Raw genomic sequence first — 142,835 nt, 5'->3', positions numbered from 1 at the left:
CCAGCCTATGTCAGCACCCAGACCCCAGCCACCTGTGAGAGGCTCTCATGGACCCTGCTGCCAGCCAAAGGCAGCTCATGAGTGACTCCAGACAGCACTGCATGGGGCAGAAGAACTGCCCGGTCAACCCACAGAATTAAAGGAAATAACTTATTGTTGTTCTAAGACACTAAGTGTCGGGGTGCTTTCTTATTTGGCAATAGATAATAGAAACAATCATAGATATAACAGCTCAAATATGATGTTTGTATTCCCCAGAACTAGCCTATTTAATCCATAAACATGATACATTGGCAATGAACTAACAGAAAATTTGACATACTTTCCAAAATGCCTAGAAAATCCAAGAGGGCCTTGGGTATTGGCACATGTATGAAGATAAGAACTTCCCATCAAAATCAGACAAAAATCAGAGAATTACTCAGTCTCCCTGAATTCCTATTCTTCCCCCGGGGCCATCTGTTTTTTTTTAAAAAGGAAAGGAGAAACAAAGAATTAAAAAAAAAAAAAAAACCTTCAGCTCCAATCACTTTACAAACTTAGGCAGGATGACTTTCACAGCTTCAGTCAAGTTTGTCAGAAAGTAATTTTCTACCTAATTTACTTTCACAGGACACAGAACTTCCTGAGGCCGGAGGAAAAATCCTTTTCTGACAACGGTGAGAATGGAACTAGATTTCTTCCACCATCTCCTTCCTTCTGGCCACTTCGCACGTGTCGCGGATGCCAAGGACCGGCCGGCTTAGCGCGCAGGCGCCCAGCAGGCCGGCGCTCGGGTGCCCGCTGCGCCCGGAGCCTACTTCTGATTCCGCCACCACTGATCAGTTAGCCCCGAGTCACAGTCAATTGGAACGACAATCCTGGTTTCTTGGGGGCTGATACACAGCTTAAGTCTGAGGAAACGCAGTGTGGCTTCCTGTGTCCACGGGGGTCAAATGGAGGTGGAATAAACTGAAAACCAGTTTTGACTCCAGCTTTACGAAGTAATTTACGTCAATGCAGACAGAGATCAAAATCTTCCCAGAAAAAGAAAGCGGGCAGGTACATTACTGAGGCTCTCTAAGTGATCTGGAGATTTTTTTGCTTATCTTCCCTTGCTATTTTTTTTTTATTAGCAGTTCCTTTGCCTCATTATGTCTGCATATAAATGAGAAGAATTTTTATTAGCGAATGGCCCTAAAGGAATGACACCGTTTCCCAACACAGAATCTCTGCGTGTGGGGTCTCCACCCATACCAGCGCGCCCCAACCGTGTCCTTTGGGCCCCAAATCCGATTGTGGGCCATCATGAGACATTAGTGATTTTTAATTACAGAGTCGAATTGCAGTGATTGAAACTGCAGACGCAGAGAATAATTCAGTGCATGCGCCGGCATACTCAACGCTTTTTGCTGTGCTTTACTTTGCATCCTGGACTCCCTTCTAGTCCATGTGCTGTGGGGAAAAGTTAAGAGGGTGGCCGAATTCCCTTACAATCTCTGAAATTATGATGCCTAGCCCTGGCCAGTGTGGCTCAGTTGTTGAGCATTGACCATGCACTGAAAGGTCACCGATTAGATTCCTGGTTAGGGCACATACCCAGGTTTTGGTTCCATCCCCAGGCCTGGTACCAATGTCTCTCTCTCTCTGTCTCTCTCTCTCTCTCTCTCTCTCCCTCCCTCTCCTTCCCTCTCTCTAAAATCAATAAAAAACATATTTTTAAAAACAGATGCACCAAAACAGGCCATTTTGACACAGTGGAGAAAGTATGATCTTTGCCAGACTCTAAACCCACACGGATCATGGACAGATTGTTATGACCAGAGCTCAGTGTAACTGAAAAGAGGAAACTAGAGGAGGGAACACCAGGGTTGAGAGGTCGATGAACCTCCTCAACTACATTTGGTTAGCACCTATTATGGGCTGGGCTGGGCAATTTAGACACACACCTTTTCACCATTAATTTTCACAACAGCCTGCTGAGTGAGGTGTTCCTGGCCCCTGTTATGGAGGGTTACTTCACCTCCACCTCCACCTGAACCCTCTCCTCCCCAAGCAGCCCGAGCTCCCTTGATCTGGTTGCCTTCTCTTTCTCCTTTAGGACGCACTGGGTCATTACCACCTCCTCTGGGAACGTTTCCCTGACTGCCCCTCCTTTGCCTCTGAACTCCCGCAGCAGCCTGCAGCCTGCGCTAACCTGTTACAGCCCCTAGTAGATGCCTGTGGCTTTCTGTCAGCCTCCTAGACTCCTGGGGGGAGGAAGCTGATCTTATTCACCTTTGTGTCTCTCAAACTTAGCACAGTACCCGGCACCTGGGAGGCCTTTAGGGAATGTCTGCGGAATGATCTGGGTCAATTGCCCCAGGCTACAGTTACCAAGACACGGAGCTTCTGCCTCAGTCTGTCCTGAGACGTCTTATCACAACAGTTTCTGTTCACAACTTTTTATTAATAAGCGATAGTATGTGCAACATTGTTTCAGCAAAAATAAAATAAAAGAGGGTGGTGGGGGCTTGTTATCCAAGTTTAAGTTGATGGTAGAGGTCCTGGGGAATCCTCCTGCGTTCTTGACGAAGACTTTCAGTGACCGTCGCCGGTGAGAACAGGGGTTCATCCTGCACGCTGTGGGATGACTTAGCTGTTGGTGTAGACATTCCGTTTCCGGTTCTGCTTCCTTTCCAACCCTTCTGTGCCCCTGAAGGATAACAGCGCCTCCTGCTGCCTGTCTTCACAGGGCGAAGATTTCACAACTCGCTGAAAAATACTCAGCTCACGGATTTAATCTTGTCCCCACTTATAGGCTGAATTGTATGTGTCCCCCCCCTCCCCCGAATTCATATATTGAAATCCTAACCCCAGGTATCTCCGAATGTGGCCACATTTGCGGATAGTGTTTTAAAGAGGTAATTAAGTTAAAATGAGGTCAGGGTGGGCAGACACTGATCCAATATAACTGGTGTTCTTTAAAAAAGAGATTAGGACACACACAAAGAAGGAAGATGATGTGAAGACACAGGGAGAAGACAGCTGTCTACAAGACAGCAAGAGAGGCTTCGGAAGAAACCAGCCCCGCTGACACCTTGACCTCAGATTCTGGCATCCAGAATTATGAGAAATAAATTCCTGTTGTTTAAGCCACTTTGTTATAGCAGTCCTAGCAAACTAACATATAGCCCAAGGTAAAAACTGAACGAACAACTTTAATTTTCAAGCTCTGGCAAGGTATCTTAAGTAGCCAAGTGGTGGCTTTTAAGCAGTAGATGGTCCTGTGGGTCTGGTTTTTTCTGCTCCAAGGCATAGGAAAAGGAATTTACAGAGACTGACAAAAATCTGCATGATAATAGTGTTCCACCTCCATCCCTGGCAAGAGCATCTCAGTAAGCCATGTTACAATTAGAAATGTTTCATTTCACCCTGGCAGGTAGCTCAGTTGGTTAGAGTGACTTCCTGATGTACCAAGTTTTCGGGTTTGATCCCGGGACAGGGCATATACAAGAATCAACCAATGAATTCATAAATAAGTGGAACAACAAATTGATGTCTCTCTCTCTCTCTCTCCCTCCCCCCCCCTCCTCTCTCTCTCTAAAAGTCAGTAAATAAAAGTTTTAAAAAAAGAAATGTTGCCCTGGCCTGTTTGGCTCAGCAGTTAGAGCATCAGCCTCTAGACCGAAGGATTGAAGTTTCAATTCAGGTCAAGGGCACATTCCTGGGTTTCAGGTAAGATCCCCAGCCCCAGTCAGGGTGGTGCAGGAAACAACCAATTGATGTGTCTCTCTCACACCGATGTCTCTCTCTCTGTCTCTCTCTCCCTCCCTTCCACTCTCTCTTGAAAAAACAGAAATGTTTCCTTTCTCTATGTAATTAGATTGCATTGTGTGTTGTTAATGTGGGAATGTCCAAGCGTCCTAATGGGATCACTCAGAAGGCTGAGGAGGCCTATGTGCACCTCATCTTGGCTAAGACACTCTGAAAGGGACAGGTAAAGCCCATCCTGAATGATTCTGTGGAATTCAGGATTAGACTGTACAACTCAGACTTTGTAAAATGATCTGATGGGATTTCTGTGTCCCCAGCTTGTCCCAGGGATAGTGGGACAGATATTGAGACCAGAAAACCCCATAGGGTAGGGAGCAAGATTTTCCTAAAGCAGCGGTTCTCAACCTGTGGATTGCGACCCCTTTGGGGGTCGAACGACACTTTCACAGGGGTCACCTAAGACCATCGGAAAACACATATTTCCAATGGTTTTAGGAACCAAGACACTGCTCTTTTATCGTCTCCAGGCGGGTCCAGCTACATGCAGATACACCCAAATACAGATACGCCCACATACAAGTACCTGGCATGATGACATCATTGTGCCGACCCCATCACATACACCCCATACAAATACATGTGTATGAGACAGAGTTGGTGCCATAATGTACTTATGCGGACCAGTCACACATGTGTAGAGAGCAGCTACTGTGAAGAAAGAAGCTACTGTGTTGAAAGCAGCAGTATTGGAAGTAAAATGACACTTCATGAATTATAATTGCTGGGTAAATGTAAAATCATGTACTGTAAAATCAGCAACTACTGCAAATATATATATATATATCTGTACCATGGGAACTTAATCTGGATGCTGATCAGTCTTTTTATATTCAGCTGTGGTTAATGTAAATACTGCCCCCTTGTGATAGTAACAGGTATTTAAAAAACAAAAACAAAAAACAGAATGGTAAATCATAGGAAACTTTAATGAACTGCATTGACTAAACTATGCCATGTATCACATGTATCATCTTTTATATTATTAAAGCTATTGTAATATATTATTTTCATTAGCAAACCATTTCATGACAATGGATTGTGTAGAGAAGAACGTTAAGAAAAGAAAATATAGTGAGAATTTTTTAGAATATGGTTTTACCTCAATAATTTACAGCAGAAATTGAGAAACTGCAATGTGTTATTTGTTGTGAAGTTCCATCAGCCAAATCTATGAAGCCGAACAAACTAAACTGCCATTTTGATAGCAAGCATACGAGCTTTGCCAGCAAAGATACCAACTATTTTAGAAGCAAAGCTGATGGACTCAAGAAAGCCAGACTTGACACTGGTGGCAAGTACCACAAACAAAACGTAGCAGCCATAGAAGCTTCATATTTGGTGGCACTCAGAATTGCCAGAGCTATGACAACTCACACAATTGCTGAGGATTTACTGTTGCCAGCAGCCAAAGACATTGTTCAATTTATGATCAGAGATGAATTTGTTACAAAATTGAGTGCAATTTCCTTATCTAATGACAGAAGAATAGATGACATGTTTGCTGATATTCTTGATCAGGTAATCCAGAAAATTAAATCTGCTCCACTTCCAATATTTAGCATAAAGCTTGATGAATCTACAGACGTTGCAAACTGTTCGTAGTTACTGGTTTACGTGAGGTATATTAATGATGGCAACTTTAAAAATGAGTTTCTTTTTTGCAAACCCCTTGAAATGACAGTTACCGCATGTGATATATTTGACGCAGTTGGTTCATTTCTTAAAGAGCATAAGATCTCTTGGGAAAAGGTTTGTGGTGTTTGCACAGATGCTGCTCCAGCTATGCTAGGATGTCAATCTGGATTTCAACGTTTGATACTGAATGAGTCACCAAAAGTCGTCGGAACTCACTGTATAATTCATTGGCAAATATTAGCAACGAAGAGGCTGCCACAAGAGTTAGAAGAAGTAATGAAGTGTCATAGTTCTGTCTATTTTGTAAAGGTGAGCACTTTAAACAGTCGACAGTTTTCGCACCTGTGCAATGACTTGGATGCGCCAAACAGTGCTCTATTTCACACTGAAGTGAGATGCTTGTTGACAGGAAAAGTTTTAAAATGTACTTTTGAGCTTCATGATGAACTCAAATCATTTTTTAATCAGAAAGCAAGACCGCAGTTCAAAGCACTTTTCAGCGATAAAAGTGAACTGCAGAAAATAGCTTACTTGGTTGCCATCTTTGCCATCTTGAATGAGTTAAATTTATCACTGCAAGGACCAAATGCAACATGCCTCAATTTATCTGAAAAGATCGATCATTCCAAATGAAACTTCAGCTTTGGCAAAAAAGAAAGGCGGGGATGAAAATAAAATTTACATGTTGCCTACCTTATCTGCTTTCTTTGAGAAACATGACATTGAACCAGACAAAAGGATTATGATGATAATGTCTGCGAAAGAACACTTGCACATGCTTGCAGACAAAATTTCATCGTACTTTCCAAATCTACCTGACACCCCATTTGCACTTGCCAGAAGCCCATTCACAGTCTAAGTTGAAGATGTTCCTGAGACAGCACAAGAGGAATTCATTGAACTTATTAACAGCAATGCAGTGAGAACTGATTATCTACAATGCCAGTTACAAAACTCTGGATCAAGTGTTTGCAGTCATATCCTGTTCTGTCTGAGACTGTGTTGTGCCTTCTTTTTCCATTTCCAACAACGTACCTTTGTGAAACAGCGTTTTCCAGTTTGTTGGTTATCAAGGCTAAATACAGAAGTAGACTTGTTGTGGAAGATTATCTTTGTTGTGCTCTTGCAAAGACTGCCCCGATAATCTCTGATCTGGTGAGAAAGAAGCAATCTCAACCTTCCCACTGACGTTGGCTTTTTACCCATACTGTCGCAAAATGTAGCAATGTAGTTTACTATTGTTATATTAAAACTGTTACCCATGCTACACCATGCTTCAAGACAAAATTTCATTTATTTGTAATTAAAAATAAATATTTCACAATATATATAATTACATATTGTTTTGTGATTAATCACTATGCTTTAATTCTGTACAATTTGTAACAATGAAAATACATCCTGCATATGAGATGTTTACATTATGATTCCTAACAGTAGCAAAATTACAGTTATGAAGTAGCAACAAAAATAACTTTATGGTTGGGGGTCACCACAACATGAGGAACTGTATTACAGGGTCGCGGCATTGGGAAGGTTGGGAACCACTGCCCTAAAAGGTGATGGTTGTTTGCATTTCGGAGCTTTGAAGAAGAATGTGTTCACCATGGGGATGTGGTCCCCCTGAGGATAGAGATCTGGCTGGGGATTGGCGTGTTCTCCTGAGGTATCCCCTGTGAAGGAGTGGACTTTGCTCTTGTTTTCCATTGACTTTGAGGACTGTCATTTGGAGATTTGTCTTGAAGCCCCCCCCCCCCGACTCATTTATTATAATTCCCTTTAGTTATACTAGCTCTTTGGTAAGGTCTGATACACCCACTCATTGACTCTTGGGCAAAGACATTGTGGGTAGAAAAGGATTTGGACAGTAGAGGTGGGGTGTGTGTATACTGCCCACTCATACCTCTCTGCTGATGCCCACATAAAGGGGCAGCATCCTATTGAGAGGGCTGTGCCGGGGTGGGGTGGAGGGCAGGCAGAGAGACAAATGAGAGGTGACCTACATTAGAGCCAGGAAGCAGTGAGGAAGGGTGGGCAACACAGAAATTATCCCGGTGAGTCAAGACCATGACTGGAGGGAAGTGCCCTTCAGGGCAGGAGCTTGAGTTCAGATTACAAGTGTGAGTTGCAAATGTGGATAAAAGAAATTGCCCTAACAATTTGAAAGTGGGCTGACACTTCCTCCTAAAGTGATCATTAACCTCAATCCCTTTGGTATGACCATTGCTTTTTATCCAGAATGGAAAAGACTACATTTAAGGTGAACTGTTTCTCCCACATGCCTGCAGGTTCTCAGCAGACAGTTCTGCTTAGGAGAGGACAGGGACACATTGTTCTCCAGGACTGTGCAGAGACTCTCGACCAGTCACAGGTAGTCAGCGGGGTCCATTTGGAGCCCTCCTGTGAAAACTACCTGGACTCAGGATTGCAAGACGCTGGGGAGCACCTTCTCCACACACACCTGGGCAGTCTCTGCAGCCCTGGCCCTGACTAAAGGAATTCACAAAGATTTATTCTGGCTCCCACTGCCCCCCCCCCCATTTTTCTTTCCTCTTTCTACTGAAGAATCTTATCTAGTTCTGGCCCTTGATAAACCATATCTTTTCTGTACTCCACTTTCGGGGGGGAAAAGAGGTAAACTACAGGTAAACAAGGTAAGATCAGGAATGTATTATTTTAATCATTTTTTAGGTCATCATGGAGGACAAAAATAATACCTTACTTTCCAAAGCCTTTACTTAACAGATTGCTTTCCTCTCTGTTAGCTCAGAGTCTTCACCACAGATTTCCAAGGTAAGAAGCTCAGACATTATCTCCATGTTATAATTAAGGAAACTGGGGTTCAGAGAAATTGACTCATTTATGCATCAGGCCATGTGGTTGGAAAATGATAAACTGGTCCTCAAACCCAGCCCCTGTGATTCCATGTTCTACATTCTCTAATATCCTATTAGCAGGTACTGAGTGCCTACTGTGTGCCAGGCTTCACGTTGAGGGGTATGATTCGTTATCTCATTCAATTGTCCACACATCCCACAACAAGCAACACCTCCGCTCCACCTCGAAACATCCACATCCAAGGCGAGCAACACTTTGAAGAGTATGCCAGGGGAGGTTCCTATTCTGATAGCTCAGGGAAAAGAAACGGTACTGAAGATAACGACTCTTTGGAGATCTGTCCTGGGCAAAGAATACTGATGCCGAGCTGAGTCAGTCCCCCACTTTGTGACTCTAGACCAGTACTAACGAATAGCAGTTTCTATGATAATGGAAATGTCCTATATCTGCACTGACCAATAAGTGGCCACGAGCACATGTGGCTACTGAGCACTCAATGTGGCTAGTGTGACTGAGAAACTATATTTTATCTAACATGCATTGCTCTAGATATAAATGTAAATAACCACACGTGGCTAGTGGCTGCCACATTAGACAGCACAAGATTCTAGACTATCGAATCAGGAGAACTTGGATTCAAATCTCAAATCTGCATGACCTAACTTCTCTGAATACCACTACCCTAAAATGGGTATAACAAGATCTATTTAACAGAGATGATGGACGTAAAGTGTCTAGGAGACAGCCTGGTACCTAGTAGGTGCTTTTGGTGGTGGGGAGGGGGATCCTGATTGTAATCTCTCGGTTGATGTCTCCAATCTCAGCCAATTGCAAACTCCATGAGGTTAGAAACTCGAGCTTATTCACATATGCATCCCTAGCAATGAGCACAATACCCATAGTAGGTGTTCAATAAATATTTCTTGAGATGAATCAAATAAAGAATTGAAAGCTGAACTAAAGCAAGGCCAACAAAGGATGATTGTCCCCCTTGCCCCAAAATGCATTTTTACTGAATTGCATTTGGAGGTAATATCATCTGTTCATATTGGAAGATGGTATAAACAGTACTATAAACTTTGTGTCAGTAAAATGTAATTGAGCGTGTTGTTCATTATGTTAAACAGTGGGGTTTTCTGAGGGTAGTCAGAATAAATGTCCGTCTTAAAGTAGAATATAACTACTTAGAGTTGTTATATTCTGTTTTATCTCATGACACTCTCAACTATAATAACAAAGTTTTCACGTTTGCATTGGCTACCACAAGGTGTCTGAAAACTCTGAAAACATAGCATAAACTTATTTTTATGCAGTGTTAGTTACTGTTTCAGACAACATGCTGATTGCTATGGATATGTGTCCAAAATAAATGTGCCACAGTATATCAGATTGTTCATCTGAAAATAAGAGAATGATAAATCCACTCTTGTCTTTGTTTTGAAATTTTACTTTTGCCACACTGTTGTATACTGTACTTTTTCAGATTAACAGTTGGACCCTCAATTTACTTTTGAAAATGTAACTAACATAATGAGCAAAAATAAGCTTACTGTGCATTTCCAGGCTTCGAAAGCTTAGAGCCAAATCTCTGGCCCAGCTTTGGTCAGGGATTGCTTTGTTGTAAAGAACAAAATCCACTTGAGCTAACTAAACTAAGAAGTGGTGTTTCTGGAAGAAAATATCACACTGACACTGAGAACTGTCCCTGCAATACTTTCCTACCCCACCCCCGACTCCTGGTGCCATCAGCAGGGCCCGAAGAACCAGGCCTATCACAGCTGACCACACAGCAGGGGGAAAGGGACGAAGTAAATGGCTAAGACATTCTGTATATTTTAGGAGTCCTTGTAGCTAGATTATTTTTAGGAAAATTAGGGAGAAAGAGGTAGCATGAGGGTCTAAAGATGTTGGGGAGCAAAGATGCAATTATCATTTATTTGACAAACATTTATTGAGTGCCTATGATACAGAATGGTCTAAGAAACAGTCCTAGGAAACCCAATGAAAAGTTAGCCTCGATGCTGATTTTGGCGCAAGTCAAAGGTAGCCAACTCGCTATTCAGCTTTTACATTTTCAGGCCAGTTTGATAAAAGTCAGCATTCAGAGCGATGACCCAGGCACCCCAAGAGCTCCCATCACCCCAGAAAGACAAACTTCTAGGTTCACATACCTGTCTGAGGGCAGGAAAATGGACTTGTTTATTCGGAAATATTTTCTACAAGATCTGGACCAATAGGCTTCAGAGTTAATTTTAAGTTAAACTTTTATTAAATGAAGCCCTCCATCTAAGCCCTTAATGTAAAAGATGCAAGTCAATGAGAATGGATAAGTAAAAAAGAACTTTAAGAAACAGAACACCTTGGAGGAATATCCTTTGGTGGTCGATGGTAGACACAAACTGATTAACTGCAGCCTGCATGATCTATGGGTACCTGCAAAATGATGCAAGAGATACGCCAAACAGGGAGACACAAAACCAAGCCTCCTGTTTTCAGGCATCTGACTGATGAACTTGGGAAAATCTTCAAGGAGGGTCACTGCTCAGTGATTATATTGATAGCTAACATGCCAGTACCACTGAATATTTAATATACATTATCTTATTAAATAAGATACATGTACCTAGGCACATATGCATATTCACACACACACACACACACACGTGTTGTATATAACTCCGAAAACTAGGGTTTATTATCACCCCCATTTTACAGATGAAGAAACTGAATCTCAAATTACCCAACCCAATCTGTTTTTAATAACTTTTTGTGGCCTAATAAGTCAATGTCTAAAGAGCAGAATATAAAGTTGGAAGTAAATTAGGTAATTGCTCAGTAGTTGTCCAGAGAGCAACCCGGTAAACATGGCCTTGAAATGGATTGTGGAGGACCAGAATTAGTCATGTATCTAAAGGGTTTTAATGCTACAATTTAAATCAGCAACAACCTCTATACCAAATCATGCAGAGAGGTGACCACCACTACTGAAAATCCATGAGGAGTCTCACTCTTGAGTTCAGTGTGGAACTCAGCCAAGAGTCTTTTTAACTCAAGCGTGCTTGTGGTGGGGTAACATGATCGCATTGAATCAAGATCAAATCTGACGACAGGGAAGTCATTTACTAAAGTGAATCATTCGAAGATCACAGCAGAATCACTTGTTAAAAGATATCCTAAACCCTGGTGCAAATGTTGACGTTCACTATTATTTGTATTATTGTTATTTTAAAAGAATGGCTCAGCAGACTATTTATTTGTCTGTTCTGGGCCCCCCAACTTGCTTCTAAGGAGTTGACCTTATAAAATTAGTAAAATAGGACTATGTTGTAAAGACAGGCCGAGCAGCCCTGTAAGGGCTTCTCAGCAAAACCTTGAATCAACAAATGCTGCATTATTATTTGACATTGTCGTGTGGCACAGCCGAAGAAATGAAGTCACCTTTGGCAAGAATGTAAGATTAGGCAGTCTTGAAGCAACTGAAAAGGAAAAAGCACTTACATTTTCAGTTTTGCAGTCACCAATGTGGGGCACACTCTGTCCCCTGCACTCCCTTTTAGTTTCCAGTTGAGCTTTTCCTCCTGGCCCTACGGGCCTCTCTCCAGGCTCTTCGGCAGAAGGACACAACCCTTTCATGCCTCTGCCCACTAATTCCTGGGCATGTTTGCTCTTCTCTCTCTCCTCTCCTATCAAACTGTATTAACCCAGTTGAGCACTATCTCCTTTCCCGCTGGCCTGGGCCAAAGGGAGTCAGGGGGTCGGAGAGCAGAAAGCAAATGACCATGACAGCTGGGGGGGTGCAGGTGGGCAGGGCCGTTCCGGTGCCTGTGCAGGGCACTCTGCTGCCCTGCTTCGCCTGCACCTTCTGTGCCTTCCTACCCGCTCCACATTGTCTGGCTGGACATGCCCACAGCTGTAACAGCTGTGGAAGGTCTCAAAAAACAGAACAAAAGGGACCGTGTGAAGTTAGTTTTAATGCAGGCTTAAAGGGGAGTGGGGTAGTCCGAACAGGAGTGTCAGAGACTAGAACACCTGGAAGCCATGTGAATTAGAGAGAGAAGGAAGGGCTGTCGTGGGTGTCTCGGCAGGAAGTAACTGGAGACCCGGCTGGGTGGGGAGAGGACTTACTCTTCACCGGTCTTAGGTCCTCTTACACACTGTGGATTTTGTATCAAATGCATTTTTTTTTCCAATCCTCACCTGGGGATATATTTTTTTTTATCCTCCCCGAGGACATTTTTTCCATTTTTTTGTTCAGGTAGAGTGGGAGGGAGGGAGGGAGAGAGAGAGAGAAACATCGATGTGAAAGGGACACATCGAGTGGCTGCCACCCCCACGACCAACCAGGGCTGGGGACAAACTGCAACCGAGGTACGTGCCCTTAGCGGGAACCGAACCTGGGTCTCTCGGGACCACAGGCCGATGCTCTAACCGCTGAGCCAAACCAGCCAGGGCGAGGATATTTTTTTAGGACATTTTTTTTTCTATTTGTCTTCAGATAGAGTGGGAGGGAGAGAGAGAGAGAAACATCCACGTGAGAGGAGCACATCAACTGGTTGCCTCCTGCACAACCCCAACCAGGGCCGGGGACGAACCGCAACTGAGGTATGTGCCCTTGACCAGAATCGAACCTGCAACTCATTGGTCCATGGACCAGCGCTCTAACCACTGAGAAAACCGGCCAGGGATCAAGTGTATTTTTTTATATTAGGTTTCACCAGACCTTCAGGTCATCTGAGATGTAAGGCATAATTTTAAAAAAATGGAATCCTTGACAACTGCTCAGTTGCCCCTCCCCTAGGCCTCCCTGACATCTCCCAAATGGAGGCCACCCACTCACCCCTTCCCCATGTTTGCCCACAGAACTGTCGCAGGAGTGGTGGGCTTGTGCGGCTGGTGCTCGCGCACCTCAAAGTCATTGCTCAAGCGTCCCAGGTAAACACCACACCTGCAACGCTCCGGCCCCCCAGGGATTCCATGCTATAATACTTACATTTCTTGAGCTTTTACTAAATGTGCAGCATTCTAACTGCTCTAAATACCTAATCTAATGTATTCTCACTTACGTATGTGAAAGCTGAAATGAGAGAAGTGAAGTGATTTTATGGCTACTGGGTGCAAACACTGGGATTCAAATTCAGGGGTGTCTACACCCACACTCCTAATTCCATCACAATTCTCCCTCCTGATGCGCCCTGTGTTGTGCACTTTGATTACCTCCTGTCACCTCCACATTCACTCCCATGTGGTGAGGTCACTCCCTCACCTTCAGCCTGGAACAGGGAGGGAACATGGAAGGGCAGGCAGAAGAGCTTAGAGGGCCACTCTGGGGAGGGGTGGGGAGGCAGGATGAAAACAACCAGGGAAAAATAACCACCAGGAAGACCCAGGCAGTGCCCCTTCTTATTCTCTGTCACAACATTGTCCCTGCAACACACACCACACACATGCACACACACCACACACACGTGCACACACACACACACACACGCATGTGCCCTGATAACTGAATTTCATTGTTGAGAAGTTTGTTTCTCATCCTCCGAGGGTCTGGTGCTTTGGCTTTTCATTTCATGTCTTATCAGGAGTATCACTAACAGACTCGCTGGAAAGGAGGCTGGAAAGACCTGCCTGGCGGGTGCCTGGTGAGTGTGCCTCGAGTGGGAAGGCACAATCCAGAAGGGCACAGGGCGTGGGACTGGGAGGCAATGTCCCCAGCAACAGGCTGGACCGAGAGAGGAGAAGAGCAGGGATCTGAAAATTTCAGGAGAACAGAGGAGGAAAGGGACAGTTTCTCATTCTTTCTGCAAAATTCACAAAGCAAGCATAGAAAGAAGAAAGTTAATCATCTCCCTTCCCTGTCCCCTGGCTAACCAATGGCCTAAAAATAAATGACTGGATTACTGTCCTCTCAGCCCTCCCACCAGGCCATCACAGTGCAAAAAAACTATAGAGTCTGTGTTTGGGGGAAAACATAGGGACATCATCCTTGGTTCTCAAACTTAGAAGTGGTTGCCATATGCATTAAGGAGCACACCACACACACACACACACACACACACACACACACCCTAAATAGAAATCGTATCCAGATAGGTGTCTTTGTATCTTTGAGGTTTGCCACAGCTTGCATCCAGGCAGAAAAGATGTTGTTTCAAGTTCTTACAGTGGACTGGCTTGAAAGAGAAATGCTGAGGAATTTCAACAGCTTTCTGAATAAGGCAAAACTCAAACTGTCAAGAAAATTCATATTCATCTTCTTTCCTATTTCTCCTCGCCCTTCTTCTATCTTTCCTTTTGTTTTTCTCCCTTGAGGCGCCCTGATCTTTTCTTTTTTTCTATTCTCCCTCCCTTTTTATCTCCTTCACAAAAGGACAAGACGGGGAAGCTAATAACGTTGCTTTAACTGTATCACAGTGTTTGGGGAATCGTGAAGAATAAACGCCATCCTTCATTACATGACTGTCAGCCCGGGGGGGAAAATCCAAATAAGAGATGTGGGAGAGGAACAGCAGAAGCTACCAGGGAACCAGTGGGGTCGATGGCAACTTTCACTGAGGTTGGCATGGTCAGCACAGGGCCAAACCTGCAGCAGTTCTCAGTAGTATTATTTCTCAGCTATTTGGGCAACACGTGTAAGCAATGTCTCCAACATGACACCACTGCCCTGCAAGCCAGTGTGACCCTTGGATCAAAGATAACGGTGGCAAAAAGAACCTCGATAATTGTTAGAGATATCATTTCTATGGGTTTGAGCATCCACGTGGGAATCCAAGGAGCAAAGAATTCTGAAAGCAAATAACTCTGCATTCAGAGCAAGTAAAGCAAATAGCACCTACTAGGGGCCAAACCTAGGTGAGTAAGCTTGCATTCTTACCCCGGGAGCCTCAAAGATTGCTGGGGAGGTAACATGTAAAAATATTTAAATATATATAAAGGTAAATGCAACAATAAGGTTAAGGCTATATATAGAAGAGTTTATTCTGCCTTAATGAGAAGAAACAGCTTACTAAAAATCAATAGCTTCCACTTTCTTCTGCCCTAACCGGCTGCATTCCCTTCTCACCCCTCGGCTCCCATTCGTGGGCATACACCCCCCAAACACTGACATCACTCCTGCCTAGGTAGCTGCAAAGACTCCTCACCTCTGAGAACTCCTGGTCTGACCCTGACCCAGCAGCTAGGAGTGCCGTGGCCCTTTGTGGTTCCCAAGGCTTCTTACTTTTAGCCTCTGTCTGACTAGAACTTTTCATTCACTCCTTGGCCCCTGGCTAGACTTTTGAGATACCTGACTTCTCTCTGTCTCTGTCCACTGATATCTTACTCCTATGGGTCTTTGGTTTACCCCACCTAGTGACCAGGCTCCTACTATACCCTCCCCTTGGCCTGATGGAGTCCTACTGTGTGTCTTTTTGGGTGGAAGGTCAAGATCTAGTATTCTTGCTTCAGTTAAGTGAGTTATATGATAATAATGGGAAAAGATGCAGAAATGATAGATTTCCCCTTGCAATGTTGTGTTACTCATTTCTAAATGAAATTAACCAACCAGTCCCTATAAGGTTTGGGATCCAGAAAGAGGTCTCTGGGACTTTCGGAGATCAAGCAGAGGGTCACCATATCAAAGCCAGCCTCTTCCCCTTTCCTAGTTATAAAATGAACTAACCCCACAGAGGAAGTAGGCAAGTTCATCACTACCTTGAAGAACTCCAAAAAGTACTGTAGTTAAACCACCTGAAATGTCCAGGAAGTACCAACATGCTGCCTTTATTAGGTCTGCGTCCTTGTGTGGCTCGGGTGGGCATGAGGAAGGAGCAAGGGATTCCTTCTCTTTCTCCTGATCTGTACACCGGATATGAAGACACTGCTGATACTTTGCAGGGAGATGCTGGGGAAACATTGTGGGTCCCCCCCCCCCTGGATTGGAAGCCTCGAGGATGGAGGTAGCAACCCAGGCCAGTACCTGGCACATAGTAATAGCTTGATTACAGTTGGATGTACAAATGATTAGGACTCCTTTTTGAATCTTCCAATGAAGTATCCCTTCAATTCACACTTCTTGAATTAAATTCAAATTTCATCAATAGAGGTTGGGGACCTTTGTAAAATGTTGGCTTAGGAGACCCAAAATGTTTCACTAAAGCAACGATTCTGCTGCTTAGGCAGGATATAGTCTTTGGCCAAAAACAAATTAATTTAGAGCCAATCTAAGTTGCATCTTAAGATATCCTTTCTTAAGTGTGGTGTCATTGTGCTGTGACCCCCAGATTCTGATAGTTTGGTATTTAAAGGTTGAAATTTCCGTTTCAACTATGGTTGAGAGCAGTCGATTGAATGCAGCTGACTAAGAATTTTTCATTTGGACAAATTTCAAAAACTGATGTAAAAATAAAATTATATTGTGATTTCTTCTAACATTGTAGGAATACTAATGGGGAGATGCGTCTCTCTCTCTCTCTCTCTCTCTCTCTCTCTCTCTCTCTCTGTCTCTCTCTCTCCCTCTCTCTGGAGTAATTCTAAAGCACTTAATTAGAATCTAAGTAACAGTGACCTAGATGCAGCTTTTGAAAACAGTGGCAGTGCTTAAGAATCACTTTCCCTGAGACCGAAATGCAGCTCCCTCTTCCATGGAACCCAGTGTTGTACGTGCACATGGGAACTACTGAAGATTCGTGGAGCCAGGACCCAATGCAAATTCTTCCAGAGATCTTGCCAGGATCCAGGGATTTAATACGGTGTTTTCTAAACCTTTTAATGATCTCCCAGTCACAAGGCCATTCCCTTTACAGCCTGGTCTAAATGATCACATCTGCTTGCCAAGAATTGGCTGCTTCCTAGTGTAGACTAACTTCAGGTAAACCTGTAAAGATGTCTAAGTTTGTCTTTGTGACACCCCCTCCCCAGCTCAACTTTCTATACCCTTCTCTAACCCCTCTGTGCCCCTTCTCACTGCCCAGCTACCCTTGAACCACCCAGGTCTTCAGGCATAAGTTCTCAAGAAAGGCTTGGCATGTAAATTTAAATAACTGGATTTCTTATTCTAAAAAGTGTTCCTTCTGGAATGAAAGCCTTTATCCCTCCTACTTTTGGGTGGAGGGATGGGGAGAACTAGGTGTAGGTTGATGTGTGTGCATGTGTATATACATCTATATGCCTAAGGAAGGCCTTTCCCTATAACTTTCAAGTTCACTAAATGTATTCTAAGCATGTTGGAAAGGCAGAACAGTATGGGGGCAGCGGTTCTCAACCTTGACTACACATTAGGGTCACCAGGGAGGTGCTGGTCCCTACTCCAGTCCAGATGACCAGGCACTCAGCCGGGGTTTATTATTTATTTTTTCTTTATTAATTTCAGAGAGAGAGAGAGGAAGGAACAGGGAGAGAGAGATAGAAACATCGATGAGAGAGAATGCCAACTAGCTGCCTCCTGCATGCCCCCCACTGGGGATGTGGCCCACAACCTGGGCATGTGTCCTGACCGGGAATCGAACCGGCGACCTCTTGGTGCATGGGTTGACACTCCACCACTGAGCCACCAGCATGAAAGAACGCAGCTGAGATTTTGGCACTAGCTGCAGTAGATTCAAATCTCAGCCCTGGTGTTTATGAGGGGCATGCTTTTGAATGAATCACTTACCTTTGGCATATTTTAATGCCTTCATCTATAAAATGGGGTAGTGATATCAATCTCACTGAGGTGTCGGCCAGTTAAATGACCAACAGGGCCCCTGACTCAAACAGTAGGTAGTAACTTTGGTTTCTTTACCCCACTCTGCCAGGCATTGAGTTAGGTGCTGGAAATTACACATGCAAAGAACCAAGATAACTTCTAGCCTTGAGGAAACAAGTACCTCCTTTTGACCAAAAAAAAAAGAAAAAAACCCGTGGCAGCCCCCGAACTTCCCGAGGAGCTGAGCTTGCTCCCTTCCTGGTGCACAGTAGACTCCCTCTCAGAGCCTTTTAAATGCAGGTGGATATTGGCTCCATCCCACAGATTCTGATTTAATTGATGTGAGATGGAAACTGAGCACCAGTATTTTTTAAAAGCTTCTAATGTGAGTCCAGGCCTAAAAGGGGACCGCTCTCGAACAAGGACAGATAGATTACTGCGGCACCAACAATAAATAAGTGGTCGAAAGATGACTTTGCCTTCCAGCTCTATTTTCAGTATGAACGTGGATATATCACGCACATTCCCCAAAATTGATAATGGAGATAATGTTATTTGGCTTAAAGGATGGATAGTCATAGGATCAAATAAGATAATGTAAGTGAAAGTGCTTTTAAAACCATAAAGCACTGCGTAATTTTAGCTCTGAATTCTGACGATCACAAGGTCTTGGGCTGTAAGTAGCATGGCTGGTCTACAAGCCTTCCTGAGGCTGTCCAGGACCTGGGGCTGGGGTGGAAATGCAGAGGGGCATGATGTTGACTATAAGACTTTGCCCACTTTCTCCAAATGGGAAAAGAGAAAGCTTTTCTTTGGATTAAAAATGCATCAAATTCAAGGCAAATTGAAATACATTTCTCACCATCCCAAACAACGATGTATCTAATATATAAGCAGTTGGTGGGACTTCTATTTTTGTAATAAAGTTTCTGTTTCCCTAATTTGGCTCCTCCAATACTCCCCCACTGACAGGTAGATTGGTATAGTTCATTATTCTAATCATGCAGGTCCTGGGTACTGAGTTTATTTTAGCTGCCTGTATGCTAGGCTGCTGGGACATTTCCAAACCTTTAGCCTTTGGCACTGTAAATCAGTCTGAATGTCAGCCAGGAAGAGTGTTGAGAGGTTAGTTAGCCTCATGTCCACAAATACCACTCATTACCTTTTTTTTTTTTTAAAGTTTTTTTTCTTTATTGATGTTAGAGAGAGAGAGGAAGGGAGAGGGAGAGAAACACTGATGAGAGAGAATATCGATTGGCCGCCTCCTGCATGCCTCCCACTGGGAATCAGACCCACAACCTGGGCACGTGCCCTGACTAGGAATTGAACTGGTGACCTCTTGGTGCATGGGTCAATGCTCAACCACTGAGCCACACCGGCCGGGCACGACTCATTACTTCTATAATGTGAAAATCACAGTAAAGTTGCACTTAAACACTCCTTTGTGGCAGTTCTTAAATACCAAGAAAGGTGAATTGGGCAGTTTTATAAATGCTGCTCTGATTCCCCACCCTGTGGGTGTTCAGGCACTGTGGTGACTGTGACCACGTGCTGTCCCAGCATTTTTTTAGACAGTGGTTCTCACCCTTGGTTCCATCTTTTGGGAGTTAGATAAAAATCAGAATCTCAGGCCCCACCTCAGATTTCGTGATCCAGAACCTGCATTTAACCTGCATTTTGTACAGGTGATTGCTTTGCCCATTCAAGTCTGAGAAGCCCGTCTGACAGTCATCTCATCAAATCCTCACCAACCAATGTGGCAGTCATTTCCCCATTTCACAGATGAAGCAAATGAGACTCAGGTGGGAGCCATCACATGACTAGGTCAGGACCACACAGCTAGTTACTGACAAACCTAGACTCGTCCAGGTCTGCTCCTTCCGAGGGCAGAGCACTTTCCACCTCCTGACGCTGGCCTTGTAGGATCTGCTCATTCTGAATGATCATGGAAGACGTGGTGCCGATCATTTATTTTGCATCCTCTTCTGCACAGAGCAGTTTCTCAGTGGTTATTCTTAACAGATTAACTACAAGCAGAAAGGGGGGGGGGTAGGATTTTCACTGATAAGGACCTTTATAAGAAAGCCAGAGAAAGGCTTCAATCTATGGATTGCTGGTAACCCTGGAAACCTGCACCTCTATAGAACACAGATAAAATCCTCAAAGGACTGGGATGAAGATTAGTAACATAATTAGGTAGAAGGCAGATGGACCCCCTTTGAGAAAGAAATCAATACTCATACAGATGCAGAATAACAATATAGAAAACACCCCCCCAACCGGTACCCCCTTATCCCAGCTGCCGAAGTCATCTCCTGAAGCAAAACACTGCTGTGTTCTAGGTGGGGTCAAACCTCAGGGGCCTTGACTGATGACATGGCCCCCAGCATCCTGCACCTTTGCCCTGCCTGATCCAAACTCCAAATGCCCGAAGTCCCAGGAGTCCCAGAGGCTGAAGGATCAGCCCTCCACGAAGGAAAAGCACTGGAATAGGTATAGAAAGATGAATTAGCCGTGTGACCTCAGATAAGTCACTAATGTCTCTATGTCTCAGTTTCCACATCCCTGAAATGGGGGATAACAAACCTGCCCTGCCTCCATCATAGGCTTTTTGAGTATTAACTATATTAATCCATTTGAAAGTACTTGGGAGTTCATGATGTTCTCATCATGAAGCCTGATGACACATATGGTGTTAGAATAATAGTTGTTTTTTTTGGGGGGCGGGGTTGGCCAAGCTGGCACAGACCATTGAAATTTACACTATTTTGCTTTAAATGGCCCAGTGCTATACAAAGGCATCAGCTTCTGGGCTGCCTGAATTGTGTGTCAAGCTGGGTGCTAACAAACTGTGGAAGGTGTAATAACACAGGTGGTTTAAAAGGGACTAGGAATAATTCAGAAAAGGCCCCGTAACAGAGGAGCTCCCCAGTGGCACACTGCCTCATATTCCACCACTGTAGCAGTATTTGCTTAGTTGAAGTACTGTCCTTGGGAAGCTCTGAAATGAAATATTCTAGGAGAGGTTAACGTATCAACTGGTTGGCAGTCTCTTACACTTTAGCCTGAATTAGCCTATCCACAGATTTCTTAAACTCCCAGCCAAGGGCCCTAACCGAGGGAATCAAAGGTAATTTCGATAATGGAAAAAAGAGAATTTGGAGACTGAGACACTGCCCTGAGGGCAAACCTGAGAAGAGTGCCACAGTGGGGTGCAAGGGGGCCCCGGGTGCCGCACAGGAGATAAAACCCCGAACTAGTGAGAGGAACGATGGATAAAGGAAGGTAGAGAGGGCCCAATCAAACTTATTTCTACTTTTTCTCAAGGTCTAAAAGGGGATTTTAGGCCCGGCCCATGTGGTTCAGTGGGTGAGCGTTGACCCATGCACCAAGAGGTCGCTGGTTCGATTCCCAGTCAGGGCACATGCCCAGGTTGTGGGCCCGATCCCCAGTGGGGGCATGCAGGAGGCGGCCAATCCATGTTCTCTCTCATTGATGTTTCTCTCTCCCTCTCCCTTCCTCTCTTTCTAAAATCAATAAAGAGAAAAAATTAAATAAAAATAAAAGGGGATTTTAGGTCTTACATGGCAATATAATTGCTAACGGCCATGTTGTAAGCTTCCTGCCATGGGAGAACAAAGACCAAACTTCCTGCCACAGAACTGGCAGGACAAGAAATGCCGGGACACCAGGAATCAAACCATATAAGGAACTAAAACTACCAAAGAAGCCCCTGATCACACATCCACATTCCTGTGGACCCAGCCCCATGCCCAAGCCCACCAGCCAACACCCCAAACCCACTGATGACAAAAGCTTCCCGCCAGTGGACACATATAAGGATGAAACTCCAGCTCCTAGATGCTGCCATCATCGACCCAATACCCCATGGCTCAGTGCTGTGTAGCCCTTCCCTTTGGATATCCCCACCCCCACCCCCTTTTCTTTAAATAAATCCCCCCTTTTTTTTCGCTGTCTGTGATTGCTATTTAGCATGCCCAAGCACCATACCACCGACTTGAGCCTTTCCGGGGAAGAACTGAATCCTGCGTGGCTTTGCCTAGTCTGATTCCCTCTTTGAGCCAATTATTTTCCTTTTCCTCTTTGTAGCAAAGTTTAGTTTGATAGTGCTCCAGGCAGTGAAAAAACAAACAAAGCTAATTTAACAATCTTGACTGTTGCTCATTGTAAATCATTATTTATCCCAGACAAGTAATTATCTGCAAGGCTCTCCTACATGTACCATCTTTTAATAAAAAGTCCTTTCAAGTGAGCTGCAAGGCTTTTGTCTGATATAAGTTACTTATTTTAAGACGAATACATTCAGGGTCCTAAAAAAGATCCTCTTGCCCTGGCTGGTTTGGCTCAGCGGTTAGAGCATCAGCCCTCGGACCAACGAGTCGTGGGTTTGATTCCGGTCAAGGGCACCTACCTTGGTTGCAGTTCATCCCCGGCCCTGGTCGGGTTGTGCAGGAGGCAACCAGTCAATGTGTCTCTCTCACATCGATGTTTTTCTGTCTCCTCCCGCCTCTGTCTTCCTCTCTCCCTCCCTCCCGCTCTGTCGGGTGATAAATAGAAAAATATCCTCTGGTAAGGGTTGAAAAAAATAATAATAATTTTAAAAATCCTCTAAGGTTGTAGACAAGGGAAGTTCTAGAACCCTTCATGGTGTGACATGCTACCTCAGTTTCCCCAGGGTGATCAGTGTCTGGAGAACTAAAGACAAGACAAAGAGAGGACAGCACTGATCCAAGCAAACACAAATGGATAGCTCACAGTTCCCTGATGGGCCCTGAGGAATCTGTTCCCAAGCCTGGACATTTGTCCCAGCCAGCGACTGGTCAGTGGACACAAAACGCGCAGAGTACCCACGGCCGCCACCCTTGACTCCAGCCCAGCTCCACGTTCCCAGCTCCTCCGGTTCTGATGTGTTCTAGCCTCAGCGGTCTCCCCTTACCATTCTGGCCTTCCTCGCAGGCCCTGCACTTGACCCCTGAATTTAGATTCCAAACTTGATCCTCAGGGCTCTTTACTCATTGCAGTAGATTGGATTTACTCATCACCAAATGTCCGATTCTCCTCCCTGTGAGAGGGTTATAAAAGCTCTGTTTGACTGCAGGGTAGCATGGGCTCACTTGGCTAATGGAAGAAAGTGGGGCCCTGGCCGGTTTGGCTCAGCGGTTAGAGCATCGGCCTGTGGACCAATGAGTCGCGGGTTCAATTCCGGTCAAGGACACGTACCTCAGTTACGATTCATCCCTGGCCCTGGTTGGGGTTGTGCAGGAGGCAGCCACTCGATGTGTCCCTTTCATGTCGATGTGTGTGTGTGTGTGTGTCTCTCTCTCTCTCTCTCTCTCTCTCTCCCCCTCCCTCCCACTCTATCTGAACACACGTGGAAAAATGTCCTCAGGTGAGGATAAAAAAAAAAAGGCAGGCAGAAGTGACATGAATTGCCATCTTTCTTTTCCTTCTGTCTCAGTGACAGGAAAGGTTCCGGTGGAGTGGGAGCCTGGATGGACACGGGGGTGAGAACTAAACCTTTGTTATCATAACATGGAGATTTGGGAGTCTTATTTGTTACTATAGCATAACTGGTTCACACGTCCTTGGATCCCAACCCCCGACCCAAACTAGACAGACACAGACTGCCAGGCTCAAGTCCAGCCCCAACAACCTCGATGTTCCGAAAGAAGACCCGTCAGCCAGGGAGGTGGTGTGGCATGTTCTGAGCCCCTTGATTTCGTCCATCTTTCTGGGTTTATGGCCTTTGAACAAACCCTCATCCCGGAATCTAGAATGCTACCTAGTAGCACGGCCCCCTGGGTAAACGAAGCATTATCACCCGGGAAAGCCGCCGGGACACCTCCCGCCATGGCCCTCTTTCAGGCCTCGCGTGAGGGGACCAGCCTCGGGCCTGGGCCAGGCCGTCTGCTCGCCTGGAAAACCAGACTCCGTCCAGCACTACCTACACTTCCAAAAACCCAGCAGTAATCATCAGAGGTATTACTTTTTATGTCAAATTTTCTTCACGTGTGGATTTTCCTTTCTTCTCTTCATTCGCCTTCTCAACCACGAAAATAAGGTGGCAAGTTCAAAAGACCGCTGCTCTGGGGTCTGACAGACATAGGTTCTGACCATGCCAGGTTCCCCCGTGTGACCTGGGGAGTGTTGGCAGCCTCCTGGGGCTTCCCCTCCTTGCTGTGAGTCTGGGGTACCTATCAGAGCCTGCCACTTGCTGTGAGGTGCGCATGACTCTGAGAACAAGGCTTTCCCAAAAAGGTGCTGCTCACTGCTGTCACACTTCTGAGCCCCGAAAATCCTCCTTATTGTCAACAGATAAATCCCAGGGAGATATATTTTGGGGAAGCATTTTCTTCATTAAGTGAATGTGTTAAAATAGTGTATTTCTGTGTTAGCTCCTGCCCCACCCCACACTTCCAGGAGACCGTGAGGACTGAGGTTGTAATAGACTCAAGTAGCTACCAAATGGCTCGGAGTGTAATAAATGTTCAAACAGGCTGTTAAATAAAACAATGAATGAACGGACTCTAAGTGGTTAGGTCTTACAAAATAATTTACCACTACTTATTCCTGCTACTTCTTTCCCCTTAGTTCTCTCAAAAGCAGAGGATATGAATATGTGTGTGTCCCACCCCGAGCTCTTTAGAAGGGAGTGTTGTGTCAGAAAAACGTGTTCAAAAATGTATTCTGTGTAAATCAAACTGGAGGGGAGAGGTTCTGCACCTCTGTGGCTAGTTATTATTCATCGTTTTTTAACTGCCATGCCCCAAGGGGTTCAGCAATAAACAGACCATTTCTGCTGGCTGGTTTTTACCTAGTTCAGGGTGTACACAACTTATTAGCAGGAGTTACAGCCATCCAGTGACTTAAATTATACATGAAATCATAACAATTTTAAAAGGTAGTCAAAAATCCCTGCCTGCGTTCAATTTTGTAGATTGTGAAAAATAACAAGCTTATGGTTTTGTTCTTAAATAGATCCCAATCGTCCCTGACTGGTCCTCAGCGTCTGTCTGGTACTCAACCAAACCCCTGTTTCGGTATACCTGTTCAGCTGCAGTGGGACTCCTCCATTTCCTCCCAAAAGCTGGGTGGGCTCCACAGGCTTCCAGGGAATCTGGATCCATCCAGGTAAAAAAATAAATCTTTATTACTATCAACCACACCAACGTTTTGAAGTGCTCTGTAAATACAGGGTAGTTCTCCTCCCCAAAACACATTCAGAAAGTACACTAAAATGCAGTGCTTTGCAAATAGCATTCTGTGACCACTTGCCTCAAAATCCCTAGTATGGGAGGGTTAAAATGCTGACTCTGAGCCCTGTCCTACATGGGCTGGAGCAGAATTTTAGGGAAGAAAGTATGAGAATTGATATTTTTAATAAGCTCCCTAGGAAAATCTTCCCCACACAAATTATGAGACTCACTAGCACATCGATTAAGAGCATGGATTCTAGCCCTGGCTGGTTTGGCTCAGCGGTTAGAGCATCGGCCTGCAGTCCAGGGAGACCAGGGTTCGGTTCCCGCTAAGGGCACGTACCTTGGTTGCAGTTTGTCCCCGGCCCTGTCACTCCATGTGTCCCTTTCACATTGATGTTTCTCTCTCTCTTTCTTCCTCTCTCTCCCTCCCACTCTACCTGAACAAAAAGTGCAAAAATGTCCTCAGGTGAGGATAAAAAAAAAAAAAAAAAGAGCATGGGTTCTAGAGCCGGATGAGACCCAGTCTGAATTCTTACTAGCTCTGTGACTGTAGGCAAGTTGCTTAACTTCCCTAAGCCTCACCGCCTGCACATCTGAAAAACGACCCCACAGTGTGTCGGAAAGAGAAAATGAAATGAGATTATACTTGTAAAGCAGTGCTTTCTCAAACTCCATGTGCATAGGAATCACCTGGGGACCTCGTTAAAATGCAAATTCTGATTCAGTGGGGGTGGCTTTCAGTCTGAGATTCTGACTTTTTCTAGCAAGCTCCTTAGTACCCTGTCCACACTTTGAGTAATTGCCAGACACATAGTAAATTCTAAACAAATGCTAGCTATTCCATTATAAGAATTGTCTGGGCAAGGGCAGAAAGACAGAGAGCAGTGATTTTTTTTTTAATCATGATCATCCATTATAATCACCTGTGGCACTTTGAAGACCTGTAGGTGCCTGGGCTCCCATCTCTGAAAATTCTGATTCAGTGTCTTCACAGTGGAATCCAGGAGTCTGTTTAAAATGCAAGTGAGCCAGGATGGAGAACCACTAGATTTAAAATAATAAATGTCTTAGATGAAACTTATTTTGCAGCCACTAAGAGATGTCAAAACATCCTTGTAGTACAAAATCTTTTTTTACCATTGCTATAAACTGAGTGTTTTTGTCTTCCCCAAAATGTATATGTTGAAATCCTAATCTCCAAGGTGATGGTATTTGGAAGTGAGCCCCTGGGAGGTGAATGGGTCTTAAAGGTGGAATCCTTGTGAATGGGATTGTTGTCATAAAAGAGGCCCCAGAGGGCTCCCCAGTCCCTTCTGTCTTATGAAAAGATGCCATCTGTGAACCAGGAGGGCTCTCACCAGACACCAAATCTGCTGGTGCCTTGATCTTGGATTTCCCAGCCTCCAGAACTGTGAGAAATTCGTTTCTGTTGTTTACAAACTACGCAGCCTATGGTATTTTGTTATGGCCATCCAGACGGACTAAGACACTATGATGCCCGTCTAAAGCATACTGCCTGAGCCGTGGCTATCAACAAAGGAAAGAGAAAACTTTGGTCTTAGCTTCTAGACTGCTCTAGCGATGCATTATAGGGCCAGGCCAGTCTCAGTTGCTTTTCTGCTCCTTACTGTACAAAAGAAGAAAGGGTTACAAGAGGCAAACACCATAAAGGATCCATCCAACTCCACCTAATAGCTGTGGGATCTTGGGTGTGGTACACTAACTCTCTGCTCCTCAAATACCTCATCTGTAAAAGAGGGATGACATCTAGCCCACCTATCTCATAAGCTTGCTGTGAGAGTCAAATGAATACTCTATAACCTTGCTACTTAAAGTACAGTCCATGGACCAGCAATATCAGCATCACCTGAGAGCTTGTTGAAACACAGAACCACAGAGCTACTGAATAAGAATCTGCATTTTAACAAGACACTCCCTCCCAACCCAGTGATTCCTTCGCAAAACATCACTTTTATGGCACTAAGAAATTATAAGGAAGTGTTGTAAGATGAAATAGCCCTTGTCCCTTAGGGTCCTACAGAAAGAATCAAGTCATATATTATACATGAACAATTAGAGATGGGTAAAAAGCCAACAAAATCAAGTGTGAAGAAGTGTCCATGTTTTCCAGAAACCAAAACCATTAGAAAACAACAGCAGCAACCACAACATTGTCTGACATTCTTTCTAGCTCTGCTTATAAGAATCAGTGCTTTCCAAATGTCTCCACAATCAAGGAACAAATAGAGAAATAAAGAATACTAATGTTTATGCACCCCAGTGGGATAAAAGGATGCGTTAGCTCAGGACCCAAGTCAATTGTCTTGTGCATGGCTTCTGAAACTTAAATGCGCCTCTGAAAATGCAGGTTCTGAGATAAGGTCTGAAATTTGGCTTTTCTAATAAGCTCCCAGAAGATGTCCAGGCTAGTAGTCCATGGACATCACTTGGAGGGGTGAATGTTGGTGATTCAGGACCCCCAGGCCCAGTACCAGCAGCCCTGAGGGCCAGAGATAAATTGCTATCTATGGCTCAATGGATGGGAAGCACTATTCTCACTCATATTAATTAGAGCTAACTCATAATTTATCTTGGGACCAGAAAGTGTTGTTCCTGCACCTGAGCGCATCTTTATTTATTTTTATTTGTTTAATTGGATGTACTGGAGTGACACTGGTTAAATTATATAGGTTTCAGGAGTACAATTCTATAATACATCATCTGGCCCTGGCCGGTTTGCTCGGTGGTTAGAGCATTGGCCTGCGGTCCCGAGAGACCTGGGTTTGGTTCCCTCAAAGGGCATGTACCTTGGTTGCAGGTTGTCCCGGGTGGCAGCCACTCGATGTGTCCCTTTCACGGCGATGTTTCTCTGTCTCTCCCTCCCACTCTACCTGAACAAAAAAAAAAATAGAAAAAATGTCCTCGGGTGAGGATAAAAAAAAAAATTATAATACATCATCTATAGAGTGTATTGTGTGTTCACCACCCCAAGTCAAGTCTCCTTCCATCACTATTTATCCCCCTTTACTCTCTTCTACCTCCCCACACCCCTTCCCTCTGGTAATCACCATACTGTTGTCTGTTTATGAGATTTTCTGTTTTTATTTTGTTTTGTTTTTTTGCTTAATCCCCTCACCTTTTTCACCGACACCCCACCCTCCCCTCTGACAGCTGTCAGTGTTTCTGTATCTATTAGTCTGTTTTTATTTTGTTTGTTTATTTTGTTCATTAGATTCCACATATAAATAAAATCATATGGTATTTGTCTTTCTCTGACTGGCTTATTTCACTTACAATAGCCAGGATTTGGAAGCAGCCCAAGTGCCCATCAGTGAATAAGTGGATTAAAAAGCTGTGGTGCATTTACACAATGGGATATTTCTCGGCCATAAAAATGAAGGAAATGTTACATTTTGAGGCAGCATGGATGGACCTGGAGAGTATTATGCTGCCTGAGGGCATCTTTAGTGCCTCTAGCACACAGGGTGAGGGTGGACGGGAAGTCACCTACCTTAGTGGGTAAGTATAGCACCACCTTGTGGTAAGATGTCTGTCAGACAATACTATTGGGAAGCTAGTGATGACATGGTTCTGTGAGCCAGGAAACCTGTCAAGGCAAACCTTTCCATTCCTCCGGAACTGTGCAGTTATGTTTACTTGCATTTATCTCCTTGGAGAAGAACAATGCAAATGCACACTTTCCAGGAGCTACACCACATCTTCTCTGGCACCTCTTTAGGCAGAGATGCTAACAGCGGTGTCAAGTTCACCCTTCCGTGAACTCCCCAGGAAATTGGTTTCATGGCATTTTTTCTTGGCATCACAGTCATATCCCCCAGATTCCTGAGACTATATGTTTGATGGACTCAGTAGTCCAGCTTCTTTTACCTGACTCATGATACAATTTTTTTTTTTACCAGGAAATGTATCTATAAGAAAAGAATAGCCTTAGTAAACATTTCCAAGAAAGCCTCAGCAAGCTTAATATTCAAATATTTACATACTATATTCTTATTGGAGAAATTAAAAGATCACCAGGGAAAAATAAATTTGACTGCAACTATACATTGTTAATTTTTCTTTGGCAAAAACAAGGTTGAAAAACAAATAGAAAACTGGGAAAATTATCAACTTAAACAAATATTTGATACCCAAAGAACAAATCAATAAAGAAAATAATCATAATAGAAAAGTAGACAAAGAACAGCATCTAGAAATTCACACAAACAACGCATGTACACATGGTCAATAAATCTATACATAAACATTCAAATAATCCTAAAATGCAAATAAAAAAATATTTTGCCTATGAGATTCCTAAAGATGAAAAGTATTGACAAAATGCCTTTTGCTGAGCGTTGGGTCAATGGCACTGTCGTGGGAATATAAATCAGTTAAATGTGTCAAGTATGTCTTTAAAATTCAGATTTTATCGTCAGTAATTCCATTCCTAGAAATCCACCTTGAGGAGATCATTTCACTAGAAGATGAATGTCCGTCCATCTGTTTGAGCCCTTTTCCATGAGCCAGGCATTGGACTAGGAATTAGTACAGCTGAGTGAGACAAACGAAGTGCCTGCCCTCAACGAGTGTGCATTGTAGTCAGGGGAGACAAAGAGCAACGAAAGCATGTGGGCGTGTGTGTGTGTGTGTGTGTGTGTGTGTGTGTGTGTGTGTGTGTATGGTGGTGGTGGTGATATTAGTAAGAAAAATGAAGCAGGATAAGGATATTAAGAAATGGAATGACCTGCTCCTAACAGGGCGATCAGGAAAGACCTCTCTGATAAGGAGACACTGGGCGGAGACTTCAAGGAAGTCAGGAAGTAGGCCATAGGAATGCCTACAAAAGATGATTCCAGGCAGAGGGAAGAGCAGGTACAAAGGTGGGACCAGTGAGTCTGGAGCAAAGTGAAGGAGAGTAAAGTGGTGGAAGCTGAGGGGGTGGTCCTCCGAGTCTACCCAGGGCCTTGTGAGCCATGGCAAGGCCATTGGGGTTTTACCATTAACAGGGCAAGCAGAACTGGAGGGCTTTGAGCCAAGCAGCGATGCTTTATGACTTGAGTTTGTAAGGACTCTCTGGCTACTGGGTGGAGAACAGGCTGGAAGTGGACAAGAGTGTAAGCAGGAAGACCGTTTAGGATGTGACCACAATAATCCAGATGAGACATGGAGACACGATGTGGGAGGGTGGCAATGGAGATGGTTGAAAGTGCATGAATTCTAGATATGGTCTGAAAGTTGAGCCATGAGGATCTCCTGACAGAGTTCATGTGAGTTGTAAGAGATATAAAGGAGTCAAGTTTGACTCAATATTTTTGGCTGAGAAGTACATTTATTGGGATGGGAAGCCTGTAGAAAGAGAACTTGGGTGAGACGAGGTTAGAGAAATCAAGGGCTTTCAACTTGTCAAGTTTGAGTCGGCTGTTAGACATCTAAGTAGAGATGTTGGGTAAGCACTTGGATTAGGAATCTGGAGTTCAGAGAGAGGTCTGGGCATCCAGATAGTGTTTGGTCCTGAGACCAGATGAGATCTCCTAGGGAACAAATGTAGATGGAGAAGAGAAGAGGTCTGATATCTGAACACTGGAATGCTCCAAAACTGGAGGTGAGGAGGACAAGGAGAAACAGTGGTCAGTGGAAAGCAGTGGCTAGTAAAATAGGAGAAACCCCAAGAAAGTGGTTTCATAGAAGGCAAGTGAAGAATTCCAAGAAAGAAAGGAATGATCAGTGTGTCAGATGATGCAAGAAGGTTGAATACATAGGACCAACCATTGGGTTGGACAACATGGTGGTCATTGATGACTTTGATAAGAGCTGTTTGTAGAGGGCTATGGATGAAAACTTGATTGAAGTGAAGTCAAGAGATAGCAGGAGAGGTTGGCAAGTATAAACACCTCTTTCAAGAATTTAAGGGGGCTAGCAAAACAGAACATGGGCTATAGCTGGAGATGGAGAGACATCAGGAAGATTTAGTTTTAAAGATGGGCGCTATTGCTTGATATCTGTTTCGTAAAGAAGGGGCATGGCGGAAAGGAAATAATGACAAAGGAATTAAGGGAGATGAGCTGGGATCCAGTTCACAAAACAAGGGATGACTTGGATAGAAGCAGACAAAGAATTTGTTACACAATTGTTTCTAAACAAAACAAAACAAAACAAAATAACAAACAAACAAAAAAAAAACCTGGAAATTAAGGGAAAGTTTATCAATAGGAACTGGATGGGTATTAAAATTGGTAGTGAAGCCCTGGCCAGTCTGGCTCAGCGGTTAGAGCGTCGGCCTGCGGTCCGGAGAGATCCGGGTTCGGTTCCCGCTAAGGGCATGTACTTCGGTTGCAGTTTGTCCCCGGCCCTGGTTGGTCGTGCGGGTGGCAGCCACTCGATGTGTCCCTTCACGTCGATGTTTCTCTCTCTCTCTCTCTCCCTCCCACTCTATCTGTACAAAAAATGGAAAAATATCCTCGGGTGAGGATAAAAAAAAAAAAATTGGTAGTGAAGATTCTGTATTTATCTGTGTAGTAATGTATTCATAATAAAAAAAAAAAAGTTGATTTTTTTTTACACTGAATACAGATAATTTGCTTAAAGGTATTTTCTCCACTTAGAGCTGCTGCCATAAGGCAGACGATGCCCTGCCCTGAGCCCTCTTAGAGGCTTTGAATGGTGATTTATTCACCCCTTAAAGGCTCCCCTTTTCCCATCTACCCCCTCCTCCTTTACAAACATCCATTCAAATCCCAAGTCTGCCACTAATTAGCTTCTTGACCAATATATTTAACCTTCATAAGCCTGTTTCTTCATCCGTAGTATAATTATTTTTACAATTTGCATCAGAATGCTGTTGTGAGGATAAAGAAGATAATGCAGGTAACATGCCTAGCATGGTGCCTGGCACATAACAGGTCCTACATACTAGGCTGTTACCACCTGGATGTGCTATTTGCTTGCTTCTCTAGAGCACGCCTAGTATGCTATACCCACTTGGGGCGGGGGGGGGAGGGGGTTATAAGGAAGAGAACTCACTCTCATCATTAGCAATGGCACTGACTTTGCTTTTTCCTATTTCTGGTGACCCTGATCTCTTGTCTAATACAGGGGGATTCTGAAAATAAAAAAGAAATCCCAGCACTTCTCAGTTGCCAGCTAACATTCCAAAATTTGACTGATCTGCCCTCTAGTGGTATCCATAATAATTACCACCTCTTTCCCCCCAGCTAGAGTTAATGTAGAAAATGCCCCCCAAAAGTAGCATTTGAGGTGTTTGCCTCACCTCCTACTACTGGTCCTGCCACCACCATGTAAAGGTGCAAAAATGCCTAACTAAAACGGGTGCAGTGCCCACTACCCTGTGTGAAGACTGTGAAGATCTTCCTTAAAATGCAAACCTGTGCCCATGCCTAGAAGGAACTGTCTGCCTGTGAATCCTTTCGCTTGGACTCAGCCGGCCTGGGACTCAGTGGGATAAGAGTCCGCAAGCCCATGGGATGTTAGCCATAAAAGTGAGCTTAAAGGGGCCCTGGCTATTCCAGAGGTGATGAGCAGATGAGAATCCCCAACATGCTTCCCCTGCCCCCTCAAAAATTGCAATTGTCTATCTAGGGGTAATACCTCGAAATACTAGTTGACACAGTAAGAGTGTAAATTAGGTCTTAGGGTAAAGGAATGCAAAAATTTCCTAGCCTGAAAGGTGATTTTCTTTTATATATATTTATGCTGGTATAAAGAACCTTATATTTTGGGCCAAAAACCTGAGGATTGAGTACCAATGAATTGGAGATAAGGGACTTAACTCACAGAAATAGGATAAGACTTTTTCTAAAGTAAAGTACAGAATTATGTTTGAAGCTGGATCATATTATAATAATCAGAACACAGACCTGAAAAGAGTCTAATATCTAATATTTGTGGGTGCATATACTCTCTCACTTGTTAATCAGATATTTATGGAGGCCCACAAGGCTCAAACACTGTGTGCTCTCCTCAGCCCTATAGGGGTGCAAGATAGGTTAGACATGGTAGTGTCCTTCAAGGTGTTTGCAGTCTACCAGAGGTTGTGGCATAGTTATAAAATAATTACAAAACGAGGTAGAAGCTGCCATTAATGTTGATTAGAGATCAGAGTATAGCCTGCTCACAGCTGGATTAAAGAGAAACACAGAAAGTCCAGAGCAGTGTTCCCACAAGCACTCAGAAAATATTTATTGAGTGATTGGGGTGGAGCAGAAAACAGCAAGTGAACAGAGAGGAATGAAAAGAGTATGGACTTGAGTGTCAGAAACACCTGGGTAAAAACTCCACTCTGTCACTTGGGCCATGTAACACCTGGGTGATCAGGGCTCAATATAATGGTAGATGCTAGAATGTTTAAGACTGCCTTGGCCTTGAAAGATGGGTAGGTTGTAGATATGTGGAAATAAAGAGAGGGCACTTGTATCCCATTACTTGTCAAGCACATACTTGGCTTGACACTCTAAGGATCCATCCGTCCGAACAACCAGATCCCATTGTAAGCAAGCAGCACAGCAACATGCTAGGAAGACGAAAGTGACCCTCAGAGTCACACAACACTGGTCCCACACTAGTCAGACACAAGGAATCTCACACACTTTGCAATCTCACACATTATTACAGTTTTATGTTATGAAGTCCTGAGTTGTGAGCACATGAACAAGAGTCATTTTGTGGACATCACAATCTTTGCACTAGCTTCAAGAGGAAGAGTTATGGGTTGAATTGTGCCCCCCAAGAATTCATGTATTAAACACCATAAACTGGGTGGTTTATAAACAACAGAAATTTATTTTTCAGTTCTGGATGCTGGGAAGTCCAAGATCAAGACACCAGCAGATTTGGTGTCTGGTAAGCACCTTCTTCCTGGTTCATCGATGGCTGTCCTGCTGTGTCCTCACCTGGCCTTTGGGGCGTCCTTTATAAGAACACTAATACCATTCAGTCAGGGGGGGCTCTACCCTCATGACCTAATCATTCCCAAAGGCCCCACCTCCAAACACCATCACATTGCAAGGTTAGAATTTAATATACGAGTTTGGGGGGGCATAAACATTCGGTCTATAGAACTGCCTGTCTTGTCAGTCATCTGGCCACAGATGGGAAAGAGATCATCTTTCCCACTAGCCATGAGCATCTTGAGAGAGGGCTCCATGTCTTATATTCCTTTACTCTCATTGTCTAGTAAGGAGCCTGGTAATAGCAGGTGTTCATTAAATGTTGAATTAATGCATCTAACCAGGGAGAACAATTATCTCACAAATAATAAACAAATAGTTAACCTGTGTGATACGGGTTCTAGATGTCACACTTCATAGGTAGGAGAAGACTTCAGGGAGGAGACAGATGTGAACCCGAACTAGGATATGGAGGCATGAGGAGCACATGCCACAACAGCGCCAAGTGTGACAGCAGCACCAGGAACCAGGTAACACTTACTGCACCATCCTAAAGACCAGACACCAGAAACTCATTGAATCCTCGCAACAGCCCTGTAGAGTACCGCTGTCATCCAGACCCCAGGCAGTCTGGCTTCAGGGTCTGCTCTCTTCCCCACCAGGCTGACTGACTCCGACATGCAAAGGAACAGTCACAGGTGTGGCTCTGCTGAAGAGCAGTGGAAGGGGTGTCATGGAATAAGGTTGGCTGGGGAAGAGCACCATGATAATAATAATGTTTGCATAGTACTTGGCGGTTTACAAAGTGCTTTCAGAGGCATCATTTTGTTTGACTGTCATGCAGTCCTGTGAATTTGGCATGGCGAATATTATTATTCCTGTTACAAATAAAGAAATTAGGGCTCAAAACTATTAGCAATAAACTCAAACCCTGAGCTCTTCTCTTTTTAGTGCCGTATTCTGGAGGATATGGAAAGCTATTAAGAGACATTTGGAGTTGATGGATTATGTAGCAGAGAAGCCCCGTAGATTTAAGCAGGGTGGGAATGCTTATCGAGGATCCTCTGGCTGAGAGATGTGTCCTATGTCTCCACTTTCTGAAATGCTGAGGGGAAAAAAGTCCAAACGTACAGACACCGAAGCAAACATAAATGTATTGTCAGCTGTGCTTGGCAGTGTTCTAGAAGAGCAGAATTCCCTTCAATATGCCTGTTTAACCAAACTACAATCATTTAAATAAATATTTTACACCATCAACACGCAATACCATGTGCATTATATTATCAAGACACTGCTGCCTTTGAAATTGTTAGAATACCCCTCCTGTCTTCCTCCTGGAGCTAAAGATTTATACCTGGAATTCCTCCTTTCTGGAAACCTTAGAGTGTTTACCATATGTCTGGATCCCTGCTATAGCAGAGCCGTCGATTGTCTCAATAGTCCTTGCCCCCTTCCTTCTAATCCTAGCCCTCAGTTCACCAGTTATGTGGGAACCCCACTTTAGGCTCGAACAGGGCATGGGCTGAGTACACAGGTGTGTAAGGCGTGAACAGGCTACTGCAGTTAGCACTCGATCTTGTAAGAGCCCGTTCACATCTGCACTGCCTTTTTGAGGTCAGGACCATGTCTGTCATGCACATTGCTGTATCCTCAACATCTTGTTAATCACTGTATTCTCAACCAAAGTACTGGCACTTAGTAAATGCTCACTGAATATTCAGTGAATGAACACAATGCACCCAAAATACTTATAAATGGAGAAGTAGCACCTTGTTAAAATGCCCAGTATACAGATACACCCCAGGTCTCTGGGTGAGAGCTCCCAAGAAGAGAAATATGATATATCATAAAGATTACACCAATCCATCATATTATTACTCTTCTGGACACTCTCCCTCAAGGGAGATGAAAAGAACAATGGGTTCTCTGTTCTGTGCTCAATGCTTCATGTAAATTATAGATATTATAGTCCCCATTTTATAGGTGAGGAAAGTGACTGGTTTTCTAAATTAGTAAGTGGCAGAGCTGGGATAAAACTCCAAATCCAGTATACTCTTCTACCACACCTCACACCTATACCACAAATGGCCAAGGTCTACCTTAATAAAAGAAAGCACTATCCTTGTTTGAATGGTGGCATGATCTGCCTCTGTTACTATTCATATTATGACTCACATGCCTCCCCTTTTCTACCCTGTTACCCTCTCCTAAACTTACCTCACGTGGGTCTGCTTCTTCTCCCACTTGAACGTGTGGACGAACTGCCTGCAGAGCTACTTCAAACGCAGACAAACTGGTTCAACAGCTCTGCGTGGGGCCTGAAAGTGCATTTCTTACAAGCTCCCAGGTGCTGAGGACACATCTGGTCCTCAACCACACCTAGGGTAGCAAGGATGTAGATTCGTGTTATGTTCTCAGGTAAATGGAAATCATTCTGGGTGATGAGAACTCTGACCCCATAGTGCTGCTTCACGTTATGTAAAAGCTGGATCAGTTAAAGCAGGTCAAAGGGCAGTAACAGAGAAACTGCAGTGAGTTGCCTGCCCAGAGTCTGTGCTGGTGGCCAAATCATAGTACGATCTATTATACTGATTTATATGCCTCTGTGTAGGATACTTAGAACTTTTTCTGTTTGGTCTTTACAACTGCTCTATAAGATATGATGGGTATGTAATGTTCCTGGCACATAGAATGCCCAATAAATGTGGGGTATTTTTATCCCCATTTTAAAGACAGAGATTGAGCCTCCGAGAAAGTAACTTGATCAAGCAGATGCTCAAATTCACATCTTCTGACTACGGCTGTGAAACTCTTCCCCACCCCAGCCATCCTTCCCAACTGCTACACACTTTTCTGGGTTGTAAATAATTTCCTTTTTCCCTCCTTTTTGTTTTTTTTAAGTTTTTTTAAGTTTGTGACTCAGAGTCACTTATTATGGCTTAATAAATATTAATAAATATCATATTAGCAATGTGATGAAAAATATTTAAAAGGTGAAACAAAATCAATTAATTTTCCCATTCTCTTTCCTCATTTCTCACTGTCTTTAAATAAATGGCCTAATTCCACCCCATCTGCAGACCTATCCACACACCTTTAAAAAGATATTTATAGCTTTAAAAGCCTTTCCCAGCACCTTTTTCTCTCCTGCTGGGCACTCTCTTTATTTTTTAATCCTCACCCGAGGATATATTTTTATTGTTTGGTTTTTTTTAAAAGAAAGGAAGGGAGAGAGATAGAAACATCAATGTGAGAAACATCGACTGGTTGCCTTTCCGACGTGCTCTGACCCAGTATCAAACCCGAGTATGTGCCCTGACCAGGAATCAAACCCAAAATGTTTTTGTATACGGGATAATGCGCCAACCAACCTAGCCCCCGGCCAGGGCTCTTGCTGGGCACTCTTATCTCACCCTTGGTAGCAGCTCTAACTTATCCTACTGAGATGCTATCACCTTTTAAAGTCTTGTGGTGTTTATGGCAGAGAGAAAGAGGGCGGTGGCAGTTGGTCAGATGGAAGTTTGCTTCCGTTCTTGCAGAGATGTCCTTTCTTCTGGATTTTATACGTGAGAATTATTGAGCCTCCCTCTCCCCACTTTAATGTCAGTTCCTCTTATTAGATATGGATAAAGATGAAAGTGGACTCAAAACAGTGAAACCGTGACAATCAAAGAAACATCTTAAAGGTTCCAATCTTAATGGCTTCAGTTGCATTTTGAGATGAGGCAGCATTACATGGTGAACAGTCACACTAAAGTCATTACTGCCTAGGGGCAACTCTTCCTCTTTTTTTTTTTTTTTTAAACTAAACATCTTTTCTTTTTATTCCCTTTATTGATTTTAGAGAGAGGAACATTGATGAGAGCCCTGGCCGGTTTGGCTTAGCTTAGGTTAGAGTGTTGGCCTGCAGACCAGAATCCCGGGTTCAATTCCAGCCAAGGGCACAAGCCTCGGTTGCAGTTTGTCCCCAGCCCTGGTTGGGGTAGTGTGGGTGGCAAGCAGTTGACGTGTCTCCCTCACATAGATGTTTCTCTCTCTCTCTCTCTCTCTCCCTCCCTCCCACTCTGTCTGAAGATAAATATAAAAATATCCTCGGGTGAGGAGAAAAAAAAAAAAAGAAACATCAATGAGAAAGAACATCAGTTGGCTGCCTCCTGCATGCCCCCACTAGAGTTTTGGCCCACAACCTGGGCATGTGCCCTGGCCGGGAATCAAACCAGCAGGTCTCTTGGTGCATGTGTCAACACTCAACCAGTGAGCCACACCAACTCTTCCTCTTGATAACTGTTTATTAACATTAATTCCTAGTGTCATAATAGTACTAGAAAATTAACATACATACTTCTCCCTAGGCCTATAAAGTACAAAAGAACCTAATTAAAAATTAAACCCAAAACGCCAATAAACACATTTAAAAGGGTTTGGGTTTTTTTTGCCTCCTGTAGTCTAATATGAATGTGTGAAAACAATAGCCAAAAAAGATAACATGTATTGCACACTGTATGCCAGACACTGTCTTAAGAGCTTAAAACCTCCCAATAACTTTTCAAGTACTATTACTACATCCCCTTTAAAGATGAGAAAACTGACTTTTCGGGAGGTTCAGGAACTAGCTCAAGGTCAGAGTTGCTAAGCCAGACATTTAAATCCAGGCAGTTGGACTCTAGGTCCAAGATCTTAACTTTTATTCTGTAGTATTTCCCAAGATGCCCAGATGTTGTTTGTTTGTGAGAATTTAAATATAAACCTACAGTCCTGGTTGGTGTGGCTCAGTTGGTTGAGAGTCATCCCATGCACCAAGAGGTCACCAGCTGATTCTCAGTCAGGACACATGCCTGGGTTGATGGCTCAATCCTCCAGTAAGGGGTGTGAACAGGGCAGCTGATAGATGTTTCTTTCTTTCTTTCTCTCTCTCTCCGTCTCCCTTCCTCTCTCTTTAAAACCAGTAAAAAGAATTGTTAAAAAATATATATGTAAATATATATATGTAAACCTACATCTTCTTTTAATTTGCAAAAAAGAGAAACTTCTATTCAAAGCAGCTTAAGTAAAAGGGGGTGATTTAATGGCTCCGGTCAGTAACTGACATCAGGGACAGTTAGATTTAGGGACCTGAATGCTGTCGGGATTCTCCCTGTGTGTTCCTTGCTGAATGTCAGACTCTTCCAGATCAGTTTATGGGAGTCCACATGGTGGATCATTTGGGGAAGCACCAATTTCATATCTTAATATTAACCCAAAGAGAAAAATATCTATCCCTCATGGCTCAGGAAAAGAAAATTCTGATTGACCCAGTTGTGATTATGTACCCATCCCTTGGTCATCCCAGTAGCAAGGGATATAGAGAACTAAGATCTGCCCAGTCTGGGTCACATGTCTATCCCTGTAGTCTGGAGGGCTGAGTCTGCACCAGAAAAGGGCAGAAAGGTGCTGGACAGAAAAAATAAAATAGTTGTTGAACTACCTCTTTAGAGTTTACAAAGTGCTCTCATATGATTCATGCATCTTGAGTCTTACAACTACCCTATGAAGAGGGCAGGTCAAGTATTACTAAGATGTGGGCTACCATTATATTTATCTGTTTACTATACATCAGTGGACACTCCATAGGCATGTGAAGTTCAACATGTCCAGAGCTGATCTCATCACCTTGCCACTTTACTGACTCCCACTTCTGATTTCTTTCTTGATTGATAGTACCTTCAACAACATTACTCCCAAGCCTGTGAGGTTAACTTCACTCTCCCTTTCCCTCAATGTCACATTGTTACTAATGCTAATTTTGCCTCCTAATTATTTTTGCAATTTATTCCTTTCTCTAAATATCCCATAAACAGCACAAAATAAAAATATTCAAAGCTTAACTAATTAAGTCCTCTCCCAAACCTGTTTTTCTTCCTGGGTTCTAGTAGGATATTATCCCCATCCACTTAGTTGCCAAATACAGAATTGGGAATTAAGGTTGATTTCTTTCCTTTGACTTTCGTGCTTGTGTAACTACCAATTCTTAATGTTTGGCATCTTATTTGTCTCTTAAACCTACCCACTTGTCTCCATTCTCAGGGTGATCATCTCTCACTGCCTGCAGCAGTCTCCTAATTGGTGCCCCTGCCTTCAGTCTTCTCTCCCTCTGGCCTCTTCCGCAGGAGGAAGCCAGATCTGATCAGGCCAGCAACTTCCCTCTCCCCTACTCCTCGTTTTCTAATCCTTTGACTCCTAGTATGCTTAATCAGACTACAAAATCTAGGGTAATAGCCATAATTCATATACCTTTGTCTACCCTGCACGTATCACACTGTACTGGGCACATAATCGATGCTCAATAAATATAAAACTGTACTCATTCCCTTTGTGATTAAAGGTTATTTAAAGCAAATAAATCCTTGCCAAATTCTAGGTGTGTCAGACCTCTGGAGGCACAGGGTATCAGGCTCTGGTTCGCTGTCGTGCGGGCTGGAGGCCTTTAAAGAAAGCAATCGGAAACTAGCATAATCGTACCAAACGAATTGTGCAGTCAGCACACAAAAGGATGCAAATCCCAACGCATCTTCAGGATGGTGACTTAAGACTAAAGCCGGCCTTATGGCTCTGGACAAGTATCTTCCCCGTTCTGGACCTCTGTCTCCCGACCTGTGAAATGAGCATGTTGAGAGAGAGAGAAAGGGCAAGTTCAGAGCCGCAGTATGAGAAATAATGGGGCTCTACGTAGCAGCCGGCGCGTGCCTGTGAACGTGCGCGTGCGCGGGCTCTTCCGGCGCGGCCGTCCGGCGGCCCCCGGGGAGGCGGGACCAGGCACGTTCCCGCGGTTTGGCCCCGCCATTGGCGGGCGGTTTGAATGACGGAAATGACGGCAGCTCGGCGATGGCCGCTCCGCAGGCGCACGAACGGCTGTTGGGAAGCTGATCGGCGGCGGCCTCCCGGGCCTTCCCCGTCTGAACTGCGTTTCTTGGCTTCCGGCTCCCGGTTCTCAGGTGAGTGACGGACGCGCCGGCTTCCCCGCGCCCCAGGGCGTGCACGGCTCCCGGAAGCCAGGGAGCTGGGAATGTGCTGGGGAGGAAGCGGGCGAACGCCTCGGCGGGCCGCTTTCCCTGGCTCGGGTGGGCTTGCGGCTGTAAGGAGCTCCGGGGCCCAAGCAGGCCCGCCCGCTCGTGCGCGAGGCTGTCCTGGGCCTTGTCGCGTGTGGCTTTGCGCCTCTCCCGGGGTCGGGCCGCTCGGCGCCCCGGAAATTCCGAGTTCCTGCTGCTGCTACGCACTCTTCCCGTGCGTCCTGCCCGCCGTAGCCCCAAGATCGCCTGGCGGCCTGAAACCTGGTAGCCGTTTAAGAGCACCGCCTGGGATCGTTTCATGCGGACAAGCGTGCTCTTTTTTGGTGTCTCCACCTTTTATTTCTCAGGTATTAAGTCCTGCCCCAAACTGAGCTTTTAAAACGCTGGGGAACGTTCGAGTCTTTAATACTTAGAAAACATTTGGTGGTTCCATATTCATTAAGTCACATAATCATCAGAACAAGCGGTTGGGGTAGATACTACTCCTACTGTATAGTTTATGAAAAGCAGACTAAAGTGACTTGGCCAGTGTGTTCCTGCTTTAAGTTGCAGTGTTGGGTCCTGAACCCAGATTTCTAAGGCTAGAATTAATTTTGTAATTATGTTGTGTCAGGTGCCATTTAATCTGAACAAAATCTTGCAAGATAAACAGTAATCTCTCTTATTGGGTAACAATAATACATAGAATTTAAAAGTCCATGTTGATATGAACACGTGAAGGAGCAAGGGAAACACTTCCTTACAGTAGGTTTCCAAATATGAGTGTAGCGGGAATAATGGAAACTGAAAATGCCTTTTCATAACCAGCACAGTAATTGTTTCAGACAGCAATCATCAATGGATACTAAACTTAGTGGGCAGAAGTTTGATGAGCAACATGATATTTACATAGCCTCAACTATGTCTCCACCAGATACTTACAAAGGAAAAGTAGAAACCTGGTATGTAGATACCACCTTAACCATTTGCTCAAAATTTACATGGCCTGTAGTAAGACCGGTTAACCTCATTTACCTCCTGATGTGATGCACTGAGAAGGGTGCATTATTATCACTTCTGTGTTGTTCTTGCCAAAAAGGCATAACGTTATACTGACCACAAGAAAAGATCAAACAAATCTAAATTGAGGGACGTTCTATAAAATAACTGGCCAGTATTCTTCAAAAATGTCAATATCTTGAGAAGAAAGACAGGCTGAAGAACTGCCCCAGATAAGAGGAGTTGAAGGAGAAGTGACAACCTCCGCAGCCATGAGGATGTGAAGCATCTGCATTCTAAAGTTAGTTTGCGTGGATGCTTCCCATGGGCTGCTCCTAGCCAAGGACAGAGCCTTGCCAATAACTGAGCATAGCAGGCCTGTTCTGAGAAACAAGGGACGTTAGCCTGAGGATTCCCCAAAGGTCTTGGTGAACCTTCCTTAGATTGCATGGCCATTTAGGAGGCATCTACCCAGCTTACCTCTATCTTTGACTAGTGTCAGATTTGCGTGGAAGTCTGAAGTGTTCCCAGCTTTTACCAGCTCTCTCCCCATTGTTCCTGATAAGGGCACTTCCCCTAATAAAATCTTTGTGGGTTTAATCCCACCTTGGTATCTGTGGAGTACCACAATAATCAAATGTAATGTATTTTTCTTGGATTGGGTCCTGGTCCAGAAAATGGTCATTAGTGGAACAATTGATGAAATTTGAAGATTTTAACTTTTTCTGTAGATTAGTTAAAAGTATCATGCCAGTGTTACTTGCCTGGTTTTGATTATTGTGCTGTGATTATGTGAGCTGTTAACATTTAGAGAACCTGGGGAAAGGGTGTATGGGAATTCTAAGTCTGAAATTATTTCCAAATAAGTTTTTAAAAATTTAAAGTTATATACAAGAGAAAGCAGTTTTTCTATCACATCTAGGTAAAAATAACAAATGTATGTTTGTTTTCTATAGCCTGCTAGCAGAAGAAATGGTGAATACTCAGAATTTTTGGAAATGACATATCATTTTGACATATCAAAATTTTTGGAACTAGAACATATCAGAATGACCTGAGGAGAGTTTTCAAGTTATAGAAACTTACAGATTCTTATGTTCTTTCCATTTCTTTCTAGCAGACTCCCCCAAATCGGGGCATGTTAAACTAGGGAGGAGGGTGAGAACACTGAGTATAAACAGTACCACTAGAAAAATAGAACTGGAAATCTAAACAATCAGCTTATCCAAAAAACAGAATTATTCCAAGAGGATTTTTAAATGATTATTTATTTTAAAATCACACCATTGTAATTGTTGAAAAATTGTTTACTATTCAGGGGTTGATGTGATTCCGCATGATACAATGACACTTGGTGATCAACTTGTATACAACAGATTGGAAGTTGAACCTAGGGACCAGGAGCCCTTGGCAGTTACCAGCAGTCTTGCTGGTTATGAACAAGTTATTGAAGTGTTAAATTGTAATTGTGAAAACATTTATTCTGTGCTGACACGTCTTTTTATTTTATTTATTTTTATCCTCACTTGAGGACATTTTTCCATTTCTTGTTCAGATAGAGTGGGAGGGAGAGAGAGGAAAAGAGAGAGAGAAAAAAACATCGACGTGAAAGGGACACATCGAGTGGCTGCCTCCTACATGACCCACCCAGGGCCAGGTACAAGCTGCAACCGTGGTACATGCTCTTAGCGGGAACTGAACCCGGGTCTCTCTGGACCGCAGGCCAATGCTCAACCGCTGAGCCAAATCGGCCAGGGCCTGACACGTCTTTTTAAATTGTTGTGCTTTTTTTTTTTTTTTTTACATTTAAACTAAGCAAACTGGAAATCCCAATCAGGAATAAGTCCGGTCCCAGATATTCTAGGTAATCAATAATCTGCTGTAGATGGGGATATTTTTTTTCAAGTAATTCTGATGATCCTCCACTTAACCCCTTCCCATCTATCTGAGAACCACTGATTTAAGTGCTGAATTAATAATTGATATTTGTAAATAAGTTGGACTTTGTTTACCCAGATTATTTTATTTGCACGTATATAGCCCTTTACCTATCAAATATATTAATATATATATTTTTTAAATTATCTTTGCTACCCTATTTTAATAGACATTTTTCCTTTCTAAAAATTCAGAACCTTTATATTTAAAGAACACAGAAATGAAAAGAAAGGTAGTGAATGCTGGCAAAATGAGATTGAGTCCTAATGAGGAAGCCTTCATTTTAAAAGAAGATTATGAAAGAAGACGAAAACTAAGATTGCTACAGGTAAGATTTATGAACCAAGCTTCAAATTCTTTGTCTTCCCCAAATTATTAGTATTTTTTACGTTAGAGTGTTCTAAATAAAATGTTGCATTTAAAAACCTTTTTCTGTCTGTACAAGAGCCCTGGTTCTTGCATACTAACTAGTTTTGGAACATTTGAAAAATAGATTGAAGTGGTAAATAGATTGAAGAAGAGTTTCAGGATAGAGGTGATTTGACTCAATAATTATTGGAAGGTAGTTCTTTAAATATTTTTTAAAGGATGTGTGACTGATGACGATTAGAATGACTCTGAAGGAGACTTACTGTAAGATTATTAGCTGCTGGAACAAATGTATTAAGTTGTAGTTTTTTTCTAGAAGTCTTTAGAGTAGGTTAGTTAAGTCTTTGTGGAGCATGTTTTAGGTGCCATTCTGCCTAGAATTGGGGATTATGTACCACAGATAGGGAGTTCTATAGCTCTTATCTATATTTACCTGGGCTATAGATTTTGTTGAATTAAGCGTAACCATTTTAGCCTCTTAAATTAGATTACTAGAATGATAATGGCAGTACCATTAGGGCTTGGGGGTATAATAGCTAATCATTTAGGAAACTGTAGATGTCTTGAAATTTTAGTTATTTTCTATATCACTTAGATGTTTTTTGCTTTATATAGAGCTTATCTAATACAGTATGAATATTCAGGAGAATTGATAAACCTAAAGAGAATTCATTTAAATTTCTGTTTCCAAATAGCTTTTCAAAAAAGTTTAAATACTCTTTTTCATATAATCTGTTAAATATTCATTCTTCAGGTTAGAGAACAGGAAAGGGATATTGCTTTACAGAGAAGAGAAGATATAAAACAGAGGAGAAATCGGCAATTTACTCGTTTGGCAGAGGCACTGAGGACAGAATGGGAAGAATCACAAGCTCAGAAAATAAACAACTTGGAAAAACTGTATTTGTCCAGTTTAAGAAATATGGGAGAGGGACACCAACAAGCCAAAGAAAATGTAAGTGAACACTTATTTGACTGCCTGTCTGTGGCAGTAATTTTGGTAAAAAGTAAATTATACTTGTTAAATGCTTGTCTGATAAAAAAAATATTTTCATACGTAGAATTTGTTTTGGGCACCCTGAGCTTTTTAAATTTAATATAATTTAAGAATGCTGCTAGGTTCATTTTCTACTAAGAGTCATGTCAAGTAAAATCTGTCTTCCTGTGATGTTTCAAGTATCATTCTCTTCCAGTCTTTAGCTGTCTGGGTAAATAAAGTAGTAACCTTCTTAATCAGAAGTTGTTATTTTGATCATTTTGGACAAATTCAGTGGGGTGAATTCAAATTTCCCATTTCATTGTCATTCTTTATACCTCCTAAAACATATATAATTGAATGTATGTACACTTGGATTTCATTCACAAAGAGTAAAAATTCTTTGATGACTTTCAGAGAGGCAAAGTAGAGCTTAACTCAGTATTTAATACTTCCCTCTGGATCTTATTTTGATGTTTATTGTGATTTATGGTTGGAAAATAGAGGCATACCTTGGAGATATTGCAGGTTTGGTCTCAGACCACTGCAATAAAGTGAGTTACAAGAATTGTTTGGTTTTCCGGTACTAATAAATGTTATGTTTACACTATACTGTAGTCTAATAAGTGTATAATAACATTATGTCTAAAAAACAACGTATGTACCTTAACCAAAAAGTACTTGAATGCCAGAAAATGCTAACCGTCATCTGAGCCTGTTAGAAAAATGGCACCAGTCGACTTGCTCAAGGCAGGGTTGCCACAAACCTTTAATTTGTAAAAACTATCATGTGCAGTAAAGTGAAACAAAGCAAAACAGTGTGTACCTATTCTAGATTGCAGTCCCAGGGACACACACAAAATAAGCTGGTTCCAAAGAAGGCAAGTCTTCAATATCAAACCACTAGTGAGGAAAAGAAAGGTCTTTAAAGACTGGGGCAGTCAAATATGTTTCCTGGTCTTTGTTGTTAGTAATGACCTTGAGTTCTGACATCAGATATTTGTAGCTTCATTTATGCTGCCATTAACTTTGAGCCATTTCTGAAACATTGTTTCCTAAACTTCAGTCATTTGCATATCACCTTCATGATTTGTGCCCTGACTGGGTAAGCAACCAAGAGTTGTTCTATAATATTACCTTGTAACCTTGTTTAACATGATTGAATGTCGTGTGTGTACGTGTGTGTACACACACTTTTTTTTTTTTCCCTTTAGGAACCTGATTTAAAAGCTCTGGCACAGCGAGCAGCAGAAAGAAAGAAAAAAGCAGATGTGAGGCATAAAGAGGCCCTGAAAGTACAGAAAAATCAAAAAGAAATGTTAATGAAACAAAAAACCTGGTAAAATAATACTTTCTACCGTATTCTCCACTGAAACTGATAGGGTTAGAAGTAGAAGCTGCATTGGATATTGTTTTATTTTTACTTTTTATTGTTGAAAGTATTACAGATGTCCCCCTTTTTTCCCCATTGACCCCTTCTTCCAGTTCCCACCCACCTCCTGCTTTCCCCAGCCTAATGTCTGTGTCCATTGGTTGTGCATATATGCATATATAAGTTCTTTGGTTTATCTCTTCCCACCCTCCATGCATTGGATATTGTTTAAGCAGCTATTAAATAAAAGTCACAGTATACCCATCGTGTTTGTTAACTTGGTTTAAAAGTAATGCACTAGGGGTGGTTTGTTTAGATGAACATAGGAACAAATGAACTTTCTCTTCTAGCCTGACTTTAGCAACAATTACTAAATTTATGTAGAAATGTATGGCTAGTTCAGAATGCTTGTCAACCAAAATATCTCTGCCTTTGATGTAGAAAAGAAAAAAAAAATCAGTGCAATTAAGAATATTAAAAGATGTTGTAGCCTCTTTGGAAGTCATTAGTGAGTATTTTTGCATGTTGTAAAAATGAAAGAGCCTATTTCTAGTCAGCAGCATTCATTTTATACAGTGGCCCATTTTTATCAATATTTCTCTTTCTCTCTCTCTCTCTGTCTTTTTAACTCTAAACTATCCTAAACTAAGGAACATTAGATGTTCCTTGGATTGTAAAGCTTTATGTCTTTAGATACATCTTTTTGCTTGGTAGACATTTTCTTACATGTTTACTGTATACAGACTCTTTATTAAACAACACACTGAACCTTTGGGATCAGATTGGAGAATTTCTTCAGATCCTATGGCTTTTATATTTTTAACCTTAAGGGTTATATATTGTAATATTACCTTAGAAAGTAATTTATGCCATTTCTTGATTTTAAGGCACATAAAAGCTCGAAAGGAAGCACTGCTTGCAGAAAAAGAGAGATCTGCCAAGATCGCAAGTCTGCCACCTCCTCCTCCAACTCTTTTTGAGGTGAATTACTTCGAGTGTTAAGAAGAAATAGGTTATAATAATTCTTTACTATTAGAATTCAGTGCAGGTCAAAATGTCATTTACTTTATTTATTTTTAATTTATTGATTGAGAGAGAGAGAAACATCGATATGTTGTTCCACTACTTATGCATTCATTGGTTGATTCTTGTATGGTGCCTTGACTGGGAATCAAACCCGCAACCTTGGCATATCAGGATGATGCTCTAACCACCTGAGCTACCTGGCCAGGGCCTAATTTAATTTTAATTGTACAAGTAACACGTATGTGTATCTGGAGTATTTAAAGATAATGCTAGGTATTATTTTACACTAATACTTTAGTATGTGTATCTACTATATAAGGACTTTTTTTTTTTAGTACAGTACTAATATTGTCCCAGTATCATCTAAAACATAGTCTGTTCAATTTTCCTCAGTTATCTCAAAATATTTTTTTGTTATTTGAAAACCTTAATACTTTTGGTTTTTTAAAAACTATGAATAGTTTGGGTGTTTTGGTTTTTTTTTAATGCCCTTTATTTATTTAAATTTAAAAATAACTGCCCTGCCCGTGTGGCTCAGTGGTTGAGCGTCAACCCATGCACCAAGAGGTCACCGGTTTGATTTCCAATCAGGGCACATGCCCAGGTTGTGGGCCCAATTCCCAGTGGGGGGCATGCAGGAGGCGGCCAGTCGATGTTCTTTCTCATCGATGTTTCTGTCTCTTTCTCCTCCTTTCCTCTCTGTTTAAAATCAGTAAAGAAAAAAAAACTGAATTATTTGCTCTGTAGAGTTTTCCACATTCAGAATTTGGCCATTATAAATAATTACCATATAAGATAAAGAAATTAGGTTTATGTAAGTTGATAAATTTATATAAGATTATGTAAAATGATGAGAGATCTCTTTATGGTAGTAAAAAGTGTGCTTTTGTGATTTGGAGCTTATTTTTGAAAAAACTTATTTAGTAAAGTGAAAATTCATTTTAAAAGGTATTGGATTTCAAGTAGTTGTATATATGTATATACATTTGAATATAAATTGTAGGGATAACATTTTATCCTAAATACTTCTGCATACTTCTTGTAAGAATAAGGATATTCTCGTATGCGGCTACAATAACACCTTAGGAAAATTAACATTAATTCCTTAAATTCGTTTAATATTTAGTCTGTAATCAGAAATTTCCAATTGCCCCCAAGTTGTCTTATCTTACAGCCTTTTTTTTTTAAACCAGGATCCAAATCAAGGTTCACCAATTGCTTCTGCTTACTTTGTCTCTTTGGTGTCCTTTAATGTAGAACATATCTCCCCACAACCTTAAACAAGTCTTTTATTTTAGACTTTTTGAAGGGACTAGTTTGAAGAGACTACACTAGTTTCTCATATTCTATATTTATCTGATTTGGTTATGGTGGTAACTATAAGAGATATCCATCATAAAGGTATGTTTTTCTCTTTTCAATTACCAAGTAATCTGAGAGGATACTTTGACACCAAACAGGTATTTGTCATCCTTCTGCATTTATTCATTGGCTTACTTCTGTTTGAAAAAAAGAAAAGAGTGCTCACTTTGGGAGCACATACACTAAAATTGGAATGATGCAGAGAAGATTAGCATGGCCCCTGCACAAGGATGACCTGCAAATTTGTGAAGCATTTTATATTTTGTTAGCTGGGGCTTGGAAAAAGAAAAAAGAACTTTCTCTTATCACTGAGCATGGACCACCGTAACCAAATGATCAAACTCAGAATCAATGATAGTGGAGTGGCTTATCATTACTTGCCTTCTGATTGGATGCATTAAATTATATAGCACCACCTCTTTAATATTCTTGTCTAAATATAATATAGCTTTTAAACCTAAATTCCACTTTAATGGAAATACAGGCATGATCTCATATGAAAAAATGATTAAGGATAACTGATGAAAATAGTCTTTTTTTTTGTATTGGATCCAGCTTTAAATGAAAGTTAATGCTTTTAACTTAATCCATTTTCTATGTTCCATTTTTCAGAACATTAAAGTAAAGAGAATTTCAAATGTGAAAACCAGTAGTTCTACCTACCATCATCTTGACACTTTTGTGAATAGAGAGAGAAACACTGAACAGGTGATTGACTTAATGTTTGTGCATGTCTGTCACTTTATTATTTCTGTTCAGTGAATTGAGTCATATCTTGGATCTGTGTGTGTTGTTCACAAATCTTGAAATATGAAAAACTCTACTAACCGTAGAATAACAATGATTAAAAATTTTTTCAAATATGCTTTGAATTATGTCACGTTTAATATGAATGAGGTTTAATATGAATGAAAGGAGTTGGCTATTTGGATGGTTTTATATATATATATATTTTTTATCCTCACCTGAGGACATTTTTTGCATTTATCTTGAGAGAGAGAGAGGAGGGGAGAGAGAGAGAGAAACATCGATGTGTGAGAGACACATCAAGTGGTTGCCACCCACACAACCCCAACCGGAGCCAGGGACAAACTGCAACTGAGGTACATGCCCTTAGTTGGAACCGAACCCTGGTCTCTCTGGTCTGTGAGCCTACGCTTCAACTACTGAGCTAAACCGGCCAGGGCTGGATGGTTATATTTTAAAATAGCAATTTTACATATATACTTAATAACTTTCATGGTTGTCATTAATTATTGTTTCAACTAGTAGAATTTTAATATATAAAATACTTGAGAAGATTTTTACTTAAAGTTACATTTGGAATGTTTACCAAATATTTGAAAGTGAATGTTCAGATATAATAATACAGGTTATATGCCCCTCCCCTCTTTAGTATTATTGTTATGTTAATGAATGTTATGGCTGACTGTACAATCACATAATCATTAGTTATGCACAAGTTCTGGGAAGCCAGAAATTATATTGAAGTAGGTGTTTTTGGCTGAAGCCAAGTAGCAGAGATATTGGCTGAAAATCAGACAAATCTCATTGCTTCCCTAAATGACTTGTATATTTGGTTTCTTTTTTGTTGTTGTTGTTCAGATAGAGTGGGAGGGAGAGAGAGGAAGAGAGAGAGAGAAACATCTCGATGTGAAAGGGACACATCGAGTGGCTGCCACCCGCACGACCAACCAGGGCCGGGGACAAACTGCAACCGAGGTACATGCCCTTAGCGGGAACCAAACCCGGGTCTCTCCGGACCGCAGGCTGAACGCTCTAACCGCTGAGCCAAACTGGCCAGGGCTATATTTGGTTTCTTTGTGGGTGTTTAGCTTTCAGCATTAGCTTTTAGGATTTCTTTAACAAAAAATGAAGGAATGCGTTTGGATGAATGTAGTGCAGCGATTTTCAGTCTTTTTCATCTCATGGAACACACAAACTAAAATCATACAGCACACTGAAAAAAATATTCTTTACTGATCTGACAAAAAAAATATTTATAAATTAGATTCATATACATTGAGTGCTGTTGTTGTATTGGCTGTCATTTTTATTTGACAAACTAAGAGAAAAGAGGTCGTTGTCCCTGACTAAATGGTCAGTTATTGCATGTTTTAAAAATTCTTGCAAAACACTGGTTGAAAATCGCTGGTATAGTGTAATCTGATTTGAAATGAACAGCTTGTAAAACTTTCACTAACAATGTTACCTTTTTCATAGATACATGCTGTTGATAATTGTGGGCATTTAAAAATAACATTCTTTAATTTATATAAGTAGAAAACTATTATTTTAAAGTTGTTTTGTTTTTTATGTTATCGCTTTGTTTACATTTTTAAAATGCCTAACATGTTACTGATTAACTGCTAGCCAGATCCTCATTTGGCTGCTGAAGAAGAAGCTAAAAGACTGGAAGAAGTACAAAAACAAGCAGCAAAAGAGAGAATGGAACAGAGTGAAAAGGCACACATACGAGGTTTTCAAGCAATGAAAAAGATCCATTTGGCTCAAGTAAGAATTATATTCTGGCTGTGACCACTACTGACAGACTAACCAATAGCCTTGTGGAACTGATCAGTGAGTGGGCTCAAAGTCAGGAGGTATGAAGAATGTGAAAATACGGGCTTTCAGTCATACTACTTCAAATTTCCGAACTTTTTTTTTACCTCTTGTTTCAATCTCAGGTTGGGTGAAGCTGTTCTCAGTTACAGTATATTGCTGTTCTAAAACTTTTACTACTGATGAATTTATTAAAAGTTAAATATTTTAATCAGTTCAAGAATAGCCTGAGAAGAAATTACTAATTATTTGAATTGCATTTGTGCTCTGTAAATTTTAGGATTCAATTCATTAAATATTTATTGAGCAAAGCACTTGTTGGCTTTGCAGAGTGTTGCTTCAAAGGTGGAGTTATGGTCCTATATTGTAAAGGAGCTTTGAAAATGTGACTGTTGCAGACTTGCAACATTTATATAATGAAAACTGCCTTTATAGTGTTAGCTTCACTTCTGTCATGTCTATTCAGTGAGTGTTTTTTCTTGAAACAGCATAAAAATGATTCATCCTTTTAGAAGTCAGATTTTATGTTCGGAATTTGACACATGCATTTGGCTGCATTTTTTGTTTTTTAATTTGATCCATGGGTTGTCTAGAAGTGGTTTTATTTGTTAGGTTTATTTGTTGTGTTTTTTTTGTTGTTATTTTGTTTTATTTTTTAATTACCAAACAGGTCCACATTATCAAAAACAGAAAATGCATATAAATAGAAACAAGAAAATTATGATTTCCCATTTTGTCTCCCACAGATAACATGTCATTTTGGTATGCACACATCCAGACCAAATCCTTGTTTTTTTTCTTTTTTAAAAAATTTATCTTTATTGTTGAAAGTATTACAGATGCTTCTCCTTTTTTCCCCCATTGACACCTCCCTCCCCATGCATTTGGAATTTTTTTTTTTAAATCTTTATTGTTGAATGTAGAATGTATTACAGATATTCCACATTTTTCCCCCATTGACCCCCCTCCTCCCCACTCCCACCCCCCTCCGACCTTTTCCCACACTATTGTCTGTGTTCATTGGTTATGCATATAAGTTCTTTAGTTTATTTCTTCCCAGTCCCCAACCCCTTTCACTTTGAGGTTTGTCAGTCTAGCAATGAATTTGTACTTCTTAATCCCTTCACCTTTTTCACTCATTACCCCACCCCCCCTCCCATCTGGCAACCAACAAAATGTTCTCTGTATCTATGAGAATGTTTCTGATCTACCTGTTCATTTTGTTTGTAGATTCCATTGTCGATAGATAATGTATTCATTGCCATTTTGTTTGTTCATATATTTTATCTTTTTCTTCAAAAAGACCCTTCATCATTTCATATAATAATCCTTTACCTTTTACTTGTCTGGGAAACTCTTTATATGGCCATCGATTCTAAATGACAGCTTTGCAGGATAGAGTAATTTTGGTTGTAGGTTCTTGGTTTTCATCACTCTGAATATTTCTTGCCACTCCCTTCTGGCCTGCAAAGTTTCTTTTGAGAAATCAGCTGACAGCCTAATGGGTACTCCCTTGTAGGTAACTAGCTGCCTTTCTCTTGCTGCTTTTAAGATTCTCTCTTTGTCTTGAACCTTTTGCATTTTGATGATGATGTGTCTTGGTGTGGGCCTCTTGGGGTTCATCTTGTTTGGGACTCTCTGTGCTTCCTGGACTTGTATGTCTGTTTCCTTCACCAAGTTAGGAAAGTTTTCTGCCATTATTGTTTCAAACAGGTTTTCGATTTCTTGTTCTCGCTCTTCTTCTGGCACCCCCCAAGATGCGAATGTTGGCACGCTTGAAGTTGTTCTAGAGGCTTCTTACACTATCCTCATTTTTTTGGATTCTTTTTTCTTTTTGCTGTTCTGATTGAGCGTTTTTTGCTTCCTTATTTTCCAAATCGATGGTTTGCTTCTTGGATTTACGTACTCTATTATTGAAGCTGTGTAAATTATTCTTTATTCCAGTTAATGCCTCCTTCAATTCTGACTGTGCATCCATCATTTCTGAATGGTCCTTTTTTATGCTCTTGAGGCCCTCCCTAAGTTCACTGAGGTTCTCACTGAGTTCATTGAGTAACCTTATAAGCAGTATTTTGAACTCAGCATCTGTTAGGTTGCTTATCTCCATTTCGCTTAGTTCTTTTCCTGGGGTTTCATTCTGTTCTTTCTTTTGGGACCTGTTTCTTTGTCTCCTCATTTTGGCTGCCTCCCTGTGTTTGTTTCTGTGTATCACTTAACGAGCGGTATGGGGCTGAGACCAGATACTGCTCCTTTGAAATAATTTAGGAAAAACCTGAAGCAGGATCCAAGACAGGACAATCCTATGGTTAAGCAAGTGGCAACAGCTTGGGTGGGTCTGAAAGTTGGGTGGGGCGGGGCGGGGCCTTAGGGAGTCACCAGGGCGGGGCTACCAGTGTGAGCCAGGTTGCTGGATTCCCAGATATGGCGACTGTCTGCCGCCCCAGGGAAGGGCTCACCAATGGAACAAAGGCCTCTGACAGCACATTGGTCCCGGAGAAAGCCCCCTCTCCAGCCCTCGCTCCAGTGCCAAACAGCTCAGTTCTTCTCTGTATGTCTCTGGCACCCCTCGAGCTGCCTCCCCTCCAAGCTTAGAGGGAGAGAGTCCGATAAGTCCGTGCGCGGGCCCTTTAAGGAGCTGCCTGGGGCTCCAGCCGCCTCAGCCTCCCTGAGCCTCAGTTCCCGCTGGTTTTTCCAGCCAGAAGTTATGGGGACTTCTCTTCCTGGAACTGGAACCCTGAGAGGGGCACCTGGTGTGGGACGGGGACCCCTCAGTCCTCAGGGAGGACCTTCCTAGCCGAGGTGTCCTCCTGATTTTTATCCGCCACACGTGGGTGTGGCACCAGTCCGTCTCGCCACCGCCCCTCCTACCAGTCTGGATGTGGCTGCTGCTTTAATTCCGTAGTTGTAGGACTTCCATTCAGCTTGATTTCAGGCGGTTTTGAATGATGGTTGTTCTGTAGTTCAGTTGTAACTTTGATGTGGTTGTGGGAGGATGCAATACCGCGTTTACCTATCCGCCATCTTGACCGGAAGTGTGCATTTGGAATTTTTAAATGCTCATCTGAGGGAGTTTTTCTATGAGAATTAAACGCCTGTCTTTTTTAAAAATTAATTTTACTAGACATTGGTAAAATGCCTGTTTTATTAAAAAGTTAATTTGTATAGTTTGAACTGAAATACAACCTTCTTCCTTAAATGTTTAGCCTTTATAAACTGGGAGTAAACTATGACTAAAGTAACTAAATGTCTGAATTAGTATCAGTAATTCTCATCTAAGGCTTATACCTATAGAAAAAAATTGTGAAAACATCAGAAACCTGGGCACTTCTCCACAAATCAGTAGTGTCTAGTGAAGTATGCGGATTCCACTGTTGGCCAGGATTTTTGTCCCCTCACTCCTTAGCTGTTTGATCTCAGGCAGGTTATCTAACCTCTTTGAACTCTGTTTCGTCATGCTTTATGAGTATTAAAAGCCTCTAGAATGTACCTGGAATTTCATAAGCTCACAGTAAATGTCACTGGTAGTAGTAGTTGCTGTTATAAAAAATTCAAGTAGCAAAATATGCCAAGCTTTCAGTGATCCGGGAATAATTCTGTAGTTAATTAAATGAGATGATTTGAAACTTAATGTAAATGAAAAGAATTTGTTCACAATTTGATTCTTTTTCAAAGTATGGCAAAAAAAAAAAAAAATCATCACTAAGTAAGAAGATATTTAAAACTTTACATAAGAACAAGTAGTGTGTGTGATCACTTGACAAATGCTTTGTTATACAGGCTGTCCACCTTTTTTGTAGACTTAGTGTCTCTTACACAAAAATGTCATCGAAGCCATGCAACCTCATTACTATTACAGCATTTCCTTTCCCCTGTCTGAACCTTTGTGATGTAGACCAAATGTGCCCGGGGACCTTATTTACCACTAGTGTCTATTGTAACTTGTGTTTGACCTCTACTTACCTCTTCAACTTTATCTTTTTTTACTTGAATACCCCGTGCCTTCAATTTCATATCTTTGTGCTTTTGTTGTTCTTTCTTTCTTATATTCCTTCTCTTTCACCCACTTTTATCTGGCTGTATCCTCATCCCAAGGAATCAGAGGTCTTCTCTTACACCCTCTCCCTAGCCTCCATCACCAAAGTTTTATTAGATAACTTCATTGAAACTCTTGCTTAAGCTTCCAAATCAGCCAGACTTTTTTTTTTAATTCTCACCACTGATATGCTTTTACTGATTTTAGAGAGGAGTGGTGTAGTGATGTGGGGGAAAACAAACATCGATCAGTTGCCTGCTGATGCAGCTGGACCAGGGATCAAACCCATAACATTTAGGTGTACAGGACAATGCTTCAACCAACTGACCCACCCAACCAGGGCTAGCAAGACTCTTTAAGCTTAGAGAGATAATATACACCCCCTTTAATCATGGTGATTCCTAAGAGTATGAAGTAACAAGTTAAGCCATAGTGGCTCTGGGTCCTGGTGCTTACCTGAGACTGGTCTGCACTGCTGTCTACGCGGAGGACTATTACAGAGCACATTGCAGGAGCCATGGCACTTATATAGAGCCTAACTTCTTGACTATCCCGAGAAAGGAGGACTGTAACTGGCAGATACTTTTGGAGCTTCGTGCCGTGATCAGTACCACCCACCATCTTAGAGTACTTACTAACAGAGTACTAATTCCCTTTTGTTGGTGTCTGGGTTAGGGGTGAGATTGTATCTGGCATTCAGTAAATATTTTGCTGGATGAATTAGTTAATGTCTTTTAGTGGCATAACAAATGGTAGAGGAAGGAAGGGAACCCCTGGCCCCATTTCTCATGATTTCTCCACTTTGCCTTCACTGTTAATGTTACTATCCAAAGTTTGTGACTCAGCTGTTGTTAATTAATTCTCTTTATTCTTGAAGAATCAAGAGAAACTAATGAAAGAACTCAAACAGCTACAGCAAGAGGACCTGGCACGTAGGAGACAGACTGTAGCTCAGATGCCACCACAACTAGTTGCACTTCCCTACAAACGCAGTGAAATGAAGGAAGACTGGCAGAGAGAGCTAGAATTTGCCTTTGAAGACATGTACAATGCAGACAGGAGTAAGATATTTTCAATAAACTTTCAATGATGCTTTTAAATGTTTTGGTGGGAAAATACACTTGTATTGATGAAGCAGTTTTTATTTTTAAATGAGTTTTCTGTTTGAAAGAGGACCTCATATTTTACATGTAGAAACTGTATGGCATTTAAATTTTTATGCTCAAGTTCTTTTTAATCATTTTGGAATGGAAACATGTCTCTATATTTCTTTATTGAGAGGTGAAAGGAAACCTGATTTTGCACCTTGAACCGGAGCCTTTGCCCACTGTGACTGATCAGATCCAAGATGAAGAACTGGACATTTCAATGGAACAGGAGAACTTAGGTGAAACTGAAAACCCTCCAGTGACAGAAGCTGAAAGAATATGTTCTAGTGAAGCAGACGGTAAAATCTTCAGAATTAAATATTAATAGTGTTTCTTAGAACAAAATGCTAATCATTCACCAACAGTTAGAAAAGCCTGGTCCAATTTAAGTGCAAACAGTGACTAATGCTAACAGGAGTGATGGAAGGAGGGAACAGTATTTACAGATTTCCATTATTTATTTTATTTTATTTTATTTTTTTTATCCTCACCCGAGGACATTTTTCCATTTTTTGTTCAGGTAGAGTGGGAGAGAGAGAAACATCGATGTGAAGGGACACATCGAGTGGCTGCCACCCTCACGACCGACCAGGGCCGGGGACAAACTGCAACCGAGGTACGTGCCCTTAGCGGGAACCGAACCCGGGTCTCTCAGGACCGCAGGCCGATGCTCTAACCGCTGAGCCAAACCGGCCAGGGTTACAGATTTCCATTATTGAAGACCCTTTTCATATACATAGGAAGAAAATTCTTTTATTCATATGTACATATAGTCTGAAGATTTTTAGGTTATTTGATTTAGATGCTTAATTCTGAATTCATTTCAAAGGTCATTTTTAAATACTTTCATCAAACACCAAAGAGATCCTACATGTTAATTATGGCTAGGCACTTCATGTGTAATGATGAATAGCACACACTTAGATCAATCTTCTAAACTTCATCTCTGTCTCTACCATTCTAAACCTTTTCACTGGGCTGCCCCACGGGTACTTAAAACTCAGTGTCTTAACAGTAAAATGATCTTCTCTTGACTTCTGAAATCTTGTCTGCCTGTCTTCCTGATCCTTAGTAAATGATACCACATTCTGCAGTTATCCAAACCAGACCAATGCATTGCCTTTAACACCTTCCTCTTTTTTATTTTATAGCTCCTTAGAGATCAAATCCTCTTCATTTTGACCTCTGTTTACCCTCCCTCCCACATCTACAAGTATGGCCTTTGTTCAAAACCACTTAAACTTTCTCATCATTTCCACCCTGCACTGTAGATAGGTAGCCCTTTGGGCTTCCAACTTTATGTGGGTCTCCTGTTAGATCCACATAAGAACTCTAGGCTTTATTCCTGCCCCTAGGCCCACACTGCTGTCCAAACCAAGTGTAAGGTTATTGTAGTTTGGCACAACTTCAGAGGATGGATGTACTTACCTTTCAGAATTCCCACTTAAGCTTCATTTCTGGCCTCTGCAGAATCTTTTATTTCCTTGCCAGATCAGCAGTGCCTTTAAGAAGATACTTTACTGTTTCATCCACCTCTTTTAGTTGTTTTCATTGGGAATATCTTCAGGTCTGTAGTTTCTCAGGTTGCAACGCTTGCCTTATCTAAAGGGACAGTTGTCTTCAGCTCTTGCTGATTCCATTTGGGATTGCTGGCTTAGTGTTGCCAACTCTTGATTTTTCAAAAGAACCTAGGAATACTCTTGTTTTTAAGGTTCTTATTTTTAAATATTGGCAGTTACTTTATTTCTTAAAAGTGAGTGAGTCACAGACTAGTACTGAGTAAAAGAAGCCAGGCAGAAAGAATGCCTGAGTATAATTCCATATGTATATGAAGTTAAAGGGAAAAATAGGCAAAACTAATCTGATCTCAGGGTAGAATAATGGTTATCTTTAGGGGTGTATTGCCTGGAAGGGGCATGAAGGAGTTTTCTAGGTGCTAGAAATGTTTCACGTAACTATCTGGATGGTGTTACATAGACAAATGTAAAATTCACCAAGCTGAACACTTAGGTTTTGTATACTTTATTGTTTGTAAGTTATAACTCAGAAAGTTTAAAAAAAAAAAGTGGGTCAGACAAAACTTCAGTCTCCCAGTTTTCATCCTCCATAGATTTCTGAAATTTTATTAAGTCAGAGAACTGTATTTGAAACACAGTTCTGTCACTTTAGAGAACTATTAGTATTATACTGAGTTTTGGCATTGTACTATCAGCCCGTGTAGAAGGATGTTTTGAGGAAACAACTTAAGAATTTAACTATAGGGATCTCTTTATGATGATGTGGGAGAATTTTTCCCAGATGGTACCAGGAATGATTTGGGAACACTTGATTTGTTTTTAAGATTATAGCAAGTAATGTTTTTCGCTGTAGTCTACCAAGTACAGAGTCATAGTTGGGACCCTTCTTTTGCAGAGAGTGTAGAACCTTACAGCATATATTTTCAATGTTAATGTCACAAATTAAGAGCTGTGCATTTTATCACCATTTAGTAAGCAGAATAAACATGTTCCTGATATGTTTTCAAGCTTCAAATTTGTGTTGAATGCATATTGTTGGGAAATGCTTTAATTTTGGTGTCTTCATTTAAATTTAAGTTTAAAAAAATCTGTGATTGGATTTGACTAACATTGTACATACTGTTAAGTTATAAATAGTGAGGAAAACAAAGTTGTGGTTTGTTTTAGCTAGTAGTTGGAGCCGTAACTATGCCTACAGATAGAATTATTTACCAGGTATATAATAGGTGCTGAATACGTTCTTTTTGTTTGTTTTGTTTTGTTTTGTTTTTCAGTTCCCTTGGCAATGAAGACCCAGGAGCTTCCTTCAAAAATTCTTTTTAAAAAATTATTAAATAAGATCCGAAACCAAAAATCTCTCTGGACAATTAAATCCACGTCTGAGGATGAAAGTGAAATGATTACTACTGTTAGTGAAACTGAGAGTAGTAAAGCACCAGCAACTGAGTCAGAAACCACGGCTATTGAAGAGGGCACGTTATCCTCTGGGCAGGAGCAAGGTGGGTCTGTCCAGGAGTCTCATTCTGTAGTTGGTACACCCTTTCTCAGTTACTGAAAAATATGCTCATGCCTGAAAAAAATCAAAGAGTAGAGGTTAAAAGCAAGAAACATTTTAGAGCCTATAATGCTGCTACTTAAAGGCAATGAATATTTAAAGACCTTTAGTGACTCTCCTTCCAGACCACTTTCATTATAGTAATATTACATCTATATCTATATCTATCTATCTATCTATAGATAGATAGATAGATAGATAAAATCCAATGTAGTTGATGAACCAAAATTAATCAGTTTCCTGTTGTTGAGACGTTTGGGCTATTTCTAATTTTTCTTGTTACATCTTATGCTGCATTGAGCATTTATCAAAGTCTTTACCCATATTTGTAATTGTTTCCTTAAGAACAACTCCTGAAAGAATTAAAGGAGATGGACATTTGAACAGCTTTTGAGTGTACCATGTTGTGGGCTTATACTTAGAATTTTATCTTCTGGATATTTTTTTAAAATGCGATTGGGTTTATATGACAATGGATTTTGCCTCAAGTACAACTGGAAGCCTTCTTCACTTAACCTCTTGAGCCTGCCCACTCTTGGTTTTTCCATCTCACTGGCTTCTCCTTCATGGTTTCCTTTGCTGCTTACCCTGCTCCCTACAACCACTAGTCATTGCCCCAGAGCTTGTTTCTCAAATCTTTTCTCTTTGTATCAACACTTCCTAGTTGATCTCTGAAGTCCTGATTTACCATCTATGTACTGATGGCTTCCAAGGGTGTCATTCTAGGCTTGGCCTCTCCTTGGAACTCCACTCATTTAAATGTCTATTTGATATCTTCCGTGTATAGCTAATCACACCTTAAACTTTCCCAAACCTGAACTCTTGATGTCCCCTTCCACCCTCACCTGCTTTTTCTACAGTCTTCTATATTTCAATAAGTGGTAGTAAAATTGTCTTTCTCAAGCCAAAAAGCTAGTTATTCTGGTCCCTCTCTTTTATATCCTACATCTGAACCATTAGCAAATCCTGTTGGTCCTACCCTCAACATGTATTCAGAGGTCAGCCATTTCTCACCACCTACCATCCTACTTTAATCCATGTTCATTCTCTAGTGTAGATCCTTGTAATGAATTCTCAATTGGTCCTTTATTTTCCGTTTTTGTACCTCCCTACTACGTTCTCTTCCCAGGCTCATCCTGTTAAAATGCACATCAGCTCATATTATTCCTCTGCAGGAAGCCTTCCAACAACTGCCTGTTTCACTCAGTAAAAACCAAAGTGCTTATAGTGGCATCAAAGCCTTATCAAAGTCTGCACACACGTCCCTCCCCCATCATTTCTCTCACCCTCACTCTCTGACTTCTGTTGCTATACCTCCCCCAACCAGAGGCTCTGGCTTCCTTGGTATTCGTAACACAGCAAAGATGACTCACATGGTCTTTGCAGTTGCTGGTCTTTCTGGCTAGAGCACTCTTGGATATTCTGATGACTTACTCTCTCCCTTCCTTCAGATATTGGCTCAGATACCACTTTCTCAGTATGGCTTTCTATTACCACTCTATGTAAATCGGCAAGCTTCTACCTGCCCCTCCTTCACTCCCTATCTCCTTTACTCTGTTTATTCTCTATATCTCTCATCAACATCTGATGGACCATACGTTTACTTTTTTGTTTATTTGTTTCTTATCTTGATACTTATCCTGAGTACCCTCCAATCCCACAATATAACCTCCATGAGGGTAAGAACTTGATTTTGTTCATTGCTGTATCCCAGAGCCTAGACTAGTGCCTTGTACATAAAAGGTGCTCAGTTAATATTTGTTCAGTTCAGTGAATAGCTTAAAACAAGAAGGGTAAGTTTGGAAGTCAGACATATATATAATAAAGCCACGGGTATGAAATACTCTTAGGAAAAGAATTCAGTGAGAAGAGGGCTTATAAGACCATGAGGGACTCCAGCTTTTAGAAGATGGCTAGAGAACAGCAAAGGCAATACAAAGGAGTGGCCAACAAAGTTGTAATAGAAGGGGGCTCTCATTTCAATTCACAAGCAGGTGGTTTTGAAAAAGCCCCGTATGGGTAGGCTTTTCTCTAGTCTCCTGTGGCTTCTTTTTTCTCCTTGTTTATACCCATGTACATTGTTCCTCTTTCAGTTTCCTGAATGAGACAAATTGTTTTCATCCTCACAGGCTGTTAATACCTGCTTATCAGGCTGATTCTTCCTTACCTTTCAGGTGTCCGCTTGTCGTTTCCTAAGAGAAACCTTATTCAAGCCCCTAGTCTAATTCAGATTCCCCTGTAATACTGTACTGCAAAACCTTTTATTTCTCTTATACAGTACTTATCATAGTTTCTAATTTTATGTATTTTTTCTAGGATAATTATAATGTTCCCCACTCACCCTGTAAAACCTCCTTGAGGCCATTTCTTATTTACCACAGTGTCCCCAACATGCAGCACTTCATTAGGTACTGAATGAGTAAGTGTGTGAATGAATGAATGCTTGACGCAGGTTTCTGGCTACCGTGATATGATTGCTTAACTTTCTTCTCTGCTCTGGTTTCATAAATAATAAAAATTGTAATGTCTAAATCTGTCAAAGATACATTTACATTTCTTTAGCTTCTCTTTTAAACTTTTGTGCCTTGCTTATTTTCCTTTTATGCTTTTCCATTGTGTTTGAAGATGTCAGCATGCCTTCTTAATGGTTCTCCTTCATTTTTTCCTTTTTGTTTACAATTTTAGTCTTCCATCTGTCTTCTTAAATTAGGCTCTAGTTTAATGTATAAAATATATGGTCATCTGGAAGGTTACTGGATCTTAAATAAGACATTCAAGTGAACCAAGATTGAATTGTTAATTTGAAGGCAGATTTTTGTTACTTCGTTAAGATTTAAGCTTAACAGTGATAATATATTCATAATAATGTATCTATTACAGTTGAAAGCGATATGCTGACAATTGACTCTGGACCACTTACTAGTGAAGATCAACCAATTTCATGTGATGCAGACTCTAAAAAAGAACAAGGTATTTCTTTTTATTTACATCCTCAAATTAAACTTGCTTGGCTCTTCAAATCCTTTCCTAATAAAATTATGTGTAATGAATGAATCATTAGAGTGGTGTCAAAATTCTAAGTTATTAAAACTAATTTTTGTTTTGGGGACCCTCTTAGAAATAAATGAGACCCAGCCTTGCACAGCTGTAGCTCAGAGTTCAGTTCTACTGCATCCTCAAGAAGAAGCAGCCAGAATTAGAATGGCAGCAAGACAGAAACAGGTAATTTGAAATTTTTATTTTAAAGGTTTTTTTTTTTTCTTCTCCTAGGTACTATAATTTTGTTTGGCAAGTGACGTTTGTCTTACTGTCTGGCTACATTTGATACCATTTACTATATATTGACTTACACATTCAGCTGGTAGAAGGCACCTCATCCTCATATGTACTACTCATTTGACTTTTACAGCTTCTGCTTTGTATTTTATACCTTTATATATTTATTATCTTCCCTATAAAATTTACCAATCTTTTAAAGTTGGAGACTTTTTAAAAAATTTAATTTATTCTACATAATTTCTAGTGCAATGCCTTATGCATAGTAAGTGTTCAGTTTATTTGAACTCATTTATTTGTTGAATAAATGAGTCCCTGTCAAAATGTTGGATACTCAGCCAGGCTTTGTAATCTTTAAAGTTTTTTTGAAAAGTAGTATTTCAGAAGAAAAATTTAAATTCAACCTCCTTAACTATGATTTTGGTCCCATATACTTCAGTAAAAGATTTTTTTAAATACAAATTACATTGAAAGAGGCTGGTTATTACTAAGCCAGTCAGTTTATAATCATTTTTATAAAAAATATAGCTGGAAAGGTAAATTCTATGAGCCAGTGTTTCTTTTCAGATAAATGTTATTTCATCAATATTCTAAAGCAGTGTTGTCCAATAGAACTTCCTGTGGTAATGAAAATGTTCCATAGCTGTGTCTAGTATGGTAGCTGCTAGCTCCATGGGCTGTTAAATACTTGACATATGACTGGTGTAATGAAGGAACTGAATTTTAAATTCTATTTAATTTGAATTAATTTACATAGTCACATGTAGCTAGTGACTTCTGTATTGATAATGCTGTTCTGGAGGTACTACGGAACTGTAAACAGCTAAATTCTGTGGCTCCTATCAGAGGGAAAGAAAGAAAGATGAAAATAGGAACTCAGTATAGCCTGATTAATTGTTGATATTAACTATTGCCTGTGTAGAAATAGGTACAGCTTCATATTGAGTCATATTTTTGTTTTGAAAACAAGATCATCTTTTGTTACCTCTTATAAAAAAAGTGTTCCTCTTAGTAAAACTTCATATACATTCGTTTTCCTATTTGTTCAGTAAATATTATGTATCAGAGACTTCACTGGGTGCTACATTAAGCTGGCAGCCAGACTAGTTCAGTCCCTGTCCTCATGAAATGTAGTCACTGACATATGTTCTTATTACTTGGATGTGTGTGTATGCTGGTGTAATATTAGAGTTTAGGTGTCAGCCCTGTGCCATTGTCTGACCATCTGTTTCTCACTGCATTACTATTTGGCTTCTAGATAACTGCACCCCTTTATGGATATGCTTGAGAAATCACAGTTGATTTGGGGAGGCCTTGACATTTGATTTCTTTGTCATTTCTTACTGAGCACGTTAACGATGTGAATACAGAATTTGGCTGAGCATTGTTTGCTACTTCTCTGGTGGTGGGTCTTTAGTGGTGGTCAAGGTTTCCCTGTACTCCTAGGAAATAGAATAGTGTGTTTCTTTTTTCTTTTTTCTGCCTCTTTTTAAATTCCCTTTTTCTCCTTGCCTCTTCTCCCCATCTCACTTCTTTCTTCCTTCTGGGAGAGGAGGCAATACCAGATAATCTTCTAGGATAATTGGTAGTGTTGATGATAATACCTGTTCCTTTTCAATGTAATTGATACTGTAAGCTTTTCTTTTGTGTGAGTTTGTTGTTAATAGATCGATAGTTTTTTTTGTTACTTAGATAATGGAAATAGAAGAGCAGAAGCAAAAGCAATTGGAATTACTTGAACAAATTGAACAACAGAAGTTAAGATTAGAAACTGATTGCTTCAGGGCTCAGCTGGAAGAAGAAAAAAGGAAAAAAACTCAACAAACTGAGGTAGGATATGGGAAAATATCTCTATATAGGTCACTGGGGGATAAGAAAATATAAACAGTCTTAGCATTTAGAAAAGTAAAATGCATTTCTAATTCGTATTTGGTAATTTTTATTTTAATAATGCACACACGTGTGCACACACACACACCAAGTTTATACAAACCTAATGGCTTTCATCTTTTAGATGCCAGTGTATGTGACTATAATTTGCATGTAATGGGTATGTTGAGTTCTTGGACTTGGTTGGCACTAAAAGAGAATGATGGATGGCTTTGTTTCTTTGTTTCAGTCTTTTTTATAAAAATAAATAAAGCTATATGAAAGTTAATTATAGAACTTCAGTTCATATTAAATACTTGAGCACTTGTTTCCGGATTTGCCTTTTAATTAGTAGCTTTGTCTTATTAGGTTGGCACTGCTCCAGCATCATGCTCCGTGAGTACTGATGAAGATAGTCATAGACAGATGATTCGCAACTATCAGCATCAGCTTTTACAGCAAAAGAGGTATTGGCTAGGGTACAATTCATGTGTTATAGTGTGTGGCTACATCTTCAGGGTTTATTATTTATATGAAAATCTGATCAGAATTCCCTTAGCGTTATGGCATATATATTTCTCTATGGGCAGTGTGAAAACATTGTTTCTTTTCCACTGTGGTTCTGGCCAGTCCTAGATTGCTATTGAATTTAATGTTATCGATATTTGAGAATATAGGGCTTTTTTTTTTTTTAATTAAAAAATAAGACTTTGTTTTTGTGTTTATTTTTTTTGTAGGTTTCATAGACAGTCTGTTGAAATAGCCAAGAAACAATTACTTGAATATCAGACTATATTAAAAGGAAAGTACCCATCCATGTCAGCTGCATCATTAATAACTGATTCTGTTGTATCTGTCCCACCATGGAAATCTGAAAGACCCACTTTTATATCAGAACATTGGCATCAAGGTCAGAGACCCAAGTTGAGTCCTCACAAATATCAATCTATACAACCCATACAGATACCCAGAGTAGAACAGCCATATTTTCAGGTTCCAAGACAAAATCATTTTCCACAAAGACAAGTAGAAACAACAGAAACAGATGTTTTAGCCAAGAAATGTTTGGAATCACAAGAACAGCCAAAGCTGTTTTCACAGACTGAAATACAGCAGAGAGACTGTACATCTGTTCCTAAAGATTCTCAAATATTTTCAAGGGCTTTATCACATGATAGGCCACTGGTATTGCAGCATGCTAGTGAAGTAACTAGAACTTTAGACTCCCAGCAGATGTTCTTAGAGAACAATGAAAATACATTTTCTGAGCCTACTGAACCTTCTTCATTCTTACCACTGGTTGCTAAACATTCTTTTAGTTCTCTGCCTGGTAAAGTTGAATCTGGAAAAATCCAGGAACCCTTTTCAGCCATGAGCAAAAGTGTAGTCTCTGTAAGCCATTCTGCAATCAGCCAAATGCACGCTAAGCCTTTGCCACCCTCAGAGAACATCACAGCTCAGCAATGTAATTTGAAGGTTCTCCAAGAGCAATTAGACCTACATAAGGAAGTTCTTCGGTCCAGACAGGAAGCCCAGGAACAGTTGCTTTTGGGCAAACAAAAAGAATTGGAAGGACAAACTGGCATCTCTGTGTTTCTTCCATCAGTACCTCTCGATTCGTTTGTTTCACTGCCTTCTGCCAAAGCTCAATCTGGGAGAATCCAGGAATCTTCTTCATCCAAGAATGATACCACAGTTTCTGCAGGCCATCCTGAGGTTCCACAACCGCAGGATAGGCCTTTGAGTTTTTCACAGCAAGATCATTTTAAATTTCTTAAGGAACAGTTAAATATTCAGAGGGACGGCCTTCAGGCCAGGCGGGAAGCCCAGGAAGTATTACGTGTAGATGAACAGAGTGAGCTGGATGGAAGTGTATGGGCTGAACAGACTGAGCCACCTTCTCTTCCATCTCAGGTAGCTCAGCATACATTTACTTCATTAGTTTCTGCTGGTACCCAGTCTGGAAAAATCCAGGAGCAGTATTCATCTAAGAGTAAGGAGGGGCTTCTCTCAAGCCAATCTGAAATCCCCAAATCTCAGGATGGCTCGTTGAGTTTCCTGCAGCAGTTCCTACCTTTACATGATAGCTTGAAGTTGCTCCAGGAGCAGCTGACTGCACAGAGGAATGCTCTTCAGGCCAGGCATGAAGCCCAGATGGAGTTACTTTTACACAGACAAAGGGGTTTGGGGAGCACTAAGTTGGGACAGATGAGTTTTTCATTCCCACCAACAGTTGCTCAGCGTTCCGTTGCTTTGCAAACTTCTGCTAAAACAGAGACTGAAAGAATTCAGAACCTTTATTTGTCTGACAAGGAGAGTGCTATCCCCGCAAATCACTCAGTAATCCCGACATTTAGGGATGCGTCTCTCAGTTTTCCAGAGCATAGCTTGCCACAGCAAGAAAATTTGACAACACTCCAAGAACAGTCACATATTCAGAGGACTATAATTGGTGCTAAACAAGAAGCTCAGGAATTTGTACACAATCAAAGGGAATTAGATAAAGGAATTTCTTCCGAACAGACTGGCTCCTCTTTATCCTTATCCCGGGTAGCTGAATCTGAAAAACGCTGTGAATTCCTGTCAAGTGACAGTGTGGGTCCCTTAAGCCATTCCAATATCCCAAGATTTCATGAAAGATGTCTGAGATCTTCACAAGGAAATTTGGAGGAACACCAAGAATGGCTAGACACACAGGAGGCCCTTCGCTTTAGCCAGAAAACCCAAGGAAATATATCTTCTAAACAAACTGGTCCCTCCTCATTCGTACCCCAGTTAGGACAGCTTTCATTTACTCCATTACCTTTTGAATCTGGTACAACCCAAGAACCTCTTTCAACAGAGAGTGACGGTAAACTTCCTTTAGGCCATTTTCAGATCCCACAGTTGCAGGATAGGCTTTTGAGGATATCACAACTTATCCAGCCTCAACAAGATCATTTGAAGGCACTTCAAGAACGGTTAGCTGCACAAAGGGAAGCCATTGTTCAGTCTAGACAGGAAGCCCAGACCGAACATAAAGAGAGTGAGCCAAGGGAAGGACTATCTCCTGAGCAGATTGGCACCTCTTCCTTCTTACCCCTACGTGTACAACATCCATTTGCTTCATTACCTCTTAGTAAATCTGATAGAATCCAAGAAACTTGCCCAATTAAGAATGATAATATAGCCTCCTCACATTCTGAGATACCAAGATTGCCTGATCGTCTTTTGGGCTTATCGCAGCCTGTTTTATCTCCACAAGTTATGTTGCCCGTGCAAAATAAATTTGAGGAAAAGGTATCTTCTGAACATTTTATTCAACCTCACCATCATGATTTGGTGGTACTTCAGCAGCAGTTAGATATGCAGAAGGAAGCCATTCGGTTTAGACAGGAAGTCCAAGAAGAATTCCTTTCACGAAGACTAAGTAAATTGGAGAAAGGGGTATCATCTGAACAGGTTAGCTCCTCTTCAGCCTTATCTCAGGTAGCACTGCCTCTTGACTCTGAAAGAATCCGAAAGTCTTTTCCAACCCAAAGTATCAATACAACTCCCCTAAGTCATCCTGTAGTCCCCAGATCACAGGATAGGCTTTTGAGTTTCTCACAGCCTGTTCTGCCTCAGCAAGTTCATATGACAGCACACTTGGACTTGCAAAGGGACGTGGTGCGCTCTGGTGAGAAGGCCCAGGAAGAACTGCTTTTAACCAAAAGAAGTGAGTTGATTGAAAGTGAATCTTCTGAGCACATGGTTCCCTCTTTGTTACTACCCAAGGAAAGAGAGCCTTCATTTATTCCACTACCTTTTGCTGAAGTTAAATATAAAGACATTTGTGAATTGGATTCATCCAAGAATGAACATGCAGTTCCTTCAAGCAGTTCTATGATCCCAGAATTTCAGCATAGACTTTTGAGTTTTTCACAGCCTAACTTGGCTCAGCAAGATAACTTGGGACTTCAGAAGCCGTTGGATCTACAAAAAGCCCAGGAAGAGCTGCTACTACAGAGACAAACAGCATTGCAGCAGCAGATACAGAAACACCAAGAGACTTTGAAGGATTTCTTTAAAGATAGTCAGGTATGTATTAAACTTGAGTGTCTAAGAATTAAACAGTGGAGTTAACCCAAGTCAGACAAGCTAAATGTTTTCATTTTAGGCCTAAATAAGTTCTTTGTTATTGAGAATAAGCAGCTTGACCTTCACTGCTTTAATTTTCTACCTTAAACAATATGGAAATAAAAATATAAATGTTGCCTTACCCGGTGTTTATAAGGTTAATAGTTATTTGAAGCCCAACTAATTTCAGCCAGTAGTTTGATACAACCAAATGCAAACACTTTTAAAAATGTAGATTGCCATTTAAAGTTTTATTATAAAGGATTTTGAGCTTACCAGAAGATTAAATTGTAAAATAACTGGTTAACAGATTTTCTCTTCTACAAATAGCAGACCTTGTGTTTCTATGTAGCACTGTTTTTGACATTAGTATGTAAATCAAAATCAGTTCCTCTTTTTCCTTAAATGACAATATTAACGCCTGTTGTAAAATTGGCATGATTTCAGGCTGATGGACAACTGGACCTGCAGCTTGTCACTGAATTATAGAGAAGAATGGCACGGCCATGCAGACATTCATAGTTTCTCTGTATGGGGGAGAGAAGACTATATTCTCCTAAATATGAATGTGTCCATTTTACTTTAAAAGGCTATTTTCTAAATTTATGACTTGGCCTATGTAGAAGTCTGTAAATCTTTGATGTTCAGAAAAAGCTTGAGCTGAGTCTGTGAGAAATTGAGTCCTAGGAATTTACTAGTCATCTGAAGGAAAAGTAATGGGAAAAGAAAGCAGAGAGGGATACTCAAAGTCTCTTATTGAAATGTACAGTGGAGGCTAAGTTTTTAGGTCGAAGGCTGTGAGTGGTTATACCTTCCAGTGGAAATATACCACCCTTTCAGTATTAGAGGTCTTTCTCATTTTTTGTATGTGGATAAAGTTGTAATAGTGTGGTTGATGGAACTGTTTATTTGGTTGAGGTTCTAGTTTAAGAGGGAGATATAAATCTAATGATTCCTTATCCTGTCATTCTCACCCTCTTCTGTCCACTGTGTCAGACAAGTAAACCCAGTCTTGAAAATGACTTAAAACCCCAGATGTTCAGAGAGTGGCTTCCTCATCTCCAAGGCCACAGAAGAGACGATCATGGAAACATTAGTCCTGCGGATAGGAGCAACTCTGATGATAATCAGCTGCTTTCAGAAGGTAGTAGTACCAAGAGGAGTGTTAATATAATTGGATTTTATTGTAATTATGCTGCTGATTATTCTTTGCTTCCACTTCCTGCAACTTGCTGGTTAAAGAGAAATTTGTAGTATGTTATTAGATTATATTCTGCCTAACTTTATTATTGACTTGATAGGTGAGCATCTGAATAAACAACTGGGTAGGAGAGTCTCAAAGCCACCTGTAGCAAAAGTTAAGTGTGGATTGGACTTGAACCAACATGAACTTAGTGCTATACAAGAGGTAGAATCACCAGCAGCAAGTGGCAGACCGTCATTACTAGGTAAACAGATGGTTTGATAAAAATACATTTTTAAAAATAATTTGCTAGTTTTTTGAGGATGCTAATTATTTGTTGTTGAAGAAGCCTGGCTGTGAGTACTTGTGGAAAGAAAAAAAATGATTTATATAAACAGTATATAAAATTTAGACTTAAAGAAATGTGGCATTAGGTGACTATTTTTTCTTATATATGGATTAAAATTAATTTACTTTAGACAAAAATTCTTTACTATCCCATATTGACACTCTTACTTTCCTCTGCTTCCTTTAATGTCTGCTTTCTAAACCTGTTTCTTTCTTAGTTTTTTTCTCTTCCCTTGTTGCTTTTCTACTTCCGTACCTTCATTTTTCTTTTTCTCTAGCTTTTATAGGATAAGTATTATGCTTAAAATCCTGGCTCTAAGGATAGTTAGCTATATGTCTTCACTGTACTTCTTCCTAAAACCAGTTATCTAGAAAAAGTCCTCTCTGAGATACTTAGTAAATAGCCCTATTTGAATTTCATAATTATTTTTAGATTTCAGACTCACCAGATAGTTTTCCTGATCAAATTAAAGTAGATCCTTTTTTAGGATAGAAATTAGCTTTGTCAAAAGAAAGGCATGTGGAAGTATAATGTTAATATTAATTATTTTGCTCTTTAGCCATAAAGTATTGTATTTTTGTTTCTGGTTGAAAGAATTAAGGTAGAGATTGAGAGTAATTCTTAAACATTAATCTTACTGCTTTCTTATTATGTCTTATGGAACTTAAAACATAGAGTAATGATTTTATTTACTACTAGGTTTTGGAAGTTTTCCTTCTGTTTTGCACTATTTGGCAAGCCATGACTTCAGGGACTGATGCTTTTTCTAATTCAAAATGAACATTGGGAAATTCTCACCATTGACTCCTGTAACTGATTATTGTTTCATGTTTCGTAATGGCTTCACGTCTAAAAGGGAAAGCTTTTTACTCTTCCCTCACCTCCACCTCCTCATCCTTCAGCCTTCTTTTTTCAGTGAATAGTACCCAGGTGTATGTTTTGACACTCCCCTGTCTACCTCTCTGACACCAGTTTATCTCAGTTCCGTTAGGTCAGCTCTGGCCCCTGTCCACTTCTTTCCATTCCCACTGCCACTCATTTAATTCAGGCCCTCATTTCTTTCTTGAACGGCTGCCACACGTCCCAGTGTCTCCCTGGTTCCAGTCTAGCTTTAGTTCATTTTCCCATGATATATTCAGAGTAATCTCCCTGTATTCCCCCTATTTAAACTCATCAGTGGTTTCACCTTGATTCAAGGAATAAGTTCCAATTAAGTTGTGTCCCTAGCTTCACCTACCAGGCCCTTCATGATCTTGTTCCTGTCTTCGGGGTTGGCTTATGCCACTTGTCCAGTAAGCTTTTCCTGAACTGTTAAGTATTTCTCTCATGTGTTCTTTGGAAACTTTCATTAATAGCCTTTATCACACCACTTTAGGTAATACTTACAAGCAAAGAGTTTAAAAAGGCAAAGAGGCCCTGGCTAGTTTGGCTCAGCAGTTAGAGCGTAGGCCCCGCAGAACAGAGCCCTAGTTTGGTTCCCACTAAGGGCACGTACCTCGGTTGCAGTTCGTCCCCAGCCCCGCTTGGGGTCTTGTGGGTGGCAACCAATGTGTCTCTCTCACATCGATGCTTCTCTCTCTCTCTTCTTCCCTCTCTCCCTCCCACCCTATCTGAAGATAAATGCAAAAATGTCCTCGGGTGAGGGGGGAAAAAGGCAGAGTACTGAAAGTTATGACATGGAACAGCATTTCTTCCTGCCCTACGCACCCCTCTCCTCTAGTCTACTCACCAGAAGCAGTCACTTTACAAGTCTGTTAGGCGTTTCTTTTTGCATTTACCTCCATAGTTGGCAGTGGATTTTAGCAAAATTCAAGCTAAGTTATCATCATGCTGATGTATATTTTACACTGCTGAGAAATTAATATACTGTGATTATATTTCCTATTTGTAAAATGTTTCCTATAGTAAATGGTCTCCTTTTTTCATTGTCTAAAGCTTCTGTTGAATGTCTATCTTCCCACACTAGTACTTCTATTAAATACCTGTAATACAAATTTGAGATCACACATTTTTCTCCTTGTGGAACACCTTATAGTTAGAAGTTGGACAACCTACATCATGCATTTTTAACAAGAGTATTATTGCCCCCAAAAGGGATGAAAATTGGTTCTTGGGGAGGTGAAAAAGTCTTAACTCCTTTTATATACCAAAGCACAGGAATATATAAAAAGATATATATATATAGTTATTAAAAGGTCATGGAGTTAGGAGGCAGTTTTTTTAAAAGCCTTAAAAAAAAATGCTCCTTATAGGTGGGTGATGATAAAAGTAATGTCAAAAACACAGATTTATATTGATCTTCCAATTTTCTGTAGTTCATTTCTTTTTCTTTTGGCTTCTACTTTTTGGGAGAATTTCCTTAACTTTTTTTCTAATATTTCTTAAGAAATTTTGAGTATCAAATTGTAGTTTGTGCCCTGGCCGGTTTGGCTCAGCGGTTAGAGCATCGGCCTGCGGTCCAGAGAGACCCGGGTTCGGTTCCCGCTAAGGGCATGTACCTCGGTTGCAGTTTGTCCCCGGCCCTGGTTGGTCATGTGGGTGGCAGCCACTCGATGTGTCCCTTTCACGTCGATGTTTCTCTCTCTCTCTCTCTCTCTCTCTCTCTCTCTCTCTCTCCTCTCTCTCCCTCCCACTCTATCTGAACAAAAAAATGGAAAAAAATGTCCTCGGGTGAGGACAAAAAAAAAAAATTGTAGTTTGTAAAACCTTGCTCTTTTACCTGATACTTTTTTATTTCCTTTTTCATAGCATTCTGCTATATTTTTTTTAATTCATCTTTATTATTGAATGTATTACAGATGTCTCCCCTTTTCTATTTTTTTGTGGATGCAAAACATTACTTTGTGTATTTATAGTTTGTATTTATGTTTGGGTTTCTGTATTTTTCTCTGTTTGAGTTCTTTTGTTTTTTGTTTTTTTCTGTCTCATATTTTAGAGGCTTTCTTTAAAACCTTGCATATTGGAGTGGGATGCTAAAAGGCCAATTGGGAATTCTATAGGTGTGGCCTTATGTACTGTTGAACTTCATTGGGAAAGGTGGCTTTTCACATGGAACCCTCAAGTTAGTATCTGTAGTTCTTTTCCCTAAGTCAGTTTATAGTTCAGTTTCTTCAAAGAAAGATCTTCCAAGCCTGATACAAGCCTGGCTGCTAGCTTACCTGGGGGATCTGGGTTGAAGATGCAGACTTTCTTTTAATTCTTTATATTTTGTAATGGTATTCTGTTTTCTTCCTTCCACCCTTCTGCCTTTCAGTGCCCGATCCCCTTGAATTCAGAATATATTGGATTCAGTTTCTCCAGAGAATAAACTGTGGTCTCTGGTGATAATGTTGAAGGACAAGGATGTCCCTAGATGGGAGTGATCTGTTCCAAGTACATAGTTTTTGTTTCTTACTGATTTTAGAAAGAAAGGGAGAGAGCGCAAGAGAGAGAGACAGAGGGAGAGAGAAAGAGAGGAAGGGAAATAGAGAAACATCAATCAGTTGCCTCCCGTGTGTACCTTGACTGGGGATCAAACCCGCAACCTGGTATGTTCCCTGTCCAGGAATCGAACCTGCGGTGTTTTGTGTACAGGATAATGCTCCAGCCAAATGAGTCACACAGGCCAGGGCCCAAGTATATAGTTTTAAGCATTCTCTCTGTTTTTAGTTCCCTGATACTTTCCTTTTGCAATACCTGGTACCTTTAATTACCAAATTTTGTGAGGTTCATAGTAAATTAGCTTCCACTTTTGGGACTCTCCCATTCCTTTGTTTGATTGGTTGTTTTTATCTTTGTATCAAAGTATAAAATTCAGAGAAATGCATATATCATAGGTGTTTATTTCAGTGATTATCACTATAATAACCACCCCCATGTACACCTCCCTGGTCAAGAACTCGAATGTTAGAGAACTCCATAAATCCTTCCTTGGTACCCTCTCAATTACTGTCTTCTCAGTTCTCCCCAGTTAAGCCTCTGTCTTGATTTCTTATATATACCACAGATTAGCTGTGACTATTTTTAAACTTTATATTATGAAAGTATATTTTATCTTATAGTACTATTAATGCTTAGTAAAGTCTCCAGGCATTTTTCTTGTGATTCAGTGCTAAAGCATTATCTGGTATTAAGTAGGTGTATTATTAAAAACTCGGTAAAGTTGAAGTAAAATAATTTAAAGTCCTGTGTTAATGATAACTGGTTATTATTTTCTTGCTACATAGATCAAATCTTTAACTGTTTATAGAGTTTTGCCCCATAATCTAAATTGCCATTTTAGTTTTGGCTAGCACAAGAAACTTAAGTGGGGGTTGAATGAGTTCGTTGTTTTTCCCTTCCAGGTAAACCAGATTTTTATCAAGACAGAGACCCCCTGAGGGTCTCTGTAAGTCGAGAACAAAGTTTCCTTGGGACCCCATTGGACCATGATTCATTTGCTCACCCTCATCCGATTGCCCAGGAGAATGCCTGTGGTGATGATTCTGATAAAGCAGGTGAGAGGTAAAGAAATTGAAGGTGGAGTTGCTGTGCCCCGGGGTGTGTGGACAAAATATATTTATTGTAGTGTTATTTGTAATGAAAAATGGTAAGTAACTTCAGTGGCTGTTGGGAATAGAATCATTATGGTGTGCCCATACTGTGTGGTTCTGTGTAGTGTTAAATAATGTTAAATGACACGGGGAAAATCTGTGTTCATGCATTGCAAATTGCCTGGATGATAATCACCAAAGGGTTGGTGCAACTTTTTTTAGAGACTGGGTTTCACTTTCTATTTTATATATTCATCTATAGATTTTTTTTAAAAAATAAGAAATATGTATTCTGTGCAGAAAAAGTTGAGGGAAGTGAAGTTTATTTAAAGAATGATTTTGGCCCAGCTGGTGTGGCTCAGTTGGTTGAGCATCAACCCATGCACCAAGAGGTCACTGGTTCAATTCCTAGTCAGAGCACATACCCAGGTTGTGAACCCGATCCACAGTTGGGGTCATGCAGGAGGCAGCCATTCGATGTTCTTTCTCATCAATGTTTTTCTCTCTCCCTCTCCCTCTCTCTTTAAAATCAATAAAGGAAAAAAATTTAAAAAAAAAAAAATGATTTTACTTTTTTTTTTCCTGTACGTGCCCCTAGCAGGAACCAAACCCGGGACCCTGGTCCGCAGGCCGATGCCCCAAACGCTGAGCCAAACCGGCCAGGGCTGATTTTGCTTTTCAGTTGTTTCACTAAATAATTGCTAGTAGGAAGTATTTGAACATATGAGGTTGTTATAGTTGGCAGCCTCTACAAATTTTGTGTTTATCCCTGTTAATAACAATTCACATTTAATTAAGTACTGTTAAATAATATCTTTAAAAAATTCTATATGAGGCTTTCTAAATAAACTATTTTGTTTACTTTTAAATATTTGGAAAATAAAGAGGGCTATAAGGAAAAAACATTAAATTACTTCATTGTGCCACCCAAAGATAGCCAGTGTTAATTTCCTCGCTTTTGAATTTGTGCACATATGTAACAAGCAGTTTTACATTTATGTTATGCTTACTGACCATACAAAGCATAGTTCTAGTACTGCTTTATTAGTTCTAAAGTACCTTTTAAGTTGTTGCCTTTTCTAACCAGATTTCTTTTTGTTTTAGCTGTCACATATACTTGAGTGATTATCTTAGTTGCATTTATAGAATAGAGTAACAGATGAGAGAGACCTATTCCTTTTTGAGAGTTTATAGAAAAATTGTCGTTAGCATCTTTTTTTTTTAAATTGGAGATTGAAATAACTGCAGAGAATATAATTTCCATGAATTGTATATAGTTTTTGACACATAAAACTTTATTATGCAATTATTTTAGATTTAGCTAAAGGACAGTTGTATTTCCTTTTTATTCTACCCATTGATACCCTCTAGCCAAAGACCACCTGGAGCACACCTGTAGTTGAACAAAACTGGGTTTTCTTTTGTTTGTTTTTAATCCTCACCCGAGAATATTTCTCCATTTATCTTTATGATTATTATTATTATTATCGAAAGTATTACAGATGTCCCCTTTTTTTTTCCCATTGACCCCCCCCCCCCCTCCTTTCCAATCCCACCCTCTTCCTGCCTTCCCCAGCCTAGTGTCCATGTCATTTGGTTGTGTATATATGCATATAAGTTCTTTGGTTTATCTCTTCCCACACACCCCCACCCCCACCCCTCAGGTTTGTCAGTCTGTTCCCTACTTCTTCGATTTTGGATCTCTTTTGGTTGACAGCTTATTTTGTTCATTATGTTCCACAAATAAGTGAGATCATGTGGTACTTGTCTTTATCTGATTGGCTTATTTCGCTTAGCATAATACTCTCCAGGTCCCTACATGTCATCTCAAAGGATGAGAGATCTCTCTTTCTTCCATTGTGTAAATGTACCACAGCTTTTTTGTTCTGTTTTTTTTAATCCTCACCTGAGGATATTTCTCCATTTTTCTTCAGATTGGGAGGGAGGAGGAGAAAGAGAAAAACATCAACATGAGAGAGATATAAATTGGTTGCCTCTCACAAAACCCCGACCAGGGCTGGGCACCTAACCACAACCAAGGTACATGCCCTTGACCAGAATCAAACTTGAGACCCTTTGGTCTGCAGGCTGATGCTCTAACCACTGTGAAAAACGGCCAGAGCCAAAAAAGTAAGGTAGAGATGTCTCAATAAGAAGAAATTAGAAAGGATTTGCTGGGCCCTGGCTGGGTAGCTCAGTTAAGAGTGTCGTCCCAATATGCCAAGAGTGTGGGTTTGATCCCCATCAGAACACATACAAGAATCAATCAATAAATGCATAAATAAGTGGAACAACAAATCGATGTTGCTCTTTCCCCCTCCCTCCTTCTTTCACTTTCCCTTGCTCCCTTCTCTCAAATCAGTTAAAAAAGATTTACTGTAAGATTTGAGCTTCTATTAGGTGATTATGGGGAGGAGTCAAGGAAATAAGGCTTTGATTATTAGTATTGGTATTATCAGGGAGCAGGATGATTCTATTTTGGGGTACCTAAAAGTTCTCATTTAGGAGATATGATTAACAGAGTGAGGCTAATTAGCCAGGATGAGTTGCTTGGTCATGTTTGTGGTCTGGGCTGTATTCATGATTTTATCTCTGTTCAGAAATGAGTGAGGGCAGTCTCATTTTTGTCTTGATCCATGATGGTCACAGAGTGGCATTTTCTGATGTTGATGTTCTGTGGAATTGTTCATGTGTAACAGAAGAACACCAGGGTCTGGCTGACAGTGCCAGATCAGTGCCTGGCTCCCAGGCTGCCTTTCTCCTCATAATTTTCCCCAGATTTGTATTGTTCTGTCTTAGAAGTTTTGTTACTTCTCCATTCCCTACCTACCACTTTATTCAGGTCCTCATCACCTCCTTTCTTTCTTCGTAGCTTTTTAGGTGGTATCACTAACTTCAAGCTCTGTACACCTTGGTTTTGTAGAACGGCAGGAAATGGTGCTTTGCTTCTGAAGGAAAGCAAGAAAGGTTGCCTTCCTCATAGCATGGAAAGATTGCTCTGTTTAAGGCCTTGCTTTCGTGATGTTACTTCCCCTTTTTAGGAACCTCCTAATGGGTTTCTACTCCCACTGAACCATTTCCAAACCTATGAAAGTTATTTCTCTTCCAACTACTTTCAGGAACCTGTTCACTGAGTTGTTCAATGTCTTAAATAACTGACCTTGCTCCTTTATCTCATTTTTATTTTTAACTTCTTACCACTACTCAAATGCTCCCTTGTTCTCATCTCTCCTCTGGGAGAATCTTCTTGGTAGATTGCAGAGCTCTCTTCAAAAAGGTTTTACTCATAAATAACAATGACAGCTACAGTTTTCCAGGGAAAAAGTATATCATGCTGATTAGTAAATGTTTGAATAATAAAATGTTGTTTTCTTTTTCTGTTTTGTTTTTGTTTTTAATCTAAGATAAGGCGATTTCACGAAGCAAAACATGAAAGAAAATTTTAGGAAAGCAGGAAATGATACCCTCTGGTGCTAAGAATTTGATTTGTCATAATCCAAATCTTTTTTCCCCATTTCAGTCACGATCGAGGAGGCTGTGCTTGAGGACCCTGCCGTGTTAAGTTATGCTGTGGACAAAGAAGAGCACATGTATCTGCGTCCAGCTGGGAAGCCAGAGAATGAGGTTGGCAATGTCTTAGTGTGCACTACATTGTTAGAGCTGTTGGGCTCTATGTGCTCTTTCGTGTAGTTCACAGCAGTTGTGAAATATTGAAGTGTGTGTTCTCTGAGATCTGCTCCTACTGAAGTGGATCAGTGATGAAAATAGCCAAATCTGAGCATCGGAAGACCTTCCAGTCTACCTGATGCATGATCTCTGTAGTTCTGAGAAGCAAAAGCATAAAATAATTTAAAATTGTGTGTGTGTGTGTGTGTGTGTGTGTGTGTGTGTGTGTAAGGGTGACAGTGGATAACTGAGGTCTTGCAGATGGGTGAATGATATTTGTGGGGGTGGGGAACGTGTGTGAAAGGCTGATCAGTTCTGAGCAATGATGAAAAGCTTTAATCACTGACCTTTGTAATTATGAAGGTTTCTACACTTGATCTGAGCTCAGAATTGATAACTGCTGATATTGGTGATTTGCGTTTTTTCTAGATATTACTTCCTACATTGTGGTCTGATGTTTTCCTTAATTTTAGGCTGAAGCACAAGAGATTTATCCTGAGCCATTATCTTCAATAACTATTTCTACTGGGAGTTTAAGTAACGAAAACACAGATTTGAGCTTTACAGATCCAGGTAATAATGTCAAACTATCTGTAAATAAACTGAAAGCCCAGCACCAGTTCAGTTGCAGTACAGTGATGGGAGCAAGCATTGCTTTTCACGTTGTGCTGAGAGGGATTTTTTTAAGTCACAGAAGTAAAAGTTGTTATGCCTCATGGAATATTGGACAGTATGATATTCTAAACATGACTGGAAATCAGGTTTGCAGACACTTAGGATGCTCTGTGGGTCCCCACAATGCTGTGAGAAGTATCTGCTATGTTACATTTTCCCATTCAGTGGGAAGTTATCTGAGCAAATTGCTTGGTTGCACTGATCCCTTATCAATATATATTGCTATGCCTCTCACCAAAATTTGTCTCTAAGGAAGTACCAAACTATTAAATATTTTCATTAATCTCAACTTCCGGAGTCATTTTCAGAGCCTGTGAACCATAGGGAACAAGAATCTACTGCTGGCAAAGGAGAGCAGTTAGTTTAAGTTCTACATTTCCTCCATCACACGTTATTTATCAAAGGCGGGATTCTTGGGATGCTTATCAACCTCTGTTGCCTGCAGTGGAAAAATTTATGTCTGGTCAAGCACACATTGAGCAGACAATAGACAAGTACATAAATGAAGCAGATTTGATGACCCAAAAAACAGACTTGCGGGGTAAAATTATTTTGGACAAATACTTTTATATAAACTACAACTTTTATCGCTTCTTGGCCTTTTGGCTAAGATCAAGTATAGTATCTGTTCTTATCAGTTTAATATAAACTATAACTTTTAAATTTTCATCCCTTTTAGGTTTGAGTAGTGATTGAATTCCATGTTTTTTTTCATGGCCTACTGCAGCGCAGTTATGCGATGGACAACTGTGAGGGCATTGAGTGAGAAGAGGGGACTTGGAACCACTTAGACTCACTGATGAACATGTAGAGGATGAGTTCAGGACATCCTCCTTTACCTTTGCAGAGTTATCTATAACAGCTTGAGGGCAGTACGTGTTGACAATATTGAGAACAAGAACTCAGGAAGAGGGATCTTAGAGATTAAATGAGATAATGTACATAAATACAACATCTGGCCCATAGTTAACACTCAGCTTTTCTTTTTTTAATCATTGACCTGAAATGAGCTAGGTGAGAATGACAGAGCTTGTAGCAAAGCAGTGATCACAGTGGACTCTTACTCTTTTTTTTTCTTTGGTACGTGCCTCTAGCGGGAACCGAACCCAGGACTCTCTGGTCCGCAGGCCGACGCTCCAACCGCTGAGCCTAACCGGTCAGGGCTGGACTCTTACTCTTAATTAAACTTATAAAACTTTGGGCCTGGTAGAAAGGAAGACATATTTGTGAAAGGTTTTTGTCATTGAGAGTGTACCCACTTTTTGTATAATGTGATGATAGGACCTAGTTTGAAAACATCTGTTAGTAATGAAAAAAATGGGATGTTGTTGAATAGGATTTACCTAAAAATAAGCTTTTAAAAATATATTCTTAGTACTACTTTTCTAGACCTTATTTTTAAAATGAATTCATCTTTTTTCTCAAAATTCCAACAGTTGATCTTGACTTTCCAGAACTAGAATACATTTTTCCAAACTTGCATCATCAGCTGTTTAAACCCTTAGAACCACAGCCAGATTTTGATATGTCATCATTATCCTCTGGGATTTCTCAAGAGAGCAGAGACTTTTACCAGGTATGTTAAAGTAGATACTTCATTTCACTGAATTTCCAAGAACAGTTTGTCAAATTTTCTTCTGTTAGAATAGCACAATGGTGGTTAATGTTGGTTGCCAATTAGAATCATATGGGAAGTTTTTAAAAATCCCAGTGCCCAGACTGTACCCCATACCAATTAAATCAGAATCTCTAGAAGTGCTCAGACCCAAGATTCAAACCTGGGTCTTTCTACTTCCATATCCTGATATCCAGATGTCAAGATAATTCCTGCTTATCAGAAATTGATCTCATCATGTCCTAAACTCAATCTGGTTAATTTGTAATCTGTGTGTGTGTGTGTGTGTGTGTGTGTTTTTAATCCATAAATAATTATGTTTTAAATTAGAATGGAGAGGTGGAGATGGAAAAAAATTTCAGGGGACAAAGACAAGCAAAAAGGAGAAAATGAAATCCTCCAATAGTTTCACCACTTGTACTACAGAGAGCATATTCTTTTGTTTGCTTTTCTATAAAAATGTATTATCAGGTGAGGTGGGGATTAGCTCTGGGGGACCCAAAATATCCTCCTGAGGAAGGAATTGGGGCGAGGCTTGGAATTGAGAGGAGGGGAGAGAGTTTCCGCTCTTGGGTGTATAATCAGAGAAGGTTCTGGTGTGAGCATCAGAAACTCAAGTGAAGAGTATTTTTCGAAGGCCAGTGGAAGCCTACGTAATTGATGAAAGACACACCGAGCAGGCTTGGGTCAGCCAGAATTAAGGGAACTCTGAGGACCAAGAACCAGGGGGTAGGCAAAGCAGTCATTTAACAGGGACAGAGCTGGGGATGATATCAATAACCCCACAACTGCAGTTGCCACAAAAAGAATGGCCAGAATCCATTCCCTTGTCCTTGCCAGAGTCAGTGTCCTTGGAAAGAGCAGTTTGGGTCATGTGTCTTCACTGATTCACCAGGTGAGGAGAGGAGGGGGCTGACCCTCTTGACTTAAACCAGATGAAAGTAGCAGTGCCAGGAAGGAGCCAAGAATGACTGCTTGCCCCAAAGACAGTTGGGGAGAGGTAGTTTCCCTTAATGAAACTGGGGTGCTTTAGGAGTGGAATGGGTGCTGTACAGTCCCAATCCGAGAGCTACCAACTAGTCAGCCTAGAGAGAGCCAGCGCTTGGGGGCTGCTGCTTCTAGGGATGTATGTATGTGAGTCAGGAGTCTTGATCCTTGGTCCCAGCTTGGCCATTAGCTTGCTGTGAGACCTTGAGCAAGTTGCTGGAGCTCCCTGAGCCCCATATCCCTTATCAGGAAAATAACCTCTGCACTGCCCACATCAGGGTCTGCTCACTGGTTTGAATGAAGTTAAGGTTCTAGAAACCAGGCCAGCCCTGCTTAGCTTCTGAGATCAGATGAGACTGGGCACGTTCGGAGTGGTGTGGCTGTAGACCCTGGAGTTCATTTGGTTAGAGTGTTGTCCTGATATGCTGGGGTTGTGGGTTCAGTCCCTGGTCAGGTCACATTCAACTGATGGATGCATGAATGGCTTGGGCTCCGGCAGAGGGAGGGCAGACTGGACTGAAACTGTGCGGAGAGACTTGGAATTTGGAGGGCACGGGGAGTTTTTGCTGAATCACTCCCTCATAGGACAGTAGCCATCTTACTTAGAGCCCCAGAGCCCTGGGGAGCTGTAATTTGTTCTTTAAATAATCTCTTAAGACTTCTTTTTTCTATTGATTGATATAGAAGAATTGGGTTTGAATGAGCAAATTATTAGTGTAACAGTAAAATGGCAGTTAAGGAAGACTAATTCAAAGGAACATGATTATTGACTCAACCTGTAACACATAATCAGCACTTCAGCATTTCCCTGTTGTTTTCCATCAGGGCTCAGATGCTTCATGTGAAAGCCACCATGCGACTGTGTGCTCCAAAAGTACGGTTTCTTTCACAGCACTGAGGAGGGCCAGCCTGCACTCTCCTCTGCACACAAGCCTGGATCAGCAGCCTGACCCGCACCTGACTCACAATGCAGCTCTGAGTTTTGGCACAGAAAATATTTTTGAGGGTATGTATGATTAAATTAGAAAGAGTTTAAAACCCTGTACCAGCGGTTCTCAAACTGTGGGTCGCGACTCCTTTGGGGGTCGAACGATCCTTTAACAGGGGTCACCTAAGACCATCGGAAAACACGTATTTCTGATGGCGATTCATCACAGTAGCAAATTACAGTTATGAAGTAGCAACGAAAATAATTTTATGGTTGGGGGTTACCACAACATTTGGAACTGTGTTAAAGGGAACTAGGAAGGTTGAGAACCACTGCCTATGTTTTTCTTCTTCATTGTTTTCGTCCATTTTTCTTGGAAATTGTACCTAGAAGTTTGTCTCCATTTCTGTCTTCACACCTCTGCCCCCAGTGTCACAGTTCTGTTTCTTTGCGTATTCATTTCAGTAACAGAGATTATGTATGCTCATTTGGTAATTCTCACAGTAGTGAATTTGATCAAAGAAGAAAAGTTCTGCTTCTTGCTCAGCTTCCCTACCTCAACACTTATAGTCATCAGTTTAAGTATCCTTCTAAAACTTTTTGTACAAATTTTATATATACAGAAATACACACAAAGGGAAAATCTTACTGTGTCGAATAGCCGTATTTTTTAAATTAAATAATACTAGGAGAGCTCTTCCTGCAAAAAAAACAATAATAATAATGGGAGAAAATGCATGATGTGCTCAGTAGTTACTTGAAAATCACTTTAGGTTTTTTAGGTTTCTCTTCATATTTACATATATCAACTTTCTCTACTAAAATTATAGGAACTAAACTTTGCAATATATTCAAAATATTTGGGACTGTATCTGTATTCAAGTTTTTAACATATGATGATTAACTGATTTCTTAAACTTCTTATTGCAGGATCTGAACAATCTTTTCAACAGCTTCTGCCAGAATTTTCTTCACAGGAGGGGAGCCAGCATGCTGATCTACCAACTATTTTTAGCATTGAAGCAAGAGATTCTTCCCAAGGCATGGAAAATCAGTACTCCTCTGACCCAACTGAAATATTACAAAATAAGGGGGGAAATGTTCATTTCCAGCTCTCTATAGGAAATTTGAAAAGTTCAATCTTCACTCCATCTACTGAGGCTAATGTATTTCATCAGTTAAATTTACAGCATAGCACTCCATGTGGTTCTACTTCTAGTGAGTACTCAGTGAAAGACAGATTAGAAGGCCAAAAAGAAAAACTGGGCTTTGAAGAACTATCAGAAAGAGGGGTTGATGAAGTGTTACAAAGTCAAGGACTTACTGAAGAGGAAAAAAATGGAACCTGTGGAGTTTTCCGTGTAAATCCACATGTACCCGAAATTGACTCACAGTTATGTATAAGAACAGTGGAGATGGGAACTTCCGTTCAGATACCATATTCATTAACTATTCAGAATGAAAAATATTTTGAGAACTCAGCTAAAGCAGAAACTCCAAAAATGATACCAACCCTGTCTCGGCCATCACAATCAGAGTTCTTTTTCAGTTCTGGATCATTATCACTACAGAGCTCTATTCCCATCTGGGTGAGTGAAATCTGTGTTGTATAAATAGCATTTAGAGTGGTTTTCAAGGAAGACTTTTTTTTTTTTTAATGTTTCCATTGATTTTCTGAGAAAGGAAGGGAGAGATAGAAACATTAATTCGTTGCCTTCTGCACGCCTCCTACTGGGGATTGAGCCCACAACCTGGGCATGTGCCTTGATGGGGAATCTAACCAGGACCTCTCAGTCCATGGGATGACACTCAATCCACTGAGCCACACTGGCCAGGCAAGTCTTCTTTTTAATATTTGTGTGTTTATTTTGTTAAGATATGGGTAAAAGACATACATATATACACATACACATATATAGTTAAGTGTGCATGGTATAAATTTAAGAGTAATTATTAATAGAGTAAAAATATAGTTTCCTAACCAGCAGAGAATAAAATGAAGTCATAGAAAATATTTTTAATTCAATCAAAGGCAGAGAAGGAAGGCAAAATGATATCCAACAAAAAAATTAAACAGAAAGCATAAAAAGTCCAGAACCAGGGGTACTTGTAAAACAAATTTCAAGAGAAAGAACAAGGCTACTTGTTACCATACCTGAGGTAGTCAGTCTTGTAATCAGACATCTCTAAATTTGGAGATCTCTGAAGTTCACAAAATATTTTCCTCCCAGTTCACATATCCCTTCTTGGCTTCCCTGAGGAAGTGTCCAGCCTATGCTTCAGCATTTTCAGTGTTCAACCTCAATGCTCTGCATTGAATTAAACCAGTAGATTTCAACCTTTTCCATCTCATGGCACACACAAACTAATTACTAAAATTCTGCGGCACACTGAAAAATTTATTTTTTGTCAATCTGTCCAAAAAAATAGGTCTAACTTAGATTCATTCACATTCGATAACTACTATGTTGGCTGTTGTCATTTTGACAACTGAAGGGAAACTTGTCTTAAAAATTCTTGCAAGCACACCAGTGTGCCACAGTGCACCAGGTGAAAATTGCTGCATCAATCGATTCAACTCCTAAATATAGTATTGTTTGCCCTTCCACACATGCTTGTTATAATAGAGATTGAAAATAAGGGTGACATCTGGACCACAGATATAATTTGGCTTTTGGATTTTTTTTGATAAATTCTTGTTCAAGGTTTAAAGATGGTATTTCTCTTTAAAAACTAGTCTGTCAGCAGTGGCGTACATTTGGCTGCAACCCATTAGCACTGCTCCCTTTAGACAGGCTAAAAGCTCTGGTTCTCCAGGGCCCCCAGTTAACCTGTACTTATCTGCCTAGCCCTGTGATCCTTTGGGTCTGTAATCATTGTAGATTTTTTTTGACAATTTTCAGTTACTTCACCCATCTCCAAGTCTCTCCAGTACTTCTGAAAGTGGGGGTGCACTGCCATGCTGTTCTTCCTCTATAATGTGCATTATTTTCACATCTTGAGTGTTTGAGGCTATTTTTGGACATGGTTTCCTTTTTAATTTTACTACACAGGAGACAGAGTCTGGCCATGGTATAATGGAAGAACCAGAACTTTCGTTAGTAAGCACCAGTGATAACAGTATTGCTGAAGTGGATTTTGCAAACCTAACCTTAGATGAAAAGAATGAGGCAAAAAGTTTTCAGGTAAATATTATAGTTCTCATTAATAAAAATACACCTCATTTCCACAGCAACCAATAGCTGAGAATTGGGGAACAGGATAGGATAGTCAGTTTTTTGCTTTTCTACCATTAGAATTACTTGCAAATGAATTTCTTTCCCCGTTAGGTTTACTGCAAGTGCAGTAAACTATAAACAGGAGGCCAGAAACTGACAGGAAATAGAAAAGCCTCTCATAAATAAGTTTTTTATTTTTTATCCTCACCCAAGGACATTTTTACATTTTTTTGTTCAGAGTGGGAGGGAAAGAGAGAAACATCAATGTGAAAGGGGCACACTGAGTGGCTGCCACCCGCATAACCCAACCAGGGCCGGGGACAAACCACAACCAAGGTTCATGCCCTTAGCAGGAACCAAACCCAGGTCTCGGGACTGTAGGGCGACGTTCCAACCGCTGAGCCAAACCAGCCAGGGCAAATACATGTTATTTATGGAGTTTATGTGAGCCAAAACTGGCAACACATGCCAAGAAAAAAAGATCTCAAATGCTCCTAAATACATGTATTTCTGATGCTATAGACTTCATTCAGATTTGGGCTGGAACTCCTGCCTTCCTTTCCCGATGAAAGATACTGTGTTTCAAAGCTGTGAGGTAGCAGAGGTGCTCCAGATAGGTAAGGATGTCGAGTCAATGTTTTTAAAGTAAAGATTATTTCAAATTCTGTTGCCTGCACATTCCCACTTTCTTCCACAACAAGCAAACTATTTGCTTCTTGCCTGGCTCATAATTTAATTCTAATTTAGAAGGGCTCCAGGTTAATAGATAAATTCATTGATTGATGCAAGTGTTTTTTTGTGGCCTGACACAAAATTAGAATGGAATTCACTTCTTGAAAGTATTCCAAGATACTTAGAAGTAATCAGGATGGGAATAAGCTTTGATGGAGGGCTAGTAATTGTTCTCTAGTACTGCTGGTCAAATAAAGCCTTTAGTATGAATAAAACTGCTTATGTTTATTATAGACTTTCCCTTGCCAAAACAGTCTAGTCCAGCAGGATTTAGCTAAAGCTCTGCTGTACATTGAGGTAAAAGTGATAAATTCATCTACGCCTTTTCTTGCAATTAGGTGAGTGAATTTCCACCTGTGTCAGAAACACAAAACTCGGATTATCCAGCTGTATCAGATCCTTCTGTGGAGAAGCCAACTGCAGTTTCTGCAGGTACGACTTGAGCATCTGAAATGGTCAAGTGAACCCAAGGGCTGGCAGGAGTTCCTTATTCAGGTTCATAGCCTCCAATCTCGCATGTTGCTGGCCTTTAAAGTTCAATGACGTGAAAATAGTTTGTGGTTTTTTCCTCTTAGAAACCCTTCCAAAATTTACACCTGTACCAGGAAGCTTACAAGAAGCATTTGTAAAGAGAAAAAAATCATTTATAGAGAGATCCTGCCAGAGACAGAAAGAAATAAGGAATAAAATACGTGTCTTTAAAAATTCAGAAAGCCAAGTGATTAAGGGGAGACCTTCTACAGGTATGTTCCCAAAAACATTTGTATCCATTCTCAGAAAGGGATTCTGTCTTATCTCTCAAATTACTTGTTTTCTGCTCAGGTTTATCTGCAAGTCACCTAAAGGGTGTGAATAAAGTTCGAGTGTCACTTCCTGAAGACAGAAAGACTGCACAAGCCCTTACGCACCAAAGAGCTCTAAGGTATATTATGTGTGTGCTTATAATAACTATAATTATTAATAATATTCCCATTCCTGAACTAGCTATCTTGAATTCCATATAAATTCCTTACAGGTTACACAATCAGTTAGCTGAAGTCAAACAGCAGAAGGAAGAGAAGGTAAAGCAAGATGCATATGCCCAAAACAGAGCAAGGGCAAAAGAATTTCATAAGGTGAGCAGGTTGCCAATTTCTTTTTCATGTCAAAGATATAGGAGCGCAACTGAAACTGCTAAATTTTACCTTTATTCCCTCCACAGAAAACACTAGAGAAACTCCGAGCCAAAAATACATGCTGACTTTTTACAAAAAGTGTAAATGGTTTTTATTATTTGTAACATAGGCACAATTATTTAAAGTTAATAAATTTTTATTTAAGGAATTCCACATGTTCTGAATCTTTCCACACACTGACTTAGTTTCTCCAGAGTTTGACTCCTTAATCCCTGTAAAAGAAGGGTAGGCAGTGTTAAACTTTTATTTAATTTCCCACATCACTAACCATTGATACAAGTAGTGAAATCTTGTATCTCCTCAGGAAAACGTAACACTACAGAGTGTCTATTACATCCTATGGAGAACTTTGATCTTAGGTCACAGCGTTAAGAGCTCCTGGTTTTGGTCCCGTAAGCTCTCTTTGAAATGACCTATAAATTAACATCTTTTCTAATGTGTACATACCTTTTTTGGCTCAATCCAGTTGTCATTTCAGTAGTCCTAAATAACAATAAAGATGATCGTGTGATCACAAACTATCTGGTCACTAGCAACCTAGAAGGATTAGACAGAGGACATCTGCAAGACTCCAGAGATCTAAGGCAGCTATATAAAAATTACCAATGCCTATTTCAAAATTACATATAGCTTGTGTTGTATTTATATTGGACAGTGTTAATCTAGACAATGAAAACAAGGGTTAAGAAAATGTTCCCAATAGGCTGAATGCTACCAATGTAGCAGGAAAAAAAACCTAATGGGAAAATATTTTGTGGTCATGTCCACAGCAAATGAGAAACTGCATTCTAAAAGCCTTGGTAATGACCATTATACATCGACAATTTGGTCTGGTAAAATAAAGACAGATAACTTGCCACAGTTCTTTCAGTTGATCTTCTTTTAGCTACACTTGAATATGGACATACTTCAACAATTCCCCACCTGTGGAGAAAGATTTTCAAGTTGGAGTTTTCAAAATGGGGGTTCATTTCAGTCCCAAAGATCCTGCAAACCAGTTCTCACTAGCATGTATTGGAAGTTCTAACATGTATGGAAACTGCAAATAGTTGGAATAAACATCTTTTCAATCCAGTTCATTTAAACTCAGTATTTTGAACAAATCTTTAAATTAAGCCATAATCCATTTCCACTCACAACCAAACTCATGAAATGCACACTGATCATAAACTGCAAAGGCAGCTGTTTGGAAATGTGTATGTTTCAGGAAACTTTTTATCTTGAGCTTTCACGGATGTTCAGATGGCTATTTTCATTCAGCCCATTCAGAGCAGTTGAACATTTTGCTCATCATCATAACATCATGCTGGTGAACAGTACAAACACATGGTGGCCTTTTTTAACGTCTAATCCTTGTGCTAATAATTAACCACCAGGATGGGCTACTGTAAGGATAAAATAAATTCAAGGATATTAATACTGAAGTTGTATAAAGGAGTTTAAGTCTCCTATAAACTAGGAGGGAGTTTGAAGAAAAGTTAAAATCTTACCTGTATCTTTGGGACCCTATTTCTTCATGCAATTTACTTTTAGAACCCTGGAAGTTAAACATTAAGAAGCACATTGTTATTTTAGCAAGTGAGTCAAGATCTGTTATTCTAAAATTGAAGTCTTATTACATCCAGTTTTTACTCATTGAGCCTAGCAAAGTGTCACAGGTCTCATTGTCACCACTGCAATAAAAGTACCGTGATGGAAGCATAACCTGTGTCTCAATGTAGCCACATTAACAATTTCTGGACACCATGTACAAAAATAGTGCCTGTTTTAATCTAGAATGAGGCTTCATAAAAGTTTCTCTCAAGCTTATATGTACATTGTGCAAAAGGTTTCTACATCTGTGTATATCAAAGTAAAAGCTCCGAGAAACAACAGAAATAGAAATAGTACACCTTACACAGTTAGGGTCAGAGTAGATGGATCGGCCTGGCTTCTCAATTTCACACACCCTAGAAAAAGAGAAGCTTTAGTTCCTATTGAAGAATTATGTCTAACTGAACAGTAAGAAACTATTCCTATAATGTGTCAATAAAAATACCAGGTTTCACATGCACAAAGCCAAGAAAACCAACGATGCCAGATACTGAATTTATATTGCACTGTCCTTTGAACACCCAGCAGGAATAAACTGCTGAATGCAGATACCATGCAGTGCATTGTGACTGAACTAGAAACACATCTATTTCCGGTATCTGAGGAATAAATCTAATTGTGAAAAATTCCTAATTGTCATTTCAATGAAGCAACCTACATTAATGCAATAAACTATAAAACTAGTCACACTTATCTGTATCCTGTCTCTCTTTACACTAGAAAAGGTCACAGTTGTTCAACCTATTAGGTGGAATTCCTTGATTTTAACATATCCAAGTCTACATGTTTATTAGGATGGAGCCATATGGAACTGTCAGTTTAATAAAAGGGTGCAAAAGGGACATTTTCATTTGGTGCCCCTAGACATGCAGTCTCTTCATTCTTTTTCCAATTCTGTATATAAATACAATTATGGCAAATATTTTCATCGAGATCTTTGCAATTGTTTTATACCTAAACAACTATTGTTCACAACACTAAAGGAATGCTGTTTAATCCTTGACTAACATCCTTTTGTTCAGTGTGTCATTATAAACTTTAGATGCCATAGGAACTTCTCGTTATCAATTAGCCTGTGGTCAAACTGGCTTCCTGTACACCATTTCACTTAAAGTCACAGAACCTATCAAAAGTGTTAAGTGAGGACTTCCTCTACTCACAACTTGCATTTTTTTTCACAACTCTGAACCCTTAAATGAGTAGAAATTAAATGTTCCACTTACCTCTAAACATGAGTAAGTTCAAATCATATTCACTCCTACAGATAAAAACACCAAATAAAATATTGAAGAGTGTGTGATAAAAAAAATAATAAAACCTATACAGAGCTATATTCAGCTGTCAGAATTTTGTTTTAGTTCATGTCTGTATCATTCAGCAGTTGAACAGTTAAATTCATCATCTGAACTGCAGTGGTACCTAAGGTTACACTGTCACCAACTAAAACTTACCAAAGCTATCTATCACTCCCTAGATTAGTAGATCGTCAGGATACAAATACCTAAGACCAAAAAAAATTAGATTAGGTCTTTCATAGTTTTAGCAGCTTTGTCTTGTAGTTCCTTCCCACAGATCTAACACTTAGTTCTGTGAATAAAGGAAGCAACATATTTCCTCTATGAGGCGTTTCCAACGACGCAGGTCTACAGAAAAAACCCCATCGGGATAGACCTCAATCATTATTTACACGTTTTAAAAGACAAAACCAAGTCTAAGATTCCACAGAAGGACAACTAGATTTGATCTGCTCAGCCACTTTGAGTTCAAAACTGTGTAAGAAGTCAAGCATCCTCCCATTTATAATAAATTTAAAGAAATCATCCCATCAAATTAATCACGTAAGGATTTTAACAACTCTGCTTAGAAATGGGTATATACTGATCCCCACCAAAAAACATGCAAAATGCCAAACAGCTATATTCTAGACAATCCAAAGGAAAAATATCCATGTATAATTTGAAGTCTTGATTTTTATAAACTTGGATACTGCAATGTTTTGCCTACAAAATTCCCAGATTACAAAGCAAAAAATTTACTTGCCACAGAATTGAAAATCTCTATAAAATATCTTAAAATTTTTTAATATATAAAAAAAATGGGAAAAAATGTAATGTGTTAATGTGGCTGTATTTATGTTCTTAATCATTTGAGAACTTCATACAATCCAAACTTATGACATCTTGTGTTTGGTGTAGTTATTTCTAGTATTACAGTATTATACCTAATTCATTTTAGATCATGCATTAATTTAAACGTTATGTATGCTTAAAGTGAGAATATCCAAGATTCTAGTTATTGCTATAGCCCAGTTTACAGTTTTCTGACCCTTATGTGCAAGGCAAGTGAAGCTGGCACAGTGTCACTATAAAACAGTGATTTTCCTAAGATTCATTTTCTGAAGTTATGTCATAAACAGAAATTAAAAGTTGGCAAAAAGTCTTTAATAATGAAACCTGTGAAGATTTAGATTATCTGACAATGTGCTATGTTTAAACAAATTTGATCCAAAATCTCACAGAATAAGACATACCTTTTAAGTCCAGACATGTAAGGTAAAACCCTACAAAAAAAAAAGTCATCTTTGTGTCATTATCAACATTAAAATTAAGATACCAAATCAGTATGATTGAGATTTCGCTTAGTCTATGCTTTTTTTTTTTTTTTAATTTTTTTAATCCTCAACCGAGGACAATTTTCCATTTTTTGTTCAGATAGAGCGGGAGGGAGACAGAGGGAGAGAGAGAGAGAGAGAAACATCGATGTGAAGGGACACATCAAGTGGCTGCCACCCACACAACCAACCAGGGCCAGGGACAAACTGCAACCGAGGTACGTGCCCTTAGCGGGAACCGAACCCGGGTCTCTCTGTACCGCAGGCCGACGCTCCAACCGCTGAGCCAAACCGGCCAGGGCTAGTCTATGCTTTTTAAATTATTAGTTCTACAGTCCAGATACCAACATTTGTTTTAGGTATAATGTTCCTTCTTATATGTATCAAAACTCATACTGAACAATGAGTTCTGGGTTGCAAAAGAGGCTTTATTTTTTGCACCTGTATGTAGTCTTTGTCCACAAATCAAACAAAAACAAACACAAGTGCTTTTGTAAAATGCAATATATATACCACTACAATCGATAATAAACAGTGGTGCTAGAAGACAATGATGGTTGAAATATTCTAGGCTATTAAAAGGGGGAAATTATTAAATTCTTACCAGCACTAAACATTTGACACTTAAGGTTACATTTGTCGGAATAATACTTGGATAAAAATACATTAAAGGAAGGATTCAGATATCCCAAGAAGGGTGACTGGTTGCTATTCATTAGTGATTACTGTAACTATGATTTTCTTTTTAGATTACAATCTCTATACTTGATTCAGCGCTCAAATTGTATCTTTAAACTCTTTCCCTGAAATAAACAAGTACAGGCAAAAACAGAAGGACCCTTATTATTTTGCAAGATATTACTTCTACTATTAAATGCCTAAATTTTTGTACGTGCATAATTTCATTTTTAAATTTTTTCCCAATAATCACTTCATTCTTGAGCAGTTTCTTTCACAAATTTGCTTAGATTCTTTTTATTTTTGTCTTAGATGAAAATGTCATATACATTTACATCATCTTTCTGTCAAGTTTTTCTCTCCATTCTCTTTACCTTGGCATTCATATTCCTGTCTCCTTTTCAGGCCATTCTGTCTTCTGTCCCATGTTTTTGGACTTTGATTTTTAGATAAAGCAGCTTCTTCAGTTCTTCTTTGGTAACTCAGAACTTATTATGAAATAATTATTCTCCTGCATAAAAGATACCAATATTAAGCAATAACTAATACTTGACTGCATTAGTAATTTCACATAACTGAGCTCTAGGTGATTTCAATCTGGAGACTAAGATGTTAAAATCCAATTAACGTCTCCTTTTACTCTTATTTGATATTCTAGTAGCAATGCACGTATAAAACTTAACAATAGTATTGAAAAGTCCATGTCACACTCCACTATCCCCCAAATATATTCTTTTTGCATTTCCTACACCAAATGTAATGAAGCCATTCCAAAATTAAATACAGACTGTTAAGACAATAACTATTGGATAAAATTCTTTCTGTAACCGAGGTGCCCTCCCAAAAGTAACTAGGATAAAAATGTCACTTACCACCAACTTAATATCACATTCATCATCACGTTCAAGATTTGCTGCAGCCTCATCCTCTCCTCTGTAACATTAAAAATACCATCAGAGTTAGACATCTTCATCAACTACATAAAAGCCTACATGACAATGAAGATAAAAAACTGAAACATCCTAAGCCACCAAACCTCCAGGATAATGACTACTAGACTATGGACATAAATTGGAGATCTCTAAAATCTGATCCAGGGTTCTAGGAGAGCCACCCAGCTCCTTGGAAGACCCCACAGCCAACCCAGTTCCTTGGAAGACACCAATGTACCTCTCTACTAAAATATTTATTACCTCTGAAACCTCAACTCCCATTTCTATTTATTTACTGAGCTCTGAAAGAAGCCCAATCTCTTAATTTTTTCAGTATTATTTTCATCTGTGTTTAAGCTAGTTCCATAGGGTCACACCCTATGAGTGTTTTAAAAGGGATTTTAAGTTGTACGAAGAAAACAAATGTTTCTTGGGGAGCCAACTGAAGCTTCCCTTCCAAGCCTGACCATACTTTATAGTTGGGCTGTTTCCCATCCCATATCTCCCTCCAATTTATTTTGTCCCTGGGTCCAGGGCTCCCAAGCGTTACAAAGATCTCACCCTCTTAGAGAAACTAGGGTGCTCCTTTGATAATTAACATCCCAGTATCTCAGAGAGATTCCCTTAACCTCATTCCCTAACCACTTTGTTCTTGAAAGCTGAGGCCAGCTTATTATTTATAACAACCTAAAATTGGGTCTAATGGGACTCAGTTTTAACTAGAAGCAGTACAATTTCTCTGGGAATGTTACATTGTTTGTCTTTGTAGCAGACTTTAATTTTGAATAAATGGACTCTACTAAAATCATCAAATTAATAAAAATACCACTCAGATGACTAAATCTTCTATAAGCCAATTGATAGTAGATGGTCACGATACACAACTGAATAGCAGTGCCAGTCAAGGGGAAAAATTATGCTGTCATGTAAAACACCCAAAATTGGCTCTCATGAGCCAGACTCATAGCTCAACTGTTATAACGCAAATGGCCTTTTGTATTTCCCATTAAAGTACAAACAAATTAATAGCATACAGATGAATTAACATTAAAATGTAAAAACACTTAATTTGATAAAATTTATGACCATAATTTGACATGATTAAACTTACGCTGACTCTTCAATAGGAGAGAGAGATCCATCGTCATCCAAGTATTTGTATCTACGACTATCAAGGTCATCCTTTTCTAAATCTTCACCAACATTCATCTGTTTTAAGGATTCCTTGAGGTGGTATTCATACTTCAGTTTTTCAAGGTAGTTGAAAAATCCTCTTGCCACTGCTTGCTACACATCAGAAAGAAAAAAAAAAAAATTAAACCATGGCCTTACAAAATAAAAATTTTCTCCATCCCTGACCAGATATCCTGTGTTCCAAAATGGCAAGGATTCCCTTACTGATCCTGTCTTAACTACTCTGCCATATGCAGCTCACAATACAGCAAATGCTGGTTGTAAAAAGAATTCACTACTACCTATAAAGTTACCAGACTCATCAAAGTTGGTACCAAGAGAATCAAGCACAAATCTTTTGTTGAGAATTACTAAAGAGTTAAATGTAGATAAACACATTTCTGATGCTAATTATAATTACCTTAAAACATAGGGTTAGCCCCTGCCAGTTTGGCCCAGCGGTTAGAGCGTTGGCCTGCAGCCCAGAGAAACCGGGTTCAGTTCCCACTAAGGGCACGTACTTCGGTTTTAGTTTGTCCCTGGCCCTGGTTGGGTCATGTGGGTGACAGCCACTTGATGTGTCCCTTTCACTTCGATGTTTCTCTCTCTCTCTCTTCCTCCCGCTCTATCTGAATAAAAAATGGAAAAATGTCCAGGGGTGAGGATAAAAAAAAAAAAAACATAGGGTAAACTAGTATTAATCCCCTCGAATAAATCAGATTCTAAATTAAGGAATTAAAAATTAACTATGCAAACATTAACTCAAGTCCTTGAGAGTATACTGCTAAGTACTGGGCATTTATGAGGCAATTCTGTTAGAAACTGAACACTCTATTTGTGAGAAAATGAAATCTACTGAAGTCACTGAACATGGAAGGAGTTGGGGTTTGACCTAGGTTATAATCGGGAATCATTTGAGTTTTAGGGATGATGTTAAAAAACCGATAGGATGAGATCATGGGATTTTATATGAACAGCTTTGAAGGTATACATATACAGATATAGTCAATGAATTTACCAGTGAAAATTTCACCCAGTAGCCCAAGTGAAATTTGAGCTGAAGTAGGCACATCTAAATTCTAAGTGACCAACAAACCATTTCAGGCACTTTAACTATTGGCACCCACATATGTTAACTCACCTCAAAAGTTAAAATTTTTCTCCAAGGTAATGGTTTTCTTCCATTCTCTGATTCCAAAAATGATAACTGTTGTCTTTTATCTTTAAATTGTTTCTTATTTATTTGTGACCTCGTGTTTTTCCTTCCTTTTGGTCTTCCCCTTTGTCTTCCTGTTGGCTTATATTTCTTCCTCTTTTTACGTTTCTTTTTCTTAAGTCTTTCAAAAATAGCTTTTAAAGTCAATGGTCTTGGTTCTAAAGACGAGTCACTGGATGAATCTGTTGCTTGAACACTTTCAAGTGAACGAACACACTTTCTAATAGGATTTCTTGGCCTCCGTTTAGGTGAATAAGGAACACACTGAGTTTTAAATAAACTGCTACCAGAGGAAGAGTTATCACTAGGGAAAAAAGGGGGGAGGTGGATTAGTTTTTTCCTCTTTAAATAACTGAATGCTTATTACCAATAATATAAGTTTCTTCCGAAGACCAAAGCCAGTCTATGTAAACCATTTTTTTCTTTTCTAATCCTTGAAAATTACCTGTACCATCATTCATCATCTACAATGGCTTGCTTTCCCGGTAATTCAAATACAGTAAACATTATCATCGAATCAAGTGTTTTCCAGTAAAAAGCTGGTGGTTGCTGTTGATATAAAAAAATACACTTACCTTTGATTTTCAATTTCCATAGCTGAGTCAGATGCTGTAATGTAGTCCAGAGAATCCATTCCTGATGTTTTCTCCAAGTCCTTCACAAAATTGTTATTCATCACTTATTTGCTTTCACTGAATTTCTGACAACATAAAACAGTACATATGTAGTTTCCCTTAACAAATAAATGCCAGCACAAACAGCTGATATTCAAGCAATACAAAATTTGACGCAGTCAGATTATGCCATTACATGTAAATTAAGGCACAACCATTTACAAGGCCCTTTAACATTAATTTTCATGTGGGAACCATCCATTTCAGATCAAATTCTAAAATCGAAAAATTTTGATTAGTTTTATCTTTCAATTGTGCCTCTAAAGCTATCCTGTGAAAAGATTCTAGAAAAGTAATGTCATTCCCCTCCAAAATATCAACCCTCTTTCCATAACAGGAATATAGTTTTATCATTAGCCATACAGCAATATGCAATTACAAGTATAATGTACAATCAATGACCCAAAAGCCATGTTCCAAGAGCAGATGGGAACTCCTAGAAGTTTTACATAGAAAACCAGAAAGCAGAGTCTGGTCTCAGTATATCAGGAAAAATAATCATGATTTACTATCTCAATCCAATACACTATTTTAAAACTCCTGGTCTGGAATTTTACTTATGGCCTTTTCCCATTCATACTGTGATTCAACAAAATCACTGTGAAACCTTTCTTACAGATGTCTTTATCATTATGGTTATTAATTTATTCTCATATTTCAATGAGCCTGTTGGACTACAACAATGTCCTTCATTTTCCTTTAAAAAAAAATAACTCCTTGAAGATTTTACAATAGTTTGGGGAAATAATCTAAAAAAGACAATTTAACTCCACTGCATCTCCCCTACGGAGGATGTCACCATTCTTCCATTTTTGTATTGTTAATAGTGTTAACATACTTGAGAATGACCAATGAGTAAAGATGAAAGATATCTTAGAATTAACAAAATATTTAAAATGTGAGACATCAGTAAGGTCACAGAGATCTTAGATTTTCAATGTCCAATGGACCCACATAGTAATTTCATGGTTTTATTGTAGTTAAAACTAAGTCATGATCAAACTAAGTCATGAAATGTTCAAAACTGAAATTCGACAAAATTGGGTACAATGGCACTGGTGGTATTCTGAGGTTAAATTAAAAAAATATATTATTAGAACATTATCAGGTTAAGGTGTAGTTAACTCAAAATCACATTTTCTTAAACTTATTTAGAAAGCATTCCCACCGAAGCGTCCTTCCTACTCCGAGATTCTGCGAGGCCACGTGGCCTAATGGTGCCCCTACAGCTGCTAACACCTCCTCTCTAACCACCATGAGACCTTGGGGCGACTATCTCCAGAAGCACCTAACTTTCCGCACAGAAAACGGCCTAAGTGTTCCCTCGCACTTGTTAACCCAGAACACCTGTACTTGTCTATAACCTCTACAATTCAGACACACTGGAGGACGCCCACATTATAACCGTGTTATGTGTGGCTGCAGTCCAACCACTACACCCGAAGCCCACAACAACCACGAGCCCTCCACCCTCAGGGCCTGACTCCTTCGGCTCGATCCCCCAGAGCAACGCGGGGATCCCGGGGAAAGCTAAAAGCGCAACCCCTCCTTCACGCACCAGGCCCGGGCAGCCTTGTCCTCTTCCTCTCCCATACAAGTCAGCAGACCGCTTGCACCAACCAGCGCCGGCTCAGTAAAAGCCTCAGCAACGTGCTCGAGCCCGCAACCCAGGCCTGGGAGGTTTGCGTTGAGGAACCGCTCGACCTCCGCACTAACAGGCAACAACCGCCTACCTCTGCAACTGCGCGGAAGAAAAGACTGAGCAACCGCACAACTCAGCTAATAGTGGGGTCAAAATCTCGCGATAACGATTTAACTCCGGAAAGAGCGTGAGAGGCGGGAGCATAGGGTCGCCATTTTGGTCGCCACGGAGGGAGGAGCGATTAAAGGTGGGCGGAGCCTGAGCTCCCTAACCCAGAGGAGGTGGAGTTGACTGAGGCAGTATTTAGGTGCAGGCTTCCCTAACCGATTAGGTAAGTTTTATCGCCGAGAACGTTTGGGCAAATGACAAACAGAAATTGTGGGGTCAAGTGAATGGAATGGATGTGAACTGCGAGGAGACAGCCACTGAACCTGATTTGTTACCAGTGAGTGGCCTCGCATTTGCTGATCTGGCGTCCAGAGGGTGGTGGTTGTCTATGTGGTGTCAAGTGTGTTTTGTCGGATTATGTATGTCAGTGTTTGCCTTCGAAAAGCTCTTTCTGTGTTAAACTGTGAAAGGGTCACGCTTTGACTGTCACTCAAAATATGGAACCTTTGTCCTGGAAGCCGGTGTTACTGCACAGCACACCCAGTTCCCCTCTCCACCTTTGGACTTGTTAGCTCACTCTAACTCTAAACTGGGGTCAGCTCCCAGCAGTTGGTTAACATGTCACTGGGGATCTTTTATTCCCTCAATTTTTTCCTCCTTTTAGTTCCCTTGTTGTAACCCAGGAGATCGACCAAACTCAGACGCCGAGATGGGGTTTAATAAAAGGAGTTTATTGAGCTAAGTCCGCAGGCACCTGCAGTATGTCCCACACAGGAGTAACTGTGGCCCCGGAGAGCTAAAATGGCTCCTTTTTATAGGATTTTGTAAGGGGGTTGCTACGTGTAAGCAAGCATGTTACAGAAGCGGAATTTAGCAGTTAGTTAATTACCTGTTACTCAGTTTCCCAGACATCTCAAAGGTCAAGATGTTTTCAACAGATTATCGCTGGTGCCGCCCAGGATTACTCAAGGGTTAGTTATTACCCCAGGGTTAGCGATTACTTAGGGATTAGTTAGTGAAGAATGTTCTTCAGTAAAAGAGTAAACTGACAACCCCTTTGGTTGTCGTGAAGGCCTCTGGGATTTTAGGTCAATGGCACTGAGTTATAACACCCTGAGAATTAAGATAAAACAGTTTCAACTAGCTTAGATAAAACAGTTTCAACTAGCTTAGTTTGGGTGGGGCTTCTTCCCCAAGATAGTTACAAATTTGAAGGAGCTGGTTTGATTTGTCCATTTTAAGACCTCTTGCATCATATGATAAACCAGCAAACCTATCTAGTCTTAGTTTATAGTTAGTGTCATCTCAGGATTGGACAGACCTGGAAGGTAATCTAGTCTCTTCACTCAGTCTTACTCCAAATATTGAACAGTTCCAGGCACAAAAAGTCTAATCCTGTAGGCATTTCCAATCTATGAAATATTGTGAGCTCCAGGACAGTTATCACATCTTAGCCACTGCCATATTTGGGAGCAGGCCTGGTCACGTAATTTTTTAGGCTCAACAAAAAATGAAAATGCAGGGTCACTTGTTCAAAAATCAGGCGATAAGTACCATTAACAGTACTAAAATATAAGCTGTAAAAGGATCATGCTAATTTTGTCACTCAAAATATGGAACCTTTGTACTGGAAATGTTACTCTGAAGCACACCCAAATATAAGCTGTCTCCTTTCTTCTGTGGTGTCTCTTTTGACTTATCATAGTGTTTTCATTAATAGCATCAATTTGCTATTATTGATAGCAGTACTAATCATGCTATTATTAAATATTAATTATGCTAATACTTATTAGCTAAATTTCTTAATTTGCTAAGGAAATTTTAAATTTAAATTATTAGCATGAATTTTTCCATTCTTTATATTGGGCAATGCCAGTTTTAAATCAAATATAAGAACACTTAATACATATGCAGAATCATTGAAATTTCACAATTTGTATGTCATAACTTATACAAGCATCTACTGTACTTACTAGAACAGTGGAAAATGCACAAAACGAACTCAACTATATTTATTTTACTTCTTGATGTACATTCTACCAACACTATGGAATCCAGAGACCATGGATCATGGGTCCACCGGAATTCTATGCTTACCCAGCTTCACAAATGCTTTATGTGAATGGGGGTAGTTAGGAAAGGTGATGGGTGTGCACACTGCACCTCTGTCCTCCCATTCCATGCATGCTCCATTGCCCTATCTATCAGTCGTAAACAAAAGTTCAAGTATAAAGTTAAGAATTTCAAGATGACAGCAGACATTAAACCAAGTGCCATTCTGAGCATATGGCCTTGTGCAGCTGCACTAGTTGCACGTACATGAAGCCAGCCCTGTCCCAAAGCCAGAGTCTGGTACATTGTAAATGTTCAATAAATAATTAAGGCTGCTCCTGGCTCAGTGATTAGAGTGTCAGCCTGTGCATGTACCTGGGGTGCAGGTTTGATCCCCACCCCTGTCAGGGTGCATGTGGGAGGCAACCAATCCATCTCTCTTTCTCCCCCACCCCCTTCAGCTCTCTCTAAAAATCAATGGAAAAAAATATCCATGGGTGAGGATTAACAAAACAAAACAAAATTTGACTGAACTGATGCTCATTGTTTACTAGGTACTTGGAAGTGTTAAAAAGGAAAGAAACAGGGAAGAATGGAGTCATTTTTGCTAAGCCTCCTCACCAAACCAAAACTTATTAACTAACCTAATTGCAGTTTCAGCCTCTCCCAGGGGTAAATTTTCAACCAATCAGTCTAGAATATCCAGATCAAAACTAGTAAGGTAATCTGCTTGATAAACAGCCTTCCTCACAGGTCCTTTTATCCCCAAAGAATAAGACCTGGCCTAAAGATAATCCTTTCTTTTGCTAGTAACTTGTCTGCTACCCCCTTCTGATTATTAAAAAAACTTCCATTTTTGTACCGCCCCTGGAAGTGCCTTCTACTTGCTGGATGGGATGCTGCCTGATTCATGGATCTCTTAATAAATCCAATTACATTGTCAACTTGACTCAGTTGAATTGTGTTCCTTAATAGAATACCAATGAGAAACATAGTCCGATATTCAAAGAGATCACAGTCTAAGGGGAAGAAACAAAGTAAACAGATGATCAAAGGTATATTCTGAATGCTGTAAGATGGCTCTATACAAATTCTTCCCTAATGTTAGCTGAAATGTGTCGTTCCTTCACTGGTTAACTCTCATATGTGATGAGTTCTGGCTTTACAGTGTGTTAGATTTGGTTTGAATTCTGTTTCTGCCGCTTATAATAGCTGTGTGGTGTCAAGTAAATACTGTATTTTTACATTTTAACTCTTATGAAATGAGAACGGAAACATCGATGTGGTTGTGAGAGGTTTTGGGAGAATGTCTGTCAAGTCCCTAACGTCATGTCTGGTACGTAAGATACAGTAAATACATAGTTACCAATGTGGTTGCCATAGCTCTTTCACACACTTAGGCATTGTTTCTGCAGTTCCACTTATCCAACTGGCTCCTATTTCTATTCCCATCTCTAGACCCCATTTCTGGGCCGCTAACTCTTCAGCAATGGAATCTGAAAGGTAAATGTGTGCCTCCATGTGGCCCAAAGCTGCCCTGGAGCCACTCTGAGTTTATGTTAGAACCTTTCCATTCCCTCTCTCTCATCACTCCAACTTGAACCTCCCTCCCACTCGCACTTAACCTCTTTTTTTTTATCCTCACCTGAGGACATTTTTCCATTTTTTGTTTAGATAGAGTGGGAGGAAGAGAGAGAGAAACATCAGTGTGAAAGGGACACATTGAGTGGTTGCCACCTGTAAGACCCAAACAGGGCCGGGAACAAACTGCAACAGAGGTGCGTGCTCTTAGCAGGAACCGAACCCAGGTCTCTCTGGACCGCAGGCTGACACTCTAACCCCTGAGCCAAACCAGCCAGGGCTCCCATTTTAACTCTTAAACACACACTCCCACATTGCCTTCCGGACTGTTGGTTTCCCTGAAGTTGTACATTTCTAAACCAGTTACTCAAGCTGTAGCCTCTGCCAAGGTTGGACTTTTTATTTTGGTGAGAAAGAAAACAAACAAACAAACAAAAAATAATGAATTTCATTTAATGATAGTAAAGAGCCGTGGCTGGTTTGGCTCAGCAGTTAGAATGTTTGCCCACAGACCAATGAATCACAGGTTTGATTCTGGCCAAGGACAGGTACCTTGGTTGTGGTTCGTCCCCGGCCCTAGTTGGGGTCCTACAGGAGGCAGCCACTTAATGTGTCCCTTTCACGTCGATGTTTCTCTTTGTCTCTCTGTTCCTCTCGCTCCCTCCCACTTTATCTGAACAAAAATGGAAAAATGTTCTCCTGTGAGGATAAAAATGATAAAAATAAAGATAAAGATAGTAAAGGGTATAAAATTAAGACACATTTGAACTTGAGTCTTTATTATTCCTACTGGAAGTAGAAACATCTAGAATGTTTTTATTATCCTCATTATAAATTAATATGGTATTCATTGAACAGATTTTGACATATTCTTAATTAGTACTTGCTAGGATTATGATAAAGACAATAGGGTAAGGTGTTAACACTTGGAAAATCTAGGTGAAGAGTATACAGGAATTATTTGTATGTATTTTTCTGTCCATCTGAAATTATTTCCTTTTTTAAATTAATTGATTTATTTTTGTTACAGATGTTTCTCCTATTCCCCCACTGATTCCCCTCTCCCCCTCCCTTCCCGCCCTGTCCCTAGCTTTGTTGTCCATGTCTACTGTTCATGCATACATGCATATAATTTCTGTGGTTTATCTCTCCCTGCCCACCCCCTCTTCTGGAGATTCAGTCTATCCCCCATTTCCACGTCTCTGGGACTACCCCATTCCTCAGACTGTTATGTTCATTATATTCCACAAATAAGTGAGATCATGTGATACTTGTCTTTCTCTGTTTGGCTTGTTTCGCCTAGGATAATACTTTCCAGGTCCCTCCATGTCGTCTCAAAGGATAAGAGATCTTTCTTTCTTACAGCTGCATAGTACTCCATTGTGTATATGTACCACTGCTTTTTTATCCATTCGTCTACTGATGGATATTTGGGCTGTTTCCAGATCTTAGCTATTGTAAATAGTGCTGCTACGAACATGGGGGTACATATATTCTTTCTGATTGGTGTTTCAGGGTTTTAGGGTATATTCCTAGAAGTGGGATCACTGGGTCAAATGGAAGTTCAATTTTTAATTTTTTGAGGTAACAACATATTGATTTCCATAATGGCTGCACCAGTCTGCATTCCCACCAGCAGTGTATTAGAGTCCCCTTTTCTCCACACCCTCACCAACACTTGTTGTTTGATGATTTGTTGATGGCGGCCATTCTGACAGGTGTGAGGTGATACCTCATTGTTGTTTTAATTTGCTTCTCTCTGAAGATGAGTGACGTTGAGCATTTCTTCATATGTCTCTTGGCCATTTGTATGTCCTGTTTGGAGAGGTGTCTATTTAATTCCTCTGCCAATTTTTTAATTGGGTTTTTCTTCGTCTTCCTTTTGTTGAGTTGTATGAGCACTCTATATATTTTGGAAATTAACCCCTTATCTGATATATCGTTGGCAATTATGCTCTCCCATAGAGTGGGTTGCCTTTCCATTTTGGTGGTTGTTTCTTTTGCTGTGCAAAAGCTTTTCAGTTATGTAGTCTCATGTGTTCATTTTCTCCTTTGTTTCTGTTGCCTTAGGTAACGTATCAGTGAAAATTCTGCTGCGTATGATGTCTGAAATTTTGTTGCCTACATTTTCTTCTAGGATTTTTATGGATTCATGAGTCTCATTTAAGTCTTTTATCCATTTTGAGTTTATTCTTGTGTATGGTGTAATTTGATGGTCTAGTTTCATTTTTTTGCATGTAGCTGTCCAATTTTCCCAATACCATTTATTAAGGAGGCTGTCTTTTTTTTTTTTTTTTTTTATCCTCACCCGAGGACATTTTTCCATTTTTTGTCCAGATAGAGTGGGAGGGAGAGAGAGGAAGGGAGAGAGAGAGAGAAACATCGACATGAAGGGACACATCGAGTGGCTGCCACCCGCACGACCAACCAGGGCCGGGGACAAACCGCAACCGAAGTACGTGCCCTTAGCGGGAACCGAACCTGGGTCTCTCCGGACCGCAGGCCGACGCTCTAACCGCTGAGCCAAACCGGCCAGGGCTAAGGAGGCTGTCTTGACTCCATTGTATGCTCTTGCCATCTTTGTCAAATATTAATTGAGCATATTGCCTTGGGTCCATTTCTGGGCTCTCTGTTCTGTTCCACTGGTCCACATTGCCTGTGCTTGTGCCAGTACCAGGCTGTTTTGATTACAGTGGCTTTGTAGTATACCCTGAAATCTGCTAATGTGATCCCTCCAACTTTGTTCTTCTTTTTCAAGATTGCTGTGGCTATTCGGGGTCTTTTTGGTTCCATATGAACTTTTGAAGTATTTGTTCTAGTTCTGTGAAGTATGTCATTGGTATTTTGATGGGGATTGCATTGAATCTATAGATTGCTTTGGGTAGTATGGACATTTTAATGATGTTAATACCTCGAATCCATGAACAAGGTATATGCTTCCACTTTTATATATCTTCCTCTATTTCTTTTTTCAATGACCTGTAGTTTTCTGTGAATAGGTCCTTTACTTCTTTGGTTAAGTTTATTCCTAGGTATCTTAATTTTTTGCTGCACTGGTAAATAGGATTTTTTTTTAGTTTCTCTTTCTGTGAGTTCATCATTGGTGTATAAGAATGCCATCGATTTCTTGATGTTAATTTTGTATCCTGCTACTTTGCCAAATTCATTTATTAAGTCTAGGAGATTTTTGATGGAGTCTTTGGGATTTTCTACATATAATATCATGTCATCTGCAAATAATAACAGTTTCACTTCCTCCTTTCCAATTTGGATCTCTGTTATTTTTTCTTCCTCTCTGATTGCTGTGGCTAAGACTTCCAGTACTATGTTAAATAAGAGTGGCGAAAGTGGGCATCCTTGTCTTGTTCCTGTTCTTAAGGGAAATGCTTTTAGTTTTTGCCAATTGAGTATGATGTTGGCTGTAGGTCTTTCATATATGGCCTTTATTATGTCAAGATATGATCCCTCTATTCCCAGGATGCTGAGCGTTTTTATCAGAAATGGGTGCTGGATTTTGTCGAATGCTTTTTCAGCGTCTATTGATATGATCATACAATTTTTATGTTTCATTTTGTTTATGTGGTGTATCACATTTATTGATTTGTGAATATTGTACCAGCCTTGCATCCCTGGGATGAATCCCACTTGGTCATGGTGAATAATTTTTTTAATGTATTGCTGGATTCGATTTGCTAGTATTTTGTTCAGGATTTTGTTCATCAGGGATATTGGCCTGTAGTTTTCTTTCTTTGTAGTGTCTTTTTCTGGTTTTGGAATTAGAATTATGCTGGCCTCATAAAACGAGTTTGGAAGTCTTCCTTATTCTTGATTTTTTGAAATAGTTTTAGGAGAATGAGTATTAGTTCTTCTTTGAATGTTCGGTAAAATTTCCCCGTGAAGCCGTCCAGGCCTGGGCTTTTGTTTGCTGGGAGAGTCTTGATTACATCTTCATTGTCTTTTGTTGTTATTGGTCTGTTCAAGTTTTCTATCTCTTCCTGGTCCAGTTTTGGGAGACTATGTGTTTCTGGAAATTTGTCCATTTTGCTCAGATTGTTGAATTTATTGCCTTATAATTGTTCATAATATTTGTTAACGATCCTTTGTATTTCTCTGGTGTCAGTTATTATTTCTCCTCTTTCATTTCTGATTTTGTGTATTTGGGTTCTCTCTCTTTGTTTCTTGGTGAGTCTAGCTAAGGGTCCATCAATCTAGTTTATCTTTTCAAAGAACCAGCTCTTTATTCCTTTGATCCTTTGAGTTGTTTTTTGGTCTCCATGTCATTTAGTTCTGCTCTGACCTTTGCCATTTCCTTCCTTCTATTTGCTCCGGGGTTTTCTTTTTGTTTGCTCTCTAGTTCTTCAAGTTGTGAGGTTAGATAGTCTATTAGAAAATTTTCTTGTTTCTTGATGTAGGCCTGTAGTGCTATAAACTTCCCTCTCAGAACTGCTTTTGCTGCATCCCATAGATTTTGTGTTGTTGTGTATTCATTTTCATTGGTTTCCAGGAGGTTTTTAATTTCTTCCTTGATCTCCATGGTAACCCATTCATTGTTCAATAACATGCTATTTAGCCTCTGTGTTCTCAAATGTCTTTGCATGTTCTTGTTGCAATTGATTTCTAGTTTCATGCCATTGTGATCTGAGAAAATGCTTGACATGATTTCAGTCTTCTTGAACTTGTAGAGACTTAGTTTGTGCCCTAACATGTGGTCTATCTTTGAGAAAGTCCCATGTGCACTTGAGAAGATTGTGAATTCTGCAGTTTTGGGGTGTAATTCTCTGTAGATATCTATGAAATCCATTTGATCGAGTGCTTCATTTAGAGTCTGTGTTTCCTTGTCAATTTTTGGTCTATATGATCTATCCAGTGATGTCAGCGGGGTGTTGAAGTCCCCTGCTATGATTGCATTGCTGTTGATTTCTCCTTTGAAGTCCTCCAGAAGATTTTTAATATATTTTGGTGCTCCTATATTGGGTGCATATATGTTTATGTAGTGGCCTTCTTTGTCTCTAGTTATGGCCTTCATTTTGAAATCTATTTTATCAGATATGAGTATTGCTACCCCAGCTTTTTTCTTTTCGTTTGCTTGAGAGATTTTTTTTCCATCCCTTCACTTTCACAGTCTTCTTTTGTGAGGTGGGTCTCTTATAAACAACATATATGTGAGTCATGCTTTCTTATCCAGTCAGCTCTTCTGTGTCTTTTTATTGGAGCATTCAAACCATTCACATTTAAGGTGATAATTGATATATACTTATTTATTGCCATTTTTGTTTAGTGTGGTTATATTTCTCTTCCCATTTCTTCTACTAATTACAGCATTCCTTTTAGCATATCTTACAGTACTGGTTTGGTGTTAATATATTCCCTTAGCCTTTTTTTTTTTTTTTTTTTTCCTGGAAAGCTCTTTATTTGACCTTCTATTTTGAATGATAGCCTTGCTGGGTAGAGTAGTCTTGGATTCAGATCCTTGTTTTTCATGACCTTGATTACTTCATGCCACTCCCTTCTGGCCTGTAGTGTTTCTGTTGAGAAGTCAGCTGATAGCCTTATGGGGTTTCCTTTGTAGGTAACCTGTTTCTTACCTCTTGCTGCCTTTAGGATTCTCTCTTTGTCTTTAATTTTTGGCATTTTAATTACTGTGTGTCTTGGTGTGGGACTGTTTGGGTTCTTCTTACTTGGGGTTCTCTGTGCTTCTTGAACTTGAATGCCTTCTTCCTTCACCAAGTTAGGAAAGTTTTCTGTCACTGTTTCTTCAAATATATTCTCTAACCCTTGCCCATTTTCTTCGTCTTCAGGAACTCCTATGATGCCAATGTTATTACGTTTCCAGTTGTCCCACAGTTCTCTTAAGCTGTCTTCCTGTTTTTTCATCGTTTTTTCCTTTTGGTTTTCTGATTGGTTGATTTTTTCTACCCTGTCTTTTAATTCACTGATCTGGTCCTCAGCTCTCTCTACTCTGCTGGTTAGTCCTTCCAATGTGTTCTTAATTTCTGCTATGTCATTCTTCATTTCCTCTTGGTTGGTTTTCAATGTTTCTATATCTTTTCTCATGGTGCTGATGCCCTTGCTCATGCTGTTGAGCTTCCTCATGATCATGGCTCTGAACTCTACCTCTGATAATTTGCTTAACTGCATTTCATTTTTCTCATTTTCGATATAGTTCTCTTGTTCTTTCATTTGGGATTTGTTTCTTTGATTCACCATTTTGGCTCTCTCAGTGGGTTTTGGAGCCTGCCAAATTTTCCCTGTGGGTGTTGGTGTTCTGCTGTTGGTGGCTCCCTCTCCTGGTTTTGGATGAGGCAGGGTGGGCCCACGTTAAACACCACTGTCAAGTCTTACTTTCCTGGGTAGATTTGCAACCCCAGGAATGGTTCAGTTATCCTCTAGCTTTTTCCTAGAGGCTACTAGTCTCAGTTACTTAGTGCCTTGGAATGTAGCCCTGGTGTTCTGCATAAGAGGATTTCCAGAGGGTGGGATAGATGCTCATTGTTAATAAGCCTTGATTTGCATTTTTTTGCCTCACCTGGGAAAGCCTGAATCTTCGAGGGGGCGGGGGCTGCTTTTCCCCTCAGCTCTGGGAAGGAGCACACTGGCCTCGGTCTTTTGTGGCCACAACCCAGCAAAAACTCTAAGTGCCTTCCAAATCCCGGCTGTCCCTACAGGGTTCCAGCCTAGTCTTCCCTCCCTCTGCTGTAGCCCCTAGGTGAGTGGCTGTGGCTATCTTAGAGTTCTGTCCCGGCTCTCTGCGCTGTGGAGCAGGCTTGGTCTTTATTCCCCAAGGGCACTGCTCACAGCTAAGACTGCTGCTGTCCGTGGGCTCCCAGCCCACCACCCTCTCATACCTCCGCAGATCCTACCAGTGTCCCTGGTTATATGGTCCTGTCCTGCTGCTTTTCTGTTGCTTTTTTCCGAGGATTTGTCTTTATTTTAGTTGTAATTCCCGTTTGGTCCTGGGAGATCGTCTGTGTAGCTTCCATTCACTCCGCCTCCATTTTCACATCCTCTAAGCCTACCTTGTGCACAGCTGGGTCACACAGGCCTCTCTGGTGCCCCCGCACCATGCTGGTCCCTTGTGTAACTGGATCGCACAGTCCCTCTGGGGTCCCGGCTCTATGCCTATGTTATGGGCTGCTGGGGCGCACAGGCCTCTCTGGTGCTTCAGCACCCCGCAGGTTCCGCAGGTAACTGGATGGCACAGTCCCTGCTGGGTTGCACAGGCCTCTCTGGTGCCCCTGCACCCTGCAGGTCCCATGGGTGGGCAGCTGGATCACACCATTCCCTCTCAGGCTCTGGCTTTCTACCGCTCTTATGGGCTGCTGGGTCGCACAGGCTTCTCTGGTGCCCCAGCACCCAGCAGGACCCACGGGCAGCTGGATGGCACCAGTCCCTCTTGGGCTCGGGCTTCCCACTGCTCTTGTGAGCTGCTAGACTGCACAGGCCTCTGTGGAACCCCAGGTCCTGCCACTGGAGGCTGGGGAGTGCTGCTGCCCCGTGGGGCTCAACTCCTGCTCAGCTTTTACTGTAGATTTTGGGAATGGGTCTCAGCTGCTGGTCTGTGCTTCTGTTGCCTGGGGATGGACGTCTGCTCCCCAGCCTCTGTTGCTGGGGGTATGTCTCAACTCTGATCAGGCTGCTACTGTGGGGGATGGTGCTGGGCTCCAGGCTGTCTGCGGCTTCCGCAACAGGCACCTTGGGAGCTCCACTACTGTGCACTGGTCTGTGTGACAAAGAGTGTCCACTGGTCCGATGGAGCCAGGTACACTGGTGGACTCAGGTTGCTGGGCCCTAGCTGCTCCCACTGCCTCCTCCCAGGGAAGACCAGGGATCTTCCAAAATTGTGTGACCTCCCCGAAGCGCCCTGAAGGGCTGCTTACCACGGGAGCAGGCCGCTCTGTCCACAGCACAGGAACCTTCTGCTCTGCGTCTCTGCACTGCAGGAGTTTGGTCGTCCACCTTCACGTCCACTCACACTCTCTCACACACTAGCTCACTCTCTCACACACTCACCCTCCCTCGGTCCTGCCCACCGCCATCTTCTTTCATCTGAAATTATTTCTAAAAAAAAAAAAATTATAATATCTAATTCCTGAACAATTATAGATTACTTAATATAAAATGATTGAGATAACTGAATTATAAGTATATAGGATTTGGGGCCCATTATCAACAATTTATCTTTTATTTGAGAGACCAGATTATGCATATAAATAAAAGTTGGGATTTGATAAAGTACTGAAGTAAATGTCAAGTCCTAAGTATATCCCATAGATATCATTAAGGGATGTGTAGTTTGAAATTATCAGCAAAACCAAAAATCCAGTTTCTAAGAAACTTGTGACTCTTTGGAAAAGTCAAAAAGAAGCTTTTTTGGAAAGAATTTTTCCAATGCTGCAGAGTAAGCATGTTGCAGAGACCATTCAGATTAATGAGGTTTTCCATTAACAGTTTTCATGAGTCCCAGCAGTGCTCTTAGAGACACCCTCAAGAGTTTTGCTTATGTTCCTTGTTGCAATTGGCCTAGAGTGGGATTCCCTGCCCACCGTATTACTTTTATTGGGTGTTTTTTTTTTTCTTGTCTTCATTTTATTTTTCTCCCTCTGCTTACACACTTCATCAACTGAATATTTGAGGTAAGATACTAATTTCTATGTATATATGCCTATTTATTGTAAAATATACTTAGCATATATTTTTAAAATATCTAATTATAATTGGCTAGGTTATCAGAATAATCGAACATGAAAGGTGCTTACTGAGAAAGTACGTTTATTTGTAAATGAAAGTAATTTGAATTTCAAATGATAATTATTTGTAGAAGTTATTGAAAGTATTGGTATTAAAAGAGGTTCTTTGGGCATTTTCTCACTGGGAATACTGAATACCAGAAGCTGTGGCTGCCTTTCTGTGAGAACAGAAACCGAACGCTCTTTTACCTTCTTTATATAACTGGACTCTTCATGTTCATTTCCAGAGCAGCTGTTTGTGCTTGGCGCACTGGGAACTCCTGTGATAATTAGCCCACGGTAGCTTTATCTGTACATCCTCACACATAAAGAAGAAAGAAAATGGCCTGTGCTGAGTATTCTTTTCATGTGCCAAGTCTAGAGGAACTTGTTGGAGGTAAATACAATACTAGCTTTAAGCTTTTAAAATTATGCCTTGGCCGGTTTGGCTCAGTGGTTAGAGCATTGGCCTCAGACCAAACAGTGAGTCGCAGGTTCAATTCCGGTCAAGGGTACATACCTCAGTTGCAGTTCAGTCCCAATGGATGTGTCTCTCTCACATCGATGTTTTTCTCTCTCCCCTTCTCTCCCCCTCTCCTTCTCTTCCTCCCACTCTGTCTGAAAATAAATGGACAGATATCGTCGGGTGAGGATTTAAAACAAATAAATAAATAAATAAATCTATTCTAAGAAAAAATAAAAATATTGTAAGATACGATTTATGCACTAGTACTTTCTTCTTTTTAATTTTTTATTTTTTTAAATCCTCACCCAAGGATATTTTTCCATTTATCTTCAGATAGAGTAGGGCGGGGGCAGGGAGAGAGAGGGAGACAGAGAGAAACATCCACATGAGAGGGACACATCGACTGGTTGCCTCCTGCACAACCCCGACCAGGGCCTGGGATGCGATAGTACTTTCAATACAGAACTTGTTTTCCTTTTCAGTATCTGTTCTATACTACTTTTATTGAGAGTCCAAAATTCTGCCCCTCCCCCAAAATTAAACTCACTATTTGAAGATTCTTGATAGTTTTATAGAGTGAAACAAATATAGTAATCTATGATTTAAGGGTGTGTGATGCTCAAATAATTACACAATTGTGCTTTAACTTTTTATCAGTTACAGTATTCTTTAACTATATAACTGATTGTGGTACATTAATTAGGTTCCCAATATACTATTCCCAACTCCATATGACAGACCGACAGCGAACTTACTTGCTTATATTTCTCTGTCTGCATGTATTTTTATGTATTTCACCTTATTCAAATAAGAAATTAAGGCAGCTTCAGAAGATTAATTAGGAGGGGAGCTAGATAATAAAAAGAAAAGGAAAACAGGAATATAAAATGAAGACAAGATGGTATTAATCCAAAACTGTAGCGCCTGTCAGGATGCTAACATTTGTTTTATGGCTTTTAGGTTCTATTCTGAGGGACCTACCCTTATTTTCTCCCAATGTATCTGTCCTGGTCATTTCCCTGACCCTCTGATAAGGTTGAAATCAAGAAGTATACTCATGTTTTACTTGGCTGTAGCTCTCCTCTTATACCTTCCTATTTTTCTCTGAAATCGAATGGCAGCTTGTAAACAATTTGTATTGCTAGTACTCTTTGCTTGTATTTCTGTTCTATCAGTCTTTCTGTCTTCCCTGATATAATAGGACAGCTGAGGCTAGACCTAGGATGACTTCTTGTTTTCAAAGATTCTGATTCTACAAGACTCAAACTAATGGCTGACACTGCTATCAGAGAAATTTTTATAAGAACTTTTATTCCTTGGAAATATATTGCATCCTAGCTTGTTTGGCTCAGCAATTAGAGCATCAGCCCATGCACTGGAGGGTTTTTGATTCTAGGTTAAGGGCATGTACCTGGGTTGCAGGTTCAATCCCTGGCCCTGGTCAGGGTCGCGTGGGAGGCAACCAATTATGTCTCTCTCACGTCGATGTTTCTCCCTCTCTCCTCTTCCACTCTCTAAAATCAATGGAAAAAATATCCTTAGGTGAGGATTAACAACAACAAAAGTATATTGCTCTTAGATTTATAATTTTGAGACATCTGTTTGCTTTTTTAGTTTTTTATTGAATTATAATATAATCTATAGTAAAGTACACTAATCTTAAGTATACAGCTTGGTGAATTTTAACATGTTTATACCATGTCACTCCCATCAAGATCAAGCTATAAAATATTTCCGGCATTCCAGAAGGCTCCTTCATGCACTTTCCCAGTCAGTATCTCTACCCAAGAGGTAACTACTGTTCTGACTTCTGTCACTTTAGTTACCCGTTTTTGAAATATATCATATAGTAAGTAGTCTTTAGTGCCTTGCTTTTTTTGCTCAACCTATAAGCTTCAAGGAGGTTGTTGAAAGTAACTGCTTACTTTCTATGAGATTTATTTATTTTTGTTACAGATGTTTCTTTTTTTCCCCCCATTGACACCCTCCTCCCAATCTCACCCCCCTCCAGCATTATTGTCTGTGTTCTTGTTTATGCATACATGCCTATACGTTCTGTGGTTTATCTCTTCCCTCCCGGCAACATCCACCCCTTCTGAGGTTTTTCAGTCTGCACCCGACTTCCATGTCTCTGGGTTTGTTTTGTTCATTATATTCCACAAATAAGTGAGATCATGTGATACTTGTCTTTCTCTGATTGGCTTGTTTTGCTTAGGATAATACTCTCCAGGTCCTTCCATGTCATCTCAAAGGATAAGAGATCTTTCTTTCTTACAGCTGCATAGTACTCCATTGTGTATATGTACCACTGCTTTTTTATCCACTCATCTATTGATGGACACTTGGGCTGCTTCCAGATCTTTGCTATTGTAAATAGTGCTGCTGTGAACTTTGGGGTACATATATTCTTTCTGATTGGTGTTTCAAGCTTCTTAGGGTATATTCCTAGAAGTGGGATCACTGGGTCAAATGGAAGTTCAATTTTTAATTTTTTGAGGAAACAGCATATTGATTTTCACAGTGGCTGCACCAGTCTGCATTCCCACCAGCAGTGTACTAGAATCCCCTTTTCTCCACACCCTCGCCAGTACTTGTTGTTTGATGATTTGTTGATGGTAGACTTTCTATTAGTTTTAATATTTACATTTCAACAGGTCTTTGGAATCCTCTCCCCAAAAGAAAGGTAGTCCTCACCTGAGTGCAGTGTTTCTCCTCAGTGGTTTATAATCACTATGATTTATTCTGGTATTTATGTGTCTTAGTCTACATGATAGCTTGTGATTAATTATGTGTCTAATGACAAATTATATTCATTAATCATTTCCCCCTCTTTTAAAAAAAATTGTTATTGATATTTTAGAGAGAGAGGAAGGGAGACAGAGATAGAAACATCGATGTGAGAGAGAAACATTGATTGGGACTATCTTCCACACGCCCCTCACTGGGGATCGATCCTGCAATTCTGACCAGGAATCAAATGGGGACTTCTCAGTCCACGGAACTACACTCAGTCCACTGAGCCACACCAGCCAGGCTCCCCCTCTTTTTTATTTTATTTTATTTTATTTTTTTTTTTTTTTTTTTATCCTCACCCGAGGACATTTTTCCATCTTTTGTTCAGATAGAGCGGGAGGGAGAGAGAGGAAGAGAGAGAGAGAAACATCGATGTGAAGGGACACATCAAGTGGCTGCCACCCGCACGACCAACCAGGGCCGGGGACAAACTGCAACCGAGGTACGTGCCCTTAGCGGGAACCGAACCCGGGTCTCTCTGTACCGCAGGCCGACACTCCAACTGCTGAGCCAAACCGGCCAGGGCATCCCCCTCTTTTTTAAAAAAAAAATTTTTTATTGACTTTTCTAGAGAGAGAGGAAAGGAGAGGGAGAAAGAGAAGGAAACATCAATAAGAGAGAACATTGACTGGCCACCTCCTGCATGCCCCCGACTAGGGATTGGGCCTACAACTTGGGCATATGCACTGACCAGGAATCGAACTGGTGACTGCTTGGTACATGGGTCGATGCTCAACCACTGAGCCACACCGGCTGGGCTCCCCCTCTTTTTTTAACTTCACAAGTTTAGGTTGGAAGTGTGATGCACAAAAAAGTCGAGGGAAGATTTAATATGTAGTGGCAAATTTTAATCTAATGTTAAAAAACCGTTTTTCATGTCTTTATTAGTTCTGCAGAAGGGGCTAAAGGATAACTTTGCTGATGTTCAGGTCTCTGTAGTTGATTGCCCTGATTTGACTAAGGAGCCATTTACATTTCCTGTAAAAGGTAAGCAATTTTTGCAATTAGCTTTTTTTTTTTTTTTCAGTCCCAATCTTTTTCTGAAACCAGAATTATTTTTAAGGATTAAAGTATCTACAAATAAGGATATTGTTTCAACTTTTAGACTAAATTGTGCTTAATTTCTGTGCTCACTATTTTCTAACATTGGTCAGATATCATTTTGTACTCTTGTGGAAAAATGTTTTGTTTTATGTGCTTTTGTAACTTTCACAGGTTATATAATGAATATTCAGTAGGCTAGAATCCTTGATATTTTATGAGAGTTTTGTTTTTAATTGCTCAAGTGACTTTTATGGAAACTTACTTTAATTTTTATGTTTTTATGGGAAGAGAATTTAAAAGCTTTGTATTTGAATAATCTATTAAATACTTATACTCCTTCAACATAAGCAGGATGTAAATCTAGGTCTGCTTCTAAAATCCAACTTTGTCCTACTATATGCTACTGTGATGAAGCATTTGAAGATAAACACTAATACTCAGTCACTCTTTTAGTGTGCAATTGACATCTTTGTCAAAAACTAGTTTTACAAGGAAGTCCTGAACTCTGGTTCTTTCTCTGTCATATTCAGATTACCCTGGGTAAGCTTGTTAATGTATTTGGACTTCATTGGGGAAAAGGGGTTGGGGGTTAAATGTTCTTTTGGTGGGGGGCTTCTTTCCAATTTAAACAGTCTTTGATTTTAAGTAAACCTGTAAATTCTAGAAGTTGCCACAATTTATCTTCACCTTGAAAGTATTTAGCGTAATACGTTCTTATAGCCATGTTTCTTCCAATTATTAGAATAATACATTTTCCTCCACTAAAAAAATATAATAAAATTAAATTAAAATTCTGAAAACTGAGGGTATAGGAAAAAGGAAAAAGTGTTTAATCTTAATTCTGTCATCAAAGGGTTATACTCTGAAAGAGTTATCTGGTCAATAATTTGTGAGTTTTTAAATTACAATACTGAGGAAACCAGATATGAATGTATATATGTATATAACACAGATAGGCACTTTTTACATGAACTGGTCTTGCTTTAAGTCCCCAATGACCTGAGTATGTTTACTAGTATTATTTGATCTCTACATACTTCATACTGTTTGCCCATTGTTACCTGACATCATTCTCTCTTCCTTTGGTTCTCCTCTCTCCTTTGTTCTTTTGCCTCTCTTTATTTATTTTATTTTTTTGTGTATGTCACCTGAGGACATTTTTGCATTTATCTTCAGATAGAGTGGGAGGGAAAACGGGAGGGAGGGAGGGAGAGATAGAAACATCGATGTGAGAGAGACACATCGACTGGCTGCCGCCCACACAAGCCCAGTCGCCGGGGCAAACTGCAACCGAGGTACGTGCCCTTAGCGGGAACTGAGCCCAGGACTCTGGTCCACAAGACAACGCTCTAACTGCTGAGCCAAACCGGCCAAGGCTTGCCTCTCTTTCTTGTTGCCTCTCCTGCCCCCATGATGTTCTTTCTTCCTCATCTTTCCTGATTCCTTTCTCTTTCTAGCAGGCTTTCAAATGTTAATGTTTTCCAGAATTTTTTTCTCAGCCTCTTCTTACTCTGTGCATTCTCTCTGGGCTTTTCCATTTACCACAGTGGGTTTAATTACTATTTGGTTACAACAACTTTGAAATCTGTACATCTCACCTAGATCTCTTTTTTGTTAGCTGTAGATCAGTAATTACAGGGGTCTACAGGACATCTCTACCTGTGGATGCTAAGGACAGCTTGAGGTCAACATGTAACTCACCATAGCTGCCTATTCTTTCTTTGTTCTTTTATTTATTTTTATTTTTTATTTCTAATCTTTGTTCTTTTTCTTAATTTCCTTTTCTCCATTTCTATAAGTCACCATTTTTAGCTCTTTACTTATTTTTTCCTTGAACTACTGAAATAGTCCTATAATGGTGGTTTCTCTAAACTTAAGCATTACTGTCAGTTATGATAAAGAGTCTTATCCATGAGCAATTTCTGCTGATCCCATGGAAGACATTTATAAAATCTCTAATTATAAATGGGACCTAACAGAATTGTGTACATCTACCCTCTGCATAGCTGAAGAAACAGAGCAATTATACCTATATTACTGGGTAGTGATGTTAGTCTGAAACTGAGAAGACTACGTGTTTTGTTTTGTTTTGTTTTCAGACAAAAGGTAATTATTTTCCACTCTACATTAAAAAAAAATGCCTTCTCCCAAATTATTGTACTTGTGATGTTAATTAAAAATGTAAATAAAGCCCTGACCAGGTGGCTCAGTGAATTGAAGCACTGTTCCCTACACCAAAAGGTTGCAGGTTTGATTCCAGGTCAGGATTATCTACTCTTAATAAATTAAACTAGTGTCTTCTGGCATTTTATAGTACTTACATTAGATGTTTGCCTAAGTTTAAGATGCTTTTTTTTTTAGGCATCTGTGGGAAAACTAGAATTGCAGAAGTAGGAGGTGTGCCTTACTTAATGCCTCTTGTAAATAAAAAAAAAGTAAGTGTACCTTTACTCTTCACATTCCCATGAAGATTGTAGAATTTGGGTTGATTCCTCTTATTAGAAGATCATTTTGACCAATGTGGCAAGGAAGTGTTGATGGACTCAGTAATAAAAGTAAACCAGAGAATTTGTATAACTTATGATTCAAATAATATTGTTTTCTTCTTTTATAGGTTTATGATCTAAATAAGATTGCAAAAGAAATCAAGCTTCCTGGAGCTTTTATTCTTGGTGCGGGGGCAGGCCCATTTCAGACTCTTGGGTTCAATTCTGAGGTCAGCATATATATAATATAATTATTTTTCTTTATAGACATTTGGTTTGCATTTTTTCTTTTACCTCCCTATCAGATATCTTACTTTCTGAATGAATTGTAAGTGGTTGATGTCATGTCTCTCTACAGATTTGCTACTATTTGATACAGCTTTGGACTACAGCACATGCTCCAGCTGGAGCAACTGTAATGGGACACTAAGCTCTAATTGCAGATTTTCTTAGGGTATACACTCAGTCTTAGATGAGTGCAAGGTCTTACTGTGGTCTGGTGTGGATCTGGATTGTGAAAGATTTTAATCCTTATACATCAGGATTTTTAGCTTTTCCATAAATCTTTGATTTTGGTACGAGAGCAGTTTTCAATCAGAAGATGAATGGAATATTTAATGATCTAATCAACCACCTCTCGGACCAAATAATAGGAACCTACCCCAGTAGTATGATTATTTACAAAAGGTAATATCTATTACTGTGAATATTAATATATTTCCAATGTAAAAATACTAGTTTCTTCACATCTCATAAATAGAAGAGTGAATGACCTCTTAGTGTGCCCATTCTCTCACAACCTTTACAGATGTGACCAGTAGTTAATAATCAAACAAGTTCTTTTGCAGAATCAATACAATTTGCCTAGTGTTTAAGAAAGAAAATAATTTTAACCAGACATTTTTAATAAAGCAAATGTTATAATGTAATAAGAACACTATAAGAAATACTGTAAACATTTTGTAAAATGTTTTTTTAAGATTTTTATTTGTAAATCTTTTTCTTTATATGTTTTTATTGATTTTTAGAGAGAGAGGAAGGGAGAGGAAGAGATAGATACATTGATTGGCTGCCTCCTGCACACCCTCTACCAGGGATCAAACGCACAACCTGGGCATGTGCCCTGACCGGGAATAAAACCAATGACCTTTTGGTGCATGGGTCAGTGCTCAACCACTGAGCCATACAGGCCAGGCCTATATTTATAAATCTTTAACATTTTGTTTTGAATCTAAAACTAAATAGTTTATATTTCATGTTTTCTTATTAGATCTTGAAATAAAATGTCTTAAAATGTAGGATAAAAGTTTGTCACATTATTCAAGATATCCTATTTGCAGAGACATACTAAGATTGGCTAATTTTCTTACTTGCTTTTCTTTTCAGTTTATGCCAGTTATTCAAACAGAAAGTGAACACAAACCTCCTGTGAATGGAAGTTACTTTGCCTATATTAACCCTGAAGATGGAGGGTGCTTACTAGAGAAATACAGTGAGAAATATCATGATTTTGGGTGTGCACTACTGGCTAATCTTTTTGCCAGTGAGGGCCAACCTGGAAAGGTGATTTTGTCCATAAAAACACAATGTTCTTCAGAAGTTCTCAGCTAAAAATCTGAACTTTTATTGTCACAAGTATGGTTATCTAAAGAAAATCTAAGTGTCTAAGTCAAAGCTCTTTAAATAACCCAGTTTGGAAGATTCAGAGTACTACATTACAGGTAGAATGAAACTCTCATTTAAAACTGAGGTTAAGAATAATATTTAGTAAACAATACTCTTTTTTTCTGAGGGACTAAAAGATATCGGGATATTTATATGGAGAGTGAGTGAGTTGAATAGATAATGTCTACCTATAACTAGAATATATGCAGTTTGTTCATTCCTGACTCATCAGACATTGATTGAACTAGATAGAAATGATGGTAGTAAAAACATTGTAGTAAGAAGGAGGTAAGGAAAATTAATGCCTGACTTTAGGTTTACTTCCTGTTAGTACACAAAAAGATGGTTTCAATTTAAGCAGTGGTGAAAACTCTTAGATTTTATAAATACAGATAGCTACTTCAGTTACTTTGAGAAATGAAGTAGTGAAATAAAAATAATGAATAAAGGGAAGGTAACCTAAGTCCAGAATTTTAAAGGAAGTGAGAAAATGTAATCATTTTCCCTTCCCCTGTAATCAAATATTCCAATTATAGAAGATTCAGAAAGTACGATAGGCAGAGTGAAAGTCTCATTTCAAACTGAAGTTAAGGGTAATACGTAGTAAGCAATACCCTTTCACCCAGGGAATTCTCAACCTTTGACTACCTTGACATATAGTGATAAGAATCTCGAGTTCAGTGTAGGATTTAGTTTTAACTCTTTCTCAGTCCAAGAAAGCATGAATACGAATTATTAGAGTAAATGATCCATAACACATATATTATATATATTATGTATTATTAAGATTTACAAAGGATTGATATACCCCAACTCATATTTGGGTGCTCTAAGCAAAAAAAGCGAGTATTTGCTTGATGGCATTAGACTGTATAATGTTTCACTTTGGTAGATATTTACATAAAATTTTGCACCCTAGAACAATGGTACGAATGTTTTGTCCTCTCTAGGTCATTGAGGTGAAAGCCAAAAGAAGAACTGGAAAACTTAATTTTGTGACTTGTATGAGACAGACTCTTGAAAAACATTATGGTGATAAGCCTGTAGGGATGGGAGGTACTTTCGTAATTCAGAAGGGAAAAGTGAAGACTCACATTATGGTAAGGGTCTGAGGGGTGTGAATGAATGCATTTGTGGGTATGTGTGTGTTCACATAAGATCTTAAGGATTTTTTTTAATGCACATTGAGAAGTCTACCTTTAAAGACATCCTGAATAAATCCTTCTACTAGATTATATTACTTTAAAATTTTAAAAGACAAACGATACTATAGGTCATAATGTGCGATGATGTCTAGCTCGAGTCCTTTTTTTCATGTTAATATATTAGAACTTTCGTTTCAGTGTCTTGGTTTTTAAGATCAAGATAGGTATGTGTGTAAGCCTGAGAAACTTATTATTTTCATTTCAATACATAGACTTTGCTATTACGGTTTTAGGAAAATAACTCATCATGAAAATTACAATCTATGGTCTTAATATAGTAAGTTTAGAAGATAATAAGTGTGGAATACTATAGAGAGACAGATCAAGGGCCTTCAGGACTTTTAAAATAATTTTTGGTAGGTGAATGAATCAATGAATGAAGTGTAAAAGTGATTACAATTTAATTTCTTTTTTATTTTATCAGTAAAGCCATTAGAAAATGTATTGTTTTAATGTTTTTTATCATGTTAATTTTAAATGGCATGCTAGGTGATCCTGCAAAGAAAGACACATTTGTGAAATGACTTAATCACTTTTCCAAATTATTTACAGCAGAATTATAGATAAGTATGTTTGTAAATACCAAATGATTATAAGATATCACCATCATTATGGAAAACAGTATGGAGGTTCCTCAAAAAATTCAATTAAATAGAACTATCATATAATGGAGCAGTTCTATTTCTGGATATATATATTGATAGGAAATGAACTCAGTATCTTGAAGAGAGATATGCACTATGTTCACTTCAGCATTATTCACAATAGCCAAGTTATGAAAACAACATATACATACATGAAATCCTGCCTTTTGCAATACTGTGGATGAACTTGCAAGACATTATACTAAGTGAAATAAACCAGACACAGAAAGACAAATGTTGCATGATATCACCTGTATGTAGAATCTAAAACAGTCAAAATTAGAGAAACAGAGAGTAGAATGGTGATTGTCAGGGATTTGGGAGTGATGATAGCAGGAAGTGGGGAGATGTTGGTAAAAGGGTACAAACTTTCAGTTATAAAATGCGTAAGTTCTAGAAAACTAATGTACATCATAGTAAATATAGTTAATAACAACGTATTGTGTACTATAGGATGACATGTAAGATTAGTATGAGGATATACTCACAGGAAAACTGAGAGGCTATGAAAAAAATAGAGTAATAGACTCATTCCTTCATTTATTCGTTCATACATTTTAATGTGTACACATTGATTGGTGATCATTTTGTGGGGTTTTTTTGTGTGTTTTTTTTTAATTTAATTAATTTATTTTTGTTATAGATGTTTCTCCTTTTCCCCCCATTGATTCCCCCACCTCCTCCCTCCCATGGTGATCCTTTTGAAAATAATGTGTATTATAACTTCTTTTGATGCCAAAAATAGTCAATAGAATGTATAAGAAGGCTTAAAGTTTTAACTTAATATAAAATTTTAATTCTCAATAATATTCAATATGTTTACCTGTCTAATAATGATCTTTTATTGTAGCCTACAGAATTTTCTTCCTGCCCATTGAACTCTGATGAAGAGGTGAATAAATGGTTGCATTTTTATGAGATGAAGGCTCCTTTGATTTGCCTGCCAGTTTTTGTCTCCAAAGACCCAGTAAGTCTTTGTCTGCCTTTAATATTGCAGTATACCACAATGGTAATTCTCAAGTTTTAGGATTTTCTTTTCTTTTTTTTTGAATTAGACATTTTTTGTGTTGTTATTTAAGAAGTAGGATAGTTTCTGGAATTATCTTGAAAGATAAGGGAGCAGGTGGCTAACAGCCCTGAGTTAGAGCAGATTTTACCTTTGAGGAAGGCATGGCCTTTTAAATAATACCCAAAGTCATGTTATTAAATAGAATCACAACAGGATTTATTTTATTTGCAGTTTATTATATTCTAATACTATACACTAGGAAAAATATTATAATATAGAGCAATTCAAAACAAATATCTACCAAAATACTAGCTAGTGATATCTTTTGATGTAGTGGTTACATGTCTAGGAATTTATCCTTAAATATTTGCATAAGTGTGTAAAATGATTAGTTAAAAGGTTATTCATGACAGAATTGCTGTTACAGCAGAACAATTGGAAATAATCTAAACATCAGTTGGAAAGCAGTATGTACATACAATGGAATACCATGTAGGTGCAGAATAAGGAAGCTCTTTTATGATCTGATATACAAAGATCTTAAAGCTGTATTGTTAAATGAAGAAAAACAATGTGTACACAGTGCTATCATTTGAGTAAAAAAAATAAATCTTTCCGGAAGGATATGGAAGAAACTGCTTACATTAGTTGCCTACAAAGAAAGGAAGTGAGTGGTGAGGGCAAGAATTGGAAAGATATTTTACTGAATATATCCTTTTGCATCCTTTAAATTTTGAATCATATGAATGTATTACCTAAACAATAAAATAAAAACTGCCATAACATTAAATAAAAAAGGTCTCCCTCTCCCTTAAATAAATTCTGTCCACAATAATTTGAATATTAACAGATAGCTTGTCTGTTGTCCTAGGGCTTTGATTTGCGGTTGGAGCACACACACTGCTTTAGTCATCATGGAGAAGGCGGACACTACCATTATGACACTAGCCCAGATATAGTAGAGTATCTTGGCTACTTCTTACCTGCAGAGTTTCTCTATCGCATTGATCAACCAAAAGAGACCCATTCATTTGGGCGAGATTAAATCAACTGCTACTTCATTTAGAAAAATGATTATGTGAATTGATACAAACATCAAATCCAAATGATCTCACTACTTAAACTCTATATTTTTGACCTTTGAAATGAAAGGTATTATTACGCTGTTATTTCATAGATCTGTCTGAAAAAGCTTGTTGGGAAAAAAGATACATAATGGAGACGTTCTTCATTATTCTTTTATTCTAAAAATCAGTCTTATATTTATACCTTAAATATAAACACGACCTGGAATCATGTGATTGGTATTTTTACATAACTTACATTTGTAACTTATGTAAAATATTACAAATAGTAATTACTTATATTTGTTTAAATTATTAAAAATTTTCGAATTAGTCTCAAAACTGCTAATTGATATTAGAAAAATCAGTGTTAGAAAAAATGTTTTAAGATTCTTTTCTTTTTTTAATCCTCACCCGAGGACATTTTTTCATTTTTTTTGTTCAGAAAGAGTAGGAGGGAGAGAGAGGAAGAGAGAGAGAGAGAAACATCAACGTGAAAGGGACACATTGAGTGGCTGCCACCCGCACGACCAACCAGGGCCGGGGACAAACTGCAACCGAGTTACGCGTCCTTAGCGGGAACTGAACCCAGGTCTCTCTGGAGCGCAGACCAACACTCTAACCACTGAGCCAAACTGGCCAGGGCTGTTTTAAGATTTTTAAATTGATTTTTAGAGAGAGGAAAAGAGAAGAGAGAGAGACATCAATGCATTGATTGGCTGCCTCCTGCACAGTCCAGGATCGAGACCGAAACCCGGGCATATGCCCTGACTGGGAAGCAAACCAGCAGCCTTCTGGTGCACCGGACAGTGCCCAACCAACTGAGCCACACCAGCCAGGGCCAGTGTTGGAAATTTTGGTAGTTGTTGAATCTTCGTATTGAATTTTAAAAATCCATTTTAGAAGTCAGAGTACACTTTTCTCATGGAATAAGGTGGTCAGATGGAGGAACTTGACCCCTTTTGGTGAAGTTCAACCATACTCAGAGTTTGCAGTTTGCCTTTCACAAACATTAGCAGCTAGATGGTTAGCACTGATTCCTCCTTTGTTTGGATTGCCACCTGGAAGCAGTTTGTGCTTTGTTGGTTATTTGCAAGAAGAGAAGGGAAAAGAAACCATAAAAATATAACATTAAAGTGAGTATATTTTAATTTATAAGTGAGGCGATTGCTAAACACGATCACTATCCTTCATGAAATATAAAATTATACTCTTACTGATTATAATGGTTGAAATTTCTTCTGTGTACTTCTATGATCATTAGCCAGAAATTAACTCTCTAATCTCATTAATACCAGTAATGTGCAGATATAGGAGCTCTTCAGTGCTAAGCACATAATACATCTTCAAGAAATATTTTTGACTTCTTTTGATGTATGCTGTAACATGTCCTTTGAGTATAAATTACCAAATATTATTTTTAAATAAGCACTAGTTTGTAACAGAAAAATGAATAAAAATTTTACATTCATAATATGATATTGTGTTTCGTTTTAATATTCTACCTCCAGACAAAAATATTAGTATTCATTCATTCAACAGATATGTATTGAACACCTACTCTGCCCTCTGGAATGTAACCCTGTGAGGGCAAGGGCTTTGATCACTCTGTCGCACTAGTGCCTTTAACAGAGCCTGGCCAAAGTAGGCATAAAGTAAATATTGGTTGAATGAATGAATGGGTGGATGGTTATGCCAGACACTTCACTAGATGCTGGGATCTATCATCCAATCATTTATATACTAGAGAAGACAAATAATAAGCAAGTATATAATATGTCAGATTGTATTAAATGCTATGAAGAAAACTAAAACTAAAGGTGGATGCTATTTTGTTGTGGCCATTCTACACTGAGACAGAATGCACTCCCCACCCAAAATTTGGCTTAGATGAAGTCTCACGCACACACGGATATGAAAGGGTTTACTGTTTGCATAATGAGGCTTTCTGGGGAAAGCAGGGCCACTCCCAAGCAAGTTCAGAAATGGCCTGAGAGAACAGGGAAAGGAAACTGGCTTGGGGGATTTTATGCTGATTAATGGGGAGAGCCAGAGTGATGGTTTTGCATGGAGTTTGAATTTTCCACAGGTGTCCAAGGAAAAAGTACCCACACACCCAAATTCAGAGCAGAAAGGGTAAGACTTAATAACTATCAGCAGTCAAACATCAAAAATGGAATCCGACTCTGTATTACACATTTTATAGAGAGAGATCAGGGAAAGCCTTTGATAGGGACATTTGAGCAAAGACCTAAAAGAAATGAGAGAGTGAGCCATGAAGTTATTTGGAAAAACATCCTTCTTGGCAGATTCAAAACCCCAGAAGCAGAAAGGAACTTGGAATGTTCAAGAAACAGCAAGGAGGCCACTGTGAACACAATAAGATTCTCTGAATATATATATATTCACAAAAATATGTTAATGAGATATGCACTTTAAAATTAGGAATGTACAAGGACGTACAATATCATTAACCACTGGAGTTTCTTTCTTCTTTTTTTTTTTTTTATGGGCCTTGCGGTGAAAACTGGAAGACCTACTAGACAAATTCAAAAAGAGCTGTAAGCACTTAACCACCGGAGTTTCAACCAGGAAAAAGGACAGGAAAGAAATACTAGGAGTAATTAATGAAAAGGAAGAAAAAAATAAGTTTTTTAGCAGAAAACCATGATTGCCCTCTTAGAAAACCATACAGAATCTATAGTGAAATTATTAAACTAAGTTCAAAAGGTTCCTAAATATAAAATCAATATACAGTGGGTTGTATTTCTACATACTAACAAGAAACAATTAAAAATGTAAATGTGAAAAAATATCAATTACAAAGCTATCAAAAATACATAATTTTTTATTTAACAAAAATTATATATAACCTTTATGGATAAAATCATAAAACTGTTGAAAACTTAAAAGAAATACCAAAAAATAGTTATAACCAGGAAGATGTAATCTCATAAAAGTATCGATTCTTCTCAAAACTATAAATTCAACTCAGTGCCAATCTAATCCCAGTAGAGCTTTCCACAGAACCTCACCAGTTGATTCTAAAATATATGAGATAGCAAAGGGCCAAGAAAAGCGAAGACAATTTTCAAGACAACTAGGTCAGAGGTATTTGATGTAAAGATATTAAAATGTATTACGACTGCAATTTTGGCACAGTCAGACAAACAGAACAGAAAACCAAGGCCAGAAACATATCCTCACATATGTAGATTCTTGGTTTTTTCTTTTGTTGGTTTTTTTTTTTTGACAAGTGGCATTACAGATCAATAAGGAAAGGAAAATATATTCAAATAGTGCTGCCAAAACCAGTTATTAATATGGAAAAATAAAATTGGATTGGACTCAATACTAGGTAAATTAAGGACTTAAATGTGAAGATTAAACATTTTCAAGTTTTAGAAGTAAAAGAGCTATCTTTATGACTTAGGTGTATAGAAGGATTTCCTAAGGAACATAAAGCACAAACTATTAGAGAAAAGAGAGATAAATCTTATTTGACAACATTAAAATGTAAAACCTATATGTCAAACTATGGCTCAAAAAGGAAGAAAGCAGACCATAGTCTGGGAGAATATATTTTCAAGACATAGTTGATGAAATTCAGCTTGTATTCAGAATGCACTAAGAACATCTCCAATAAGGAAAAGACAAACACCCAATAGAAAAATAAGGAGGACCTGGCATTTGGGAGAAAAGAAAAAATCAATGGCCAGTGTTACATGTTAAGATTTCTATTTCCAGTAATAGATTAGACAATTCAGACAAATCATCTCACTAAAGGCAATTTTAAAAGCTGGAAAAATATAAAAGTGCCTTCTTTTTTTTATCCTCACCCGAGGACATTTTCCCATTTTTTTGCTCAGGTAGAGTGGGAGAGAGAGAGAGGAACAGAGAGAGAGAGAAACATCGATGCGAAAGGAACACATCGAGTGGCTGCCACCCGCACGACCGACCAGGGCCGGGGACAAACTGTAACCGAGGTACGCGCCCTTAGCGGGAACCGAACCCGGGTCTCTCAGGACCGCAGGTCGACGCTCTAACCGCTGAGCCAAACTGGCCAGGGCTAAAAGTGCCTTCTTGAAGGTACTAGTGAATTAACAAGATGGTGAAGGACTACTTGGCCAATCAGTGTTGGAGAGAATGGAAGCTCAGTGTAGGTCAGCCAACCCCCAGGAACCATTGATGCGTCATGCTTTCTATGCCTGATTGCTGTTTTAAACCTGTGACTTTTGGGGTGTTCTATTTCACAACAATAGGTGACTAATTTAAAAAGAAACACATGGCACCCTGACTGGATTTGCTCAGTGAGTTGGAAGGTCATCTTAGTACACCAAGGCCGTGGGTTCGATCCCTGGTCAGGGCACATACAAGAATCAACCAATGAGCCCTGGCCGGTTTGGCTCAGCGGTTGGAGCGTCGGCCTGCGGTCCCGGGAGAGACCCGGGTTCGGTTCCCGCTAAGGGCACGTGCTTCGGTTGCAGTTTGTCCCCGGCCCTGGTTGGTCGTGCGGGTGGCAGCCACTCGATGTGTCCCTTCACGTCGATGTTTTTCTCTCTCTCTCCCTTTCTCTCTCTCCCTCCCTCTCTATCTGTACAAAAAATGGAAAAATATCCTCGGGTGAGGATAAAAAAAAAAAAAAAAAAAGAATCAACCAATGAATACATAAATAAATGGAACAACAAATTGTATTAAAAAACAAACAAACAAACATGGAATGGATAAGTCCTGGTTATTTCTAGGAGGGCCCCGGGAGATGTGAACTAGGAAGAGTACAAAGCAGCTTTAACTATCAGCAATGCTTTATTTCCTAAGTTGAGTGTGAATACACAGATGTTTATTGTTGCCCTTTTTTTTTTATCCTCACTCGAGGACATTTTTCCATTTTTTATTCAGATAGACTGGGAGGGAGAGAGAGACAGAGAAACATGGAGGTAAAAGGGACACATCGAGTGGTCCCACCCACACGACCCAACCAGGGCCGGGGACAAACTGCAACCGAGGTACCGAGGTACATGCCCTTAGCGGGAACCGAACCCGGGTCTCTCTGAACCACAGGCTGATGCTCTAACCGCTGAGCCAAACCGGCCAGGGCTGTTGCCTTCTTTTTAACTTAAATATAAGTTTAGCCCTGGCCAGAGTGACTCATTTGGTTGAGCGTCCTCCCAAGCAACAAAAGCCCCAGGGCCACTTCCCCCGACGAGAGAGTGTGAATACCGCCTTTACCCTTCCACTTCTCCCTCCAAAGTGGGGTGCCCGAACCACAGCAAGCGCACAAGACATTCCAAGGGGTTCAGGAATATCAGAATGTCTGTCTTCATATTTTATTTCATCCTTTTTAATTTCTATTTTGGCATACATTTCTTAAAATACATCACATTAGGGATGTCAGCTAAAATACTTTTTGCTGACAGATGCAAGTTCAAAATGCTTCAAGACCAGATACATTTACATTGTCTTTCCAAACCTCAGACGAGAATACAGTCTGACAGACAGAAGGGGAATTATGTGACTACAATGATCCGATATTAAAAACGGAATTTTCCACAGAAAATCTCGCATAATCACTGGTCATATCTATGGATGCTGTCTGTTCCTGGAACTCCTCCCTATCTCTGCCCCCTTTCTCTTAGTACATCCTGCGAGTCTGAAACATTCTGTTTTTCTGAAGTGTGTTAACCACAGCAAAGAAGACTGACTTCTGTAAGTTTAGAGTAATGCTCAGGATTCGTTGGATTAGCAAACCTAGTATTTGCCACTACAGTAGACATCTGAAAGCAGACTCCCATTTGCTTCTGGTTTTAGAGCCCAGTTTCCTTCTAGGTCATCTGTGAAGCCTCTGTTTGGCCTGTTCTATCATTTAACAGCAATTTACTGAACATCATCAATGTGCCAGGCACTGTGAATATACAAAGATGAATAAGACATGGTCCCTGCCCCAGCAGAGCTCAGTCTAGTGGGGACACTGGCTGACATATGAACAATAATTAAAACAAAATAGGGTAAGTCCTATTAGTATTATCCTATAAGGTACTGGACATTAAAGGAACCTGCCTATCACAAACACAAAAATAAACGGAAAAGAACACATGAGCTTCTAGTACTGGTCAAGATGTAATAAGCCAACAACAGTCTATTTCTACCACAATTACAAAACACACCACTTTGCACAAAATGCAAAAACAACTCTCAGAACACTCTTGAAAATTCAACCATAGCAGGCAGGCTAAAGAGGGAAATCAGAACGTGAAGAATGAATGACAAGTCTCTTCATTTTTCTTTCTTCTTTTTATCTCCTGAATTTGACCTGGAGTAGCCTAGGTCACACTATACAACCAGCATGGACAGTAAAAACTCCCAAGAGACAGTCCTTACTGGCTGGAGAACCAGGAAAGGGAGCCCCAGCAAGTCACGGTGTGACAGTCTCTATTTTTTTCCTGTTTTCTCTCAGCCATGCCCAAAGGATATACACCTATAACACCAAGAGAAAGCACAGAAAATGATTCCAGAGGAATCAGGAAAGGGGCCTCTTATGGTCCTATTTTTCTCTTTTCCTTTGGCATTTCATCTGGAGGCCTGCCCCAGCTGTGGACTGCATTGCAGCGTGGGGTGTAAGGGGCTAAACAAAAACTGGGATTTCTGGCCAGAGGAAGCAGGAAAAGGAGTGTATTTATAGTATTCCTTTATTAGCTTTTGAATGTCTGTACGAATTTTGAATGGGTGTCCCAACTTATCTTCCACTGTTCTGTTCTTTGTTTCTCTATTTTTCTATTGGCCAGTCTTTTGAGTTCACCGATCCTATTTTGTGCTATGTCAAATCTCTTAGTAAATCTATCCTATGGGTTATTAATTTCAGCTTTTTTTAGTCTAGAATATACATTTAATTATTTTTTATAGATTGAAATTTTGTTTTCATCCATTTTCCTCTATTTCCTTCAACACATTAATTATGTTAATTTTTTCTTTGATTTAGAAAGATAGAAACATTGATGAGAGAACATCGATTGGCCACCTCCTACATGTCCCACAACCTGGGCATGCGCCCTGACTGGGAATTGAACCAGCAACCTCTTGGTGTACAGGTCGACACTCAACCAGAGCCACACCAGCCGGGCCACATTAGTTATTTTAAAGCCCTTGTCTCCCACCTGCAGTGGTTTGATCTTTCATTAATGTGTTCCTATTGTTTTTGCTTCTGATTATCACTCTTCCTGCCTCTTTACATATCTACTATTATATGCTATATATTATGTGTTCTAGATAATATCGTCCACCCTTCTTTTGTTAGATGAGAGCCTAATTACTGTACTTCAACTTAATCAGAGATTGAGCTGGGTAGGGGTTGGATTGCATTGTAAATTTAATTAAGGCTCAGGCCACCTCTGCTTAGAGCCTTTGTGTTATTCCATGTGTCTCTTCTGAGGTTTTGGAGCCTGGCAGATCTGTCTCCTCAGCCCTAAAAATGGTAGGGAGCTCATTTCTTTCCTTTGGAGGATATGGGCTCCATGAAGCCTCAAATCTGACAAATATTTTCATGGAATACTTCCTGCTAAGCAGGACTTGGTCTTGTCAGCAGCGCTGGTGATCAGCAAGATCAGGTTCTTGCCTCTCAGAGGAAAGAATTCAACACGAGAGATGGAAAATTGCAGTAAGAGGCAGTTTTATTGAAAGTAAAAGTACATCTGAGGGACAGACAGGCAGCTCAAGTGAGGTCCCAGTGCCCTGAATGGGCCTAGTTCCTGGTTTTTTATTCTTGCCCCTCCCTTGTTCCGTCTTATTGTACCATTTGTCCCTTAGCTGATGGGCATTCTGGAATTTTGTCTGCAGGTGTTTTGCAACATTTGCCCTCTTGGTGCCGAGTCCTTTAGCCACATTCCTCCTTCTTGCTTTATCTAACTTTGCAAAGTTTTTAGCTCCCCTCCATTTATTCAAGCATGGTCTTTGTTCAGTTTGTCTTATCTCTGCCCTGCTCATATCTAACTGCCTACTCTAACATTCCCCCCATCAAGAGTTTGACACCCAATTTGTTGGGGGATTCTGGACGTAGACAATCATCTGGCTACTTCCTGCTGACAACTGGGCGAAGGTGGGGATTGGGTCTCATTCTCTTGCTATGTGTCAGGGCAAAGGGTAGTTTTCTCAGAGTCGTTGGCCAGCTCAATCAAGAGGTCGAGCTATTTCTGTGGTGGAAAGGAAGGGTTGAAAACCATAATGAACCATTATCTGGAGGTAGAATAGCTGTCATCTGGAAGAAACAAATTTCACAAGTAGGTTAAACAAACAGGGACCAAATAGTAGTATTCCTAATATGATGAGGAGATGGATTTTAAGGGGTCCGAGGAGAAACCATAATCACTTTTGTCAATTCTAAGCAAGTGAGGTTGCCATACTGGGCAAAAGTTGGGTTTCTTTTAGGTTCTTTAGCCAGGTCATGTGGTGGTTAAAATCTCTTGTATTCTTGTTTCTACTTTAGCGGAGTTATTGATGTAGGTGCAGCATGTAGTATTTTGAACAGTGCAGACTCCTCCTTTTGCAGCCGAAAGATAGTCCAGGGCAATACGACTGTCTAAGAGTGGATTGGTTAATACGTTGAGGGACTGTTGTGGTTCACGGAGAGCTCCCCTTGTTTCATTTGAGAGCTTTTCTAATTCAGCAGTGAGATTAGCAAGGATGAATTCATGTTCTATGTATCCTGCCCAAGGGACAAGGGAAGTCAAGTTCTTCCCTCCCCAAGTTAAGGTGTTGTTTAGGAGTCTTCTGTTATGCCAGGAAGGTGTTGTTGCATTGTAAATGGCCAGGCTAGGAGTTAGGTATCCTAAGGTGCACATCCCATAAATGAGATAGGGATTTAGGCATGAAGTGGCCATGTATCCAGTGGGGGTGGTGTGTACTGGACCAATGCCTGCTGTGCTATTCGTGGAATATGCACATATGTAAACCATTCCCTCAGGAGCACAGATTGTGTTGGAGGTGCTAGTTAAAACCATAGGAACAATGGTGTTACACGAGGAAATATTCGCAGGCCACCATGTGGAATAATACAAGGCTCTAAGTTTACATAGAGCAGTCTTAGTTTCATTGCAGACAGGAAACTCTTTTCCTGGACGAGCAGGCTTATGTTTAGATGTCGCGGTGTATAGGCAGGTAGATGGAGAGGTGGTTATGTTAATCAGAGTGAAAAGGGTAGCATATGTACTTGGTTTGGCAATATATGCTAGCTCTGAGCGCCAGGTCTCATTACCAAATTTGTTCTCTGGCTTAGCTAAATATTGTGTGGGGCCTATAGCTTGTGGGAACTTGTGACAGACCCAGCAATTAGTGACGTTCCCCGATGCTATAGCCTTAGTAATCTTAATAAGTGAGTTCTGGTCCCATGGTTGTGGTTCTGGTTTTAGAAGGCCTAGTCCTAAAGGGACTTGGGAAGCCAGGAATAGGACTAGAAGGAAATTATTCATTGTGTAAGCTGTAGAAAAGATCTAAGCAAGCCTCTAATGGAGTGCTGGGTGGTGCATAAGTAGGCGAGGAGAAGAGTTAAAGGACTACTGATCTAATAAAGAGTAATTCTGAGAAGGGTTTTCATGGGGAGGAGGGAGGAATTGTAAGACAGCAGAGGAGTCGAAGGCCAAACCAAAAAATATGAAATTTATAAATAACAAAAACTGAGAAATAAACTTATCTGGGTGTTGTCATTTTCTTGAGGAGACACCTAAGATCTTCTTTGGTTTGTAGTCCCATGTATTGCTCGATTCCTTAGGTTCAAGTGGGTTAGTAGAGTTGCAAAAAGGCTTTAGTCGTGTGTGATGATCCAACTCGAGATGCCAGTGGCCTTGACTGCTGTGGAAGCAGAGAACAGGACAGTAAAAGACCCTTTCCTTAAAGGTGTTAACTGGGATCCTGGAGTTCCTTCTTTCCAGGTTTTAATGTATACTTGTGATCCTGGTAGATATAAATATCAGGAGGTAGTCTGTCCGGCTCCTGGAGTTCTTCTATATCCAAAGACTTGTATTGCTCGTTGGAACTCAGCTAGAGAAGTGACATATGATAGGAGATCAGTAGATTCAGGGTCCATTATAAGATCAGAGTATAGAAACCGTTGCCCATATGATGATTCAAAGGGGCTTAATTGTAGTTGTGTTGTGGGGCAGCTCGAATTCAGAGGATGGCTATATGTAGTAGATCTAACCATTTAAGGGCAGTTTCTTAGCAAAGTTTGCCAAGGGTTTTCTTTCTTATTTGATTTGCCCTTTTGACCTTTCTGGAGGACTGTGGCCTCTAAGCAGAGTCAAGGTGCCATTTTATTCCCAGGCCTTTGCTAACTAATTGTGTGGCCTGAAAAGTAAACGCAGGTCCATTATCACTTTGTAGGGATTGAGGGATCCAAATCAAGGAATAATTTCTTTTAAGAGTATTTTTGCTACCTCCTGTGCTTTTTCAGTACTGGTGGGATAGGCCTCAATCTACCCAGTGAAAGAATCTAAGAAGACAAGTAGGTATTTATAGCCTTGACATAGTAGTTGAGTAAAATCTATTTGCCAATCTTCTCCTGGATAGGTGCCCCTTCTCTGTATAGGTTGGACTAGTGTAGGTGGAGATTAGATCCTTGGGGATTATTTTGGGCACCTAGTGCACAAGCCTGGCAGACCTGCCAAATTGTTTTAAGCCCTTACTTGTGAAAAGTTTTTTCTTTTTTTTTTTTTTTTTTTTTTTTTTTTAACCACACCCGAGGACATTTTTCCATTTTTTTGTACAGATAGAGTGGGAGGGAGAGAGAGAGAGAGGGAAACATCGATGTGAAGGGACACATCGAGTGGCTGCCACCCGCACGACCAACCAGGGCCGGGGACAAACTGCAACCGAGGTACATGCCCTTAGCGGGAACCGAACCCGGGTCTCTCCGGACCGCAGGCGGACGCTCTAACTGCTGAGCCAAACCGGCCAGGGCAAAAGTTTTTTCATAATAGGACCATATTATTTCTCTCTAGGGGACAAGAGTCATGGAGGGCTTTTATGATTTTCCACTGTGAAGCGGAGGGGACATGAAAGAGTCCTTCTGATTGGAACCATCCTGTTGGTCCCTTGATGTACCCGTGTTGGGTTATCCATTGTATTTATTTTTTAGTACATTTAGGTATTGCCAATTCTGTAGGTAATGATGGAATTAATGCTCCTAAGAATATATCCTTAGAGGTGGCGGCTGCTTTTGCAGCTCTATCAGGTTTTTCTTTTTTTTTTTTTCCTTTAGTTATTTCATCTTGACCTCTTTGGTGTCCCCTGCAGTGCATAACTGCTCTTTCAGTAAATGAACTGCCTGTAAAAGTCGCATGTATCTGAGTCTACAGAAGACTTCACTCTTATTTTATACTTAGATCTGGAATTTATTTTTATTTTGGTATGAAATAGGGGAGTGTAACTAGGTTATTTTGCATATACGTCAGATTGTTAGCCCTGCTCCTCCCTTCATCCATACCCCTTTCCATGTTATCCTGCAGTTTCTGCAAGTCAGAAAGTTGAGTCTATCCCCTCTCCAAACCCTTGACTTTTGAGTTCGGCTGTGGGACTTATGGATATTAGATATGTAATGCAGGCAAGGCTTACCTCTTGTACTACTGCCTACTGCCATTGCCATAAAAAGAATATTCCCTGACCAACCTGCTAGTACAAGAAGAATGAGAGACACATGGTCATCTGAATGACCTATAGGCCTGTAACTTGAAGTCAATCAGCCAGCTGAGCCCAATTTAGGTCATCTGCCCTCAAGTATGTAAAAAAGCCCATCTGAGATTGCAGATACCTCAGCCAAACTGCAGAAGTATGAGCACTTTATAAAGATGAAATGAGAAATATGTTTAAAACACCGAGCACAGTAACTGACACAACTAGGGCCCATGAAAAATATTAAATTTAAAATAAAGTATTAAAACTTTTTACAAATTTTGGCATAATAAGTAAGTACAGTGGCTCTTAAATATCATCATGCTTGCAAAAATAGGTGACTATGAAAAATTCACACACACCCCAACACACCCTGCTACATATATTCTGTTTCAGTAGAGACTGACACCAGGGCATCTTTATTTTCCTAAATACCTTTGGCAAGTAGTTTATCTTGGTCAGAACAAAACTTAGAAAAATTCAAAGATTGTACACATACTTTCTTAAATTAAGTAGAGTTTTGTAAGACAAATAATCTATCTTCCCTAGTGGAATTATTACTAATGAAATACTTTTTTGGGTACTCAGAGACTGAAGTTATACCACTGCCTCTTAATCTTATAAGTATTACTTATTCTCAGTTACTCAGGCATAAAATAAATATTTATTAAGTGCACATTACATGCCAGTGTCTATTATGCTTGCTGGAGATAGTCATGGAATTTACAACTAACGGGAAAGCAGAGAATAAATTAATTATGAAGTATAATTTTAATCAGTAATAAGCACAATTAATTGGTTTCCTCAAAGTACGCCTACTTTGTAACTCTTCAGACACGTTTCTACTCTAGGTGTAAACCCTCAAATCCTCAGTATGCCAGAGGTCTCGCACTAAGACGCAGAAACCCATTCATTTTTTCCCTACCTCTTTTCGGCCTCCTTCAGCTTTCCATCCTCCACGACCTTTAAACAAGTAATTAAAATGCAGACGAACACCAGAGATCACCCTCTCTGCACCCTTTGCACCGGGATTCTCAGCTCCCGCCGCGGTCCACGCCGGCAGCAGACATGTGTTTCTCCCGCCACTGCAAGCCAACTCACCGGAAGTTCTTGCCCGGAAGTTCTTAGCGCCCGCTCCTAGTCAATTTCGCTCTGGGAGCCTCCGAGCAGAGAGCGTCCTGCAGTGCATTCTGGGAAACTGGCTGTGCCCTCAGCTTTGTTTCCGGCCTAGGAGCTGCGCGGGGTTTCCCGAAGGCTCGCAGAGGCACCGCGGTTGCCAAGATCGCGGCTCCCCGCCGAGGCGCTTCTGCTTCCTCTCTCGGGTTTTGGCTCGTACCAGCGGGGTCCTGCTGCCGCTTGCCCACGCCGCCAGCATGTCTGGGGTCCGCGCTGTGCGGATCAGCATCGAGTCGGCCTGCGAAAAGCAGGTCCAAGAGGTGGGCCTGGATGGCACTGAGACGTACCTGCAGCCGCTGTCCATGTCCCAGAACCTGGCGCGCCTGGCACAGCGGATCGACTTCAGCCAGGGTTCGGGCTCCGAGGAGGAGGAGGCGGCGGGGGCCGAGGGCGACGCGCAGGACTGGGCGGGCGCCGGGACCAGCGCGGACCAGGACGACGAAGAAGGTGAGGCCGGTCCGGGGGTCCTGGGACCCGCCGGGAAATGTCACCCTGCCTTTTCTGTGCTAGGCGAGATGCTGTGTCTTTTTAAATAAAATAGCTGGACAATTTAGGGCACTGTTTGACTCAGTACTCCGTATCTTTCTGCAGGTTTCCTTGAGTGGGAGCGTTGGAGACACTGCTACTGGGGAAGTGTGTGTGTTTCTAAGAGAGCTTTTGTCTCGTGGCACTCTGGTTACCTGGCTTTCAGCTGTGTGAGCTTGAGCGAGTTACTTTGTTTCTCTGTGCAGTGTGAATGTTGACAATAACACCTAGTCAAAGAAGTCTGTATTGACTGGAGTTTGAGATAAGGTTTAAGAGGTAGGCGGCGTGGCCCTGGCCGGTTTGGCTCGGCCGTAAGAGCTTCTGTCCGCGGACCAATGAGTCGCGGGTTCGATTCCGGTCCTGGGTTGCGGTTCATCCCGGCCCCGGTTCGGGTCGTTAGGGAGGCAACCAGTCGATGTGGCTCTATCACATCGATATTTCTGTCTGTCTGTCTCTCTCTGTTTCCTCCTCCCTCCCTCCCACTCTATCTGATGATAAACAAACAAAAAAAGTATCCTTGGGTGAAGAATAGTATAAAAAAATAAAATAAAAAAAAAAAAAAGAGGCGGGCAGGGTGAGCTCTCCCTCCCAAGAGCTCACTGCAGCCTTTCCTCTCCCCACCCCTCTCCGCGTCCCCGCCCCCCACCCTGCACATTACCAAGCTCCAAGGGCCCTTCCTTTACCTCTATAACCCATTTCCTTAACTCATTTCTTCTATGTATTACTTCTTCTACCTCTGTGATTTCATAAATAAATGTCCCCCCTTATAGTTTGGGGGGGGGGGGTAGGCAGGGTCCAAATCTAGTAGGCCAGGTTAAGCATTTGGCTTTTATCAGGACAACTGAAAGCTTTTGAAGGATGTTAAGTAGGTGATTTTGTTTTACAAGATTACTTAGGATGCTATGTAAAAGGTCTGAGCCAGGGGGAGTTCACATCCACAACGCAAGGCCAACGTAGAGCAAAACGATTTTATTGCATGTGCCTGGGTACAGGCAGGTTGAGCCCCAAAAAGGAGTCAGCCTCAAACAACAGTTGGGGTGTAGGTTATATACTCTGCTTCTAGCTTCCAGCAGTTCCTGTTGACTTACTTTGCATGGCCCGTTGTCCACTTTGTAGTTGGACTGGTCTGGTATCTCCACCTGCATCTGCTGGGTGATTCATTGTCTTGCGGATAATCCGGATAATTGGATAATCTGTACTCAACAGAAGGCTGAGCAAAGGTCATGCAAGCATTGCATTTTTCACAGTTTCCACCTTTTGTAAGCGTTTGCTTTTACCCTTTAAAATGTTATTAACTCTTTCACTATGTCGTAAATGGAAAACAAACCTTAAGGAGGCAGGCTAGTTGGAGAATTGTAGAAAAAGTATGAATGGTTTTGGGGTTCTCATTGTTAAGGATAAAAAATATTAACAATGATTGATTTAGTTATAAGCAGGAGGCCCTGTGTAAATTGGCATTTTAGGATGGAATTTCAAGCCAGTGGTCTTAAGACGATTGTGGGTCCATTCGGTAATCAAAAGTATCACCTCATACCTCACACAAAAATTATTTCCACAGGGACTGAAATGTAAATGAAGAGAATAAAACAAAATATTGGAGGGAAGTTACAATCATAACTTTGAGAGTAGGAGAAACCTTCTTAAGCAAGATAGGAAATGCAAATTATAAAGGAAAAGACATATATTAGTTACATAAAATTTTAAAATAATGGAAAAAGAGGCCATAAACAAAATAAAAAGGTAAGTGAAAGATTGGGGAAAATATTTGCAACATATATGGCACATAAGTGATTGATATACCTCACAGAGTCCCTTCAACCTCCAAAGGAAAAAGCAACTCATTGGAAAAATAGGCCAATGATATATACAGTCGGCTTACAGGGGAAAGATTTCAGATCTCACTAGTAGGGAGAGGCAAACTAAAACATCATTAAGATACTATTTTCATGCATACGATTAGCAGAAATTTAAAAGATTATTAATATCCAGGGTTGGGAATGTGAATTGATAGTCTTTTTTGGAAGACACTTTGGCAGTTCAGTATGTGTTAGAATTTTTAAGTGTGCATCTCTTTTGACCTACTAATATTACAGCTAAAACAACCTACAGAAAACATTGTACATATACACAAATGTGTATTCAAGATGCTTACCAGTACTAGCACTGTGGGAACCAATCTACATGTCCAATAAATAGGAATGGTTAAACTTACTGTATAGCCATACTTCAGAATATCATGCTGTGTTAAAAGAATGAAGTAGATCTATATGTGCTGATATGGAAATGTCACTGAAACATTTTAAGTGGGGGGAAAGCAAGTAATAGAGATATTGGAGGATATGTTTGTAAATGCATATAGAAACCCATGTGGACAGGTATACCCCAACTGTTAGTAGTGATTACCTTTCAGGAAGGGAGAGAATTAGGGGTGGGGAATAAAGGAAAACATTAATTTTTTACACTGTCACTTTCTGTTGTTTGAACTGTGTACAGTAAACATGTATTCATGTTTTTTAATTTTAAAAATAACGTTATAAAGATGATTGGGAAGTTGGAAGATAGGTTAATAGTGTTTAATATCTGAATGCTACCATTATAGGTCATTTTTATTTTTGTGCTTTTCTGTATTTTGGAAATTCTCTATAATTACTTAAGTCACGTTTTAAAAGCTGGAAGTAAAAAAAGGTTATTAAAAAGGTCTGCATAAATTCAAAAAGATATTTGAATGCCTACCTATCATGTTGTAATGTTAGATTTAACCTATGGAAGTTAGGTATCATTTGTTTTGCCATTGTAGGAATGCTAACTTCAGTGTTAACAAAGATTCAAGAAAGGGTGGAGGGCACAGGATAAAAGAGGATATAATTTTGAAGTAAAAGTTACTGCTTTTTTTCTTTTAGTTCTTTAAACCTCTGAATGAGCTTTCTATCTTCTATTCATTGTAACTAATTTTCATGTATTTCTTTTTTTCTTTCTCTTTTCAGGGTTAGTAAAATTTCAACCTTCCCTTTGGCCTTGGGACTCAGTGAGGAACAATTTGAGAAGCGCCCTGACGGAGATGTGTGTTCTCTATGATGTTCTCAGTATTGTTAGGGATAAGAAATTTATGACTCTTGATCCCGTTTCTCAGGATGGACTTCCTCCAAAGCAGGTATTTGTGGGCTTTAGCTGAATAATGTAATTTAGGTGAATAAAGTAATGAAAACTTAATTTTGTTAAGTCCCAGGATCATTTTTTAGGCCGTGTGTCTACTGCTCTCTTTTCTTTTCATGCAAAATTAAGTCAAGATGAAGATTTAAAGATTAACTAGTTCAAAACAAAGGCATAAAACTGTATCTCTTATTTATTATTTTATTAATATAACTGTGACCCTCAGAAGAGTTGTCTCATTAATAACATAATACTTTAAAGTTTCCCAAATCTTACAAATTCTTATAGCCTGCTTCCTTGGTCTATAATATATTATACAAAAATGTGATGACAAAATGGCTTTGGTGTCAGATAGACCTGAGTTCAAATCCTGTCTCTGCCCTCACTAGCCCTGTGACCTTGAATAAGTTATTTTCTCAGTTTTTCCCTCTGATCCCTTCCCCTTCTTTTTATGGCCTGGTTAGAAAAATTAGAAAGGCCAGGTACATTTACTGCGATCTGATGAAGAGTTTATTCAAGTTTTGAACATTAGAAGATGAAAGGGAGGTGGCAGGAGGGTGAATTGGAAGATGAAGAGTTTGAAGTCAGGGAGACCAACTGAGAAGGTTTTTAAGGAAAACAAGCATCAGGACCATGACCAAGTTAGTGGCATGGAGAGGAAGTAATGGTTGTAAGAACCCATTTGTAAATAAAACTAACTGAATATAATCATTTACATGGTAATAGTTTCAAAACCTAGAAACATTACTCTGGAAGAAGAGATCATGAAATCTGCTTCATTCATCCTACAGAGAGAAAACTAAGGCCCAGAGAGATCAGTGATGTGTTCAGGTTGCAGTAAAGCCAGTGGTTAGAGAGCCAAGCCAAGCCCCCCAGCATCCACTGCCTTTTCCACCTCTGTGCTTCTCTCAGAAATAAGTCTGAAAAATTTCTTGAGCTCTTCAAGAACTTAGAATTAGGTTCCTTGATATGATCAAAAGATTATTGTGACAGCCCTGGCTGGTTTGGCTCAGCGGTTAGAGCGTCGACCCGCAGACCAAAGAGTTCTTGGTTTGGTTCCCGCTAAAGGCACATACCTTGGTTACAGTTTGTCCCTGACCCGGGTTGGAGTTGTGTGGGTGGCAGCCACTCAGTGTGTCTCTCTCGCATTGATGTTTCTCTCTCTCTCTCTTCCTCCTGCTCTCCTTCTCATGCTATCTGAAGATAAATGCAAAAAAAAAAAATGTCTTTGGGTGAGGAATAAAAAAAAAGATTATTGTGACATTGTTATGAAACTTTATGATTTTGATTCTTACATAGCCAGAAAATGCTCTGTTTGGAAGTATGTCTGGTTAATGCGATACACAAATTGGTGTTGACTATGGATATTTATGTATGTATTTACAACACATAAATTTTAATTTCTCGTCAGTTTCCAAAAGCAGCATTCAGTGAAGTTCATTTACTATTAACGCTGCCTGGTTTCATTGTTAATTTGAAAGGCATTTAGGTAGTTTGCTGTAATACAAGATAGTTTTACAGCTGTACTCGGTGGAGTCATTAGTTTATTCATTAAATCAAATATAATGAGCCAGGCATTTTTCGAGGGTCTATGGATATAGTGGTTTCTGCCACCATACAGGTTACATTCATGTAGAGATTATAGACTTTAATCAGAAGTTTAATGAGTACCACGAAAGGGTATGCACGTGAGTGGGGGGTGTCAGTTCATGGAGAGGAATGGCAGTCCACAGGAGGGGAGGGGCCTAACCGGGGCTGGGCAGAGTGGATGCAGTGGTCACTTGTGATTGGTAGCGCACTGTGTTGTTTTTGGTCTTTACTTGAGTTGTCCAATGAAAGAGGTAAAGTTTATTATTATTTTTTTAATGTTATTATGTGTACTTTCCCCCTCTACGTTAATTTTGAAATCTTCTGGAGTAGATATGTTGTTATTGGAAAAATATATAATTTTTAAATTATTTAAAAATAATATAGAACTACACTTTTGGATTGTTTTTGATAGAATCCTCAGACGTTGCAGTTGATATCTAAAAAGAAGTCACTTGCTGGAGCGGCACAAATCCTTTTGAAGGGGGCGGAAAGATTGACTAAATCAGTCACTGAAAATCAGGAAAATAAGCTGCAAAGAGACTTCAACTCTGAGCTTTTGCGATTAAGGCAACACTGGAAACTTAGAAAAGTTGGAGATAAAATTCTTGGAGATCTCAGCTATAGAAGTGCAGGTATGGATTATTGTTAAAAACTGTGCTTTTAAACTATAGTTTATTTCAAAAAATTATATAGAGTTTATGGTAACATCATGTATTCTTCTTTAATATATTGTCTCTCAGTTACATGTTACATGTTGAAGTTTTAATTTCTGTACACATAAGCCTGAAGAAGCTAAAATTACTCTTATAGCCTTATATAAATACTTTAGATTCATTTTGAAAACCTTTGGATACATTTAACAGAAAGTTCAAAGATAGGGTTTATGTGCTAGCACACCTGAACCATAATTAACATTTTTGTCAGAAGGGAGGTAGGAAATTTGGCATAAAAAGAAAAAAGAAACACGTCTACTGTTCCTTATTCTTTTTTTCTCCCTTTAGTCTACTAAGCTGTTTTCACATTGTGGGTGAAGAGAGGACGGTGAAAACACCTTGCCTACCTTTTTCCCATTCAACCAACGCTGCGGGGAATATACTTTGTTGGAATATACCAAAGTTTGATGATCTTGAATTCACATCTTTTGGTGTACGTCCT

The 142,835-nt window shown here is 40.0% G+C and overlaps 5 protein-coding genes, 12 non-coding genes and 1 pseudogene across 21 annotated transcripts in view; 7 read left to right on the top strand and 11 right to left on the bottom strand.

The window, feature by feature from the left end:
• Window positions 1–40,926: 40,926 nt before the first annotated feature.
• On the top strand, window positions 40,927–88,353 carry CEP295 (centrosomal protein 295). Its single transcript, XM_036260111.1, has 29 exons — window positions 40,927–41,029; window positions 44,215–44,348; window positions 45,144–45,344; window positions 46,580–46,704; window positions 47,625–47,718; window positions 49,738–49,833; window positions 51,499–51,639; window positions 56,598–56,781; window positions 57,000–57,167; window positions 59,660–59,884; window positions 62,821–62,910; window positions 63,059–63,162; window positions 64,909–65,046; window positions 65,455–65,552; window positions 65,823–69,144; window positions 70,180–70,327; window positions 70,485–70,631; window positions 75,038–75,190; window positions 78,747–78,850; window positions 79,366–79,465; window positions 81,004–81,143; window positions 82,995–83,175; window positions 84,028–84,686; window positions 86,151–86,282; window positions 87,386–87,479; window positions 87,623–87,790; window positions 87,870–87,969; window positions 88,063–88,162; window positions 88,249–88,353. Exons 2-29 carry the CDS (start codon window positions 44,241–44,243, stop codon window positions 88,285–88,287), a joined length of 7,359 nt encoding a protein of 2,452 aa, XP_036116004.1. The 5' UTR covers window positions 40,927–41,029; window positions 44,215–44,240; the 3' UTR covers window positions 88,288–88,353.
• On the top strand, window positions 49,284–49,390 carry LOC118629102. Its single transcript, XR_004959352.1, has one exon. It is a non-coding gene; the product is annotated as a U6 spliceosomal RNA (small nuclear RNA).
• On the top strand, window positions 78,977–79,056 carry LOC118629176. Its single transcript, XR_004959417.1, has one exon. It is a non-coding gene; the product is annotated as a small nucleolar RNA U2-19 (small nucleolar RNA).
• On the top strand, window positions 79,210–79,279 carry LOC118629175. Its single transcript, XR_004959415.1, has one exon. It is a non-coding gene; the product is annotated as a small nucleolar RNA U2-30 (small nucleolar RNA).
• On the top strand, window positions 80,154–80,320 carry LOC118629208 (annotated as a pseudogene).
• On the bottom strand, window positions 88,320–98,836 carry TAF1D (TATA-box binding protein associated factor, RNA polymerase I subunit D). 2 transcript variants are annotated; one of them, XM_036260117.1, is made up of 12 exons: window positions 98,251–98,836; window positions 97,001–97,125; window positions 96,351–96,729; window positions 95,148–95,323; window positions 93,977–94,037; window positions 93,479–93,615; window positions 92,346–92,375; window positions 91,039–91,073; window positions 90,120–90,171; window positions 89,713–89,759; window positions 88,670–89,146; window positions 88,320–88,434 (listed from the first exon to the last, which is right to left on the bottom strand). In XM_036260117.1, the coding sequence occupies exons 2-6, from the start codon at window positions 97,099–97,101 to the stop codon at window positions 93,568–93,570; spliced, it is 765 nt and encodes a 254-aa protein (XP_036116010.1). In that variant the 5' UTR covers window positions 97,102–97,125; window positions 98,251–98,836; the 3' UTR covers window positions 88,320–88,434; window positions 88,670–89,146; window positions 89,713–89,759; window positions 90,120–90,171; window positions 91,039–91,073; window positions 92,346–92,375; window positions 93,479–93,567. The 2 variants fall into 2 exon arrangements, with proteins under 2 accessions (XP_036116010.1, XP_036116009.1); XM_036260116.1 differs by having other exon boundaries at window positions 98,658–98,836.
• Window positions 88,511–88,637, bottom strand: LOC118629161. Its single transcript, XR_004959403.1, has one exon. It is a non-coding gene; the product is annotated as a small nucleolar RNA SNORA25 (small nucleolar RNA).
• Window positions 88,911–89,032, bottom strand: LOC118629167. The gene has a single exon (XR_004959409.1). It is a non-coding gene; the product is annotated as a small nucleolar RNA SNORA32 (small nucleolar RNA).
• Window positions 89,455–89,526, bottom strand: LOC118629159. The gene has a single exon (XR_004959401.1). It is a non-coding gene; the product is annotated as a small nucleolar RNA Z40 (small nucleolar RNA).
• LOC118629165 lies at window positions 89,870–90,007 on the bottom strand. Its single transcript, XR_004959407.1, has one exon. It is a non-coding gene; the product is annotated as a small nucleolar RNA SNORA1 (small nucleolar RNA).
• On the bottom strand, window positions 90,241–90,378 carry LOC118629160. The gene has a single exon (XR_004959402.1). It is a non-coding gene; the product is annotated as a small nucleolar RNA SNORA8 (small nucleolar RNA).
• On the bottom strand, window positions 91,152–91,223 carry LOC118629191. Its single transcript, XR_004959427.1, has one exon. It is a non-coding gene; the product is annotated as a small nucleolar RNA SNORD5 (small nucleolar RNA).
• On the bottom strand, window positions 91,362–91,492 carry LOC118629168. The gene has a single exon (XR_004959410.1). It is a non-coding gene; the product is annotated as a small nucleolar RNA SNORA18 (small nucleolar RNA).
• Window positions 92,790–92,916, bottom strand: LOC118629185. Its single transcript, XR_004959421.1, has one exon. It is a non-coding gene; the product is annotated as a small nucleolar RNA SNORA40 (small nucleolar RNA).
• A 148-nt stretch (window positions 98,837–98,984) lies between the features above and the next one.
• CUNH11orf54 (chromosome unknown C11orf54 homolog) lies at window positions 98,985–123,798 on the top strand. 4 transcript variants are annotated; one of them, XM_036260114.1, is made up of 9 exons: window positions 98,985–99,072; window positions 111,462–111,605; window positions 115,356–115,454; window positions 117,873–117,946; window positions 118,126–118,227; window positions 119,384–119,560; window positions 120,613–120,762; window positions 122,362–122,478; window positions 123,392–123,591. In XM_036260114.1, exons 2-9 carry the CDS (start codon window positions 111,551–111,553, stop codon window positions 123,563–123,565), a joined length of 948 nt encoding a protein of 315 aa, XP_036116007.1. In that variant the 5' UTR covers window positions 98,985–99,072; window positions 111,462–111,550; the 3' UTR covers window positions 123,566–123,591. The 4 variants fall into 4 exon arrangements, with proteins under 4 accessions (XP_036116007.1, XP_036116005.1, XP_036116006.1 ...); XM_036260112.1 differs by having other exon boundaries at window positions 111,457–111,605; XM_036260113.1 differs by lacking the exon at window positions 98,985–99,072 and adding an exon at window positions 99,077–99,186 and having other exon boundaries at window positions 111,457–111,605.
• A 2,294-nt stretch (window positions 123,799–126,092) lies between these two features.
• On the bottom strand, window positions 126,093–126,155 carry LOC118629133. Its single transcript, XR_004959379.1, has one exon. It is a non-coding gene; the product is annotated as a U7 small nuclear RNA (small nuclear RNA).
• A 5,092-nt stretch (window positions 126,156–131,247) lies between these two features.
• LOC118628140 (syncytin-1-like) lies at window positions 131,248–136,325 on the bottom strand. Its single transcript, XM_036258902.1, has 2 exons — window positions 136,165–136,325; window positions 131,248–133,421 (listed from the first exon to the last, which is right to left on the bottom strand). Exon 2 carries the CDS (start codon window positions 133,040–133,042, stop codon window positions 132,017–132,019), a length of 1,026 nt encoding a protein of 341 aa, XP_036114795.1. The 5' UTR covers window positions 133,043–133,421; window positions 136,165–136,325; the 3' UTR covers window positions 131,248–132,016.
• Window positions 136,326–136,407: 82 nt separating this feature from the next.
• The window catches only part of MED17 (mediator complex subunit 17), a 19,132-nt gene continuing 12,704 nt past the window's right edge, over window positions 136,408–142,835 (top strand). The window contains exons 1-3 of the mRNA XM_036259276.1: window positions 136,408–136,862; window positions 139,925–140,091; window positions 142,093–142,312. Coding sequence (XP_036115169.1) covers window positions 136,613–136,862; window positions 139,925–140,091; window positions 142,093–142,312 — 637 coding nt within the window. The 5' untranslated portion in view covers window positions 136,408–136,612. The remainder of the gene's footprint in view (window positions 136,863–139,924; window positions 140,092–142,092; window positions 142,313–142,835) is intronic.

This window comes from Molossus molossus, unplaced genomic scaffold (assembly GCF_014108415.1).
Source record: "Molossus molossus isolate mMolMol1 unplaced genomic scaffold, mMolMol1.p scaffold_m16_p_13, whole genome shotgun sequence".
Classification (NCBI taxonomy): Eukaryota; Metazoa; Chordata; class Mammalia; order Chiroptera; family Molossidae; genus Molossus; species Molossus molossus.
This window is presented reverse-complemented; position numbering and strand designations above follow the sequence as displayed.

Excerpts from the sequence above, each read along its gene's own strand:
- CEP295 (XM_036260111.1), top strand. The coding sequence starts at position 44,241 with ATGAAAAGAAAGGTAGTGAATGCTGGCAAAATGAGATTGAGTCCTAAT. Across the intron at positions 62,911-63,058 it reads AGACTCTAAAAAAGAACAAG|AAATAAATGAGACCCAGCCT; the intron begins GTATTTCTTTTT and ends GGACCCTCTTAG. Across the intron at positions 83,176-84,027 it reads CACAGAAAATATTTTTGAGG|GATCTGAACAATCTTTTCAA; the intron begins GTATGTATGATT and ends TTCTTATTGCAG.
- TAF1D (XM_036260117.1), bottom strand. The coding sequence starts at position 97,101 with ATGAATAACAATTTTGTGAAGGACTTGGAGAAAACATCAGGAATGGAT. Across the intron at positions 96,730-97,000 it reads ATGGAAATTGAAAATCAAAG|TGATAACTCTTCCTCTGGTA; the intron begins GTAAGTGTATTT and ends TTTTTTCCCTAG. Across the intron at positions 95,324-96,350 it reads GAAAAATTTTAACTTTTGAG|CAAGCAGTGGCAAGAGGATT; the intron begins GTGAGTTAACAT and ends TCTGATGTGTAG.
- CUNH11orf54 (XM_036260114.1), top strand. The coding sequence starts at position 111,551 with ATGGCCTGTGCTGAGTATTCTTTTCATGTGCCAAGTCTAGAGGAACTT. Across the intron at positions 111,606-115,355 it reads TCTAGAGGAACTTGTTGGAG|TTCTGCAGAAGGGGCTAAAG; the intron begins GTAAATACAATA and ends TGTCTTTATTAG. Across the intron at positions 117,947-118,125 it reads CTCTTGTAAATAAAAAAAAA|GTTTATGATCTAAATAAGAT; the intron begins GTAAGTGTACCT and ends CTTCTTTTATAG.
- LOC118628140 (XM_036258902.1), bottom strand. The coding sequence starts at position 133,042 with ATGAATAATTTCCTTCTAGTCCTATTCCTGGCTTCCCAAGTCCCTTTA.